This window comes from Urocitellus parryii, chromosome 14 (genome assembly GCF_045843805.1).
Source record: "Urocitellus parryii isolate mUroPar1 chromosome 14, mUroPar1.hap1, whole genome shotgun sequence".
NCBI lineage: Eukaryota > Metazoa > Chordata > Mammalia > Rodentia > Sciuridae > Urocitellus > Urocitellus parryii.
This window is the reverse complement of record NC_135544.1, coordinates 52,782,527-52,926,705: the sequence shown is the minus strand read 5'-3', so window position 1 is coordinate 52,926,705 and position 144,179 is coordinate 52,782,527. Positions and strand designations below refer to the sequence as shown.

Genomic DNA, 144,179 nt, shown 5'->3' with positions numbered 1-144,179 from the left:
TCTATTCTGCACCGATTGAGGAGATCTTAGTCCCTCTGCCCCACCCCTCACCAGTACACAACAGCACCCAACCCAGGGTCAGTGCTCAGTGAGTACTGGTCAGCTGGGCCAGGCCTGACCTGTCGAAATCTGCTACATAAGGAAAAGCAGGGAGGAACAGAGGGCTGGGTAAGGACAGCTGGATTGAAAAGGGACAGTGTGAGTGTGACCTTCCCCTGGGAAGTAGCCGGAACTGCCCAGCTGATCCATGGGCCACTTGGAAGGCAGATCCTAAAAGGAAAGGATTGGGTGTATTATCTAAGAAAAGAGCTCTAACCCCATAGCAAAAATTATACATACCTACATATATAGTTACCCGTCCATCCCAATTAAAAACAGGCACAGGTACTAAACAGGAATTTCTCAAAAGAAGACAAACAGATGGCCAAAGATAAATATAAAAATGTTCAATATCACTAATTGTCAAAGAAATGCAAATCAAAACCCCAATGAGTTATCACCTAATACCTGTTAGGAAGGCTATTATAAAAATATTTTTTTAAAAAAATATAAGTGTTGGTGAGGATGTGGCTGGCAAGAACATAAATTAGCACAGTCACCGTGGAAAGCAGCATGGAGGCTCCTCAAAAAATTAAAAATAGGACTATTCTATGAATCCCATCTCTCGGTGAATATCCAAAGGAAATGAGATGGGTATGTTGAAGAGATATTTGTACTCCCACATTCCCCAGAGGATTGCTCACAATAGCCAAGTTATGGAAATAATAGTCCTTCAATAGGTGACTACATGAAGAAAACGTGTGTGTGTGTGTGTGTGTGTGTGTGTGTGTGTGTGTGTGTGTAGATATGCAGGGAGTAAAATTATTTGGCCTTAAAATTTTTTTAAAAACCCTCACCACTTGTGCCCACATGTGACAACATGGATGAATCCAGAAGACCCTATGCCAAGAGAAATGAGCCACACAGAAAGACAAATACTCACTTCTATACAAATCTGACTTATGGATGAAATCTTAAATAAAAGTCAAATTCAGGGAAGCACAGATGTTGGTTGAAGGATACAAAGATTGAGTTATGCAACATAAACAAGTTTTAGCAACAAGGTACATCAATGTGACTGTAATTAACAACAGTACACTGTACATTTAACATTTGCTAAGAAAGTCATATTAATTATTTGCTCCATAAAAGAAAGTAACCATGGGAGGGGATGGATAGATTGACTAAGGGGAGCATTTCACAGTATCCAAATATTGAGTTATGCACCTTAAATATATATAATTTTCCTATTTATACTTCAATAAAGCAAAAAAAAGAAGGAAGAGGGAAGGAAAAAAGGAAGAAGGAAGGAAAGAAGGGAAGGAGGGAGGGAGGGAGGGAGTAAGGGAGGGAGGGTAGAGTGAAGAAAAGAAGGGAAAAGAGGAGAGAGAGCAGGATTGGATCCGGTTGCTTCGGTGTGAGAACAAGCCCACAGCCCGTCGGTTCTGCATCTCCTTCCATCGTGAATAACTCTCAGGCCTGACTTGCTTCTCAATGAGGGAGAAAACCTCACTGGGTGGGTGAGTGCCCACCTGACCATTCAATCTCTGGGCAACGATATCTCCTCGTGTGTTCAGAGATCCACGTTCTGCCTGATCAGTAAGACCGTGGCGAGCTATGAAAGCATAAACTCACTAGACCTGAAGCCCCTGGAGAAATGAAGATGGCACGCAGCCTCTGGACTCAAAGCAGAGGACATGCCTAGGATCAGAGTTACCCACACGACTGCCCAGGGCAGTCCACTCCTGTGCTACCCTGCAGCACACTCTGGCTCTGAGAACAGTCATCAAACTCCTGATTCAAAGCAAACCAACGCATTAGTAAAAAGAAAGATCACTCACCAACTTGCATTAGAGCTAAAGGGGACTTAGAAATTGTGGAGCAAAAGCTGACGCTCCACCGTGAAAAACTAAAGGGGACATCTACAATGAATTCTAATGAGTTTGGGAGCTCCTAAGCCTAACAGAGAAAATGAACATTATCACCAAAAATGCAGGGTTCAAACCCCAGTTCTGCTCTCTGCTAGTTGTGTGGCTTTGAGCAAGTTATTAAACTTCTTCAAAGCATCTATTTCTTTCCCATAAAATGAGATCAATGCTATCTATTTCACAGAGTCATGGCGAAGTGAGGTACATAGATCACGTGGCTCCTATATATCTAATAGATGCTCAATAACTGTTCCCTACAGGAGCCAAAAAATAAAAGGGCATAATTAAGGGCTAAGCTATGATGTCCACTCTAAATACCACCAGAGTTCAAAAAAGAGAAAACAACTGCTTGAAACTTTATAAAGAGCAGATTGATGGGTTTAGGAAGTGGTTCAGCCTGGCACTCCTAAAGGTGTCTCCCACCTATCCAAGGACCATCTGAAGCCTCCATGGCTCCTACTCTCAAGCCAGTCCTTCCAAGCACCCATCCCTTCTCACCTTGCTACGGCTTGAATTGTGTGCACCCAAAATTCATAAATTGAAGTTAAACCCACTCCCATACCTCAGAAAGTGAACTTACCTAGAAAAAAAGATCATTGCAGGTGTACTTGGTTAAGATGAGGTCATACTAGAGTAGGGTGGACTACTAGTCCAGTATGTTTGGCATCCTTCAACAAGGGGGAAGTGTGGGCACAGACATGTACACAGGGAGAATGCCACATGGGGATTGGAGTGACACTGTCACAAGCCAGAAACTACCAGAAGCTCGAGAGAGGCTGGGAAGAGGCACTTCTGCAGCACCTTCAGAGAGAGCATGGTCCTGTTGACTCTTTGATCCCAGGCTGTAGTCCCCGTAATAGCGAGATGATAAATTTCTGTTGTTTTGCCACGTGTTTGTTGTGCTTTGTTATAGCAGCCAACAGAAACTAATATGTATGCCAGCCATGTGGCACTTGCCATCCTGCCCTGGGAAGAACTAAACCCCCGCCAATGGGCACCCAAGGGAAGCTACACTCACTCTCTCAGCTCCTAAGCAAGCTCCCAGCCTGCCCCATGGTCCCTGGTCTTCCCATCCCAACTGCAGGAAGGCATGGATATAATAGCCTGAATTTCTGCTCCATAATTCCCAGAGACAGATGTGGGGATGGACATGGTCATAGATAATCAGGTAAAGAATATCTTCAAGGTCTTCTTGTCCTGTCTGGTTCTAAAGCCCATTATCACCTCTTACCTCTGACTGTCTAGATTCTGCTTAAGTAGAACTAGTGGTAGGGAGTATGTTACCTCTGGTTCCAAATAATAATAATAATAATTAAACTAGCTGCACACGGTAGTGCACACCTATAATCCCAGCAACTCAGGAGACTGAGGCAGGGAGATAACAAATTCAAGGCTTGCCTGGGCAACTTAGCAAGACACTGTCTCCAAATAAAATATAAAGGGCTGGGGATATAGCTCAGTGGGTTCAATTCTAGGATCATTAAAAAAACACTAAATCCTTTTATCAATGCAAAGTTTATTCTATAAATAAGTCAAATCCAACTCTTTCTTCCTATGACTTCCATGTCTCACCCTTCTACACCTGCCCTCTAGGACCCTGCAGAGAAGAAAAAAGAGAAATCCCATCTTTCCTCTCTGTGGCACATCCACAGACACCTGACTTTTACCACAGCCCTCCTAGTCTTCTCCTGTCTCAGCAAAACTCTCTCTGCCCATCTCCTTCCTAAAGTGAGGTGGCCATGTATTCACACATGTGGGAAGGATTTTCCTTAGTCCACATGTCTTGATTGCTGTTCCTTTGGTTTGGGGCTTAGAGTTGGGTTTGTATATCACAGAACTCCTCCCCCCACCTCTTCTCCATCCTTGATGGGCATTTGATGGAGATCTAACACAAGCTGGGGGCTGGGACGGGGGCTGGGAACATCAAGAGATTTAAGACATGGAGCCATTTAGGCTGAAAGTCCTTGGCAGGCAGGCCAGCCCTGACTATTGATACAATGTGGGGAAAACACTGTACTCAAATGGCACTAAGTGAAACTTAAAGAGAGGGGGCAATACGGACACCTGCTATTGACGTCAGATTCCCGGAAAGTTTGGTTAAAGAGATTATTGTCCCCAAAAGAGGAAGAGAACAAAAAGCTGAACTGACCAACAAACCACCCCCAAATACTTCTTTCTTTTACCCAAACCCAGGTTCCCTTCCTGGAACGTAAATTCCCTGAAAAGCCAGATCTTTGGGGGACATGAATCTGTTGGCTGCCCTTTTGAGGACTGAGAGCAAAGAGCTTTAAAATTTATGCAGTGCATTAAGCGAGATGCCTCGGTATCCAACTAGGTTAAATTGCTTTCTATATTTAAATTGCCTGCTAGCTGGTTAGATGTGGGAGCCACAGCTGTGAAATGGATAGTTCCAGCCAATAAATAGAAAGGCATAAATCCTAATGGATTAATCTGTTATAATTAGACAATTCTGCATGACTTTGACATGGAGCCCAACTCTTGGGAGGGAGACGAGAGAAGCCAGGTGTCCCTCAGGTACGGCAGCACATGGAAGGAGGAGAGTGAGAGATGAGAGTTGAGGTCTGAGGACCAAGGAAGTTGCCACATCACAGCCGGGGTGACCGAGTGAGGGCTGAGGAGGTCAGAAGGGTGAAGAAAGGATTCCCCCATATCTAAGACAGTCACACGAACATCTGAAATGTACCTTCTAGATAAGAAAGAAACAGCAATGATCTCCTTCCTCTCTCCCCCGCCTGTCCTTTACTAACATGAGTTTTTAACCTCTGCTCCTCAAAGGGGCAAGAGAGGGATGGGAGATAGCCCAGTGGTAGAGCACTTGCCTAGTGTATGCAAGGTCCTGGGCTCAATGCCTGCACCATGAAATAAATGAAGTAAAATAAAATAGATCAAAGGGGCAAGAGAAGCTCATTGGAGTGCTCATTATCAGAGAAGCTGACACAGAGTAGAGTGTTCTGGGCTTACCCTCCTTTCCAGCTCTTCCCTCTTGCCAAGACCAGGAAAACGGGTAAGAGTAACTATGCAGCAGACAAAGGCATCTCAGCCACCATCTCAAAAGCCAGCCAGGTCCCCAGGACCTGGTAGAGCTGACAACAGAGTGTGGGCACATCTTTCTGGACCAAGGAGAGTCTTAGGAAATCCATTATGACTCAGATCAGGATAAGGAAAATGCACAGCAAATAAGAGAAGCTGGAGACCATTTGCTTATTTGAATCCAGCTAAATTGACAAGTTATGATTTTGCCAGTCTGGAATTTCAGGACAGTGTTGATGCTCCCTGAGAACAATCCTGTGTCTCAAGTCCACTTCCAGGACCAAATGACCTTCCCCTTCAACCTGTGCAAAGTATAGCTCCTCCATTCCAATACAAAGCCCTCAACCCTAGTGAGACCACTCAACTCTTTGCTCAGGAGGACTCCAAGAGGAAGAAGCTAGTGAATTAAATAGCATTGGTGATAAAGAATGGGCACCAGATGATAGCTAGGTTCAGAGTTCAGCCAGTCTAGATAGGACTTTCCAAAGACACACACACACACACACACACACACACACACACACACACACACTGTTATGGTTTATATGTGAGGTGTCTCCCCCAAAGTTTTTGTGTTAATGCAGGAGGTAAAATGATTAAATAATGAGAGCCATAACCTAATCAGTGCATTAACCCATTTGGTGGGTTAGTAATTTTAAATGGATTACTGGGTGGTAACTGTAGACCAGTGGGGTATAGTTGGAGGAAGTAGATCACTGGTGGTGTGACTTGCTAATTATGTATTTTGTCCCTGGGTGTCATGCTTTCTGACTACTTCCTGGCTACATGAGGTGAGCAGCTTTTCTCTGCCATCATGCTCGACCTCCTCAGACCCAGAATAACAGAGTTGGCCTATAAAAGAGTTCCATGGATGGAAACTCCGAAAGTGTTAACTCAAAAAATAAACCTTTTCTCCTCTAAGATGTTCTAGTCAGATATTCTGGTCACATTGATAAGAACCTAACTAACAGAAATTAGTACCAAGAAGTAGGGTCATTGCTGTAACTAACTTGACCACATAGTTCAGAAGCCTCTGGAGTGGTTTGTAGGAGGAGTTTTGAAAAATTGGGAGATGGAGGAGAAGCTTTAGAATGTTGTAATCAGAGCTTATTGGGCAATTCTGGTAGAAACTCAGAAGACCAGAAAGTAGACAGTAAAGACTGTGCTCATGAGGTTTCAGAGGGGAATGTTGACTCAATTGAGAACTGGACTAGAGGCCATTCATGTTATATTCTGGCAAAGACCTTGTCTACATTTTGCCAAATCCTGAGATTGTCTATGAGACTGAATTAAAGGTGATGAACTAATTAATCTGGTGGAGGAAATTACAAGGCAGCTCAGCATTCAGGTGGTGGCATGGATGTTGCCAAGATTACTGTGAAAATCAGGAGTAAAAGCAAAGAGGAAAGATTTCAAAGACTTGCCATTTGGCCAGAGGAAAAAGTGCATATAATGTTGGAGCCAAGGAATTTGTGATTGCTGAAGAGATTCCCATTAAAGAGATGCTGAGTACTTTACACAAAGACTATAGGAAAGGTGACTTGAGGGTATCTCAGGAAAACCACACCAATTGCAGGTTCAAGGATGTAAAAGTGAAAACGTCTAAGAGATGTTTGGGACACCCGACTCACACAGGAATGCCTAGAAAACTATTTTCCCAGCATTTGTCTCACTGTGCTCAGACACTCAGAGGCTACTAAAGCCAGGGCCAAGAGGTCCTAGCAACTGCTCAAGCCGGTGGCAGACTGTGGCATCCTCCACATAGTGCTGGTTCTGCAGAAATACAGGATGCTGGAGTTAAGGAGTCATAGAGGCTTCCACCAAGATTTCAAAGGAAGGTCTTGAGGCAGGAAAAGCGTGAAAGCGTGAGAATCCCTGCAGGCATACCCTGAAAGGCGATGCATAAAACTGTGAGAAGAAAGTCGAAGCTACAGTGGAGATCCCCAGGATTAGGAGATACAGTAACATGAAAGTGTGTCAAGAAAAACTGCTGGCAGCAGAATGAGCCGGCCTAAGAGAGGCCACATGGCTGCAACCACAAGGACAAAGGGACAGGGTTCCCCAAGTCCTTTAGAAATCACCTCTCACCACCTCCTGTCTCAGATGCTGAAGGTAGAGCTACAGGACTTATTTGTCCAGGTGGATTTGAGTCTTGACTTGGTCCCACCCTTTTTTTATGTCCTTATTTCTCCTTTTTAGGAATGGAAATGCTTATTTTTATGTGCCATTATATCTTAAACTGTGTAACTTGTTTTTGATCTTTACAGGGGCTCACAGATAAAAGTTAGCTTGAGTCTCAGAGGAGATTTTGGACTTGGACTTTTGGGCAAAGCTGAAATTGTTAAGACTATGGGGATTCTTGGAGATGGGCTATATGTGTTTTGCATTGTGAAGTGGACATGAGCTTTGGAGGATCGAGGGTGGAATATTATGGTTTGGATATAAGTTGTCCCCACAAAGCTCCTGTGTTAATTTGGGAGGTGAAATGATTATGAGAGCCATAACCTAAATAGTGGATTAATCCATTTGATGGATTAGTAATCTGTATGACTACTGGGTGGTAACTGTAGGCCACTGGGGTGTAGCTGGAAAAAGTAGATCACTGGCAGTATGCCTTGGGAATTATATATTTGTCTCTGACTCTCTCTCTCTCTCTCTCTCTCTCTCTCTCTCTCTCTCTCTCTCTCTCTCTCTCTCTCTCTCTCCTGGTTACCACAACATGAGCAGCTTTCCTCAGACATTCCCTTTTGTCATGATGTCCAGCCTCACCTTAGGCCCAGGTCCATGGAGCCAACCATGAACTGAACCCCTGAAACCATGAGCTCAGAATAAACTTCTCTTCCTCTAAGTTGTTCTGGTCAGATATTTTGGTCATAGTAAGGAAAACTTAATACACACACACACACACACACACACAGACACAACTCAGGCTTTATCTTAATATCAAGAAACCCAAAAGCCCAAAAGAATACAAAACAGGCAGTGGTCAAGGAATAGGCTGAATTCTTGATTCATGTGACTTACTAGGGACACCAAGAACCAAGACATCCTAGGTGGGCATTATATAGACAGTCAGACCCTGTGTCTGTCAGTTTCCATGAGATGTGTTTCCAGTCCAGCCTCCTATCTACAGGACTCTCCTCACCAATATGGTACCCACAAACCACCAAAATCCAGACAAATAATCAAGAATTAATAGAGTGGAAATAAAACATGAGCAACAACAACAACAAAAATCTAGAAACAAAGGCAGTGGCTGCTCTGGGCTTCCAGATCAGGTACAGGTGGCTCTGTCTCTGGGTGGAAGCCAGTGCCTTCCACTGAGGCCCTGTGTGGGGCTCCCTGGGGAGGAACAGAGGGTCAAAGGCAAGAGTAGGTGGTGGCACATTGTCATCCCGCCTTTCTAGCCCTCAGAATCCATCTCCTGTCCCCGTCTTCCAGGTAAGCTAGGTGGCCACCCTAAGTGCATACACACAAAACAATAATCTCCTATCGCAAGAAATTTTGAATTAAAATAATATATATGTGGATGGAAAAGCTGAGTATTGTAAAGAAGTCAATTCTCCACATACTAATTTATAAACTTAGTGTAACTCCAATTAAAATTCCAAGGGAATTTTTTTTCTTAAAGCTTAACTAAGAGATTCTAACGGTTATCTGTGAAAATAAAATGCAATCATTCCAAAAAAACATTATAGAAAATAAGAGTAATAAGAGGAACTTGCTGTGACAGATATTAAAACTGACTCTAACTACAGCAATCAAATGGCATGGAACTGATGGAAAAATTAACACGTAGTTCCCAGACAGAATCAAGTGCATAAATAAGTGCACACGTATGTATGAATTTACTTTAAAAATAGATGTCATTACTAAACACTCAGAAGATGATGTGAGACATTTGATTATTTGGATAACAATTGAAAAAAATAATAATTTTCATCAAAATAAATTCCAGATGGATGAATTTGTAACTAATAAATCATAGGAAATCATAAAATAAATAGAAAATGTAGGTGACTAGTTCATTTACATTGTGGTAGAAAACATTGTCTAAGCCTAAGAACAAGAAACTATAAAGAGAAAGATAAAAAAGCTTCTTCATGCAAAATTAAAGTCTGTGCATGTCAAAAACTCCATTATAAACAGACAAGTGATCATTGGAAAAAATAAAATAAGGATACAAGAAACAATCTTTTCATGTAATATAGAGAACTCAGAGAAAATAATAAAAAGAAAACTATGTCAATTAAAAATAGACAACAGATACAGATTGCTACATAAAAATGCAAATGGCCATTACATTTTTAATAATAATATTCAATGCTTTACAATGATCATTCTCAATAATTGCTGATAGGAGTGGAAATTGATTTTAACAAAATAAAATAACAACAACAAAACCCATTCACACCTACTCAAATATTCTGGAAAGTAATTTGACAATATGAAATAACAATCTGACTTCTAAGAACCTATTCTAAATAAGATACAGGCAAAGATTTATGAACAAGGCTTTGTACTGCGGCATTATTTACAAGAACAGAAAAAATTGGAAATAACCTTAATGTCTATCAATTGAGAACTGGTTTGATAAACCTCAACACATCTGCAAGATAGACTGCCCTAGCCATTTAATATCAGTGGCAGAGAAAAGTCTCTAAATATAATCTAAATTTTAAAAAATCAGAACATAGACTGGAAATATAGTAAGGAATTTTGCAAAAAAAACCAATGCATTTATGCATAGGAAAAAAGATGAAGGGATTCTTTAAAATACTAATAATGATTATCTCTGGGTAGTAGAATTGGAGATATTTTAATTTTTTAGTATTTCTTCAAATGTTCTATACAGAACATATTGCATTTTCTAATTAGAATTATAAGTAATCAAGTTTATTTATAAAAGGTTAGTTCTTCAGTTCCAGTGAGAGAAAGAGGGGAGAGGCTAGAGAGACCGGTGTCTAAAAACCATCTAGGAAGAGCCTCCGTGCCTCCTCCAGCACTGGAAAGCAAGAGAGGCCTTACCTGGGGCTGCCTGCAGAATTATTCACCCAGTGGCCACACCCCACTACCTGTGGGGCATTCACTTACCTGTGAGGCACACCCTGCTGGATCTCCTCCTGCCATAAGTAAATCAGCCCTGAGCCAAGCTTCAAGAGCTGCCGTGCATCTGTCCAGGTAAACCACTCTCACCATCTCCTTTTCTGGTCCTCGGTCATCCAGAACCCTTAATCTGGTCTCACCTGGAGGTTCAGCATGTGGCTTCTTCTCTAAGGTTGTTTTAAGGTCATCTTCATGGCACCCTGTCTGCTGAACTCTTAACTCTGTGTCCACCTGCCTGTGTGAGTCACTGTCTTGGATGTCAGATGCTTGTCTCAGACCCACCATATCCCAAACTCAACTCTCCACCTGTCCTCCAACCCCCTCAGAAACCCACAAGGCCCACTCCCCTATTCGGTTGATACCGACTCTGCCTTTCCATTTACTCAGCTCAAAAACCTTCTAGAAGACAACATAAGTGGTTTTGAGATCTTAGATGGGCAAAGATTTCTTAAACAGGATACAAGACACACCAATCCTAACAGAAACAAATGCTAACATTACTCATCAAAACACCATTAGGAGAGTAAAAAGCAATCCAAGGGGGAAATTATATAATATTTTATACACACACATACTTGACAAAGGGCACATGTGTAGAATATGTGAAGAAATACTAAAAATTTATAAGAAAAAGACCAGCAACCCTATTTTTTTAAATGGGTGAAAGACATAAACAGGCATTTTTATAAAGGTAAGTGTATCTACAATGTTTATAGCAACTCAATTCACAATAGCTAAACTATGGAACCAACCTATATGCCCTTCAACACATGAATGGATAAAGAAAATGTGGTGCATATACACAACAAAAATACTCAATCTTAAAGAAGAACGAAATGATGGCATTTGCAGGTGAATGGATGGAACTAGAGAATATCATGCTAAGTGAAATAAGCCAATCCCCAAAAAATCAAAGGCCAAATGTCTTCTCTGATAAGTGGATGCTATTCCATAGTTGGGTGGGGGTAGTAGGGAAGAATGAAGGAACTTTGGATTGTAGAGGGGAGTGAGGATAGGGGAGGGGCTGTGGGGGTGGGAAGGATGGTAGAATGAGACAGTTATTATTACCCTATATACATGTTTGATTACACTATAGGTGTGATTCTACACCACGTACAGCCAGAGAAGTGAGAAGTTGTGTTCCATTTATGTACAATGTGTTAGAATGCATTCTACTATTAAGTATAACTAATTAGAACAAATTTTAAAAATTCTTTTTTTTAAAAAAAGAAAAAAGCAAGTATATCTAAATAGTCAATATACATAAAAACCTGCCCAATCTTTCTGTAACCAGGAGAGTGCTCATTAAAACCATAATCAGGGGCTGGGGTTGTGGCTCAGTGGTATCGTGCTTGCCTAGCACATTGAGACACAGGGTTTGATCCTCAGCACCACATAATAAATTAATTGATTAATTAATTAATAAAATAAAGGCATTGTATTCATCTACAACTAAAAACTACATATATATATTTTTAAAAAAAAAAACATAATGAGACATTGCTGTACACCCATCAGAATGGGTAAAACAGAAAAAAACAGAGAATACCAAATGTTAGGTATGTGGAGCAGCTGGGATGTTCATGCATGTTGGTAAGAGAGTAATGGTACAAACACAGTTTGATAACTGTGTCTATCAAACCTAAGCGTGCTTGTGCCTCCATGATCTAGCGATTCCTTCCTTTAACACACCTTACAAAAATTTCTACATATATGCTACAAAAGACACACACAAGAATATTATAGGATTATTATTTGTAATAGCCAAAGCCTAGAAACAATCCAAATGCCCATCAACACTAGATCGGATAAGACAGTGCCCAGTGAGTTGATTCACACCATGCAGAGCTACGGGACAATGGAGAATGAACAGCTCAGACCTGCAATGTAACGAACCTCCTAACTTCAAGCAAAGCAAGTCAGACAAAAAAGAAATACATACTGCATGACTGCATTTATATTAAGTTCCAAAGCCGACAAGAGTCATCTATGATGTTGTAATGCTGATTAATGACAACCTTTGGGAAGGGGCCAGAGGGGACTTCTGGGTGCTGATGGCATTCTGTTTCTTGATCTGGGTGTGGATATGTGACTGTGCTAACCACAGGGAATTTTAGCATCTTCATTCATTAGGGTTCCTTAGAAGTGAAGGTTGAGATGGGGATTCTTGTATAAGTGATTGACAGAGGGAATGGGCTCAGGAAAATGGGCATGAGGAAGGTCAAGGAGGAGAGCCCGGGAGGAACATGGCCTTCCTTTCTGTGGGTTATATATCAACCACAAAGTTTATGGGAGGGAGGAGCAGCCTCAGAGACCACCTGAGAGCCTCTTCCCCTCATCCGACCTGCCCCTCCAGCAAGGCCTACTGACACTGTCTGTAAAATACACGCAGACTCTGACCCCCACTGCTGCTACAGGTAGGGCTCCTATGGCCAGGGCCACTGGCTTAGACGCCCTCCAGTCTGACCACAACAGAACAGGCAGAAGGATCCCTTTAAAACAACTCAGATCTTGTTCGGCCTCTGCTCAATGGCCTAGCATTTCCCTTGGAGAAGGAGACCGTCTTTACAACAGGCTCCAAGACCCTGCAACGTGATCTGCCCCAAGGTGTCTCCGATCTCCCCTCCTTCCACTCTTCCCCCAGCCCCACCCTCCCGTGCCCCTTCTGGTCTTGGAGCCCCACTACTTCAAACATGTCCTCTCCTGACTCACAGCCTGTGCCCTGGCCTCTGCTCTGCTTGCAAAGACCTCTCTCTAGAGACTCACAAATGGCAGCCGTCACTTCCTCCCCTGAACCTTAGCTAGCCTAAGTGAGGCCTTCCCTGGTGGCTGCATCTGAAACTGTGCCATCCCCACCATTGTCTGGGGCTCCAGGCTCCTTAACCCCTCTGTATTTCTTTTTTTCTGTAGTACTTATTTTTTTTTTTCTGGTCTAGGACAATAATTTAGCTTTTAAACACTTACTGAATATTATCAACCCCCTGTATCCCCCCACCCAACACACACACACACACACACACACACACACACACTAGAATGAACTGCACGGTGCATTGATCTGCTTTGTGACTATGTCTCTGGAACCCCATGAACTCTCCTGGCACCTGGTTGCCCCAACTTAGTGTCTGTTGAGTGAACGAGTTTCTCCTTCACCCTGCTGTTGGGTTCATGTCTGACTTAGGCCCTCCCACACTTCACCACTAATAGGAACCCTCTGTTCCCACAACCCTCCCTACGGGCCACATGGTGCATTAGCCATCCTCTGCGTCAGCCACTCAGCTGCAACAGTCCCCCTGCTCTGACAGTTGCTGTCACTGCACTGCGTGGTGGGGGAGCCTTGGGCTACCTCAGGGAGCAGAGACGTGTCATTTATCTCCCATTCCCACAGGCCCTAACTCTGAGCTGGACGCAGAGCAGGAGCTCCCTGGATAAGGACTTACCGGTAGGATGAAGAAGTATCATTTGAACTGAATTTAGAAGGCAGCTTCGGCAGTAACTTTAAAGGTGCTAATGAAGGTGTATGGTTCTCACACCCAAAGAGAGTCCGGGGACTTCAGGGGAAGGGAATAAAAGCCCTTCTCTAGTAAGCAGGTTACAGGTGGAAAGGAATGGTCATACACTGCCGGCACTTCATTATGGTTTTAAAAGTTCATTCGGTGCTGCTCACACATTGCTGGCCAGAGCTGATCTATGGCCTGGAGCCAAGGTGAGAGGTCAGCCCCCAGCTCTCAGGGCAGAGAGAGATGGTGTCCACGTCGCCATGATGGATGGAGGCAACCTTCAGCTTCTCATTGCTCCCGAAGAACTCATGTGTGACCGCAGCCCCAGATCACACACAGGGAGAGAGAGGAAGGACAGGAGCCAAGGCGAGGGGGCCGGTCAGCAAAATTGGAATCACTTGAGAAACGGAGGAGGCCGTGTCCCCCTGCGCTGTAACAGCCTGAGAGATGTATGCTCTTCTTGGTTTGACTTTTTTTTAAGGGTCTCTCTCATAAGCATTAATAACTAATTTCACAATCGCTGCATCATGTGACAGTCATAAAATATTGCCTGTGCTTTTCCCAGCAAATTTTAGTATTGAGCCCATAATGGAATCCAAATTATCTATTAAGTTAATTCTTTAGTAGACAATATTTTACACTTGAGGTCATTTTTCACAAGTCCCCAGGAATGAAGTAAATGTGGAATCCGTGATGACGTTTCCCCCTCCTGAGCAAGTAAAAATAAAATTGCTGGGTTCAGCCTGGAGGGTGTCAAGCTGTTATGAATTCTTGTCTACCCTTCCACTTCCCGGGAAGAACTAGCTCCGTGGCCTCGGACATCACCAGGCAGACAAGTGGGCCTTACTTCTGTGGAGTCTGTCCCAAGTGCAGCCGTCCTGGGCCTGCTCTTATGCAGAGTCCCATGTCACCCTCTCAGGCCAGACTCTTGACTTTATCACAACTTTGCACTTTTGTGAAAACAGATGCAGAGTGCACTATGGGAGTCCAACCAACCCATGCTTCCTTTCCTGAGAGCCAACCTCCTTCCCACACGGTCCCCTGTAGCCATATTTATGCCACTGACCCTGTCCCCAGCCTCTTAACTGCCCCATCACTGATCATGATAGATCGGGCCTGGGCTGAGGCATTCAGAGCTCTTCTTACAAGAATTTGAACTTGGGTCAAAGAGGAACCAGCCAGACTCAGTTGGTCCCTTGAATTAACAGTGGGAAACTTTCATGCACTTTGCACGGGATAATAGCTTCACAACTCCAAGATTTTCATGAATCTGGAAGAGTAGGAAGGAGAGGAGAGTGAAAGCAGGAGGGGAAGGATTGTGAATGGAGCCACTAACACAGAAGTGTGAGGTGAGTCCAGGACAGGACACGTCCTGAGGGCCAGGGATGGGGGGCAGGAATGGGGCAGGAACCCTGTTCCGGGTCAGGGCACCCTAGCCTTGGGTTCCATGAGACCCTGTGTTTCTATGTGGCCTGAAAGAGAGTGTGGCATTTGGTTTCTGCTTTCTTATGGGAACACATTGGGGTTGGGTGAGGAGGATAAAACCTTACCTAGCCAGCACCAAAAGATCCAAATCAAAACGTCTCTTGACTAAAGGTTTTCTTGAGTGGAGCAAGGGGCTGCACTGAAGCCTGCAAACATTTCTAAAAATGCTTTCACCCATTCATTTCCCTTTGCAGGGAAATGCCTCTCCCAGGATCACCACCCACATCGCTGGGTCCCTTGGTCTTTCTCTCTCCTACAAACACATCCAGATGGCAGCCCTGGAGCACTATGGCCTCTCTCTTGAGGAATCTGTCCCCATCTCTGCTCACCACCAAACACTGGAGAACAAAGCCAAGTGACTCATTCATTCATCCTGCAGGAGCTGAGCAAGTGCAGCTGCTCATCCCCGAGCTCCAGGGAGGTACTGCTCAGTCCAACACGGTTCTCCCCATTAGATCTATGATGCAGGCCCCCTTTTTTGCTGAGCTGACTTGAGTTTCTGGTAAAATCAACCAACAGGACCTTGCTCCAAGCACACCTTCAGAATGTGCACACACCTTAGTTCCCTCCTGCTTCTGGAACAGCAAAGAGGAACCTTGGACGGTTCAGAGCTGGATGGACTTGCACCTGCAGGCAACGATGCTCACATTGCTCCACCGAGTGTGTTTTGCTGTCAGCTTGGGACAAGCAGCCTTTCTAGAGTCAGGGAGCCTCCTTCTGCTCTGGGTTTCCTGAGAAACCCAGGATGATCATTGCCATAAAGGGGCGTTGAACTTCATCTTTTTTATTATGATTATGATCATTATAAATGGATATTGAACTTCATCAAATGCTTTTTCTGCAACTCTTGGGATAATCCTATGATTGTTTTTCTCTGATGGCCCGTGAATGTGCTCAACTCCCTGACCTTCTGCTGAGAAACCACCCTGCGTTCTTCCCGTAGACCCACCAACACGACTGGGTTTTTAACACCCTTCTGGATTCACTTAGTTTTATTTAGGATTGTTTTCATCTATTTTTGCAAGTGGAATGGGCCTATAATTTTTTTCTTCCCATCCTTGTCTAGTTTAAGAGTAGCAATTAAACTAGCTTCATTAAATGAATCAGATAGCCTTTTTTTTTTCTTTTTCCATTTCCTGGAATAGAATCTATAAGATGAGGGTTATTTACTCCCTACGTGCTTGGTAAAACTCAACTGTAAATTGATGTCGACCTGAGTCTCTAAAAGGACTTCAATTCCCTTACTCATTACTGGACTGTTAGAGTCAAATTTTGAGTCTTTGTCAAAATTTGGCACTTCTTATTCTCTCAGAAAGTTCTCCAATCCATCTATTTTTTCATATTTATTGGTATTTCATGGTATTTCTTTGTAGTATTATTTTGTTATTTAAAAAAAAAAAACTTGGGTAGGGGATATAGCTCAATGGTAGAGTGCTCTCCTAACATGTGTGAGGTCCTGGGTTGAATTCCCAGTGTTTTTTTTTTTTAAAAAAAGTGTCTCATTATCTTCTTTTCATCCAGTTTTATTTTATTACATAACTTTTTTCCCAGTCTTGCCAGCAGTTTATCTATCTTATTAATCTTTTCCAAAGACCTACTTTCAACTTTGCTAAGCTTCTGTGAATTTCTGTTATAATTTGCAATTCATTTATGTCCTGCCTTTATAGCTATTATTCCCTTCTTTTTGTTTCAGCACATTGTTGTTACTTTTCCAGCCACATGGCATCAGTGCTTAGCTTCCCAGTTTGCAGTACTCTGTGCGTATTTTCTGCTAAATGCTGTTTTATCTGTGTCCTGCAAATTTTGCCATGTGGTTTATTCATTCACTTAGTTTTAATATTTTGCAATTGTCTTTATTATTCCTTCTGTAATCTTAAAACTTAGGTTGAACATCCCTAATCTGAAAATCCAAATACTTCAGAACCCCAAACTTTTTCAGCACTAACACCACAGTAGAAGATTCCTCACCTGGCCTCATTTGATAGGTTGCAACCAAAACTCAGTTGCCCTAACAATATAGTGTAAAATACTTTAGGCAATGTGTGTGAGGCGTGTGTGAAATCTAAATAAATTTTGTATTTAGACTTTGATGCCATCTCTCAAGATATCTCATTAGGCATTTGTCGATATTCTAAAATCCAAAACACTCTTGATCCCAAGCACTTCAGATAAGGGATGCTCAACTGGCATGTCATATTTTACTTCCCAGACAAGGAATTTTTCTAATTTAGTTATTTATTCTATTTTTTTGTACATGACAGCAGAATGCATTTCATAGTACACATACAGAGCACAATTTTTCATGTCTCCAGTTGTATACAAATTAGAGTCACAACATTCATGTCTTCATACATGTACTTAGGGTAATGATGTCAATCGCATTCTACCATCTTTCCTATCCCAATGCCCCCTCCCCGCCCCTCCTCCTCTTTGCCCTACCTAAAGTTCCTCCATTTTCCCCATGCTCCCTCCCACTCCCATTATGGATTAGCATCCACATACCAGAGAAAACATTCAGCCTTTGGATTTTTGGGATCAGCTTACTTCACTTAGCATGATATTGTCCAACTCCATCCATTTACCTGCAAATGCCATAATTTTATTCTCTTTTAATGCTGAGTAATATTCCATTGTGGATATATACCACAGTTTCTTTATCTACTCATCTACTGAAGGGCATCTAGGTTGGTTCCACAATTTAGTTATTGTGAATTGTGCTCCTGTAAACATTGATGTGGCTGCATTACTATAGTATGCTGTTTTTAAGTCCTTTGGGTATAAACAGAGGAGTGGGATAGCTAGGTCAAATGCTGATTCCATTCTAAGTTTTCCAAGGAATCTCCACGCTGCTTTTCATATTGATTGCACCAATTTGCAGTCCCAACAGCAATGTATGAGTGTACCTTTCCCCCACATCCTCTCCAATACTTATTGTTGTTTGTATTCTTAATATCTATATTCTTAATATCCAGTGGAAAGAAAAGTATGGAAAATAGAATATGAAATAAGATAATAAGCATAATTCATACAACATCAATTGTAATGATATAAATGGGTGAGATAAAGTGATATAAATGGGTGAGATAAAAATCTTAGATTTTATCAGTTTTGATTGCATTTCTCTAATTGCTAGAGATGTTGAACATTTTTTTCATATATTTGTTGATTGATTGTATATAATCTTCTGAGAAGTATCTGTTCATTTCCTTGACCCATTTATTGATTAGGTTATTTGGTTTTTGTTTATTTGTTTGGTGTCAGATCTGAAACTCTACTACAGAGCAATAGTAACAAAAAATGGCACGGAATTGGCACAAAAAGAGACATGTAAACCAATGGTACAGAATAAAAGACACAGAGCCAAACCCACATAAATATAATTATCTCCTACGAGAAAAAGGTGCCAAAAACATATGTAGGGGAAAAGATAGCCTCTTCAACAAATGGTGCTGGGAGAACTGGAAATCCATATGCAGCAAAATGAAATTAAGCCCCCATCTCTCACTGTGCACAAAACTCAACTCAAAGTGGATCAAGGACCTAGGAATTAAACCAGAGACCCTGAGTCTAACAGAAGAAAAAGTAGGCTCAGATCTTCATCATGTCAGATTAGGCCCTGACTTCCTTAACAGGATTACTATAACACAGGAAATAAAATCAGGAATCAATAAATGGGATGGATTCAAACTGAAAAGCTTCTTATCAACAAAAGAAACAATCAGTGAGGTGAAGAGAGAGCCTCGAGAATGGGAGCACATTTTTACCACAGGCACATCAGATAGAGCACTAATCTCTAGGATATATAAAGAACTCAAAAAACAGACATGGAATTTTGATTTGAGTTTTGGTTTTGTGGATTTGAACAGATAATAACTGTACATCTTTTTGAGATCTGGTGTGATGTTATGGTACAATATATACTATATCTTGATCAACTCAGGATGATTGGGTTACCCATCATCTCCCAAAATTATCATTACTTTGTGATGAGGATGTTGTTCAAAATCCTCTCTTCAGTTATTTCTGTTTGCATTGAGTGATGCTGACCCTTTGGAATTTATTAAGGGTGTTTTTGTGCCCATAGTTTTTTGTCATTTTGTGAATATAATCAAAAGAATGTGTATTTTCTATTTGCATGCAACTATATATCCATATTGAGGCTTATTAAGCAAATTGTTCGAATATTCTATTTACCTAATAAATTTGCTTCCAATACAAACTTATGAGATGATTATGTTTAAAATATTTAAATAAAATGGTAGATTTATCTATTTCTCCCTATGTTTCCACAGCTACTTTTTATATGTGCATGCCTGTGTGTAAGTATATATGCACACATATATTTGAGACTATATTGTTAGGTGGTATGTATTTTTCATGACTTTTATAGTTTTGCTATCTTTTATTCCTTTGACCAGAATATAACATTCCTCCTTTTATTCCCTATGAATTTCCTTTTGCTTGTTATCCCTTCTTCTATCCCTTACTTCCAACCCTTTATTATGTCTCTCATAGAAAGTATATTCCTAAATCTGGTGTTTTTAATCCAATTTCAGAATCTCTGTACTTTGAATTACGAATTTAACCCATTTACATCATTACAGTTGATGTTGTATGAGTTATGCTTGTTATCTTATTTTGTATTCTATTGTCCGTACTTTTCTCCTCCTTTTGTTCTTTCCACTGGATAAAGTTTCCCTTCACTGATGTGAAAGCTCCGTTCTCTATTACTCGGTGCTAATTTCCTCTAGTTATTCAGGCCAAAGATTTGACATCATCCTGGACTCTTTCCTCTCTTTCTCTCATCAGTCCATAAGAATGTCCTATGGGCTCCATCTTCAGAACACATCCAGAACCCGACTCCTTCTGTTTTAGTCAGCTTTTTTGCTGCTGTAACCAAAAGACCTGACAAGAACAATTAGAGGAGGGAAAGTTTATTTGGGGGCCCATGGTTTCAGAGGTCTCAGTCCACAGGTGGCCAACTCCATTCTTTGGGGCCTCAGGTGAGGCAAAACATCATGGTGGAAGAGTGTGGCAGAGAAAGGGTTTCAGGATATCACACCAGGAAGTAGACAGACAGAGGCTCCACTCACCAGATCAAAATATAGAGCCCAAAGGCATAGCCCCAAGGACCCACCTCCTCCAGCCACACCCTACCTGCCAACAGTTACCACCCAGTTAATCCCTATTAGTGGATTAATTCAATGATTGGGTTAAGGCTGTCATGATCTAATCATTTCACCTCTAAACCTTCTTGCATTTTCTCACACATGAGCTTTTGGGGGACACCTCAGATCTAAACCATAACACCTTCCTTCTCACCATCTGCACTGACGCCATCATCACTCACCTGAATTAATGTCATTGCCTCCCACTTGGTCTCCAGGCTTTCACTTAGCTGCCGAGGATCTATTCTCAACCCCAGAAGGATGCTTCTAAAACGTGAAGAGCTTGTCACTTCTCTGCTCAACCCCTCCACCATCTACTCATGTCACTGGGAGCAAATCTGAGCCTGTGCAATGGCCTCCAGTCTCCCCTAGGCTCACTCTACTCCTGCCACCCCAGCTCCATGCTGCTGCTCACACGTGCCAGGCACCCTGCCACCTTGGGGCCTTGGTGCTGCTCCCCAAGTCAGGCAAGGTGGCACAGGCCTATCATCCCAGCTACTCAGAAGTCTGAGGCAGGAGGGTCACAAGTTCAAGGTCAACCTAGACAATCTATCAAAACCCTGATTCAAAATAAAATAAAAAGGACTAGGGGTACAACTTGGTGTTAGAGCACTGCCTAGTATACCTGAGGCCTTGGGCTCAATCTCCAATACTGCAACACACACACACACACACACACACACACACACACACACACACACACAGCTGGATCTTTGCTATAAGAAGCATAATGACCAACTATCTCAGCTTGGTTCCTTGGGACTCAACACCACATTCATGTTGAGTCTATGCTTCCCTGGGCCATTTCCAGCCAGGAGCAAGGTTATTGATGCAGGTCCATTCTTCCAGAAATGCAAGGCGTTCCAAGGGGTAACTTTGGTTCAAGGACTAGCCTGGCCAGACCATCTTGGAATCACACTTCAACCTGAGTCTCTTTCTACCCTGAGAGGTCCTCTCTTCTACAGGTGTCAGACCCACATACCATCCAAGGCTCCCTCCCCATGAAAACTAATCGCATCGTGGCATCTTCTAAGTAGCATCTTTTGGTCTCTAATGTATCCCAAGCACCTAGATTTGGAGTAGTTGTCAGTAGTATCTGAGGAATGAATGTCTAATAAAGGCTAAATGCAAACCAGTGGCATTCATGTTAGAAGTTGCCCCCTCACCTAGGGGTCCTGATAGAGAAGGTGAAGATGTGTCCTTCAAAGCCTGGTCCTTTTGACCAGTTAATTGAACAGTAAGCAGAATATGGAGATCCCAGGGTCCAACTGAACAATCCCAACCAGTATTGCACAGTGGTTTAGAATGTTATTAAATATCTTTACAAACACTGTCATATGACACTTAGCTCAATCCAGTGAAGCACACTTTTATTTATTTTAAATGTAAAATACACATATACACAGAGGTTAACTGAGTTGCTCAAGTTAACACCAGGTGACACCATAGAGCCAGGATTCCAACCCAGAGGTGGGTGTCCTGGTCTCAGGCTCCCCCACCTTATCACACAACCCACCCTGGAGTGAGTCCCAGGATCAGAGAGTGGGAAAGGACAAAAGTTGGTGACTTCTGAAGTTTCATCAAAGACTAAAATAGGCATGTGGCTAGACCAGTGCAGGCCTGGGGACAGGCCATGGGGAGGGGGTTCCCAGGTGCATGGCTCTAGGACAGGGCACTCCTGGTGCTCCCTGGAGTAGGTCCAACACAAGAAACTACTTCCTGAGACTCAGGGGTGTCCAGAAGACTTAGCTACATGAGAGAGAAATATAAAAGGGACACAAAGGGAAGGCAGACTGGGAGGGAACCGAGACCTCTAGAATCCAAAGCTCTCCAAAGATGCCTTTCACCTCCCCTGATTAAACTGAGGCAATTTCTCTTCCCATCCTAGGATCCTGGGGTACCCTTCCTGCCCACCCACCTTGATGAGGAGGTTTTGCACCCCATACAGTGGAGCAGGGTCTGTGTGGCTGACTACTGAAGCTGTGCTGTTGAGGAGGGGAGGGCAGACGGGAGGGGGCAGCACTTTGATGAGTCCCCTGCAGGGCATGCAGCTGAAGTGCTTCACTAAGTGGCCACAGGCATCCAATCACCAACCAGCTCTGTGATCAGGAGCACAGGGGGAGGAGACCAAAACCCATGGTCATTTTGTGCCACTAACTGGACGAGGTCCCCTCTTCCTTTGAAACCTGGAGTAGAACCCAACAGCCTTGCCTCCTGCTCCTCTGGACCAGGGCCCCAGACCCTCAGGCCTGCGTGTGCTGCCATCCAGCTTGCAGTCATGTGAGGATGAGATTTCCAACAGCCTGCAGCGACACGGTGGCGGGTAACAGTGGGTTACAAGCTTATGGATCCCAGAGCCCTCTGAGAGGCCTGGAGGGCCTGGCCTGTGTCTACAAGCAACCGCCCTGATTTGCCTAATGTGCCCCATGAAGGTTATCATTTTCTACACAGGCCATGAGAACGAATGGGAAGAAGGGAGCAAGAGAACAGGGAAGGCTCTGGAGCGCTGGTTGAATGCCCTCCTTCCTCACCCACCTCCAGACATGCCCCCTCCCCATTCATTCGTCTGGGAAATGCTTTGGGCACCTGCCATGTGCCAGGAACACTTCAGTGTGTCATCTGCAGGCTACTCTTCCAATGGGCGTGGAGGGGAGGTTCTGCCACTAAAAGCTGCCTGACTGTGGCCTCCTGTCCCCACCCAGAATCTAAGGGAGCTGCATTAAGGTCTGCCCAAGTCTCTGTCGACTCCAGCCTTTACAGGTGGCAGGAGAAGATTCAGGGAGAATCTGCCACCACCCTCCTCCTCCTCCTCCTCCTCCTCCTCCTCCACACTGTACTCCCCTTCCCCACTCCATTCCAGCAACTCAGGCTTTGCTCAACCACTGCTTCAGGGGACAGAGGGACAGGCACTGTGGGATGGAAAACCAACAGGCCCAGAGTCTCCTCTGGCCTCTGGAGTGTCAAAAGCTCCTGTCCTTGGGGGAACTGAGAGGACCCCGACTTTGCTTCAGTGACCGAGGGTCCAAGGATGCCCTTTCTAAATAATTCCTGATCATTTTTACCCAGGCTGAGTGGAGAGAAGAGACTCATCTGGAAAAGCCAGATGGTGGGTCGCGGGATGCCCCTGTGGCAACCTGATGAACAGGGGTGACCAGATGGGGAAGATGACATCTCCGTGGATACCAGCATGGGCAGTTGGTGTCAAGGACCAGATGGGCCTTCCCCTCCCCCACCCAGACCCTACAGTTCCACAGAACATCTCACTGGCGCCTGGCTTGCCCGACGGGGGTGAACTGTGGAAGCCTGTGGGCTGAGAGGCAGGGCAGAGCAAGGGGAGCCCGAATGGCTGGGCCCTTCCTGTCACAGGCAGGACTTGCTCAGAGGGAGGGCCATGAGTGGGAGGAGCCCCGTGGGACCTGTCTAAAAAGAGGCAAAGAGTGGAAAGTGCCAGGCAGTACCTCCCAGGGACATCACCAGCAGACTTGCCACCACCAGCTCCCTCGGAGGCACCTGCTGCCTGGTTGGATTTTTGCCTGGGTTCTGCGCATGAGGACCCCTCACCTCCCCAGCTCACCTCTGACCCTCCCCACTCCCATCTTGGCCTCAGTCACCCTAGCTAAACCCAGTGCCCAGCCACTGTGTCTGCCAGAACACAGCCACACCAAGCCAACAGCCTGCCAATCAACCGGCACAGTATTCCCGTGGGCACCATGAGTCCAGTAACCCCAGACTCATCCTGGGGACAAGAGACAGTTTCCCTTTCCAGATCTGCCACCTGCCACTGTCCAGGCTGCTCCTGCCATCACACCCCCACTGTACCCCATCCATCCAGGCAGTCCATGTCCTGTTCTATCCTGGAGCCAGGCCAAGGCCCCAGGGGTTGCCTGTCTATCTCTTGACCTTATTGTGTGGCTCTAACAACTGGAGTGCAATTACATCCCCTTCCAGGCTGCCTGGGCGGCAGTTCCCAGGGAATTCTGCCCTCCTCACCGGGAAGCATTGCTAATAGGAAGCAGTAGATGAACAAGTGCCGGCTGCCCCCCCCCCCCCCCGCTTCCTTCTCTTAATTTACAACAAACCACCTCTGTTTATTGAGCCGGTAACATATTTGAACACTGACTCATAAGAGGCCCTTCTCACAGACACCGTGTATCTGGCAAATAACTCCCCTTCCACGGAGGTGTGTGCAGAATCCAGTGCAGGCAATTTACAGCGCTCTGTGGAGAGAGGCAGGAAGAGGCCACTGGAGCTTGGGGTCAGACTGCACAGCAGCCAGGTGGCCCATCCTGTAGGATGGACTCTAAGTCCCCCGACAAGGGCAACTGCAGGGAAGGCCCCTGTGTTCATTGGGGTACAAAGTGAAGGGATCAAGGGCAGGTGAGCCTACAGGTCAGAAGCCTGCGTCCCATCCCCAGGGGGCTCCCGACAAGGCCCCAGTGCTGGCTCTGTCCTCGCCCAGCGTCATGAAGAAGGCCACCAGGAATGGCCACCTCTGTTTTACAGAGGAGAAAATGAGGCCTGGAAAGCAGGAGGGCGTGGTCACCTGGCCCACAGCCCCAGGAGGACCGTGTGGGTCCCTTTTTTTTCTTTTGGATAGGGCAGGGAAAAGAAGGCCTCAGTTGTCCCCTCTCTGTGACTCCAGCTGGTGAGAGACATGACAGCATCCATAGCTGCTGCAGAGACCTTCCACAAACAGCAACCATGAGGACCCCAAAGGCATCTGATTGTGATCAGCTCGTGACAGATTAAGATTAAAAAAATCTAGTTTCTCTCCCCAGTTTGTCACTTTCAAGTGCTTGGAAGGGAGCTGGTAATGAGACCTCATTTGAGGAGTGAGAGGGCACACTGCTGTCCATCCTCCACACACGTGTATACACACACATAGACATACACACACACACACACACACACACACGTGCACACACAAGCGCTCACGCACGCACATGCACACACACCACTCTCCAGAGGAGAAGTAACAGGATGCAAATATGGGACTGGCGGGTTGTGCTCAGGCCCAGGGTAGCCTGAAGACATGTCTCACTTACAGGTGGCCCCCAAGCCGTCCTCAGGCAACCCAAACCCATGGCAACAGAACAAAGCCAAAGAGGCAGGGCCTGAGCTCCAACTCACTTGGTTACCTGGATTAGTTATTTTAACCCTTGGAGCCTCTGTTTCTTCATCTTTAAAACAGGAAATATAGCATAAAGATGCTTTTTTGGGGATCAGATGAAATATCGATCATCAAAAATATCAGACATCATCGCAGTAGCTGCACACAGTAAGTGCTTAATAATTACTCAGCATCTTCTTCCCTCCTCTGTTCACTCTTCTTTCCTTGCTAATACATAATAGCCCATCATCTCCAAAAAGTTTTCCCCAAAACTCAAGCTCCCAGAACAGACCCTGATGTACTGAGGCACAGGATTCATGGGTCAAAGACTTCTTAGCTGGGTGAATAGGCTGGAGCTGGAGGCTGGGGGCTGTGGCCACCTCTGAATCAAGAATTCTCCCCCACCCCTGCCAAAAAGAAAAAAAAGCATTCTCAGGATAACTGTAGGGATGAGGAGCACACACAGCAGGGTGGGGAAGAAGCTCAGCTCGGCAAAGTCCTGTGTAGGGGACCTCGGCCATCACCGGGGTTCCCAGGGGGAGCTCTAAGTGTCAGTCAGCCTCAGGAGTGTCCTGCCCAGAAGCTGGCTCTCACTCCTGTCCACTTCCCAGTAAGAGAGAGAGACCACGGGGCACACTGGGAGCCGGCTCTGGTGCCCCCCAGGACTGTCCTCTTAGCCATTTCAAGCAAAGGATCCTCCAGTCAGGAGACTTACAGGACAGGGAGGAGGCCCCTGGGGGACAGGGGTGGAGGGAAACCAGCTCGCAGTCAGACCCAGCTTTCCAACTGGAGTGGGCCGGGGTCACCCAGTGTAGGAGGACAAGCAGGGTGATGCCTGGCCCCGGGGAGCCCTGTCCAGGCCCTGATGCAGTTTACATAGACGTGTTCACCCTCCACAGCTGCTTTTACACAGTGGCCTTCTATAAAGTCGAGGTCCAGAGAGATGTGATGACCACCTCAGGCCCCAGAGCTCATTAATAGCAGCCTGATTCCAGGTTTCCGGACTCCCGGCACCAGCCTCCTTCCAGAAACAACATTGGAAGGTGCCTACATACATCCACATCCTGCGGTAGCCATCTCTGTGAGAACTTGGCACCTTTCAGAAGTGAGGTGTGGGCTGGAACCTCTGAGGAACTTAAGTCCTCAAGGGCCACAAAGAAGGGTCCCACTCTCCAGGGCATGCAGTTCTCCAGGTCGGTTCACAAGCTTCGTTTGTAGGGTGGAAGTCCTCTGGGACTGATCTGAGATGTCACATGCCAATGAATTTCCCCCATTTGTTGTGTCCCACACTTTCAGATTCTGTGGAAAGATAAGTTTCGGTGTGTGTGGGGGGAGGGAACATTTCTCTTCCTTCCAGAAGCTTTGGCTGAACCCCAAGGATAGGGTTGAGACCCTGCCACGTGTATCACTCAGAGATATCATTGCTTCAATTATTTTGTCCTACACCTGACCCCAGTTCCTCCAAGGCAGGACCAGCTACCCCTGAACCACTGTTTTCTGGCACACAGCAGTCACTCAACGGAGTGAAAGCTCATCTGACTTTGGGAGTAGGACTGGGTGGGTGGGGACCTCAGGAAATCGGGGGCTTATATCAGTGAGCATCAGGGATAATCGAAGAGAGAAAAAAGAACTAGGAAGTTGGAAGAGAGACACAGAAAGGAAATAGGGAGGTTCCAACCACATCCTTGGACACTCAGCAGTGTCCTACAAATATTTCAACGTGTGCTGTCCCATTTGGCTTCCTCGGAGTCCTCTGGAGGACTCATAAGCATGAGAACCTTCATAACAGTTTGAGTCTCTTTGGAAGTCCCCCATAAACCTCCACCTGCCAAGCTCCCCAGAGCTCATACTGTAGAAGGAAGGAGAAGCAGCAATGGAGGTTGAACCCAGCCCTGCACATCCCTGGGGTCTCTGGAGGCCTGAACACCCACCACGTCAGCCTGGATCTCTGCCCCCCGACTCCCCTGCTTGCTTTGGCTCAGGAACCCCTGAGAAGAGCCAAGACAGGGCAGGGTGGAAGGAAGTGGGCCCGAACTCCTGAAAACCAACAGAAATAATAGAGGGGGTAAAACATCTGCTTCCAGATGGGGTGGAGGTTGGATGCATTGTATATTCCCCCTGGGTGCAGAGGGACAAAGCCACACAATGGAGGGTGGGGCTGCCAGGCCTCCTGCTTGCTGCATTCTGCCTGGGCCAGGGACAGCCAGCATTGTCCTTGGGGGCTCCCTGTGTGGCCCCACACCCTGAATTCTGTATTTGGTGATGCAGATGAAACTGTCTGGCACAGCCAGGGAGGAGGTCCTGCAAAAGTCACTGTGCCCTCTCCACAAGGGCTGAGAGAGGCAGCCTCACTCTGGGGCTTGCTGGAGAGAGGTCCAGGGCAGTGAGGACCAGGCAGGAATGAAAGTCCAGCTGGAAGCCCCTCCAGGGATGGCCTAGAGCAGCCCTCACTGTACTGGGGGGAAACTGAGGCCCTCAGAGAAGAAGGGGTCACCCCAGGTCTCATGGCTCCTTCTCCTCCCCTGCAAGACTTTGGGGCCACAGGAGCAGCCAAGTAGCGGGGGCTGGCGGGGGTGGGGGTTGTCACAGTCAGATCCAGGCCAAGCAGAATGGAGGGGAAACATGGAGCTGCTCTGGCCAACACCACCCACCAGATACCTACCGCAGGCTGGGGCTTTGCAAAATGGATCCGCCTCGCAGTTCCCAGTTGCTGAGAATCCATCCAAACCCCCAAGTTTTTCCAAGACGGGCTTTCATTAGTCCTTGGGGACCTTCAAGGAGAAGCAGTAAAGAAAGAGACATTTTTTCCCCCCAATACTGAAAAACAAACAAAAATAATCTGGAAAATTGAGACAGGGGAAGAGAAAAGGGCCAATCTTCAGAGGGCCTGCACCATCCTGAGCAGATGGCTGGCCCGGGGTCAAGGACGGCTCTCCCGCACCCTCCCCGCCTTGGCTGTGGGTCAACAGAGAGCCTGGTTGGAAAGCTCTCAGCCAGGACCCTCCTGGGTCCTCCTGGAAGAATGCTCAGCCCCTAGCAATTTAAGGGGCCAGTGATTGGGGCCAGCTCTCCCACAAATACCTTCCTGAGTTGTCGATAACACTCTCAGAGACTAGACTATTGTCCAAAGACCAGGCTAATTTCCCCAACCTCTGCACCTCTCCCATGTCATTATTTGGGTGGCTTCTTGAAATACCCTTAAGAAAAGAGCCTATACTTCTATCTTATCTTCACCACAAATAACCCTTGATCCATTTCTTGTTTATCTTTCCAATGTTTCTTCATGCAAATACAAGTACGAAAGTTTTTACCCATTCCTATTTCTTCCCCTTCTATCATGAAAGATATGATACCATTTACCTTGCTTCCTTAACAAAATAACATGGAGACCTCTGCATATCCACACGTGGGGATTTTCCTCTTCCTTTCTTAGCCCTGTATAGTTTTCCACTAGTAAAATGTTCCAGAACACATTCATTCATCCAATTCCCCGTTGACAGGCACTGGGTCACTTCCAGCCTTCTCCTATTAAAAACCTTGCCCCAAAGAAAAAATCTCTCCACATTTGGCTTCTTTTTGTACAGGTGTTTCTGGAGCAGAGGTTCCCAGCAGTGAGATCCTTGAGTAGAAGGGTAGACACATCCATGATGTTGGTAGACACTGCCAGCCTTCCTTCCTAAAGTTCTTCCATTTTCCGCTCTGCCAACAATGATGGAGACCATGTGCTTCCCCACAACTTTGCCAGCACTGAATTGTGTCAAAGTTTTGGATTTTTGCCTAATGGGAGAGGTAGGAAATGGTTTTGATTTGATTTCTGTGTGGTTCTGATTTGCATTTCTCCCATTATGAATGGATTGCACATCTATTCACATGGTAAAGAACCATTTGCATTTCTTTTCTGTGAATTCAATGTTCCTGTCCTTTGCCCATTTTGCTATTAGGTTATGGATCTTCTTGATTTTTGAAGTCTTTTCATATTGGAAGGATTAGCTCTTCGCGATATGAATTGCAAATACTTTTCCCTTGTCATTTGCCTTTTGACTCTGCAGTATGGCATTTTGAACATGCAGAAAATCTTTTTAATTTTTAGATAGTCAAATTCATCCATCTTTTCTTTCATGGCATCTAGACTTTGAATTATAGTTAGAAAAGCCACCCAAGGTGACCACCATGCTTCCATTAGAACTTTTTTGTTTTTAACATTTAAATCTTTGCTCCATTTGGAGATTGTCTCAATGCATGGTATGAAGCATGAAGTCAGATTTATATTTTTCCAAAAATGGCTATTGTTCCAATACCCTTCGTTAAAAATTCATGTTCACCACACTGATTTGAGTTGCCATCTGTATCCTTGACCAACTTCTTACATATATCCTGGGCCTATATTGGCTCTGCGGTTCTTCCCCACACTGCCTTAACAAGTGAGACCACACAGTGTTTTCAAATTATGTGATAGAGCTAGACTCTCCTCATTGCCCTTTTCTTTCAAATTTTTAAGATTTCTTGCTTGCTAATATAAACTTTAAAATTACTGACCAAATTATAGTGTTCTCTTGTGGCATATACAAATATGCAACAAATCCCACCAATATGTACACTCATGCACCAATAAAAAAATATGGAAAAAACTTTAAAATACTTCTCTTGGTTCCAGAGGGGGGAATAGTATCAGAATTGTATTAAATGCATAAATTAACCCCACGGGGCATGGACCTCTTTATGATATTGAATCTCTCCATCCAAAATCATGTGGGGGAGGGGTGGAAAGAGAATCAGATCCAGCTGTAGGGTCCTAAGACTGGGACAAATGTGTCATGGGGGATCAGTGACATGAATGTCAAGTCTGAATTCACACGTTACCCAGCCATCCCTGATATAATAGCATCTGTGACAAAAGTTCACTCTGGCTGTTCCTACTTTCCTCCTATTATTTGAGACTTTTTTTATAAGAGGACATAAGGGACATTGAGAATGTTTAGCAGGACACAATTAAACACATGATCTAATTTCATAATCCCCTGACATCCAGGTTAAAATTAGGATTGCTCAGGGTCACTAAGGCATAGGGATTTTCAGATGCCCCCAGAGCACAGCGCTGGGTTCAGCAGCTTGTGATGGTTTAATGCAGAGTGTCTTAGTCCAATCAGCTGCTATAACAAAGCATCTCAGCATGAGTAATTCATAAGTAATTCATCAGCAGTGTTCCACTTCTGGAGCCTTAGAAGTCCAAGATCAAGGTGCCAGCACACTAGGATCTGGTGAGGGTCTGCTCCTCATAGAGAACACCTTCTACGTGGCCTCACAGCCCTCTGGAGCCTCTTTTATCAGGGCACTAATCCCATTCATGGGGATGGAGCTATCACGTTCTAATCGCCTGTGAAGGCCCCACCTCTTCATACATTTCCTTGGGGATTAGGTGCAACATATGAATTTGGGGGGAAAAATATACATTCAGACTACAGCATGGGAAAGGTGGGATCACATGACAAGGACAACAGGGAGCATGATAACAAACTGGGCTTTCAGTTCTAAAGGCTGGAAAGAGACGTATTTGTGGACAGCAGAGGTAAGCCTCAGTGTGAAGTTGAGGCCCATGAGATGAATGTCCTCTTGTCTTTGCACTCAGGCCCTGTCTCTTCCTTCCAGACACGTGAGTCTCTAGCTGGCTTTAGGGTCCACTGTATTCCAGCTGCACCAGGCTGCTCAGGGAGCCCAGAGGCAACAATGGCTCTCACTTCTGCATGCTTGAAACGCTGTTTCCTCCCCTAGGATACCATTCCTCCTCTGCAGGCCTCTCTTGCTTAGTCTCCCAGGCACAGCTGCAATGCCTCACCACCACCAGGAAGCCACCTGACCCTTTTCTTCCCATGCTCAGCCACTGTGATGGTCACTTTTATGTCTCAACTTGACTGAGCCATGGAGTGCCCAGACATCTGGTTAAACAGTATTTCTGAGTCTGTGAACTTGTTTCCAGAAATACTTACACTCTGAATCCGTAGAATAAGTAAGGGAAATCTATGTCTAATGGGTGGGCATCATCCAACTCTAGAAAAGGCAGCAGAAGTTGAGAGCCCTCTCTGTACCTGACTGCTGGAGATGGGACATCAGTCTCCTGCCCTTGGACTGGGACTTACACCACAAATGCTTCTGGTTCTCAGGCCTTTGGCCTTGAACTAGGGTCCCCAGCAGGCAGATGGCAGGCAGATCCTGGGATGCCTCCTTAGTCAGTCTCCATAATCACATGGAGCTAATGCCTTGCAATAAATTTCATTTTACATAAATATCCTATTGCTTATTTCTCTGTGGAACCCTAATGCACTGCCTTCTTGGAGGGAGTGCCCCAGTGCTTTGTTCTATGTGCAACCCTTCACTCTATAACCACGTTGGTTTTGCATCAAAGGTCTCCTCCATTAGACTCTCAGCTTTTCCAGGGAAAGAACTTCATTTGTATTCCGCTGCTGAACATGTAAAAAACATCCGATTGTGTTTGTAGAAATGATAGAGCAATCGAATCAATAAGCAGGGAGCCCTAGGTGCAAAATTCCCTCCTCTGCCACTCCTGCTCACACTCGCCACAACTAAGTGAACTCGGACAAGGTATTCATCATTCCTCAGCCTGTTTCCATGCTTGTAGAATGGAGAGAAGGACAATAACCCCCTGGATGGATTGTTAATAGGATTTAATAACATAATACATGTTCAAGGCCTGGTGCACTGTCTGATGCCAAAAGAGCAATCAATGGCTGGGTGTGATGATGCAGGCCTATAATCCTAGCAGCTCAGGAGCCTAAGACAGGAGAATCGCCAGTTCAAAGCCAGCCTCAGCAAAAGCGAGGCGCTAAGCAACTCAGTGAGACCCTGTCTCTAAAGAAAATACAAAATAGAGCTGGGGATGTGGCTCAGTGGTCGAGTGCCCCTGAGTTCAATCCCCAGTACCCCCCGCCCCCGCCATCCAAAAAAGAGTACCAATGTAGCTAATATCACAGCCACTAAAGAGATTTCAGTTAATGGGGTTTCTAGCTTGAGAAACAAAGGTGTCCCAGGCTGGGCTCAGGTGACAATGGCATTTCCTATAAGAAGAGTTCTAGTGTATTCTGCCCCTTCCCAATAAATTATTGGCCAGAGCCAGGTGGACCGAGCCTGCCTCTCCACATGACTCAGAGTTCCCGGATGTGTAGCCCTTCCAAGCAAGGGCCTCCCTCCCCGTGTCTGAACACATCACAGGGGCTCTGCAGTCAGGAGCCCCGTGGGGTAGAAGCACAGTCCCTGCACCATGGACTTTTGGGAACATTCATCAGAAATGCTTGCTGAACAGCAAACCCCAACTTCACATAAGGTCCCACTGGAAAAGTGCTGTCAAAGCTCCGGTTATGTAACTGAGGCGGCAAATAATTAGCACAACTGCTCCCCAGCAGAAGTGGAAGAACACCCCCTCAGGCTCCAGCTATTCTCTAGAAGGAGACGGCGGGAAGCTGCTTACATTAACCCAAGTATCAGGAAAGGATTCGCCTCCCTAGACCAGACTAAAATGAAAATCTTCTGAGAACAGCCTGCTAACCCAAGGGAAATGGGGACAGGCCAGGGCTTGGGGATCTTCCTGGAGGGGCTGCAAGTGCTTCTTCCCTCCCTGGGAAGGTGTGGGAGAAGACTGGAGTGCGAGGGATTATGGGCTAGTCTCCCAAACACCAGCTGGGGAAAGCCCAGGCCCTCGGCTTAGCTGCATTGAGGACTTTTAAAGGCTGTTTTGCCTTGGGAGCTCCAGGGGTTCCGCACACACTAGGCTCTGGATAAGAGGTTTCTTTTCTTTCCTTTTCAGCACTGGGGGTTGAGTCTAGGGATGCTGTATCACTGAGCTACACCCCCAGGCCTTTTTACTTACTTACTTACTTATTTTTATTTTGAGACAGGATCTTGCTAAATTGCCAAGGCTGACCTCAAATTTGCACTCCACCTATCTCAGCCTCCCCAGTAGCTGGGATCACAGGTGTGCACCACCATCTCAGCTGAATAAAAGGTTCTGAGTGAATCAATATGTTTCCCTGCATCTCAGGCTCCTGGCCAGGAGGGATTTTCAGAAGACCACAGGAGTGGGAGGGTAAAGGTTAGGCCATTAGCAAAGAGGACTGGGTGGCAGGCAGGTCACTTCAACCACTGCCAACACTTGTCCACTGCCTCCTTGATGCAGGAGCGACTCCAAGTCCTCCTTTGTCCCTCAGGCCCAGGCTCCTGAGACTGGCTCTGCTGGAGCAGGGGGAGATGGATTCCTCCTAGTTAAGGGCAAAGAGCCAGCTCTCAGCCCCGCGGAGTGAGTTACTACCTACTCTGTAAATCAGCAAGGGCTTCAGTAGGAGCTGCTGAATGAATAGGCTGCGGTTTAAAGCCTTTGAATGGCTTTAGTTTTAATCTGGGATTCACATTTGGAAAATCGCTAAATGCCATCCACATGTGTGTCCAGTGTCCACTCCAGGAGGAGGCAGCGTGAGTGTGGCGACAGCTGCAGAGGCAAGCCTCACCTGCTCTCTGCACACAGGCCTTCTCCCGGGCCACCATGTCCCTGCTGTCGTCTTTGCAATGCTACCTGGTGGAGCCTTTGACTTTGACCCCAGCCCTGGAGACAAGTCAAGGCCTAAGTTGGCCCTCATCTTCCCCAGTGCCATCAGGCCATGGGCAAAGGTGGCTTCATCTGAAGACCAGGTCCCCTCAGCTTCCATGGGGCTGGGGACTCAGGCACTGACCTTCTTCAGAGCAAATTTCAGAGATGGTGCCCACTGCCCCACAGGGGCCCCGGCAGCATGGCCACCACCAGGCACAGGGCAGAGCGCACTGACTGGGGTCCCAGGCTGCAGTGCTGGTCCCAGTCCTGTCGCTGCCTCCCATCACTTAACCTCACTTACCCTCCCTGGCCTCAGCCTGCTCACGGAGAATCCAAATCAAAAGAACTGGCTGATTTGCTTCACGTGGCCATATAGGGTGAGGAGAGATGAGCTCACAGCTCGGACACAGCACTTGGATGAGCGCCCCTGCCCACCACAGGTCAGCACTTCAGCCCCTGCTGGCCAGACTAGGCCCCTGATCTCTATTGCTGCTTCCAGGCAATACTGGAAGCCACCTGCTTGGCCAGGCCCCGCCCATGGCCGGAAGCAGCAACACAGGCAGGGGGGGCATTTTTGTGTGGCCAGGGGCCCATGTTCCAGGCCAGTAATATCACAGCACCAGCTAGACCCCCATTTCTCCTGCACAACAGGGAGCCAGACCATCTGATCTGTACAGCTCCTCCTCCATCTCTGAGCTAATCTGCAGGCCTGGACCTTCTCCCCAGTGATGTCCAGAAGTTTATTCCAGGATTCCAGAAACAATGTGCCCAACGCCAAGGCAGACGGTCAAGGAGCCTAAGAGGAGGCACCTGACCCTCAGGGAACGCACATTTACGTTCGACTGCCACTGCTCCCGGGACTCTCTGTCACCATCATAAAGCCTTGCTGAGCACTTAACCAGGGGACTCTGATCCCCATTTGAACTTACGTGCATTTGTGCAACTTCCTCTGTCTGAGGGAAATGTCATCACGCCATGTTACCAGAAGAACCACTGAAGGTTGAGCGGTGAAGGATTTGCCCATGTTCCCACCGTTGTTAAATGACAGACCTCTGCATTCTCGAGCACCAGGGCTCAGTGGCTGGTGTTTCCGAAGAAGGTTTTGTGATGTTCAGGGGTTTATTTATTTCTTCATATACTTCCACTTCCACCCCCACATGATTCCAAAAAGCTTTAAAGTCGTGTTTGTGTTAAAGGTTCGCACACACAGCCCACAGAGTAGAACGGGAAGCAGAACTGTAGCTGAAGCCTGGACTCCATGCTCTCTTTAACCATTCGTTCATTCATTCACCATTCCTGGCATCTGTCCAAAGTGTTAGAAACAACTGCTCCTCACTGGAAGTCCTGGGATGAAAGACCCACACCCCCTCAAGGTATTTAAAATTGTGCATGTGCAAGTGTGTGTGTTCATGTGCGCACGCTGTATCAATAAAAAGGGAATGGGACAAACCGCCTGAGGATCGGCCTGAGAGTGTCCTGTTGGAGGTGAGCACCGGTCATCGGAGCAAGGAAGTGGGCCTCTTTCCCACAGCGGGGTCAGAGGCTTCCTGGAAGGATATGTACAAAGAGGGGTGTCCAAGTATTTCAGGCATTATAGCTCCAGAGCACAAAACTGAACTCTTTTCTGGTGCCACAGAACAAAGGGGAAAACACAGGGTTCCAACATCAAGGATGACTTTTCCTCCATTACAAGGGTCTGTCATATTTATCCATATTTAAGGGACATTGTCTTAATGGACAGTGTCTTGCAGAACGAGTTCCCAAGACAACGCACACCTGTGAAGTGGCTGTGACTTAGAGCAACCCCCAATAAAGCCACGCTGGAATGGAGCCCAGGCTGCCCCCTGACTTGGCTTTCCAAAGGTCGAGCTTGCTTCCTCCACTGCACCAGAAGAAAGTTGAAGTGGGCAGTGAGGAAATAAATAAGAAAAAGGAAATCAAAAGAACCAAAAGGGAACCTTTTTTTTTTTTTTTTTGTAAGAGCCTGCTATGTACCAGGCCCTGCTCATTCAATACTCCCTACTCTTAAAATCGCATGTCACTCAACCCTCTTTACCAGGGGCAAATCGAGATCTTCAAGCTAGAGCTTACAAAAGCTCCTAAAATTTGAGCTGGTCCACGTGGAGATGGCCCATCTTCATGAGTTAGCCACCCACCCCCTCTCACCCACCCACGCATTAGAGGCTCTCTGGAGCTATTTACCTGGCCACCTGGTCCAATCCACTTATTTGACAGAAGAGGAACCTGAGACAAACAGAAGGCAAGTGACCTAGACCAGGACAGGGACCATAGCCTGCTTTCCTGACTCCTCGGCAGATACTTCCTCCCTCATGCCTTGTCCCCCAGGGTCCAGCAGAAGGGCTTGCTGCAGGAGCAGCAGGTCCTGGGACCCCCACCAATGGCTACTTGTCAGTGGGAAGGAGCTTGGGAGGCCCCCTCCGCCCTGTGCCTGCCCCGAGCCTCCAGGACAAAGTCCCTGCAGTACAGCTCTGCCGGTCACCCAGTGAACTCCACAGACGGTGGGTGGATCCTGGACCCCAGCTGCAGGGAGGTGGTGATCAAAATCCCAGCCGTGTTTGGTTCTGGGGCGATGCCCACCATACGCAGCAGGGACAACCAAGAAAGGACAAAGGACCCTCCTCCCCGCCCCGCCACCTCTGAGGACCTTTCCTTCCACTCTCCCTCTGAGTCCTGAGTCCATGAGCAAGTCCTTATGGACCTTTTTGAAAGCCCCAGTGAGAGACTTAGTGAAATTCTCCACTGGCTGCAAATCCTCACAGAAAGCATGCCATCATGGGGCCACTGGGGGACATGGCCCTGGACTGGCGGGCTCTCAGCTGGAACCCGAGACAGGAAAGCAGGCAGACAGGGAGCAGCACCGTCCACACAGGTGGTCTTCCCCCAGCCCTCTGCCAGGCCCAGTGGCCTCTATGGTCACCCTGGACCACAAACAACTGCATCAATACAGGGCCAGGCCGAGGAGGTCTGATCTCTGGGGCCTGGTCATTGTCCAGTCCTCTTTCCTCTGATCTGACAGTCACTCTGCATCCCCCAAAGAAACTCAAGGTTCGATTCAGAGAATTGCAAAGGAATAAACAATTCCACCCACCCTCTACTCTATGCCAGTGAGAACTTCTATCTCTGTGCAAATACGTACCCACTGACAGTGCCACCCGACCACTGCCCCCCCCACGACAATATGGGAGCAGAAAAGACCCTGTGGTGCCCTTCACCCAAATGAGATGGCTTTATGCTCAAGGAGGCAGGGCCACTTGCAGGGTCTTTTAGACTCCCCATCCCCAGGGGGACAGCACAGTGTCATACATACACTAAGAATTTTTGGTCTCCTGACTGTTAGGAAATGGAGGAAATTTGAGAGCCAGGGCTTGCTGCCCGGACTTCCTCCCTTTTCCTTTGACTTTACAAGAGGCCAGGGAGCCTGAAGTGTCCTGCAGCTAGTGTCCTTTCCTCTCATCCCTGACCCTTGGCCCCCAACGGATGCCCCTGCTCCCCTCCAGCAAGGGTTGGAGAAAGGTCATTACCCTAAGGAGGCCGCCCGCCCACCGGAGTCGCCTCCTCCTGAAGTGGAGTTTGTTTGCCTGGCACATTAGAATCTTTCAATTTGATCGTCCTCCAGAGATTGTATCTATTTCCTTCCCATTTTGAGAGGCAGCTGTGGATCTCAGTTCTAATGGCCTGGTGATTTCCAACAAGTTCCTCTTCCCTCTGCTGATGGCCTTTCTCAATCACATACCTGAACAAGCAAGACTGGATGTTCCCCTCTATTATCATTAGCTCCATCTTAGTAAATAAAACCCACCTGCTCCCTCCTCCCCCCTACCACTTAAACCTTTCAGGCCCGGGGAAAGTGCTAGGTAGATATTTTTCTAGCTCACCTCCCAGTTTATGTACGCAAACAAGTGGTCTCAGCAAAGGACAAGGGACTCGCAGTGCCTCCTCAGGAAGAGGCTGGTGACCTCTTGGTGGTGTTTTGGAGCTGGGACATCATGATTTGTTTTGTTGGGGGTGGGGGTGGAGGTGAGCCAGGGTAAATCAAGACTAGCAGCTGTTCAGAGGGACAGGGTGGCGAGGTGAGCTGAGAGCTGGGTTGAGAGGTGGGCTGCCGCCAAGGGACGCAGCTGAGCTACTCACACAGACGCCCAAGGCTGCAGCACAGACTCTTCCCGCCCTGGAGGGTGTCATCAAACACCCTCATTCCACTCCTCTCGGTCTGAAGTGCTGGTGCTCCCCTGGGTGCGTGGAAATCTCCCTTTGCTCCATCCTCAAGAAGAGCTTGCTAAGCCAATTAGTGATTCCATGTGAGAGTGCAGGGGCTGTGTGCCACCGCCTGAGAGGAGGCACCATTGCAAGGGAGGGCAGAGGTGGTGGGGACTGGAAACCAGAGCCCAGGATTCTCTCTCAGCCCTGCTGTTGGTAACCTGTGTGGCCTGGGGTGAGGGGCAAGTTTGAACAGTAAGGCAAAGGCATCTGAGCCCTCACTCTTCTTTGTTGTGTTTCTGCTCTTTTGTGCTAATTCGGAATCCCCCTGTGCCTCCCCTCGCCCATTTTCCCTGAGCACTCACCTGAAACCCACTGACACTCACCTCTACTTTCTAACAGTCAATCAACAATCACTTGTTAAAATCCCCAAGCACTGCCCTCAGGAGTAAGGATAAAGCCAGGGGTGGGGTGGAGACTGTCCTGCTCTCTTGGAGCTTATTTTCTAGTGGGTGGAGGTAGATCAGAAACAAATAAATACATGCACACACGGTCAACTGCCGCATAACAATGTTTCAGTCAACAACTGGCCTTGTACAATTGCAATAAAGCTGAAAAAGTCCTGTCTCCTGGTGACATCATAGCTGTCACAATGCGATAGAGCAACACATCGATGCAAGTGAGAACACACCTGCTGCACCTCCAGCCATAGGAAGGTCTAACACGGCAACTACGCACAGTACCGGACACTTGATAAGGCAGTGGATTCCCATGTTACTGGTTGATGTCTTTTCTCTACTTTTTCTTCATCCTTTTAAAGAGCTCGCCTTCATAAACAGTGGGCGTAAAGCAGCCCCCGGGGCCACCAGCAGCAGTATCACACAGCTCACGGTCCCTGCATGGAGCCATGTGGAGGGTCCACCTGGACCATCTAGGTTGGTGCCAAGTGCTCTGTGACGTCCACGCCAGGACCAAACCGCCCAACAGTGCAGTTCTCAGAAGGTGGCCCTGTCATTGAGCACCTCATGCTGCACATGAACACGTGTGCATCCGTGGTCGTGAGTGCTTTGGAAAAGCGTCAGGAAGGGGGGGTCCTGAAGTGGGGGGTAAGGAAAGGTGCCCCTGACAGGGGAGGTCTCTTTAACTAGCTGACATTGAGTGGGGACCTGAATGAAGCCAGGGAGTGGGTTTTAATCATGAAGAAGAGCATCCCAGACAGATGAGCAGCCAGAGGAGAGCCTCAGCAGGGACATGCAGGGCCCAGCAAGGAGGCCACTGGTGGAGCAGAGTGGGCAGAGGAGGGGGGCTGGAGAAGAGGTCAGAGAGGTAACCAAGGCCAGCACACAGAGGGCCCCACAGGCCATCATCAGGGCAGGCCTCACTTCAAGGAGATCATGCTACATTTCTTTGTTTAAGCAAAATTTTGTAACTCAAGATTTTTTTTATAAACTTTTGGAGGAATCTCACTTAGAACTTCCCAATTAATTCAAGTGAGGGGGCCTTTTGCCCCAGATTGATGGAGAAGTGCAAAATGCACAGTGAATTTGGAGAGGCTAATTACTGGAACACATCTGCAATCCCTGGGCAAACCTCACGGGGGGAGCGAGGCTGCCTGACACAGTCGCAGGTACCCAGGAGGCTTCTGTTCTCCACTCCATTCCGCGAAGCAGAAAGGACCCTCCCAAGTGGCTGGACTGAAAATGGGGGAGAAGGCAAGAAAGATGAGATGGAATCAGAGGAGAGTCAGCGAAGGGACTTTGGGAGGACAGTCCCCCAGCTAGCCACGACGAAGAGCGACTGTGACCTGAAGCAGAACCCCTTTCCAGGCACAGTGACTGCGCCAGATAGAAGGGCAAAACCCCAGCCCGGCAGGTTCCAAAGCACAGAGATGAGAGAGGGAATTCTGCAAAGAGGCTATGCTGGGCCAGATTTTTAACAGGACCCAGAACCAGGGGTGCCCTAATCTGCATGCACTTGGCATACCCACAGTCCCATGCTGTGGCCCAGACCCTACACTTTTGTGCTTAAGCATTTGGGAGCTCTGGCCTGACAACAGTGGATAGGGATGGAAGTCAGAGGAGTGGCAGAGGACAACAGGACACTGAGGGAGTCCCCTGGGAAAGTCTCCTGTTCAGAAAGACTCTTGCTGCCAGAAACCAACCTGTCAATCAACCATGTTGATTACGGACAAGGTGGCACCCACCCCCTGCACCCAGCCTTAAGTCCTGCCACTACCAAATACACTCTGAAGTCCTAGATACCCAAGTCCTCACAGAGATGCCCAGGATCTGGGCCTAGGTCCAGCTTTTCCCATGAAGCACCTGGAAGAGAGTAGCCCTGCTTTCGGAATAGAGTCCGTTGCCAGGCCCAGACTCAGTGAGGCAGGTAGGTCCCGCATGGTGTGACCTTCCTAGTTCGGCCAGCTGATGGCCAAAGAACAGCGACACTCTCAGGACTAGTTCATTCCTTACCTCCCATCTGCAGCAGGTCCCCCAACAGTTGTGTCTGTCATGTGCAAACACTGCTTGGACTCCCACGGGTTCTTTCTAGACCTGTCCTTCCTCTCCAAGGCTGCCCTGGGGCTGCACAGCGTGTTGTAAGAAGGTCTGTTGGAGCATTTCAGTGGGGAGCCATCACTGTGGTGGGACAACAGTACCCAACCCTTCTCCCCTCCAGCCTGAGTGGCAGCTCCACTTGTCCTTTTTGATCGTCAATAAGGACAGGTCTCCTCTGTTAGCCCAGCATCCCCTATGGCCACCAGGCACTCGGTGAGAGACGCCCTAAGCCCCCCCTCCCAGGAGGAAGCGTTTCAGGACGGCTCCTGTTACCCTGGCCCCGCTCAGCCAGCTCTCTGATAAAATGAGAATTAAGAGTAATTGGAGGTTGCTGAGAACCCTCGAGAAGCCCTTTCATCTTCCACTGGGGATAGAAGTGACCGATGGCCTGAGCCAGCGGGTGTCAGCCCACAAGAATTTATTTGGCCAAGCAGGCCGGACTCTGATTTTCCAATGAAATGGGGGAAAGCAGTAGCTTTTATCCTAAATTGTCAACCTCTTGGGTGGAGGGGCAGTCACTGTGCAGCCTGGGGACAAGCAAGGAAGTATCCTTGCCGGAGGCCGCAGGAGCTTCACACCCCGGCCGCTCACCACGGTGGTTGTGCAAACTCCCGCCTGCAGACCTGGTTCGGGGAAGGAATCCCTTTCTCCTGAGACTTCTCCATGACCTCTGGCTGCTGGAAGGTTTCCAGGTCAAGGTGGTGTCTAATGTGCTCTCTCCTAGGAAGGGAGGACAGCTGGGACCGGTCATTGTTCCACGTGGCCCCAGGGTTGGCTTCGTCTAGAAGGAGTGAGGTGCGCAGTTGTCAGCCTTGCCCAGGGCGAGCGCCATGGCAGCCATCCAGGGCTCTGCCCAAGGCAGTGGTGAAAAATCGAAGCAACCAAGCAGGGTGGCAGTATTTGCTGAAAGAGAGATGAATTTTGTCTCTTTGAAGTCATTTTGCAATGGACTGGTGAGTTGAGAAACTGCTGGTGACATGGACTCACAGAATCTTGCTGTGGAAGGAGCCTGAAGAGGAGGCGGCCCTGGGCCCTCTCCCTTCACAAAGGAAAACAGAGTTCAGAGCAGATAAGCAGAGAAGCCCAGGCCCAGCTTCCTCCCTGCACCCAACCTTTCTCCCCTCCAGCCTGAGTGGCAGCTCCACTTGTCCTTGGCCTTGGATCCTCCACTGGCTCACATAGGAGAGTCTGTGCCAATTAGGGAATGAGGCCCCCTCCTCAGGGCCAAGGCCCAGAGAAGGGGCACAGATGGGTGAGCTGAGTGTGGCTGATTGCAACCCCATTCACTCTGCTGGCCGCTGCACAGAGCACAGCTTCACAGTGGCACACACAGCACCCACATCCCAGCATACTCCATGGGGTCTGTCCCGCACCCCCAATACCTGGCTACCTGGTTCCTTTCTTGCAACTCAGCTCCAGCCTAAGTCCATTCCTCCCAGCTTCCTCCACCACCAACTCGGCTGTGTGTTCGAATCCCTTTCTACACTGGCTAACCTGCCCTCTCTCCCTCCACCTGGAGGCTGATTTCAGCCCCATCCATCAGCACCCTTCCCTGTTGCCACCATTCCATGTTCCAACTGCCTGAGATTGACAGCTTGGACTCAAAAGAGCCGTGCATCGGCAAACTATAGGCCATGGGCCAAGCTGGCCTGCACGTGATTTTTTTTGCAAATAAAGTTTTATTAGAACACAGCCTGGCCTGGACATTGAGATTTTGCCTGTGACAGCTTTTTAGTCACTGTAGCAGAGTTGGTAGTTGCAACTGAGATAATGTAGCTCACCAAAACCCGTCGTATTTCCTGTGTAGTCCTTCCTAGAAAAAGTTTGCTGATCCCTGATATACAGCAATCTTTCTGAGGTTCAGGGAAGTTCAGTGACTTAGCTAATGTCACTACCCAATAGACAGCAGAGCCAGGATTTGATCCTGGTCCCCTGACTCCTACCAGCATACCCCCAGATTTTTACTATAGGAAAAAGCACACAGAAGACAGCTCTCTTCAAAAAGCCCTGGGTGACTCAGAATTCTCCCAAAAACAGGCTCCGGATCCCTTCCTGCAGGAAGTCTCTCAGAGCCCGGAGTAGCAAAGCCCCCTCTATTTTGCCTTGGGCACCACCAAGGGCCAATGGCACACCAGTTGCCCTCCCAGAGGTGCTGACATTCCCCTCAGCTCAGCTCCTGTCCTCAGTTTTGAGCTGGTGCACTTACTCCAGTGGCACGTCCTCTGCCTTCACGCATGGAGAGGGGACAGCCAATCAAAGGTACTCCAGAGAGCGTGACATTTGGATGTTCTGTAGCCACGGTCCCTGGTGACTCTCAGATCAAATCAACTCTGATTTACAAATAACACAAGGACATTTCCTTTTTTTGTCTCCCCACTCTTCCTGCCCTCTCAGCTCCACTTGGCGATGCTTCCAAGAGAGCAGCCCAGGGGGCTGATGACAGCCGTACTCTCTTGTCTGCCCCAAATCCACAAAAGCTTCTTAGGACACAGAAAGGGGGAGGAAGGGAGAAGCTTCAAGGATGAACCCAAGAGAAGGAGCCTGTTCTGCAGAGCAGGTGCTAAGGAGTCATGGAGGCCCAGGCTAGTGGGCGCACTGGGTGAGGGAGTGTCGTGGCTGGGAGCCCACTGTGTGCCAGACGCTTAGTAGGATATCCCATGGGATTTCCACACCACTCCTAAGAGGTAGGACCAGCGTCATTTCACAGACAAGAAAACTGAAGCTCGCAATGGACATGACCTTCCAGTTGGTCAGGGGCAGATATGGAATTCAAATCAGGTCTCTCTCGTTCCTAAATTTGTTCTCTCTCCTTTTAGTCAGGAGGTCCCCAAGATAAGAGCAGCCCAAGGTCAAGCCAGCAGGACCCCATCTGGTCAGTCTCCTTCCTGGAAAGGCTGATTCCTAGCCAAAGCCATTTCCCAACAAGGTCATCAGCCATCCCAGCAAAACCAGGGGGCAGGTGCTGAAGCAGAATGCCCCCCTCCATCTTGCCCTGCCCCACCAGAAACGCCTTGAGCTGGGGGGGGCCTGTCGCTGAGCAGCCTCTTCCCTCCCCTTCCTTGGCCCTTCTTCCAAGTCCACACGATCCTTGATTTCACAAAGTCGTTTACAGAACTCCTTCCCCATTGCCCTGTAGGCTCCCAAAGGTACACTCAGCCTCTTGATGGGCTGTTCCCTTGACCCTGCAAGTACGGAAGATGCTGGAGAGAGAGAGAGTGCAGAAGCACCAACGAGCCCGGGTTCACAGGACCCTCCCTACCCGCCTGGGCAGCCACAGACTAGCCCAGGCAGGGCACACACACATTCAGGGTGACAGGACATCCCAGCACAAACCCTGGAGCCAGCCCACCTGGGTGTGTGCCTGAGCACTGCCACTTATGCTCTGCAATCTTAGGCAAGATAGGAGCTTCGCTTTGCAGCAGTCTACCCATCTTAGAAGGGGACATGGCACCAGCTCTGAGTCCCAGTGGGGATCCAATAAATTAATATTCATACAATTTCAGAAGAGCATGTAGCATATGGTGAGGGATGTGAGCATGAGTTAAACCTTAAGATATACACATTTTAAAACAATTGTTTTGGGGTTTGTTTGTTTTGGTGCTGGGGATTAAACCCAGGGGCTATTAACCACTGAGCCATATCCCCAGCCCTTATTATATTTTATTTAGAGACAGGGCCTTGCTGAGTTGCTTAGAGCCTCATTAAATTGCTGAATCTGGCTTTGAACTTGCAATCCTCCTGCCTCAGCCTCCTGAGCCATTGGGATTGCAGGTGTGTGCCATTGCACCTGGCCTTATTTTTGTTTGGGTTTTTTGTTTTTGTTTTTCAGTAAAACTATCAAAGCCCTGGCACAAAAACCCATTTCACACAAAATTGTGGGATGTGGCAAGGAACATTCTGGGCAGGTGATGCTCTGCAGGGCCCTGATTCTGTTCAGATCTTTGTGAAGGTTTCAAAGCCCTTTCTATTTACTTACTTGCTTCAACATATATGAGGAAGTAGCACAACTGGGTTTTTAGAAAACTCATCACAACTGAAGTATTCAAAGCCCACACCCAGCAGGCTGGCCACTCTCTCATTGTCCAGAATATTGGAGGCACACCTCAAAGGGTGGTGGACACCCTGGACAGGAAACCAGGCAGAAGGCTTAGCTCCCACCTCAGTCCATCTCAGTGACCCTCTCCTCTCTTCAGTACATGTTTAGTCAAAAAGCGCTTCAGTCATCATCTAATGCAACTTTTTAGGTGACCCGACCAAGGTCAAACAAGGTGACAAAATTTCCCACATGTGACTAGACGCCAGTCTTCCTAACATTTAGCCCCACCACAAAGAACGCGAATACCTTATTTACCAGTTTGGGTTCCAAAATGATTTTGTCTTTTCCTAAAAAAAAAAAAAAAAAAAAAAAATTAATCCACATTTAAAAGACGATCACCTACTCCCAGGGAGACTCAAAAGAATGGACACTATGCTATCTATTGATTTACATTCCCTTGTATTAACATGGAGCACGTGGACAGTTTTATCCTCTGACGTCCCAGCCCCTTGGCTGATTCAAGCTCACCTCACAGATCAGAAAATGCTGGCAAAGGGTTTCTCCAACCAGGAGGCAACACTGAACCTTTGCATTCCTGTGAGTAAGGAATCCATGTTTCACACAGGTATTCTGGTAGTCAGTGGCCAGAAACTAGGGACACACACACACACACACACACACACACACACACACACACACGAGACCCTTTGGCGTGAGGTTAACCGTAGCAGGTGGCCCATCAGACTCCGGGAGCCAGTTAGCAGGCCCATCCCTGAGGAGCATAAAGCAGGGCTGCCGGGTGGGTACCTCAGTGAAGAGGTGAACAGTGACAGGAGTCTGGGAATGGTGACCATCCTGGTAGGTCCAGAGTTGGTTGACCTCAGGAAGGTCTGGTGGAGGGGATAGCAGAGCCCAGCGAGGGACTGAGAATCCCAAGCAGGGCTTATTTCCCAGAATGGCCGGAAAGAGCAGGACTTGGCCCAGGTCTGGGAAACCTGTGTTGCCACGCACATTAGAAAGGGCCAGGGTACCAGGAACTAAGATGATCCCCTGTGACTAGTCTCCTCAATACACAGCAGAGGCTTGGTTATGGGAACCACTGGCAGGTCACCGAGGGGAGAGCGACCCTGCTCCCTTCATGTCCAGAACTCTGAAGTCGGACCTCCCCAGCCTCCCACTGCAGATCTCCCTGGCCTGGCCTGAGTGGCCCCCATGAATTAAGAGGAGGGCCATGGAGGCAAGGGCCAGCAGAAAGCTGTCTATGCTCCTGCCTGGGCATAACTGCCCATGCTGGACGTTTCCCCGACAAAGAGAGGAACACTCCTTTGTGGCTTCTGACTTAGCAACGTACTGGGGCCAGAGCACAAGCTAAGATGGCCTTGCAGACAGATGCACACCACAGATGAGCCTTGGCAGCGAAGGAAGCGAGCCTACACCCCTTGCTGACTGAGCTCAGTGCACAGGGTCAGTACTGCACATGGGTGTGTTCTGCCCAAAATAACTACCAATTAAAATCTATCCCTGGTGGTCCCTGCCAATTTGCTCCTGGTCCCACTCCTGTTTCTCTGCCCTTGTCTGTTCCCCAACCCCAGTCTCAACTTCTAAGCCCAAATATCCTAAGGTCACTAAGAGTCATTTTCACCATTAAATCAATTAGCATTAAGATAGGGACATTAGACTCTTCCTAGACTTATTTACATATTTTTAGAGGAACACAAAAATTGGCAATCTTCTCAAGCAAAGGAATGATTGCTTAATAATAAACTGTCAGCTATGGGCTGCATGGATGAGGAAATGTTGTCAGCCAGAGTAGAGCTGCCCAGTGTCCATTCCTCCATCATGATGGTGCCTCGATTTCCTTGTGGGATACCTGCCCACTTACTTAGCCCAAAGGCTTATTTCCTATTAGGAACATCAGTCATGACACATCCCCCCTCTCCCCGCCAAGAATAGAGGGAGGGAGGCATAAGGCCCCATCCAGCCAGTAGGACAACAGTGGCTAGCCACTGGTCCCTGACTCTGTAGATCCTGCCTTCTAACCCTTCAGCTGTCCCCTGGTCCTTCCCTCTGTGAGCCTCCTCCCAAACCTCCCAATAAGTCCCTGTTTGAACTAGCCAATCTCTCCTATTTGCAAGGAACACAAATTCCAGGTGGACATCAGTCATCCTGTCCTGCAGTAAGGCCAGCAGAGGCTGGGAAGAGAGATGGCTTCTCACTGTCCTCCCTCCAGGCGGAGGCTGGAACACAATCTGCTGCAGCGTGACCACCGTGAGCAGATGTTACTGACACATGTGCAACCAGAAACCAAAGCTGTTTGATTGGACCCAGGGTCAGGAGGCTGGAAAATGACATCCCAGCGCCAGGAGTGACAAGACGGGATCACAGGAAGCCCTGAAGGCACAGGCCAGCCTTCCCCTCTCCCTCCTGCCACCTTGTGTGGGCGCACACAGACATTTGTGCACACACAAGTACACCCTGCTGCTCTCCAGGGAGAATCTCCGGAAGAACACGGCAGGCCCAGGGTCCGGGAAGACTGGGTGGCAAATAGAAGGATGGATGGATTGTTCTCTTGGACTCAAACACTGACAGTGGTCTTCCTTCTCTGATGGGAACCAGGAGGCCAGGTCCCTGCCTTCTCCGTGACACACCTGGATCAGCCCAGGGGTCCCAGGGAGAGACGCCCTCCACTCTATGCAAGGCAAACCATACCCAAGGTGACAACAAGCCACCACTCCCTCCCAACGGCCACCTCTCCTTTCCCTGTCGGGGAGCAGCAAGCACTCTAACTAACCGGGAAGGCGAGGTAGGAGAGAACAAGACCCCACAACAGCCTAGCTGAGACCCTCAAACCTGCAAGTGTAAAATCACATGCGTGGATCATCATCCACCAACCCTGGGACACACGGGCAAGACCTGTTGGGGTCCAAGTGGACACACACATGCACATACACATGAACGTCCCCAGCCCCACAGGGAACACCCAGCTGGCAGCAGGGGCCAGGAACGCAGGGGGGCGAAGGCACACAGCAGTGAGGCACGAGGCAACTTTGCTTCCTAGTATTTTATTGGAGCCTTGGTTAAGCGTGATGCGCATCAGGAGTCCCGGCCACAGCCCGCAAGCCCAACTGCAGCGGGGCTCCCAGGTCGATTTCCTGCTTTTCCTTTATAGACAACATTATTAAAAAAAATAAACTTTACAATAATACATTTTCGCTCATCTGTGGGGTATTATTTCGATAGTTTTGTTTCTTAGAAAAAGGAAAGAAAAAGGAAAGCACAGGATATAGGTACATGGACATGTATATACACACGTGGAGAGAAGGGGCCTTGGGGACACAGCTGACAATGTCTCGGGAATGAGGAAAGAGGGTGGAAATGAGGAAGGGCAGCAGAGAGGAGGAGCGAGCTCGAGACCAGAGTGTTGCAGACACACGTCCAACTGTCGCCCCTCTGCCCCCTTCAGCGGTCCCCAAGGGGAAGGCCCGCCAAATGGACCCACAAGAAACCGAGAAGCCACCGAAGCATCATTTCTCTTTGACTTCAAAATTCCTGCCACCAAGGAGGAAGCGGCTTCCTGGTGCCCAGGGTTTGCTCCCCCCCCTGCAGGGGAACTCCCAGGCAGGCCGAGAGGCCCAGGCCCTATAGCCAGGAGGACCCAGCGCGGCCACGAGGGCTCCACGCCACACACAGACCCACCCTGAGGGCAGTGGGGGAAGACAGGCCACCTCCATCCTTGAAGCCAAGGGGAGGGCTGACAGGGCCCAACTGGAGGCATGTGGCCAGCTCCATTCCCCCCTGACCGATGCCCTCGGCTGGTCCCCCAGCAGGTCCCCAGAGTGGGCAGCTCCAGAGCAGTTGCCACTGTCCTGTCCCCAGCCTGCATTGGGCACAGCACAAGTCCCTTCGGCAGTGGGGTCTCAGCTTGGTCTCTTACTTCAGAAGGGTCCAGAGAGAAAAACACCAGGAGACAGTGAAGGGCATTTCTAGAGCCTTGTGCCCCTCAGGGCCGAGCGTCCCTGAAGCCAGGGGACCTTTGGGCAGCCCTCAGGCTCCCCACCTGCTGGTCTGTTTGGTTTAGAAAAGCTTCTCCAGAGAAGGAACCTGGGAGGAGACAGGTTCAGAGACAAGGTGGGGGGATTTTTTTGCAAGGGGTGTGTGTGTGTGTCTGGGAGCGTTTCCACTTTGCCCGGGCGGGAGCTCTCCTCTGTGCCGTTGGTGGAGATCTTGAGACCCGTTCCCAGGGCCTACAAGGCCCACTTCAGCAAGAGGAGCAGGAGCGCGGTCAAGGCCGCCGACGGCCTGGCTCTGCAGGGGCCTGAGTTAGGTCTGATCACCTTGTTGCTCCCTGGGATGATGTTGGTCGTGAGCTGAGTCCACGGCAGAAGGGAAGACAGAGAAAACAACAAAAATCCCGTCAGCGGCCTCGGCTCCAGCCTCCTCCAGCCCTGCCCTCCCTGGCCACCGGACACCCTCCCTTGCACTCTGAAGGCAGGGCCAGGCTTCGAAGGGAAGGGCAGGAACAAAGTGATGCTCTGTCCCCTCTGGGCTCCCAGCACTCAGGTCGGGGCAAGTGAACAGAAGTCCCCAGAGAACAGGCTGCACCTCCCTGCTTCAGGGCGGAGGATGATGGACATCCTGTGGGAGGGAGATGGCATAAAGACCCCCAAGGAGAAGCTCCAAGGTCCACAAGGACTTGCCTCTGGAGAGGAGACGAAAGGGAAGCCACGTTCTCCCCATTTCTGAAACTCCTCCTCCACGAATCCTTCCCTGCGCGTCTCTGACTGAGCCGCTCTCTCCTTCTGCAGAATCTTTTGCCATCTTCTCACCTAAGCTACCATGGTGGCATATGCACTCCTATGTGAGGGGGGGGAGTTCTTCAAGGAAGGGACCGTGTCCTTTTTCATTTCTGTATCTAATAAATATCACAGGACCAGTGCTGAGCAGGTGCTCAATATGTTTGTCTTTAAAGATAAGGAAAGTATGGGAGGGTCTCTGCTTGGAAGGCTCCTCCCCCAAGGAGATGGCCACAGGTCCTGACTAAAGCCTTTGCACTCCCCAGGCCCACCCCAGAAAAGGGAGTGCCCACTCAGTCCAGGAGGGGCCAGAAGATCAGCTGGCCCAGCAACTGGATTCTAGAGTTCTAAGTTCAAGGCTCACCTAGAAAACAACCCCCTGGGGGCCAGTTTCCTGCACCTACCCACCCCCTTCCTGCCCCTACTCACCTCTGTGAAGCACATGCTTAACTCTTTGGAGTTATTGGCCTTCAGTCCCTGCTCCTGTGGGAGAGAAGCACTAGTTAGGAGAAGGCACCATGCTTTTTCTGGCCTGGCTTCGACTAGCGACTCCAATAAGGCCCTGCTATAACAATGCCATCACTGTTAGCACTGCTAAGCTGAAGGTGCAAAATAAAGACCTCTACTGAGCCCCTGCACCCCTGAAGTCCTCATCAATTAACTCCTGCCTTCTCAGGGCTCCTGGGAAACTGAGCTCTAAACCTTGCTATCCAGTTTGCGGCATTCTGTAAGAACTAGCTGTCTGCATGTCTGTCTGCCTACTCAGAGCTCCTCAAAGGCAGGGACCAGATCTCCTTTCCTTGCACTGAGCTGTGATTTGGCTCACAACTCAATTGGTGTTTTAGTAGACGCATGCATGCATGAATGAATAAATGAATGAATGCATCAGACCAGAGATGACATCTGAGAGCCAGCTCCTGTAATTTGCCATCACTCCAGGAAGGCTCTATGGACAAAGATCATGAGCCCGCATCTGGGCTCAGGAGAGAAAGAAAACTGTGATTGATTAGTGATGTCTGCCACTGGTACATGTTAGGTGGACAGCTAGTAAATGTGCCAGGCCATTTTCACTCCCAAACAGATGTGCAGCACCTGGGAACTCTGTAGACAAGATGAAGAATGAGAAGGGAAGGTTGGCGTCATGGTCATTCCAGGATTCTCTGCCCTGGCATAACTACTTGGAAGCAGGACCACAGAGCGTGCATGAAGAACAGTGCTTTGTTACCACCATCATGAGAGAGACCAATGGGAACCAGCTGGGGGATATGGCCCTTCAGATGGCTTAGTTCCCAAGGCACTTGTGGGGAAGCTCTGGCTGCCAGGAGCAACTGGGAAGCCCAAGAAATTATGCCTAAATCACGACTCTTGGCCAAAAGTATCCATAATTCTTTGGACATCGTAGGCAATCGACCACCCATGCATCTGGTCAGCTAAACAAGGCCCCAGCTGTCACACAGAGACCCTGGCCAAAAGCAGTCACTGCCAGTGGTGGAGACAGAAATGTGGTGATTAGCACAGCAGGTATGGAACCAGACCCAACCCAAGAGGATCCTATTCAAGACCAGGTACCAGTGTCTCCAGGTGCCAAGAGGTGGTACCAACTGCTTCCCTCCATGGGACATATTCCCTTCGGTCCTTCCAGACCAACCACTAGATTCCCCTCCTTGGGGCGTTATCCCACTCCAGGGAGACCACTGCAGGGACAGAACACCGCTTGCCCCAGCTTGGAGTCTGTGCTGTTATCATGTGTCCCACCTGTCCTCCCCGACCCCTGCACCAATCTTCAGTCGGTTATATCCATCCCCACCTGTGATACATGTGGTCCAGCAGCTACTTATACCCAATATGGCTTCCTCTGTAAGTGTCAGGGGTGGCTGTTCTGTCCTGTCCCCTTTGAGGGACCCTGGTTTGTCCCTGTGTCCCAGTCCCCGGGTCCATGTGGGAATCACAGAGGCAGACAGCCCCACTCCCAATCAAAGCTGCTGTTACTTGTCTTATGTACTATCGTGACATGCAAAATTATATTTTAAGTCTATTGCTTTAAAGCTGGGGCCTTGTTTAGCTGACCAGATGCCCGGGTGGTCGATTGCCTATGATGTCCTTTAAGGTGAAGCCAGTACAACATTCTGTGATGATGGACATCAGCTCTGAGGCAGGCCCAAGGTCAAAGGTGGACCGAGACAATGTCAGTTCTGCAGGTTTCTATGCCAAGGTCAACCTGCACAGAGAAACCAGAAAAGCCTCTGAGCCCCAAGCCCAGCCAGGTGTGTGAGACAAAATCTGAAAGGTAACGCCCTCTGGAGCACCAGCCTGGGCTTGGATCTTGCTCCCCAGAATGAGCAGGCCCCGTCAGGGGTCCCCCAATGACAGGAGAGGGGAGTGGGGATCGACAAATACCACCCAGGAAAAATGAGAGCGAGAGTCCTTCTGAACCTATGGATGTCCAGTTCTGTAGGCCCCTAGGGCTGACCACCACACCCAGGAAGCTCAGGGTACCGCCAGGCTTCCCCTCACTGCTCTGAACAGCTTCGCCAAGTACTGTGACCTCTAGTTTATAGAATTTCCTCAGTGCAGGGACCTAGTCCTTGGACCCACAGATCAACCCCTTGATCCAAGGCAGCCCGGAAACCGAATGAGAAGCAAAAGCTCGAGAGGCCAGAGCCCTGCACCCAAGTTCTGGTCCTGCCAGTCGCCCGGGTAAGTCTATCGTGCCTCAGTTTCCTCAGCTACACAAGACAGGAGGCACGCGTGGCTCACTAAACCAGGGAAAGGGCACATAGGACAACAAGGCTCCCCACAAAACCAAGGCTCACTGTTCACTACACAAAGCAAAAAGTGAGCCAAGCACAGCTTTCACCCCAAGGCAGGGCCCAGGAGCAACGCAATCAAGGGGTCAGGGGATAAGGTGAGACCCAGGCAAGCCAGCAGCCTGGGGCCTGCCAGTGAGGAGCGGTGACAGAGCAGCCTCCTGCCTTCTCCCTCCACCACCCCCGCTTCCTCCAGCTTCTTTGCAGCAGGTGACAGTGGGAGAAGCAAAGGGCCTTAGGAGTCCCCACCCCACCTGACTCCAGGAAACAGAGCAGACATGAAGGCTGTGTTAACCTCCCCCACAGCCAACCCGAGACCCCGGCCACTCCTAGACATGGAACAGTAGGGGCGTCCAGCCAGCAACTGACTTTTCTGAAAGTGGAACGTGGGTGGGGAGGTGCAGAAAGAAAGTCTGCCGTCTAATGCCCCAACACCAGATGCTCAGACCTCTGCCTCCCTCCCTCACCAGTTGGGGATGCCCTTCTCACCAGCAGGTCTCAGCCCTGCCCTTGAGGGGTTCACACCAAACAGAAAAATAAACCTCCCTGTAGTCACCTCCAGGCCAATTAAATACCCAGGAAGGAGAGAGAAGGCTGCCATCCTTCCCCGAGCCCCAGGCCAGGGGCAGTCTTCTGGGGCCACGGCCCCTGTCAAGGCCGCCCCAGTGCCCTGCTCTCCCTGTGCCACTCTGCGTGGGTAACTCTAGTCCCTGACCCTATGCTCAGCCACTCATACCCCTGAGACAGACTCGGGGTGTGTGAATGACGGGGTTCCAAAGGCAACAGGCCCAAGCTGCTGGGACGGCAGCACACAGGGCTTCTAACAGCAACCCTGTGACACAGAGGCCAGTAGAGGGACAGTGTGGGAAGAGCTGGCCCCAGTGGGCTGCACTGTGGGGCATCAGAAGCATGAAAGAAGTGACAGGAGCAGTTAGCACTAGGGAAGGGGCCTGGCCATGAACCAGGATGGCACAAGGCAAGCTTCACCCTTCTAGAAGCTTCTCCCAGAAAGGCCCTGAGCCAGGAAGTTGAAAAGAAGCAGTCTTCCTCCTCTGCCCTGCCCACCTCTTTCCCCACACTGCCCCCAAAGCCTGGTGGAGCAGTCCCAGAATCTCACTGGCCTGACGCAGGCGCTCTGAAGTCCAGCAGTGCTATCCTGCTGCACAGACAGCACTGGCCAGATCTCTCCTGAGTCCCCTGCTTCTGTCCCTGACCCCACCCACAAACCTTGGCCTCTGCCCTCATCTATACCCTGTGAGCCTGTCCCTAGCCCATCTCTCCTGTACATGCCCACCCCCAGTGACAGTCACCTCTCTCTCCCCCTCCACTTCCATTTCCCGTCCCCACCCTCAAATCCAAAAATCAAATATTTTTCAATTTTTGAAATCGGGACCCTGACCCTCCAGTGGCTCTCCCTGGCCAGCCAGCCCCCACCTACTCTAGGTGACTCTTCCACACAGGGCTCTGCCGTCTGCCTCCAGGCACTGGCTCCTGCTGGCCCTCCTCCTGGGACACCCTCGCCCACTCCAACCCCAGCTCCACCTACACACAGTCAAGGTGATTCTCCCAGGTCTGGCAGCAGGTTCCGTTGCCCATCAGCCCTTGGTGTCTGCTCCCCGCTGAAGCCACCCCATCCTCCTGAGACTCACTTGATTCATTCTTTTGGTGCCAATCTCCTTCACCTTCACCATCACTTGAGCAGGGCCTCCTGGCATCCTCCTGGCACAAGGATGGAACTGGCTGATTGAGCTTATTGACCTCAGTGCCCAGGATAGAGTGACACACAGTTAGAATGCATGCACTATCAGCCACTCGGTCCCCTGCTCTGGCATCCACAGGTCTGTGTACTGGGTAAGAGGCCTTTGCAGGCAGCAGTGGACGGAGGAGAGAACTGGCTTCTGGCTGCTAAGTCTGCTTCAGTGTGAGGCAATCTCTAGGGCAACCCCTCAAACTTCTATTGTCCCAAGATGACTGGCAGCATCAAGGGAAAGAGTGGAGAGTGGCTGGCAGAGACCAGCAGAGCAAAGAGGACTCACGTCGCTAGCCCTCCCCAGCCCTTGGAAAGGGGAGGGTCCAGCTAATCTGATGAGACCGTCATTCTGGGCCCAAAGCAACCCAGGGGAATGTCAGGGATGGTGGAATGGGCCACAGCCGGGCAGAGCCCCAACCCTCCACCAGCCTTTCCCAGGCCCCACCACGCTGCTCGGTCCCCAAGACCGAACAGCCTCGTGACCAATCTTCTTACACCCTGGACTGCAAACCACCTTGCTCCTCCAGCCCTCCACCTGAAGGCACCTGGAGGCACCCAGTGGGTGGAGCTCAGCATGAAGCACAAAGCCCCAGACCCTCCACCCGAGACAGCAGCAAACCCAGCAAACCAAATGCACTGCGGACTCCTCCAGACTATGTGGAGCCCCTTCTCCACACCATATCCTGTGCACTCCTTGTTCAAGGTGGCACAAAAGGGGATGGCAAGGCCATCAAGGCCTCCAGGGACACTGGTCCAACAGGAGAGAGGGAAACACATCTTCTGGTGAGGCAAAGATGGAGTCCAAAGTAAGGTAGAGGGCAACTTTGCATGGACAGAATCAGGGATGACAACCCCAAGAGGGAACATATGACCAGGACTCACCGGGCAAAGGGGTAGAGCGGGGAAGGAGTGTGTCACTCAGAGGAGCTGGAAGGTGCCCAGGGTCAGCGTCTTGCTCACTCATCTCTGGGCCTATTCCTTGGGAAGCGTCCAAGGCTTCAGAAACAAAGGCCTTGGACGAGTGTCCGAGACTGGCCTGCCTGCCAGGTGCCCTGCTCCACAAGCCAGTGGGGTGAAGGGCAAGGCAAGGACATTACACACGGTACAGGCCTGGCAGGGTCAGAGGCTCAATTTTATATTACAGCCGTGGGCAGTTTGGCTGTGCCGCCTGTCATGTGACCATACTCTGGTGTGGTCCTCCTGTTCCTCTGGGCCTTACCAGGGTCCTAGTAGGGCATCCTCTGGGAAGATGCTGACACAGCCGACCTTGCCCTCACTCTCATTATGATTCTTTGTGGACACAGACATGAAGCCATGGCACCGTGCCCCCACCCTTCGGTGCCCGATCACTCTGAATCCCCTTCCACCCCCTGCCTTCCCTTAGCAGTTGGCTACACAGGCACTGATTGTTTCTTCTACCTTCTGGTTTTCTGCAGGCTATGATCTGGGGGCTTGTCTTGATTTTGGTTTGGATCCAGGGGTGATGCTGGACCATTCACATGGGGAACAGAGATGCTGTGTGTGGAAGTGCTTTGCACGGAGCAATGATGCCCAAATGTTAGCTGCTGTCAACCGGGCAGCCGGGGATGCTGCCTGGCAGGTGGCTCCTCCAGGCCTGGCTCCAGGAACTGTCCTCCTTGGGCCTGTTGGCTAAGTTACTCTGGGCAGGACAGCTGGAGACAGCCATCTCAGAAGGAAAATGAGAGAAGCAGATCCTCAAAAGAGGCTCCACCCACTATCACTTCTTAGGTTCCTTCTCAGAAACAGAAGGGGAAAGGCCACTGATTCTGTCTCCCTGCGGTCTCTTTTATGATCATGCCAGATTGGGGTTACAGTGTGACTCAGCCCTCAACCCTGTCCCTGGCTCAGCGGGAGGATGGCATGGCTGCACCCAGCCTGCACCTCAGTCCTGTCCATCAGCTTTGCTAGCTTGGATCACCTCTGATTGAATGGCTCTGTGGTGGCCCTGCTGGGGCTCTTGGGAATCATGGGAACGCATAACTATAAAGGGGTCCCTGAATGTGGACAGGAAGCTGCGGCCTGGTCGGGAGGAGGCTGTGTGCTCTACGTACATCCTAGAGAGAAGAGAATTTTCCTTATTTCTGCCCTCCTCGCTCTCCTCTTTCCTTGGGGAAGCCTTAGCTCCCAGAGATGGCAGCCAACTGGGGATGCACACAGGTGTCTGGACGGGAAGTATGTTCCAAGATCTCCTTCCCAAACCTAAGGGACGAGAGGCCTGGAGTGGGCGAGAACTGGTCCAGGGCCCTGCAACCTGTTGGTGGCTGAGCTGGGCCAGGAACAGAGCCCCGGCGACCTTGTGCTGACTCCCTCTCAGATCTGCTCCCCACTAGGGTTTTCCCATGGCGGAGTGGATGTGGGAACGAGGAGCTTTCATTCCTGTTGTAGGGCTGTGGGCAGAGACGTGGGTGTCAGGGACACTGTGGAGGAGCCTGGGGTGGTGAGGCCCTGACACTCTGTCCAGTTTTGACACAACCTCGGGTCCTGTTCTCCGAACTTCTCCCTCTGGCTGTGGCCTCTCTCTGGTGGTCTTGTCCATATGGGGTTCCCTGGAAGTTGGAGAGGGCTGGCAAAGTTGGAGGTGGTCTTTTCTGGGCCTCTGACCAGGATGGGCACCAGCACACATGTCCCGGTGTGGTGGGTGGGTATCCAGGAGGGGCCAGCTGAAGTCCTCCTCCCAGCACTGTGAATGCCAGGTGCTGGTGATCCCAGGAGACTGCGACCCCATTCAGAGGGTGTCCTCACCCTTCCCACCAAGTCTCGCTCCTCCTGCACCTTCATTTGGGCTGTGCTGCTGCCAGTGTTCCCCACCAACCTCTTGGCCAACCAGAGCCAACTCCTGCCTGAGACATCCCTTGTTCTCACCAGCCACACCCTCACCATTCCCTCCCTCCTCTGTCCTCCCTAGTATTTTGCACTAGGTTCTCTTCTAAATCCTTTGTTCTCAGGGTGTGTGTGTGTGTGTGTGTGTGTGTGTGTGTGTTTCTGTCCTGTCTAGAACGGACCCCTTCAGAAAAGAGCCTCCTGGAGTGAAGGGTGCAGTGGTACGAGGGTAGCTCAGCAGAGATGCTGAGTGATGGCACCTCCAGAGTGCCATGTGTCCCCTGTTGTGACACTGCCTGCAGTCTACATCTGATGCTGGTTTCATTGTTTGATCCTCAATAAGGCCATGGGACCAAAAAATAAGACTGTCACCTCATTCATCCATGTATCCCTAGCAAGTAACCACACAGGTGAGAGGATACAAGACTGGATGGGTGGATGGATGGGTGGATAGACGGATGGACAGATGGACGGACAAGTGAACACATGAGCTCTGGAGTCAGATGTGGGTTTGGCCATCCTCCACACCAATCAGCTACGTGATCTTGGGACCCCTCTAGTCAGCTTCCCACATGTGAAACAAGAACGCCGACACCTGACTGTGTGAGAATTCAATAAGAAAAGCAGAGACTCCCCCAGCACACGACCTGGTGATTAGCAGAAGGCTGATAAATGGTAACTGCTACATTTCTCTTGTGCCTCACGACATCTAGTGTGACACTGTGATGAGCAGGTGTCCCGCATTTGCTAGATGAAGGCCTAGGAACGAACAGGTGAAACCACCTCCCAGCTCCTCCCTGCCTCGTGGGCCCCTGACCTAAAGGAAGGACCTTCAGTGCTCCCTCACTGGTCCCAGATGAGTGGTTTCCCACACTGAGGTGACACCATGCTGCTCCCCCCGCCCCCTCCCGAGTCCCTGAGTGGCAGAGCCACGCCCTCACCTGGACAGATGTGCAGGTGGTGATGACGCTGGTCCCCAGGCTGGTGCTATCACTGAGATCATCTGGCAAAGAAGGAGTCTTCTCCACCTTTGGGGCCTGGGTGGCCTGGAGTAAGGGACTCTTGGGGGACACGTTCACATCTGTGCCGTTGCCGAAGGCCTGAATGGCGTTCCCTGGGGGGTGGGGGTCAGGTAGGTGCATAGAAATCAGGATCACTTCCATCGCTTCGCCCCACCCTGACCACTACCCTCCCTGGAAGAGCCCAAAGCTGGGGACGAAGGGTAACAGAGGGATTCAACTCAGCTCAGGTTCTTTCAACCTACGAAGTCACACTGAGAGAAGAAATCAGCCGGAGGGAGACAGAGAATCCAGAATGGAAGGAAACGCACTCTATGGCCAGGAGCAGAGGAGGAGGAGGAAGTGGGCATGTGGGAGCCGAGGAGGAGAGCAGTGCCAAGGTGGCCCCACCGCAGATACCTAGACACAAGTTCTGGGGCTCCGCTGCCACCTGAGATGCTCCAGCCCTGCTGCTGGCATTCCAAGGGCCCAGATCAGCCCTCCTCCCTCTCCGCACCTGACACTCCCGCGGGCGGTCTCCCACCCACACTGCTAACCAGCTCTAATTCCCTGGGGACCGACCCATCAGAGCTCCTAGGCAGGACTCAGTCCCCAAGACTCAAGCCCATAGCCAAGCGTCCAGGAAAATGGCTACCCCCGTGCCCCAAACGCACCTCCAAGGCCTCACGTCTAAGCCCACACCAGGCATCTCTTCCTACCACTGCCAACACTCCTCACCCCCTGTGTCACGGGTCATGAAGGTGTCACCTCTATGTCCCCAAGTCCCCCAAGATAGAAACCCATGCAGGAACCTTGTGGTGCCTCCCTACCCACCCACTGGTAGCCAGCTGAGCCGACCCCTAAAGACCTCCCCACTCCATCTCTTGTCACTGTCCCCTCCCATCACTCAAGTTAGCTGTCACTGTCCTGTCTGTACTGCCTCACCCATCAGAATCATGTCCCCACCCCCCATGACCTCCACATCACAACCAAGTGGATCCTCTCTCTACCCTACCTCCTTCAACTACCCACGCCACCACCATGCCACCTGCAGGCTAAGAAACCCCAAATCCTCAGGTCTGCAGGACCCTCCATGAAGAGGATGCTCTCACCTGGCAGACAGCCTACTGTGGTCACCTCCAAAGCTTCAGGCCAGGCTGTGCAGCTCCCTAACAAACTGGGGTCTTCTGGGGAGCCTGGGGCCCCTGCCAGGGTGGACAGCAGGTGCCTTCTGCTCCTCAACTGACCTCCACCAAGGGAGACACCTCTGAGAACCCTCAGGGCCTCCCTCCTCCTGGGTGACACATGTCCCCACCCCAGGCTCCTGCAACACCCTGTGCAAAACTCTACCCTAGGACCGTTCACCCTGCACCTTGGCCCTTCAGTTTACCTCCATGTGGCTGCACACTCCTGAATGACAGGCACTGGGATCTCTACTTCTGAATTCCCAGTGCCATACAGAAAGGAAGAGAACAGATGGACGGACAGACACATGGAAGGAAGAAAGGAAAGAGGGAGGAGACTGCAGGTGGTGGTCAGCAACAGGTGTCATGGTGCAAAGATCAAAGGCAGACTGAGCTTGAAGGCGGCTCTCCTCTCTGTGGCCTCTGGATTAGGAGTTAGGTGACTCAAAGCCACAGTCCCAATGGGGAAATACTCATTAAAGGAGGAAATGACAGAGGCCTGGGATGACAGGGGTCTGTCCCAGAGCAACCTGCCTGAAGCAGTCAGGATAACAGACCAGAAACCTTCAGCTTTGACCCGACACAGGTTCAAGGTCACTGGTGGTCACTGAGGCTGACCCACTGGCAGCTCTGATTGTCAAGAGCTCGGGGTCTCTGCAGGCCGCACTATGGCAGAGAAGCCCCATGTGTGTCACTGGCCACCCCACAGGGAGGAGATACCAGAGGCCCAGGCAGGCCCCTGGTCCCCGGGGCAAGGGGCAGGTGGGGAGCCAGGGGTGTGGGGGAGGGAAGGACACGCCAGACTCACGGAGGCACGGGTTCTCGGTGAAGTCCCTGAGGAACTTCTCACACTCCTCCTCCATGTTCCCGCTGCCTCGACAGCTGCACCAGGGGGACACCACGATGCCCGTGGGGCTGGAGTCCACGTAGTTGGGGGTCATGTCAAACCCTGGGCAGGGAGAAAGGAGGGAAGGGGAGATGAGCAGTCAGGCCTTCCCTTGGGCCCCCAGGCCCCAGGTATGGCAGGGCACATACACCCCACCTCGAAGTTCCAACTCTGTGACCATGGGGTTAGCAGGGTCCAGAGGCACAGAGGACACCAAGCTCCCAATCACCAGAACAGCAGGGAAGAGCCAAGCAGCTCTGTCCAAGACTAGGTCCCTTGTTTTCTCCCTCACCAATGAGCAGAGACTCTTTTCTAGAACCAGAAAAACAAAGGCCTACTTCCTGGGTTGGTTCCCAGTGACGACGTTTGCCAGCCTGGTGAGCCTATGCTGGTCACCCAACTTTTAACCTCAGTTTCCTCATCTGTAGAATGGGGATGCCAATGCCTCCCTAGTAAGAGCTGTAGAGAGGCCCAAGAAGACAGAACTTAGAATGTCAGAACCATGCAACAAATGTCACCTTTTCTTCTCACTTCCAAAGCCATATAGGTGCCTGGGGCCCTCCCCCCATGAAAAAGAACCAGGGCTCTCCTCCATAAAGAGCTGGATCCCCTCTGGCTCCCCTCAAAGTTCTATCTGAATCTGTCCCAGAGAAGCCCTGACCTGGGTAGTAGCCCCTGCCCCACAAGGCTGGGACAGCAAGGAGCCACCATGAGCCCAAGAAATGCAAGAAAACTTACCAATCATGCCAGCGTAGGATCCCAGACACGCCTGGTAATTGTCGGCAGGGCAGCTGGTAAGGGTCCGGTAGGAGGCTCGACAGTTGGTGTGGAAGTCCGCCAGCCGGGACCTGGTGTTAGGAGAAGATCCAACGGAGACTGTTTAGTCTGACACTCTGGCCTCCTCTGGCCAGCACGTCACAGCAGCTCCTCCCTGTAGCTCCCCAGGGCCAGAAGTCAGGAGGACGGAGGGGGGAAGAGCGGGGAACCAAGACTGGGGCCTTAAGCTGGGGGCAACTTGGTGACAGATTTCCTAGAGAGCAGGGCACGTAATACAGCTTAAGGAAAGGCCAGTGACCGAGTGGCCAGCTCAGAACCACGGGTAGCAGCGCTCTCAATAACTCTGTCCACCAGAAGAATGCAGAGAGGACACAGGCTGGGTGCACAGAGGTGGCCCAGGCCAGGGCCAGAGACTTGGGCCCCACCTTCTGTTCAACCACACACCTGAACGATCTTACCCAAGTCCTTCAACATGTCAATCTTTCCACCTGCAAAATGGGCCCAATAACCCCTGTCCCAGACACTCATAGGACCTGACTGAAGCTCAAAGGGCCAGCCCCCACCAAAGGGAAAGACATCTTAGGGCAGAACATTCCTGCCTGGGCTTCTCTGCATCATGTCACAACTACCCCCCACCCACTGTCACCCTCACTGCCACCCCAGTCCCACCAGCAGAAGCAGCCTTTTCTTCCCCTGAGGACATAACACGTCATCACCCATTTGTCTCTGATGCTTCTTCATTACTGCTGGAGCACAGCCCTGTGCCCCACACTCAGACCTGAGCTGTGTTAAGGTGGGCACTGTCTGACCAGGTCCAACCCCAGCCCCAGCCCCAGCCCCAAAGGTAGCATTCTGGGGAGGCACAGATCAGAGGCACCCACATCTAACACACACAGCAACCCCCACTACGTCTTCCTTCTGCTCCAGTGGTTACCATCAGTGGCCACAGGTTACCATCAGCCTGGGCTGGGGAGCACATTTCCCTGCCCACCATGGCAGGTGGGTGCTCCTGGCCAGGTAGTCTCAGACATCACTCATCCACATCTCACAGCAGTCCTTAGAAGCAGTGATGAGGCCTTGTTCAGTGGCATTTTCCCCATGATGAGCACAGAACAGGACCTCAGGAACCAGGTGCCCAGCCAGGATTCCCTGGGGACTCTAATAGCCAGCTACAGAAAAGGCTAAAACGCATGTCACCTTGCTCCTTGGCCATGCTTTGGCACACTACAAAGGCCCTGGCATAGACATCCCCAGGTGCACCCCAAATTTAGCTGCCCTGGTTCTCCCCTGGAACTTTGTCCCATTGGAGAAAAGGACAGGAAGAGGGAGGGGGAGGCAAGAGAGGCAGAGCCAGCCTGAGGGAGGAGAGACGCCTTCCAAGGAGGGCGCCTGCCACGCAGGCCCAGGAGTATCAGAGGAAGGTGGCTGAGAGCACCCCACTTCCACACAAATTCCTGTCTGCCTGGAGGGGCCCGAAAGATGTTTTTGAGAGGTAAGAAGCCCTCTGGAGAGATCAGGCCCCTAAAGCTGGTAGAAGGTCATGATTTTTAAAAAGGTACATTCATATCAGTCCTTTCCTATTTAATCCTCAAAGAAACTCTGTGAGGTATGACAAGCAGTTATTATTATTCTATTTGACAAATGAGCAAGCGGAGCCTCAGAGAAGCTAAATAAGCCCAAGACTGCAGAATTACTGAGCGGCGGAGCCAGGACTCAAACCCAGAACTCTGACAGCAAGTGGCTGCCCTTTCTGGTGGGTCCCAGTGCAGGATGGGTGAGTCCTTAGGAGTCCTGCACCCTGCGTCTCTGTAAAAGTAACATCATCTTCCAGAGGAAGACCTCTTATCCACCAGTGCACCTCCATTTCCTCACCACCACCCCCCAAAACAGGGAAAGCAGCATTCCCAACCACGCCCTTACCCTCTGCAAGATGAGGCTTGGCCTTACATGTCAAGATAGCATCTGTCCCACTCTGCAAGCCAGCAATTCAGAGAGGGGGCAGTGGAGAAAGATGGGAGGTGGGGCCTCCGCACACACCCTGCACCTCCAGAGACCTGAGAGGTTGGTGGAGGGGTCAGAAGCTCTAACTTGTAGATGGGATTTGGAGACAAATCAAACCAAACCAAAACAAGTCAGTTTGGAGTTGAATTGTGTCCCCTCCAAAAATATGTTGAAGTCCTCATCTCCAGTAGCTGAATGCAACTGTTCAGAAATAGGGTCTGTGCAGATGTAATCAAGTTCAGAAGAGGTCATGGTGGATTAAAGCAGGTCCTAAATCTGAATAAGAAGAGCAGAGACACAGACGTGCCGGAGACCGTACCACAGAGGGGAGACCAGAGTGACGCACCTATGAGCCAAGGACGGCTGGGAACACCAGGAGCTAAGAGAGAGCAGATTCTTTGGGCTAATCATAGAGCAGGTTCTTTGAGCATTTAGAAAGAACACAGCCCACTGACTACTTGACTTCGGACTGCTGGCCTTCAGAACCCTGAGAATACATTGCTGTTTTAAGCCACTCAGATTCTGCTACTTGGTTACAAACTCCAGGAAACAATGCAGCACTTCCAAAGATTCTTCCCTCTGCTTGCTCTGGCCAAATCCAAAGAAGCCAAGGGGACAGGATCGGGCTGCATCACAGGGCTGCAGATGGGCAAGAGAAAGCCCACAGGGTGTGGACCAAGGAGACTGCTATGCCCTAAGCAAAGTCTCTAGTTACCATCTTCCTCATGCCAAAGAGGTACCCAAGCACCATCTCTTAGCTAAAAGACAAGAGTCCATTCCAATGCCATCAGACCATACACCTCCCATCTCCCCAAGGCCACCTCCTGTCCCTCCCCAGGAAGCCAAGAGACTTCCTCCCATTTCTGCATTCCAATCACAACATTCAAGAAACTTAATGGTACAGGGACTTAATGGTATGGCCTTGCTTGGTCTCTGCAACTGGAGCACACATCCCCAGAGTGGCAGATGCTACAGCTTTCCTCATCCATACCCTCCAGGGTCCCTACCACCCTGGGGTGGTAGGCAGCCATTCATCCTTGCTCCAAATATGTACAGACACCTGCCATGTGACTGGCAGACTAAAGACAGGGACAGCACACATGTCAACACAAGTCAGGAGGGAGATCCCAGCAATGGGGCCAGGGCACCATGCCTACAGGCTGGGGTCCAAGGCTGGGGCGGGAAGTCACTGTCAGCCTCCTTCCTGAGGACAATGGCAGCCATAGAAGACCTCAGGGCTCCAGCTCGACTTCCCAGACAGCTCCAACCCCTAGCAGTGCGCGGGGGTGCCTTGTGCTCTCTGACAAGGTCAGCTGTGCAGTCCACTGACACTGGGAACCCTGGGGCTCATGGCTGGCCTTGACATCCACGGGGCCTCTCAAAATGTCACTGGCTCCACAGACTGGAGAAGGAGCTGAAGCATGAATGGGTGGACCATGGCAAAGGCCCCCTGGGGAACCAGAATGTCTCCCTGAGTGGCCATGGAGAGGCCAGGCATCAGGAGGAGAGGAGGGAGTGAAGGAAGCCAGCCAAGGAACGCCAGGCCAGGAGCTCAAAGCCCAGGTGGGCCAGCCAGGGGCTCCCAGTGAGCTCAAAGGGGCCTACCCAGCTGCTAGGAGGAGGAGGAGCATCTGATGTGGCCTTGACTGGTCCCCTACTTTGGCTGTGTGACCTTGGGCTGAGCAGCCCATCTCTGATGCTCAATGTCCCCAGTTAACAAGCAGGGAGAGCTGCGCCTGCGTGTCTCGCTCACAGGGATAGGATCATCAATAAGATAGCACCTGAGAGAACCTGGAAAGAGCATGCACCTGGGGTAGTCAGGAGGCACCGCCCTCGTCTCCCTTCTTTATGCAGGTCTGAGCCCCAGCACTGCGCCTGCTGCTGGCAAGTACAAACAGAAAGCAATTTGTCCTGGTGTCTTGCATGGAAGGAAAAAAAGATACCTGTTTATCCTGTGCTGGAGCGTGTCTGGGTCCTGTGCAGGGCCATGGGAGCACCTCTGGAGAGGACAGCTCCTCCCTCCCTCTCTATCACCATCAGGAATCTGAGGCAGCCTGCCAGCCTCCAGGCAAACCCTGGCCTCCAGACATCACTATGCTTCTCCACGCCACACTGAGGACACAGGAGGAGGCACACCAGATACCAGGCAATGTGCACGAAGCCCCTTCTGCAGGTACCAGGGTGACTTACGGGGACAGCTCCCCCAGGTCCCCTGTGGCTGCAGCCTACTTCCTTCACAGCAGGCCAATGGCTGGTGCCAGGGCCTCGGAGAGGAGGCTCAGAGCAAAGGGAGGAAAGGGCGTGAGTGTGGGCCAGCAGAGAGCAAGGGGAAGGCGAAGGAAAGGGAAACAAAGCAGCTGGGCCGTCTGTCCATCCATTTCTCCATTCTCAGTGTCAAGTCAACCTTGGCAAGCAGAGGTGACAAATGGAGGTGTTTAGGAGCTGGCCACGTCCAAGGCTCCAGGAGGCCTCTGATGGCTCAAGTTTCCTGTCACCTCTCAATGCAGATAGAGTCGACTCAACGGCAGTGGGTCCTTCTGCCAGCATCTGAGATCAAGAGGTGTTAACTTCCTTTGGCCCACGACACACTCCAACTCCCACCATGACAGAACAAGCCCCGTGAACACAGCAGCCCAGCCCTGTAGGCAACACTGTCCAAGGTCAACGTGAGCCGTTCATGACGCATGAGCCAGCTGGTCATGCTGCACCATCTCCAGGCCAGATGTCACTCTCCCCCATACTCCAGGAGGTCAATGGTCTCTTGGACTCCACTCCTGACGCCAAGCACAGACATTTCCTGGACCAGCCCCATCTCCACTCAGATCTCTGCCTTTTAAAGGCCCCAGAAAAGAGACAGCATGAAGAATGCATGAGAGGGAGAGAGCAACCAACAAATGGAGGGAGAAAAGCAGAAATCCAGCAAGAGAACCCTAATGCACACAGCTAAGCCCATCACAGCCAAGGCAGAGAGAAGACCCCCACCGCAATGCCCGGCAGAGGCGGATCAGTCTGAGAAACACAAACCCTCTTCAGGCTTATTCCATCAGCAGCAGCAGCAGCCTATTCAATCACAGGAACGCAGTCAGACGAGAGAGACACTTGACCCCCAATTTGATGAAAAAGTTGCCATATTAAATTCACAACATCCAGTTAATTTGAATCTCAGATAAACAATGATTTTTTTTTTAGCCTAAGTATACTTTTTTAGTATAAGTAGGACATACTAATACTAAACAGTTTTCTAAATCTGGAATTCAAATTTAACTGGGCATCCTATTTTTTGTGGTATCTCTGGCAATACTATTTGATGAGCACTGGTGGCCCCCAGCAAAGGGGGAAAGATGGACATGCAAAGAGCAACCACCCGAGTAGAACCCACCCAGAGGGGAGGAGGCACTTCCTGTAAAAGCTAATGGTTCCCAAAGTGAGGTCTGCATCAGCATCAAAGGGAACTTCTTAGGAATGTAAGTTCCCTAGGCCCCAGCTCAGACGTATAAGACCTGAAATTCTAGAAGCAAGGCCAGCAATCTGCTTTAACAAGCCTCCAGATGATTCAGAGGCAGGCAAAAGATTGAGGGAATCTGCCAAGGTTTCAGAGCTGAGCTGGGGGGTACCCCATCCCCTGGTCTCAGCTTTAAACGCCCCCCCACTATATTATAGCCACCCATGGAAGAAAGGAATGCTTCACCTGTGGTCCCAGGAGATTTGTGGTTACATGTAAGAGTACATGTGAACACACACACACACACACACACACACACACACACTGTCCCCACAGAGACACTCAGTCTTGGACATTCCTTTCTTTTTTAGAAAATATTTTTATTAGTTGTTCATGGTCTTTTATTTTATTTACTTATTTATATGCAGTGCTGAGAATCGAACCCAGTGCCTCACATGTGCTAGACAAGCACTGTACCACTGAGCCACAACCCCAGCCCCAGGCATTCCCTTCTTGATTCTGTACTTTGACCTTAGCCAAGAGAAAGCACACAGGTACGGGTTATCAATGGAACCCTCCTTGCCCAGGCTATGAACACCTTCCTAGACAGACCTTCCCAAATTTGTTCAGCCTGGAGTAACACTGGAGTGAATTACTCCCATAAGATGCCAAAACTTTCCAAACCTGGCAAATATGTGGCTTTTTGGCCTGAAGTTCTTGCCACTTTCCCAAATTCCCACTTATCTGGTTGTGCTTTGTGGCTGCCATGGAAACCAACGAGTCTCTCTACTGGTTCTAGCAGAAGCAAACACGGAGAAAAAGGAGTTCACATCTATTGAGGACCTACTATGTGTGTCCAATTCTGTTATCTCATTTAATTTTCTGAATGATCCCACAGAGACACACTTCACCATCAGGACATGGAGCTCAGGCTAGCTGGCAAGGTTACACACCCTAGAACTAGCACACCATGACATACACCTCCCAACAAGAGCTGGCAGCCATCAACACTGACCAGGGCAAAGGCATGGGGCACTTGAACATTTCATGGAGGAGAAAAAGGGTCCCAGGAAGTGTAAGTAACTGATGACAGGTTGCAAGAACAGTTCATGGGAACACAGAAAGTGACTCCAGTATTCCCTAGTGTCTCTAGATTAGTTTTCTTTTTTCTTTCTACAATATTTATTGGTGCATTATAGTTGTACATGACGGGGTTTGTTTTGTTACATATTCATACCCGCACGTATTATTACAATATAATCTGGCCAATAGCACTCCCTAACACTTCCTCTGGATTGACTTTCTGAGGTCTTCTCGGTGGTCCAGGGATTGGTTAAGTGGGTTCAATGTGACATGACACTGAGAAAGAGGAGCATGGATTTCACCCATAGGACTGCTTTCTGACACCCACAGGGATCATGGTGGACAACCTGATCCTCCCGTGCCACCTCTTGGACACTACCACCCTCATTTTCATAAAATCAAGGATCAACCGGCTTCTGTCCCTTCTGTTTATTCTGTAACCACCTAGTGGAAATTCATCCTTTCTGCCCAGAACAACAGTTCCCCTGGCGATGGCCGACTTCCTCCTCAGGTCCGGCAGCTCTAATAATGGCTGTAAACCACGTCCTGAGCCCAGGTGGACACCTGACCCAGGCAGGGCCAACCATGGAACTCCTTCCTTCTGGCCGCCATGCTCTAGCAATGAACTTCATCTAATGGATCAGGCAAGGAAGAGCATTCTTTTTTTTTTCTGGTTATGATACACCCAGGTGTGAGTGTGGATATGCTGGGACCATAGTTCTGGCCTTGTGGTTGCAATAAGAATACACACATCTCACCTTCACTGAGAAATAGAAAAACAGAACAAGAGACAAGGAGAGAAAGAGAGAAAGACACACAGACAGACAGAAACCTCTTTGTACTTTAGTCCCTGGAATACCCCTGCCTTTTCTATATTATATAAACCAATCAATTCTTCTCTTTTTCTTAAGCTAGTCGGGCCTCTATCATTTAAAACAAAAGCAAAATATTGACTACTACTTAGTCTCCCTTTCTGATATTGTATTACCTTCTCTGTCCACGTTCTAAGCAACCAGAAGAAGAAGGAAAAAAAAAAAAAAAAGCACACTGTGAAAAGGCCACAGGCCCAAAAATCAAATCCATAGAGCAGGATGGAGGGGCACTTCCAGAAGAGCAACTGTGAAAACAGTCGACAGTCAAATTCCTGCAGGAAGACAGCCTTGCCTGGGCCTGTCTCCAGCTTACCTGGGGAGGAACAGCCAGATGGCTGTTGACACCAGGGAAAGCCACATAGTATCAAAGATGACAAGGATGTAGATTGTGTCAATATATGAAAATTTAAACATGGAGTCATGTTAAGGGATTAAAAATCAGAAGCCAGTACAGCGTATGCCCCCTGGTCACAAACAAGGAAAAATGTTAAGCTATGAACCAAGGAGATTCAGGAGGAAATTTCAAAAGATGCTAACAGAAGACACCGTTGATTATGTTCTCTTTCAATAAAGTTGCTTGAAGGTTGTAATTATTTCTTGAAGTTTAATTGAACAAGGCCTCAGGAATCCTGAGTTATAAACAACGATTTTTCTAAGTCTTTGGTTAGAGAAAATGTCACTGGTTCTAGAAGCATCATCAAATGCAACTGACTCTCTGTTCTGAGACACACAGGCTGGGTGAGGAAAGCCCCCGTCTCAGGGGATTTGGCTCCTCACTCCTGGGGAGTCCAGTTCCTGGGAGCATCAGGCTGAGGAACTGACCACCAAACCCTCTGGACATGACACAGGCCTCAGGGCTCTGCTGCAAGTAGAAATGTCTGATCTCCCACCACAGAGGACCCGAGTTCTCCAAGAACCCCCCACCTCCCTCCCTGCTCCTCCACAGAAGCACGCCAGTCACTGACATCCAACAGCTGACATGCCCCCTGCATTTGAACCTTGGCTTAGCTACTCACTAGCTGTGTGGCCTTGAGTAGGTCATTAAGAGAGGCCTCCATTTCCTCACCTGCAAAATGGAAGTAACAGTGGTACTCCCCTCATGTGGTCCTTATGAGGACAGAATGAGATATCCGACAAGGGAAGGGACCTAGTGTCTGGACAGTGCCCAAGACGGTGGGTGCTCTGCCAAGGTGTGATGTTGGGATTAATATTGGAAGCCCTGCTAAGCACTCCTTAGCACGACATCCTGGAAGGCAGGAGCTCTGTCCCTTCAAGCCAACAGCACATAATACCATTAACCTAACAAGCACCTCCCACATTAGCACAGGGTCCTACAAAGTTCCCTCACCTACATCGCCATGGTATTCTGACAATTCTCCAATGTCAGTACCTTACCCTACCTTACAGATGAAAAGACAGAGGCTTAGAGAGGCTAATTAACCCACTGGATCCCACAAACACAAGACCAGAAGACAGGTTCAAATCCCAGCTCCCACACCAGTGGGTTTTCCCTTCCACCATGCGGTTCCCAGCCCCCACTTTCTCTGGCCTGCTACTCCCCACCCCTCTCCCAGCATCCTAGAGCCCAAGGGAGGCTTATCTCTCTTCTGAAGCCATCCAAGGAATCACTGGGTGCACCTTCCTCCTGGACATGTCCTCCACCAGTCCACCAGACTGCAGTTCACCCAGCACCCCCTCACTCCTCCAGGTGAACATGGAAATAACAACCTGGAAGAGCACTGTGGTTTGAGCCACTCGACCCCAGCTGACCAGAAGCCATCAATCAGACCAGTCCACAACCACAAGCCTGACAGCGAACCACAGTGCTGGGCCCACACCTGCTCCGGGAGAGGTTCAGGGAGGCTTGGATAGACGGACCCAAGTCCACTTGGATCTCCCCACAGAAACCAGAGATGAGAGCCAAGGCCATTTCCTTCTCTAAGAGTCCATCACCGAATACGCTCCTTCATGTCCTCCCCAAACAGATCCCCTGTCTCCACCTTTCCCATCCCTTCACCTACGTTCCAAACCTATTATTACCGGGTAAGAGGAGAAAAGAATTAAACGTATGCATCATTTGATTTTAATTGAAGGACTGTTCTATTTCATTGAACTGCTAAGTAAGCTGAACAAGAGATTGTGTTTACATAAGCAAACCCCAAGTCACTATAGACTTGCTGTCACATTAAGTCAATACTTATGAAGGCTCTCTATTTAATTATTCAGTGAGGATTGACTTATTATTGTGTTAAGAGTGTGGTTAGCCTTGAGCTAGGTAGCCAGCCAGCTGAAAGATTTCTTTCAACTTTCTCTGAATGCTGATATGGTTCTTGCTGCTGGTGTGAGGTTAGGCTTCCTCTCTCCTTCCCCTCTTCTCCCTCCTGACTGCTGCAGAGCAAAATGCTCCAGCTCAGCTTCCCTCTGGTGGAGGGCAGTAGGTGACCCTGAGTGGGTGACCTCTCCAAAGGTCTTCTTAAGGTCAGCCATTCATCCCAAGACCCTGACACCTCTCTCTCACCTGGTTAGTTCTTCTGTCTGTAGTGCAACAATTTCAGCTTAGCTTCCCATCCTGACTCAAGGCCTCCTGCTCAAAGACCCTTCTCCCGTTTTGTTATTGTAGCATTTCTGCTCCCAACAGCCTCGGCAGAACATGTTTCCCCATCTTTGCAATCTATGAAAACCATTTTATTCCACAACATACAGTTACCAGGACATACTGTTACAACATACTGTTACAAAGACACAAACACCCAGATACTTTCTTATATCAAATCACATAACTCTGCAAAGAAATATCCAGAGGTGGGTGTTTTGCCTTAACTGCAGACCAAGTGGAAAAGCACTGGTTAAGAGCAAAATCCCAGGCACTAAATCACCTAGGTCCAAACCTCAGCTCTGTCAATCACAACCTTGGACAATGTACTGACCCTTCTTTGAGCATCCTCATCCATAGAAGGTAGCCAATAGATTCTGGGAAGAGTAACTGAAATTGCCACAGAGTGCCCAGGACTGTACTGGGCATACTAGACTTGTCTTTCATGAGGGAACTGCTGTATCTCTAGACTAAGTCCTCCAAAGGAGAATTCCATGGGATTCTACAGCCCATCATTTGCCACCTTAAGCCCCACCCATAATTGCTCCTGTGCTGCTCCAATTGCCAAGAATGACTTCCCCCAACCATGACCTCCTCAAAACCTCTTCCATTTCCAAACTATCTAAACTCAATTCACATGCCAGAAAACCTTCCCTGAATGCCTTGCCCCCAACTGCGAAAACATTTCACAGACTCCAATCACTGTGTCTGCATGATCGCATCATCAGTGATATCTGTTTCTCCCCCTAAACCGTAAATTCTTTCAGAGCAGAAACTATCTTACTCACTTTTGAATTTTCAGTGCTAAAAGAAGTGCTGGACACAACAGGGACTCAGTCCACTGGATGGAGGAGGGATGGAGGGAAGAATGGATGGATGAGTAGGTACATGGGTGCATGGATAAATGGATAGGAAGGAAGGAAGGAAGGAAGGAGGGTAGGTAGGTAGGTTGGTTAATTAGATGGATAGGTGGATGGACGGAAAGTTGGATGGATGGGTAGACCGATGAATCAATGGATGGATCAGTAAATAAGGACTGCCTTGGAAGCAAGGAGGATTTTCCCCTAAGAAACAGGGAATCTGAGAACTCTAATAACACCTGCACTTGAAAAATAAATCACAAGCAGATCTCCAGCCGAAGGCACAGCAAATTGTGTCAATGCTGCATTTACTTGGGCACCAAGATAGCTCAGCCAAAAAAAAAAAAAAAAAAAAAAAAAGCCCTCTGGTGGGTGTGCCTTTCTGCCTTCCTCTGATACTGCCTGGTTGTTAGGACCTTGGAAAAGTCTCTCTGCCATCACTGGTAATAGCCATTCACTAAAGGAGGCCCCGGTGGCCTAAAAGAATTAACACACATCCTTAAGCACCACTCTTAGCATGAAGAAGTGCCTTGGGGACCTAGAGCGGAGAAGCCAATATGTCCCTATGGAGAAAGGCTGGTTAAAGTGTCCATTCTCCAACAAGTAGAGGGCTAATGGGGCCAGTGACAGGGCAGAGTATCGGGGTCAAAACTCCTGCTGCTTACATGTCGGGAACTCTGGAGACATTACCACACCCCTCAGTGCCTAGGTGGCTCTGACACACACAGAGACAGTAGACTGTTTGGGGGACTCAATGCAACCACACATGCTAAAGTACTTCTGAAAATTAGAAGGTTCTATATTTGTGTTTATTATTTTTCTTCTTAGAAATAATAAAGAGTGTATAGCGGTTCAATTGCACCCTAATTCTCCCTTTGCCTGGCTTGACAGACAATCTGCAGGTGCAGGAGCTGAAGCAAGGTGAGAAGACAGGTGTGGGCAGAGCACACTGCAGCTTGGACTCACCAGGAAGCAGAAAGGACCAGGCGTGGTCGGGGGCTGCTCTGAGAAAGTACAGGGCCCTTAGGCCACCTGACCCCTCCCCACAAGCCCCTGTTCCAGGCCTCGGAAACAAACTGCGTGGACAAATATTTTTCCTATCAGGCAAATATCGGAGCAGCTCTGCCACCACTAAGAGTCTTTCTCATTATATAGACTAATGAGAACGCTGTGCTTCTCAGGAGCAATTTATCAAGGCAACATCCATTATAAATGACATTTTTCCTGAACTAACAAAGGATATGAGGCTGGGGAACCTGGTTAAAAGGAAATGTTTAGCTGATTCCAGAAACCATCCAGAAGTTAATTACCCACCCCCTTGCTGGCCGGCGCTTTCTCCGTTCTGTTCTCCTCCTCCCCCTGGGGTCCCTGTGCTGCCCACACACCTACCAGCCCAGAGCCCAGGAAGGGGAGCACGGCCAGCTCCGGGGAATGTGCTGCCTTTGGGGGGGGGGGGGCAAAGTCTTAAGCGGCAGCGTCACTGGAGCATACAAGACCAGATTATTTGTGGTCCCAACTTGCTGATGCAAGATGAAAAATACAGCAAACTGCAGCTGCTGAACTCAGCTTTTTTCTTTTTCTTCCTTCTTTCTCCTTCGCTGAGGTTAGTGTTTTACAAAAAGAGCTTAAAAAAATAAAATCTATAAACTGGGGGGTTCCAACCTGTCAGCATCACGTCAGGCACGAGGAGTGCAGTATCCAGGCCCCTCCTCTCACCTGCAGGCATGAGCTCCCCACATGCACACCCGCAGGAAGGTGCCACCACCCTGACAGACACACAAGAGGACACACACTGTGTCTCAGGTTCAAAGTCCTCGTCCCTGAGTCCCTTTCCCTGAATCTTGGGTCCTGTCTCTCTCTGTCTCTACCCTTCAACTCAACAAGCAACAATGCTACGTCTCTCGACGTCAGGAGGCTGCACACCCAGATAGATGGCAGGCAAGAGTCTCCATCATGGGCAGTGCGAGACAGTGCTGGCTACCTGGAGTGACAGCCTGGCAGTGGGCCAGCTCCTGTCAGTGCCTCCCCATGTGGAGTGGGCTACATGCAAATCAGAGGGGACGCTGCAGACAATTCAGGCCAGGAGAGTAGGTGGTCACTGGGCCCCAGTAGATTAAAACAAACTGCATGGACAATTTCAGAAACTTCCAGAAACCTCTACTACAGAGAGGTGACCTCTACTATTCAGCAGGAACATGCAGTCTCTCAGAATTTGCACTGAAGCCTCTAGCTTCAACCAAGAGGAAGGGAAAGTTTCCAGGTGGATTTTCCCATAGATCAGAAGAAAGATGGTGACAGCTTATCATGACATAACACCAAGCAAGAAGGAGCGAGGAAGCTCTTAGCTCATTACATATTTGAATGTAGGTCTCAATGCCAGCCGAGCTGGGCACCAGGCAAAGTTCACTGCTTCTACCGGAGCGCCTCACACATGCCCTGCTGGGTTCTGCCCAGGGTGAGTTTCAGGGGGTGAGGAACAAGACACTGAAGTACAAGGTCCAGAAGGAGGAAAAATCTGAGTTAAAATCGAGACACAGTGAAGGTGGGTCCAGGAAGAGGGGGCAGGCCAGCCAAGCCTGTGGTGCCCCAGAGAGCAGGAAGGGGAGCCAGGAAGGGGAAAGCACAAATGAGAAGGTTCCAGAGGCAGGATCTGGAGAGGGCCCAGAAGCTGGGGGTGCAGGAACAAAACCTTTCCAGGGCCCCTTACTATCCTAGAGCAGAAGGAAGTTCCTGAGGGGCTCACCACCAGCCTCCCACTCTCTCCAGGGGGCTTAAAGGGCAGGTCTTCCCAGCCCACTTGGAAAGCTTTATGTCCCCCAAGGGAAACTCTGAAGCAGAAGCTAGGTCCCCAAGGCTGCTCACTCCGTCTTCTTCCCAGTAGCTGGAAAGTGGGTTAGCCTTAATACCATAGGACATCCAGCACTTCCAGGGGAGAGGGGGTTGGGGACTTCCAGTTCCTTAATCCCACTTCTCTGGTAAGCATCCAGGGTACAAAGTAGGAGGCAGCATCTTAAGGTGGGTATTATTGGAGGTGAGGATACTGGAAAGCAAGAGTAGATTCCACCTATCATCACTGTGCATGGAGTGCAATGAGTTTTGATATATGTGAATCTGCAGCAATAAGGAAGGTAGACCAGTTGTACAGCTGATAAGAAAGTTGTTCTTTGGATACCCAAATGATACCTTTCTCTGCAGCAGCAGGTATGCAATTATTGGGCTGACAAATATACTATTGGAAGACCTTTAGAAAAAAAAAAAGAGCCATTCTAAAGCAGGAGACAAACTAAGAACAGCAATTTGGGATCAGGTGGCTAGTGGTCTAGAAAGGATCTGAAGGGGTAAAGACTGATGTTTTAATGAAGGACCCCAAGACCATGATGGTAAGTCCTTATACACAGAATGGAACACAAATTCAATCAAGAATAATCTCATATCATGGGAATCCAGAGTTGGCAGAGAATGCAATAGCTCCCTTAGGTTACCCCCCATTCCTGGCTCTCACTCCAAACTCAAACACAGGTGGACATTCAGAGCTGACCTCCTGGTCAGCTCCCATGGCCACTGCAATGGAGGACTGCCCAGGCACAATTCCAGGCACTGGTCTTTCCAGGCTGGTGCTTGTTCCCACTCATCTCCACGCCCCAGTCCTGGAAACCCATCCTTCCTGACTGATCCTGCTCTGAAAAGGAGCAGATGCGGATAGCAACAGATGCAGAGTACAGGCTGCCACCCAAGCATCCAACCTCTAAGGACAGCCAGTCAGTCTGAAGAGGTTAAAGAGCTAAAGACTAATACCAGTTCATCTCCAAGAAGATTCTAAAGTTCTTGCCGAAACCGAGACCTCAGACAAGGAGTAAGGTATGCAGACCAGCTCCAGCTGCAAGGCGAGGGGCTGCTTTGGTCAATGACAGGACATTCAAGGAGCTGAGTGGCTTCAAGAGAGCAAGGGGGCCAGGGCCAGAGCTTTCACAGAAGCCCATACCCAGGCCAGGCAGGGGACAGCCACCAGGACACTGAGCCAGCCCAGACACTTGGGCTGAAACCTGTACTTTGCAAACCAGTATTTTTATGCTATTTATGTTTTCTATAATTATTTCCTTTTAGCCCTGCCTTTGCATTTACTAAGAGACCTACCAAACTAATAATAAATAATCATAGCTAACAATTTTGAGTGTTTACTCTGTATCTGCTAAGCACTTCTGAAAGCATTAATGCATTTAATCCTTGAAAGCACCCTGAGACAAACAGGTAGAACAAAATTCCCCACTTGATGGAGAAGGAAGCAGAGGCTTAAAGGAGCTAAATGACTTGTGGCACAGCTGGGAAGGAAGAAGCTGGACCTGAACCCAGGCCTGTTGATGGAAAAGGCCACGATTGCCGGTCCTCTCAGAGGGATGGGTGGGTTTGGACCTTGTTACAATGTGTGCTGGACATCACCCTCTGGTGATGATAGACATAGGTTGCTGGCAGCAGAGTCCAAGACAGGGGTGATGGTCACAAGCACAGAGCCAGGGCTGCCTGGCCTCCAATGCAGCAGCTCTCCCTTTAAGAGTCACCTCCAGGCTGCACCCAGCAGTAAATGGGCTTTGGTGCCTTGAAGAAAGTTGACTCCATTAGGGTGACAGTCCACTTTATCTCTACCTTCAAACCCGTGGTTTTTTTCCAGCTCCTCCCTCTTCCCAGCAGCCCTTCACCCCCCTCCTCCAGCACCCCTTTCCCTGAAAGCCCTCCTTAGCCCCTCCCAGGCTTCTTCCGCCACACCTGTCCATCTGAGCCCTTCCTATCCACCTCTCAGAGACATGTGAATTGTCATCACATTTGCCAAGTCCTGCTGGCCTTGGGGCAGCACAGTGACAACAAGTCAGCCCTTCTGTGCCCTGGAGAAGTGCATGAGACCCTGCCTTTAAGTATTAGTTTCCTAGAGTGGCCCTAACAAATTACCACAACCTAGGTGGCTTTAAATGACAGGTATTTGGGGCTGGGTTGTGGCTCCGCGGCAGAGCGCTCACCTCGCACGTGTGAGACCCTAGGTTCAATCCTCAGCACCAAATAAAAATAAATAAACAAAATAAAGATATTGTGACCATGTATAACTAAAAAAATATTTTTTTAAAAGTGAGAGGTATTTGTTCCCTCCCTGTTTCGGAGCTAGAAGTCCAAGATCATGATGTTGGCAGAGCCAGGCTCCCTTTGAAAGCCCCAGGGAGGGTCCTTCCTGCCTCTTCCAGCTTCCGGCAGTGCCAGCATCTCTTAGCCTACGGCAGCATCACTCCACTCCCTATGTCCATGTCACACGGCCTTCTTCCCTGTGTGCCTCTGCATCTTCCCTTCTCCTTATAACGACACCAGTCACTGGATTTGAGGCCTATCCTAATGCAGATGATCTCACCTGATTCTCTACAAAGATCATGTTCTCAAACAAGGCCAGATTCTGAAATTCCAGGTAGACATGAACTTGGGGAGACATCATCTTCCCACCACCCTTATCCATGTCCTCCTAATTCCAGGAGATTTCACTTCTCCCACCTCCACTTGAATCAGACGCAAGCTGAACCCTCTGGGTATCCAGCCTGGGTGGTCACCCTGCCAAGAACAGGGTTTCAACTCTCCAGGGTCCCAGTCTCTGCTGCCCCCCTGGGCTGGGCCCCCACTCCACATGGGGGTCAGAAAAAGCCTCACTTGCCTCTCCCTAAGGAGCTGCCCCAAGGAAGAGGTTAAGGCCTCACTGAACCAGGTCCTCCCACGGAACCCCTGTACCCTACAGCAAGGTCCTAGGGAAGCACATTGGCCCATTCTCCCCCTCTTCCCTGCGCTCTGCCAGGCAGGACGCTGGACAGCCTGGGCCCAGCGCTCCACACCTGGATGCCGCCGCACCCCATTGCAGCCACTGCAGGAGGAGATGGAAAAGAATCATGTGTCCTTCTCAGGTTTTCAGACTGCCACCCTCCCTCCCCAGGCCAGGGAGCTCCGTCCCCACAGTTACAGAGACCACACAGGACACTGCATGTGGCAGATAATTCCCTGTAACAGTGGTCAGTCAGTATTATGGAGGGAGCACCGCTTGTCTGGCCACAGATAACAGCCTTCATTCTGGGCCTTCCTCAGTCTCCATGGCTTGTGTTACGATTTGGATGTGAGGTGTCCCCCAAAAGCTCACCTGTGAGACAGTGCAAGAAGATGCAGAGGAGAAATGATTGGGTTGTGAGTCTTACCCAATCCCTCATAGGGACTAACAGTGGTAACTGAATGGTAGGCTGTGGTTGGAGCAGGTGGGCAATGGGGACATGGCTTTGGGTATACATTTGTATCTGGCCAGTGGACTCTCTCTCTGCTCCCTGCTCACTGTGGGAGCTGGTTCCTTCTGCCACACTCTTCTACCACAATGTTCAGCCTCACCTTGAGCCCAGAGGAATGGAGCCGGCCTTCTATGGACTAAGACCTCTGAAACCGTGAGCCCTCAAATAAGCTTTTTCTCCTCTGCAATCCTCCTGGTCGGGTCCTTTAGTCACAGCAGCAAGATAGCTGACTAAAACAGCTGGTGCCAACCCATCTGTTCTGTTCATGCCACAGTGGTCTCCTGCAATGACAGCCCATTTCCAGTAACTGCCTGGACTCAGGGAGAAACGCTTGAATTAATTCCCCAAGAATAAACAGGGTGATTTTAATAGCAAAAATGTAGGCTGGGCTAGATGATAGGACAAGTTGGCAGGTAGGTGGTAGGTGAGTCTGGGCGACTGTCCAGGCCAGGCATACCCCATCTACAATTGGCCTAGTTCTAGGAGATACAGAGACCGTGGAGATACTGGCAGACCATGGGAAGGAATGAGTTCCCTGAGATCCCCCACCCGCTGGCCAACTTCCAGCACTGACTCCTAGGCATAGAACCCTTGGTTAGACAGGGTGTCCCTATCTGCAGCAGATCTTAGCCCTCCCCCAGAAAATCACCCCAGGAACTAAGAAAAAAATGGATTCCTGAGTCCCACTCCCAGGGATTCCCATAGGTTTCAGGAAGGACTCAAGAACCAGCAATTTATACCATAGTTGCTTGAGGTGGAAGGTCCACAGAGAATATCAGGAGACAGAAGGCAGGATAGGGTGAGAAGCACCGCCCTGGGAGCCTACACTGGTTCAGGTTTCTGCTACACCTTATTAGTGTGTGACCCTGGGTGGGTCTCTTAATATATCTGGTTCTCAGTTTCCTTATCTGAACAGAGATCATAAGAATGCCCACTTCCAAGGCCTGGAGGAGTCAGAGATCCTAACACAGTGACATGGCTCCTAACACACAAGAACTCAATCGGCGACACCTCAGAACTGTACATCTGGGCAGGTTCCCTCTGGCAGCCCGCTGTCCGGGGTCTGGAAAGCAGAGTCTATGGCCAGGTGGCAGATTCTACAATGGTGCCCACCACATGGGGCAGGTTGAGACCAAAGAACAGAACTTGGCAGCCTCAGAAAATAAGCAAGACCTGTAACAGGAGTCCTCTCAGACACACAGGATGCTCTCTGCGCCTATCTCCTCGACTCCCCTGAGTCTACCTAGCGATAATAATCCTCTCAGCTGGTCTCGGCTATGCTGAGGAGCTTTAGAGGGAATAAGCATTGCCCTTGGAGCCTGAGAGCTAAAAGGGAGCAAAGGTTCCCCTTCAGGCCCGTGGGAAGTGACATGGTCATCTTGAGCAATCCCAAGAGGAAAAGGGTCCCAGAAGATGAAACTGGGGTCTAGAAGTCCACTACCCCTCCTGCCTGCAGATTTCCCTCTGATTTTCTCTTTTAACAACCATGGAGAATCAGCTCTCCTTATAGTCACGTGTTACATGACAATGTTTCAGTCAGCAATGGATCGCCTGTGTGATCCCCTAAGATTCTATCACCTAGTGACATCATAGCTGTCTTAGTCTGGGTAAGTACACTCTCTGATGCTCACCTGACCATGAAATCACCTAGTGACGCAGCTCTCAGAACACATGATGGGTACTATTAGAGAGAGCAATTTCCTTACAGAAGTGGCACCTACAGTTCAGTCACTTTAGGGAGGCATGTTGACAAATCCACAGACACACACGTACACGCTCATGTGGAAAATCCCTCTTGCTAGCTACACACACTGGCTCACCCAGGATCACTCCCATGAATACACACTCACAGCTCAAGGCATAAGCTTGCTGATGCTGCCCTTCCCCCGACAGCCACAGCAACACACTTTGTGACTCTGGGTGGAGCCACCAGGGAATGACTCTCCTCTCTGCTTTCCTGCCTATGAGTGTTATGAGAAGACATCTCTGTGACCTCATGTTTCTGGCCCTACATAGGAAAGGCAGTGGGCCTGAGGACCTGCCATTGGACCTGCAAGACCTAGAATTAGCGCAGCAGGGCCCAGGATGCTCTAGAGAGATGACCTCTTATCATAGCCAAGCCTCCCCAACAACTCCAAGGAAGAGGTGGAGCTTCAGGGTGCACTCTTGCAGGAGGAAAGGGTATTATGAAGTGATTTTCCTGGGTTCTCGGTGCTACAACACAAGAAAGGACCTTAGAGACCAGCTAGCCCAGACTCTCATTCTGGAAATGAAGCAGGTGCTGCCTGGAGGGAAAGGTAACCTGGTCAAGGTCTGCTTTTCAGCGCCTCTCTGCATTCCAGAGTGAGCAAGGGTTTGCGTCTTGCATTGCAAATCCAGGTGCCCTCTCCAACAGCTCAGCCCTCCGTCTCCGTCTCCGTCTCCGTCTCCGTGCCTGCACCTCCCTCAGCATTTCTCACTCATACACGTATGCACAGCACTCATGAATGCACATGGTCTGCATTTGCTCATGAAAACCTTCTAGAATTACAAGACATGCAGAATGGCAGCAAATCCCTTGGCTCTTCTACCTTGCTGAATGGTGAGAACTTTATTATTAATGCCCTAAACCCATAGTTCTCCTAAGATCATATACTCTGCTCCCCAAATTCCAGAAATAAGGCAAGGTATAGTGCGTGAAACACAAAACTTGAGATGGGGATATTTAAATCCAATCCCTTTGTTGTCAGATAAAGAAGCAAACACAGAGGTGACACGCACTCCCTGAGGTTTTCATGGTGAGACGGGCCTGATTAAGAGGCAGGACACTGGGATTTGGGCCAGGGCTCTTCCCCTTCCTTCCTGTTGACACTAACTTGGTTTACACTTCCTCCTTCCGCAGGGTGAAGCTCACAGGGCATCATTCCTACCTGACTCCCAGTTGGATTGGGCATCACTGTCCATCACCAAAGGTCTCAGTGTCACATGGTGAGGTAGTCACAGCTCCAGCATGACAGCCTCACCCTCTAAGTCACCTTCAATGCTGATGCCACAATCCCACTCACGGAGACCAAAACCATCCTCCTCCCAGTCTGTGACAATAAAATTAATTTGGGGCCGCTCATTCAGGGAAACTGAAGACAAGGAGGGTATGGTCGCTCTGCAGAGAAACAAGAGGACTCTCTGGAGGTCCATATCCCGATCCATTTCAATGGCCAAGCCTAACTCCAAAAAGGCCTTCCCATGCTTTCTTGTCCCTTTTCCAAAGTCATCTTAAAATATATTTTTTAATCGAAAAGGGCTCTGCCATAACAGCACCTTTGTAGGTCACTCATCTGGCAGCCTGTCAAGAACAAGGAAGTCGCCCAGATAGGCAGCATAGGGTCTGTGCACTAAAGCAGGTCTTTTACACCAGGAAAATTCATTCTCTCTCCACTTATAGCCTCCTGGTGCATCTGTAATTCAAATACCCTCCGTCGTCTGGTTTTCTGTTCCTCTGAAAACCAGCAAAGGTGAGAGGTGACAAAAAGAAGCTCACAGGGGCAGACAACCTTCAGCAAGAAGTGACAGCAAACACAGAGGAGGAGACAGAAACACCAGACAAGCAAACCGCAACCACTCAAAAGCCACAGTTATCTGGGACTAATTAGTGTAGGGGTGAACAAACCCAGAGAAGTCAGTAGACCTGAAGGCACCCAAGCACCATCTGTGACATTACCTGGCCGTCAGGATTGAGTCAGAGTCATCAAGAAAAGGTTCAGGCACCTGCCACAACCTCTGGTTTAGGAGACAAAGAGCACCCAGGCACTCCCCACATACTGACTGCACCTCTGCACGACATCAGGCTCAGGGCCAGGTACAGGGGTGAGTGAACACCTGGAGCCCACGGTGTCTCCACTGGGAGAGCAGATGTGGTGGAGAAGGCAGCTGCTCCTGCCTTCCTGAGGGCACAGTAGAGAGAGAAGAAAGAAGAACAATGAGATGTGCTTGCCCTTCATCCATCCGCCATGTGCCCCTTTACAAGGGGCAGACAGGATTTTGAAGCTGGGAGACCTGAATGCCCCTGAAACTGGGAAGAGGCATCATTTTCAGAAGCCTCAAGAAGGCAGTCCAAGAGCTGGGAGTGCCCAGGGTTTACTGAGTGGGGTGGTCACTAGAGCAGAGAGAAGGCTCACGATCCTGGTGACCTGGGCTCCTGTGCCCTAGGACCCAAATGACAGAGGCTGAGAGCTGCAGCCCAGGGAGCCCCTGGCCTTGGGGAGTGCCTATGGGCAGGAGGGGGTCTCTGTGCGTGAGTCTGGGGTCAGTGGAATTCACAGTTAAGGGGCAACCGGGGCCACCCAGAGCAGTGCTAAACGGTCCAACTGAGGAGAGACTGGAAGGAAAGTCTAAACCACAAACTGACCAACCAGCTGGACCCACAGAGTCCTGAAGGCCAGACAGGCAGCTCAGGCAGATGGGGACTCATTCGCGCTGGCCAGGGCAAGGAAGGGAACTTGTAGCTGATTTAGACAATCAGGAGATGTGAACTGACCCCAGAGCACTGTGAAGCAAAATCCACACACTCAACAACTGAGAGGCGTCCTAAGAATAGCTCTGACTAGGGCTGGAACCCAGCGGAACCCGAGCACAGGAAACAGAAAAGGCAACTTTCTGGAAAAGACCAAGATACCACAAAGAGGTGACCGCAGAGATCTTCTCATGTGATTGGGCACTTCCCCAGACCCCAGAGGCAAGACGAGCAGAAGCAAGTCACCCATTCAGGGAGGTGGCTGCAGATGTGAGAGCCAAGGCAGGGAGGGGGTCTCAGAGCCCAGATTCTTCTGGAACAAGAGTCGGGGAGGTCCTGAGGTTTGAGTGCTTTGAAAAGCCCATTCTTACCTGCTGGCTTCTCACTGCCAGGCCGTTGGGCTGCAAAATCCATTTCCAAATGGGCTGAGGAGCCACGAGCTGTTGAGGAGCTACAAGCACGGTGTACTGGGAACAGTTATCGTCCCAACCTTCTGCCTCCCAGTGCCAGTTTCTTGACTCTGAGGCAGCTTGAGGTCCACATGGCCCAGCCCACAGGCCCTGACCTCCCTCAACCCTCAAACTCCCCACAGATCAGCAGACACTCCCCTGAGCCTTGCCCCTGGCCTTCCCAAAGCCTAGGATCAGGCAGAGGAGGACGATTTCTCGTTAGAATGAGCCGATCCCAATGCGTCACATCTACCCACAGTATCTGATCAGCATGAAAGTTGAAGCCACAGCACCACCACCGAGGTCTCCGCTCAGCACCCCAAGTCTAAGGTCTGTCCACTCAGTTCTCCAGGAGAGAGGGGACCAAGGGAGAAGAAGCCCCAGCCACGCCTCCATTTTAACCACCAGGCAGGTTATCCCGGGCCCAGCAGGGCCCGCATCTGAGCTGGGGGGTGCTGGAAACCCTGCTCTAGTTAAAATACATCTATCTGCTGCATTCAGAAAATAGCTATCTACAGTATTGCTTTCAGCTATAATGGAAAACTGATGGCTTTTATCTCCCCAACTTTATGACTATTGATGGGATAGAGGCTGAGGTTTGATGACCATTTAATAGCCGACCCTGCGCAGTTAGAGTAGCATCAGAAAGCAATGAAAGCGCCGAGATGATTGTCTGGCAGAGAATTCTCTGCTGAGGTCCAGGAAGCAAAACAACCACCCTCCCCAGGCTCCAACAGAAGAAAGAAAAAAATCAAAGTCATCATCATTTCTGTTTCTCCCCGTCCCTTCGGCCATTGACCTCTGGGAGGTTGATCCAAAGGGGAGAGAGGGGTGTGGGGATGAGAGCGATGCAGACCTGAGCCTACACGGAGAAAGGGAAGGGGCTGTGGGCTGGGGATCCCACAGCCTGGGCTCCTCCACTGCCCCACCCCTCCCCACCCAGGCTTCAGCACCCTGTGGACTGGTGGGCTTCTGGCAAGGGGTTTGGGACAGTGGGTCAAGCACTCTGTGACAGAGCTGGAGGAAAGAGAAGGAAGCAGAAATGATGTCCCTTTTGCCAAGCCTGGGCTGGAGCAAGGTCCAATTGGTCTTAGACCTTCTGCCCATTGCTAGAAGCCAACAGCCATCTCCAGGGCTCTGTGCATGTCCAAGCACCAAGTCTTACCTGCCATTCTGCCCCTGCCCCCTCCTGGGAGGATCTGCCCAGCAGCCCCATCACTGCCCTCCCTAGCTCCAGCAGGAACAGAGCCAGGTCTGCAGGGCAGCACGTGGGCTGAGAGACAGCCCAGGTTTGAAATTTGCAGCATTCCAGTGCAGGTGAGCCTCCCTAACCCAAAAATACAAAATCAGAAATGCTCTGAAATCTGAAACTTTTTGAGTCCTGACATGACACCATATGCAAAAAAGACCACCTATGAAACTTTGTTTTATGCATAAAATTGGGTAAAATATTATATAAAATTGGACTGGGGAGGTAGCTCAGTGGTGGAGTGTTTGGCACAAGCAAGGCCCTATGTTCAACTCCCCAGCACTGTAAAAACATGTAAGATTACCTTCAGGCTATGTGCATAAAGCACAAATAAAACACAAATGAATTTCGAGTTCAGACTCAGGTCCCATCCTCAAGATACCTCATTGAGTATATGCAAATATTCCAACATGCAAAAAAATCCATAATTGGAAACACTTCTGGTCCCCAACAACCGGGATAAGCAAGTTCAATAACTGTGAACTACCCTTCACAGCTGTTCTCTCTGTCTACAATCATGAGGTGGATAGCATGGGCTTCCATTTTTTCAATGAGGAAAACTGAGGCTCAGAAATGTTATATGTCCTAACCGTGGGGCCCAGCTGTTTGACCCTGTGCAAGCTCACCCTCTGCCACTCCAAATGCTTCCCAGAGCAGGGCACTGCCCAGCAAGGGGAACCTGACCCTTCACCTGGCTCCTGTCACACTGTAGCTGTGTGACTTCGGGTAATAACTTTATCTCTCTGGGCTTCAGCTTATTCACCTGCAAAATGGAAATTTCGTTGGGATGATCTGTTAGGTCTCCTCTACCTCTATTTTAAGGTGTGGTCATGGTTCCTTGGGGCTTTATCAGTCATGTTCTCAAGCACAACAGTGGCCTCCTTGGCACCCCACCTGCCACCTTTCCATCCAGCACACAGCTCTATCCTGCCATGAAAAAGACTGAGTAACTGCCACAGCCCTTGTGTCTTCTGAGATCCTAAGTTGTCACTTGGTAGGTTTTTTTAGGGATTTCAAATTGTCCCTGAAGGAACCAGGGAAGAATTAGCTAGAAGCAGGCCATGACCTTTGTTTGGTTTATTTAAAATGCCCCTCCCCCCCCCAGAAACTAAACCCTGAGGGAAACAGTGGAGAAAGTGAACCACCCCAGACCTCCAAAGGCCCAGCCTGGCCAACAGTCTCCAGCCCTCTCCATGTGTCCCTCAGACCCCACTCTCAACATCACCAGCCAGCTTATGTTTTAGTGATGCCAACACACATGCTGACTCCTAAAAGCTTCTGCTTTTGGTAGTATGGCCATTTTGACAAGATTAATTCTGCATATCCAGGAGTGTCGAGGATGTGGTGAAAAAGGTACACTCATACATTGCTGGTGGGACTGCAAATTGGTGTGCCAATATGGAAAGCAGAATGAAGATTCCTCAGAAAACTGGGAATGGAACCAACATTTGACCCAGCTATCCCACTCCTTGGTTTATACCCAAAGGACTTAGAATCAACATACTACGGAGACACAGCCACATCAATGTTTATAGGAGCTCAATTCACAATAGATGAACTATGGAACCAACCTAGGTGTCCCTCAACAGATGAATGGATAAAGAAAATGTGGTATATATACTCAATGGAATGTTATTCAGTTTTAAAGATGTGTGAAATTATGGCATTTGCCAGTAAATGGTTATGAGTTGGAGAACATCATGCTAAGGGAAATAAGCTAATCCCAAAAAACCAAAGGCCAAATGTTTTCTCTAATATGTGGATACTAATTCACAATAAGGGGAGGGCACTAGAGAAGAATAGTGTTACCTTAGATTGGGTAGAGGGAAGGGATGGGAGGGGATGAGAGGGGATGTGGGAACAGGAAAGATAGTAGAATGAAACAGACATTATTACTCTATGTATATATGTGACTGCATGACCAATATGATTCTGCAACATGTACACTCAGAAAATGAGAAATTATATCCCATCTATGTAGGATCTATCAGAGTGCATAAATGCATTCTACTGTCATTATAACTAATTAAAGCAAATAAAAATTTTTTAAAAAATAGCTTCTGCTTTAGGTATCATCTCTCCTTTAGTCTCAGGATGGTGGCTGAAGAGGCCTTTACATATTCCTAAACCCACTGGCTGGTGGAGTCCTCACGCTGAGCACCACCTTCAGTTACAGGGAACCAGACCATTCTCCTTAATGGCCAACCAGCAGAGCACAGCCAAACCACATCTGTGAACGACCCAGAAACTCCCTTCCCCCTTGAAGAAGGCCACTCATTCCAGCTTCCCGTCCTCCCCTTCATCTGGGGAAACTCCCACCAACCCTCCCAGGAAAGTCCCAAGAAAAGTTTGAGGGTCAGTTACCTGAGTGTCCCCTCTCCCCAGAAAGCCTAGAATGTGGCTGTCACCCATCATCAGGCAGCTGGGACGGAGACACTTTTCTCAGATAAGAGTGGACAGACAGGTGCACAGAGACAAGCCACATGGACCATTCACAGGGACAGAGCCCACAGAGGGAAACAGATGACCATTAAAACCAGCACACCTGCACGTGCCGAGACGGGTGATCGCTGACCGTGTATTTAGAGAAAAAGGGCAGCTTACCAAATAGCACGCCCTGCAAGATGTCATTTCATTAAAATATGTGACTGCACGATTTTTAAAGTCTGAAAGTATGTATTCTCCAAAGCACTCGGAGGGGTTATTCCAGGGCATCTGGGTTGGGATGTTTTCCCAAAAAAGTACACATTTCTGTCTTGCCTGAATTATTTCTTCTAATGAGCACATACCACTTTCATAATCAGTAAAAACCGTAAAGCAAAATTCATTTCGAGAATTAGGGGGAAAAAAAGAGGGAAAAAGAAGGAGGGCAAAAGAAGAGAGGACAGAAGGAAGGGACACGGGGTCTACTCCCCCTCTTGCCTGGAGACAGGAAGCCCCAGCTTCACACGCTCATAAGGGATCTGAGCAGGCCTCATCCCATGCAGCCAGGGTCCCTGCCTCTGCTCCTGCACCACCCACGGCCACCCGTGCTAATTTCCACAAAGATCACAGGGGCAGTACAGTCCTCGCTTGGTACCCTCAGGGACTGGCTCCAGGACTCCCACAGACACCAAGCTCCAAGGGTGCTCAAGTTCTTTCTGTAAAAGGTATAGATATTGTGCATAATCTACGCAATCCCTCTGCATAGGACAGGTCATCTCTGGGAGACTTTGAATACCTAACAACATGCATGCTATGTAAATAGTTATTAGACTGTATTTTTATTTGTACTGTTTTTATGGTTATGTTGTCTTTTATGGTGGTTTTTCTTTGTAATATTTCCAATCTATGGTAGATTAAACCCATGAATGTGGAACCTGTGGATACAGTGGGCCAAATGTATTAATTAGGACTAGGTAAATCCCTAACTAGGGCCTGTCCTGCCTGTCCACTTCGTCTTCTTATTAAACAACATGTTGAGGGACCCGAGAGCCTGCTGGAACTGGACGCTGACAGGCAGAGGCCTGGCAAGGAGATCTCCTCCGCTCAGGGTCTCCCTTGTGCCACCCCACATGTGCAAACTCTCCCCCGGCAGCTGGCACCTTCCGCTCTGAGTGTGACAGTCCCTCCCTTTGGGGACAAGTCACTGCTCGGTCCAGCTTCCTCCTCCACCCCCTTCTTCCCAGAAGCTTCTGCCCCAAGGACATTCTCCCTCCTTCCTGCCCCAGCTGCAGGACCCTGGCTCTCCCAGCCTCCCCAGATGAGTCTGCCGCTCCCTGTTTTCCACATGTTGCCTTAACCCCATCATCTCTAGCCCAAGTCCTGCCTGTCTCCGGAACTCCCAGATAACAAATCCTTCTCCTGTTTGACATTTCCACTGGCCTGTTCCAAAGGCTTTCAAATAACAAGTTTGAAGTCCAAACATCTTCGCCCATACCCAGCCCTCCATCTCCTTCTCTCAAACAATGGTGTTGCCACCAGCTGGTCACCAGGCCAGAGACCTTGACATTGTCCTGGATATGCCCTGACCGTCCACCTGCATGAAGTCCCCAGGAACTGGCCTCTGCAGTTCTCAGCCTCTGATCAGGCCTCTTCACTGTGCTCTGTGTTGGCCTTATCTCAGTGTCCATCACAAATGTGGCCTCCCAGAGGGCCTCCCTATCTAGCCTCCTCTCTTCCAACCCCTGTGTACCCAGTGGCCAAAGGGGTCTCTCTAAAATAGCAGCTGGACGGTTCACCATCTTGCTAAAAATGGCTTCCCACTGTCTGTGGAGAAAATCAAAGTCCTTGACAAAAAGTACCAGGGCTTTGTGAGCTGATGCCCCTCCTCTCCCTGGTCACACCTGTCACACAGACCTACTCCTCCTCCAGAGCCAGCACAGACAGTGCCTTCAGCAGGCCTTCCCCTACCCAAACCCACAGGGCTAACCTCCACCTCACAGCCAGGGCTAGCCTGGGACACCGCAGGGCATGTCGGAGGCTTATCTCAGCCTTCTGGGAGAGCTCAGCTTCCAGGAAGAAAGCTCCACACGTCCTCCCGAATGGGCTACCAAGCGTCCACGAAGATGCCACCATCCTTATCTTAATGAAGAAAACAGAGGATGTGCCCAGGCTCATCAACCTACTCTCTGAAACCAGGCTGTCCTTAGCTCTCTTCCTGAGCATGTCATGGTACCCAGAATACAGTCCCCAAGAAAGGAGAGGAGAACTGGCAGCTCAGGAGGCCCCTGGCCAGGCAGGGTAGAAGCAGCTATCCCACAATTCCCCTGCCACTCTCAAAAGTGGCAAGTGTTTCCTGTTCCTTTGAGCCTAACTCAATGTCCCCACTCTTCTACGGGAGGGAAGGTACCTGTGGGGGCCTGAGGTGCTGCCCGTAGGAGGCCTCTGAGTCTTCTGAGAGAGGCCCCGGAAGGACCCAGAAGCCAGCAGCTGGCTTGAGGGGACCACAGCCCATGCTGCTCCACCAGAAAGCAAGCAGGGCTGCCTCCTCTCCAGGGATGCTGAGGGAGAAGGCCAAGCACCCTGAGGCTGGCTACAGGAGAGCCCCACCCAACCCTGAAACACCATGGAGGGACCCCATCACGGGAGCCGGGGACTTCCCTCAGCCACCCCTCAGCACTGCTTTAAATGCCTCCTGGCTGCTCACCTGTGCACGGTGGCCCAGAGCACAGGCTCTTCTCACATGCCAAGGACTCAGGGTGGGAGCCGGAGCAGCTGAGTCCGAGGCGAGCCTGTGGCGCACGGGGGTCTGTATCACTGCACAGAGGCTCCTCTACTTATGATGCAGTTCTGCGCGAGACCCATCATAAATTGAAAATGTCTTAAGCTGGAAACACGTTTAATGCCGCTAACCTACCAAACAGCAGAGCTTAGCCCAGCCTGTCTTAAACATGCTGGAAACACATTCACCTACCGCTGGCAAAATCATCTAACACAAATTCTGTTTATAATGAAGTCTTAACACCTCACGCAATTTATTGAATACAGACACTGCAGAGATCAGCTGTTCACCCTCGTGGTTCCAGGGTGACTGGGAGCTTCAGCTCTGCTGCCAGTGCCCTGCATCACCAGATAGGATCCTACACACATCCCCCAGCCCCGGACAAAATTCAAATTCAAAATTCAAGGTACAGTTTCTACTGAAGGCATATCACTTTTTTTTGTGCCACTAGAGAGTCAAAAACTCATCTAGCTATCCCAAAGCTAAGAGATCACAGGGTCACAGACTAACTTTGGCCAAAGCCATGGTCCTGGGAGCTACAGAGTGCCAGGGAAGAGAACCTGGGATTGTCCCCAGTGTCATGGACACCCTCTCACCTGCCTACCTCCACTTCCACCCCACACTTGCCAAAGTCACTCGAGTGCTAGGCTGTCCTTGGCCACTCCTCTGTTGACGGACGAACATCTTCCCTCTCCTTTGTCATCTTTCCCACCAAACTCTGACCAACCCACTGATCCGCCTTTCCTTAGCACTTGTCAGGTTTCTGGAATCACCAGTTCATCCAAACTACTGTGGAAGAGCCACCAGGGCCCTCCACATCTCCAGCCCAGGGATTCCCTGCACCTCTCAGCAGTAGCTGGCAGTCCTCCCTCTTTTCAGAACACATCCTTCTGACTCCTGGGCCCTCCATGGCAGACTGGCCTGTTCTCAGTCCTCTCTTGCCGGACCCTCCCTAGGAAAGCCGTCACAGCCCCTAGCCTTCATTACCATAACCATGCTGATGACCCCCAGAACACAGAGCCCCAGGCAAGCCCCAGCTGTGAGAGGCACGAACACTAACTTGCCCAATGTGGGATTCCGGGTCTCTCTCCTTACCCAAGTCTTCAGCACCTCAGAAAATGACACCATCGATTACGGAACTGCTTGAGCCAGGAGCTTGTGCGTCATCACCGAGTCCCTCCTTCCCCCAACTCCCACCTTCAAGGTAGATGGCTGCCACCTCCAAAGTCTCTCCAGGTCATCCATTCCTCTCTCTCCACACGACCACCACCCGGGCTGAGCTGCTGTCATCTCTGATCTAGTGATACGACGATAACCTCCCTCATCTGGTGCCATTGCTCTGGCCCCTGCCCTCCACCCTCACACAGTAGAGGACGTCATCTCTCCCTATGGGGCTTAATAACATCACTGCTCAGTTCCACCATGCTCAGAGGCAGTCCAAACCCTCGCCAGGCACACAGGCCCTGTGGGATCCGGCCCTGCCTGCCGTGTCCTGTGCCTCTGCTCCTGACTGCCTCTGCTCCAGCCGCTCGCCTCCTTTCAGCAACGCCAAGCCTTTCCCTCTGGCCGCACATGCCCATGCTGGACCCTCTGGTGAAACGTCCCCTCTCCCATCTGGCTCACACAGGCTCCTCCGTCTTCAGGTCTCAGTGCAAATGCCACCTCCTCAGATGAACTTTTCCTGATTCTTGTGCAAATCCATGCCCCGCTATTATTCTTGATTTCTATAGCCTGCTCATTTCAGCCCTTTTAATTAAGATCGAGTGTCCTTTATCTAAAATTCTTGAGACCAGAAGAGCTTCTAATTTGGGATTTTTTTTTCCGATTTGGGAATATTTACATGTACATAATGAGGTATCCTGGGGATGTGGCCCAAGTCTAAACACAAAATTCACTGATGTTATTCATATACACTTTAAACCCATCTCTAGGAGATAATTTTATGCAATACTTCTGGTGCACCTTAATTTTGACCGTGACTCATTACATGAGGTCAGGTGTAGAATTTTCCATTTGCGTTATTGTTACTACTCAAAAAGTTTCTGATTTTGGAGCATCTGCATGTGTCAGACTTTCAGATCAGAGATGCTCAACCTGGATAAACTTATCTGCTGATTAGTCTACCGTCTATGTCCTTCATCAGATTGTGAGCTCCGAGGGAGTAAGGACCAGCTCCACTGTGTCTCTGAGATTCAACTAATGTTTAACATAGTACCTGGCAAGGAATGCACACACAGTAAAAAACTGTTAAGTAAACAAAAAGACCCAGTATAATATAAGAATAAAAAGCAGAAACCTAATCAGGTAGAAAAATATTACGTGCCTTACACAAACAAGCTCTAGCAAGCATCTGTGTGAAGAGTCTCCAGGAGACAGGTTCAGGGGCAGACTTGATAAAGGGCAAGTGCAAGTTCTATGGACAGAATGTTGAAATCTTAATCCCCAGTGTGACGGTATCGGGAGATGGAGCCTTTGGGAGGTGACTAGGATTAGATGAGATCATGACTGTGGGGCCCCCATGATGGGTGACTGAGCAAACACACAGGCCAGCCACAGGTGAAGGCTGCTAGGGGAACAGACTGTGTGGGCTCTAATCCCCACACTCTGAATAAATGGCATCTCACTGAAGGGATCACTCTTATCCATCCCCTAAGGACAAGATGGGTCCTTAACCACAGCCCCACCTCACTAGGAAGGGCTGTGGCTCATTTGCAAGGGCAATGCCTGGAGAGCAGGCAAGGCGCAGCAAGACGCAAGCTCTCTCTTGCAAAGTAGGTATCTAGGTTGGGGCTTCCTTCTGAGCTTATTTCCCCAGAGCCTTCAGGAAAGTAATATTCCACCCGCCAGCCTTGTCTCAACATGCACAGAACTTCCAGGAAGAGCCATTTGGATGCCCTTGGCCCAGAGTGTAAGGTGAGAGCAGCAACAGGGGCCAGCGCAGGGTGCACGGGGAAGGCAGTTCTCATCTCCAACAGGGCTGAGGAGCCTGCACGGGCAGAGCTCCCCGGGGAGAGCCCTTGGTCAGCATGGCAGCTCCAGGGAACAGCTCTGCTCTGAGGTTGGCCTTGAGCAGAGGCCACCAAGGCTTCTCAGAGACTTATCTGCTTCAGGCTCATTGCCCCCAAGAAAGGAATGCCCTCCAAGGCCACCACCGTGGACCTAGGAGGTAGCAGAGTAGAAGTAGGATTTTAAGAGAAGCTAAGCAAACATGCTCTCTAACTATAATGTAGCTCTTCTTGCACCACAGAGGTAATAAACACAGTGTCCTATCACTAGACTCTAACACCCAGGAGGACAAGGACCTCCAGATCCTTCTCCATTAACTCTTCAACCCTAACACAATGCCAGACCCAATGCCAGGGACCAGAAAACCACCGAGAGATTAAGAGGAATCATCATGAGACCCACAGTCTCCCACTCTAGGCAACCCACTGCACCCAGGAATGACAGACAGGACCCTACTGAGGATCCATCCTGCCTTTCCGGGTGCCTGGGGCAGGCAGCACTAATCAATCACAGTCCTCTTTGCTTACAGAGCCAGGAGGCAGATTCCACATCATTCTCTAGGGATCCCGTCCAAGTCCATCTTTCAGAGAAAGCAGAGGTTCTCCAACTTTAGGAGACCAAGGAATCCTTGGAGAAGCTCATGGATGCAACAAGTTTCTCTCTAAAAGATATACCCAAAACTCAGTGTACAATTTCAAGGTATTCAAGAATTCTCCCTTAAAAGAGATGAACGTCTGGACGCTTCTAAGTCACCCACCCGTATGTAAACGATGACTTAAAGCCAGTTAGAAATGATCTGCTACAAACCCGAGCCAACAAATCCTACAGAGTCAAAAAGAAGCTGAGTGACAGTCCCAAGGAGCCAAGAATCAAATCCCAGACTTGTTCATCCCCTACCAGGCAAGAGGAGAGCTGGCTGGAGGTACTTCTCTACACCCCAAGACAGCCCCCAGGGAGGGGCCAACTCCCTCTGCATCCCAATGATCCTTGCAGACAAGGACAGCATCACTACACAAAGGGGCTGGACTGCTGGGGTAACTCCAGGCTGGAGTCTATTTATACACATCCCCAGAACCCAGAGGTTAAATTACAGCCCCACAGATGGCACAGGGCCAGCAAGGAGATATTTATATCCTCCTGGCAGATGAAGAAGAACAGGACATTGAAGAGGGCTGTTTCCAAATGTGGCCTATAAGGGACACAGTTTACAGGGCAACAGAATCCTCCTCCTCATGGCCACCACTTCTCTCTCCTCTCTCTCTCTCACACACACATACACATACCACTCTCTAAGAACATCTTTGCAAAGAGCACAGCTGAGAGAATAGAAATTGAAAGGTCGTGCTTTAAAAAAAAAAAAATTGCAGATCATGGCCCACTGAGGAACCAAACAGAATCCAGCCAAACTCCACAGATTCATTCCAACAAGTTCCAGGGCTTTCCTGGCTCCATATCCGAACGTCTTGAAGGAAATGCCTATCCTGTCTTCCTAGATCTCTGGTTAACTGAAGTCTACAGCCCAGGGCTCAGAGGGTGTGGTGTGAACTGGGCAAAGCACAAGGCAGAGCTGGGGCTCCTGGCATGCTACTGCTAAGCCAGCTGGAACTGGGGGTGGAGCAGCAAGCACCCCTCCCAAAGGCGCCTCTGACCCTGCTCCAAAGGACGTGGGAGAATTCAGAAGTGCTTCCAATAACCCCAAGGCCTAGCGAACAGATATCCTTGTTTAAACAAGGTTTCTTCAAACCCAGATCAAGGAAAACCTCCAACACTTTATCAGTAGTGACATTTAATAAGACAGCACAGCAGAGTCTGTAGCACATCACACAGGTGACATCATACAGGGCTGCCACAAGGTGCGCCTCACAGCACATCAGTGGACTGGCTTTAATGAGGTGCCAAGTAGGCTTTGGCAGAGCTGCCCCAAGACTCCTGGGCCAGGACTTGTTCCATGAGAAGCTTGGCCATAACTGGGTCAACTCCCTAAGCAGAAGGAATGGCCAGAGGGGCCAGGCAGGCCTGGCTATGTCAGGACCAGAACCACAGCTCCCTTCAGCATGGGAAATATTCTGGGAGATGCCTAAAGATAGGGCCTCATTTCAGGACTCTCAGTCCCAAAGAGGCTTTCCTGGACCCCATCAAGCCAGCTTTGCTCATTAAATTTTCCAACAACTGGAGGGGTCTCTAGTTCCTGCTCCAAGTGCCCAACATTGTGCTTTCCCAAGATTTCTAGCCGCGGAGCCCACCTGGAGGGCAGAAATGTGAAGGAGGCCAAGTCCAGCAAGGAAGGAAAAGAACAGCATCCCTTCCCATGCACAAGGCAGAGCCAAGCCCACTTCCCACCCTGCAGAGGCTCCTCTCCAGCCACCTGGAACCTCCCGGTGCCATCTGGTCATCTCCATGGTTGCTGGGGTGAGCGCGGCAAGGGTCAACAGGTCAGGCCTGCAAAAGCTGGAAAGATGTCGCATCTCCTCCCAGGCCCACTCCTGGGAAAACACTGGTAAAAAGGGCCTTTCAAACCCACCCTTCCACACCACGTACCCTGGGGAGGGTTTGGAATTTCCTCTTAAGCCAAGCTCATGTCTCCAGGAGCATGACCCCAAGTGGCGGGGACAGGCACAGGAAAGCCACGCGGACAGAATCAAAGCAGGCAGCCTGGAAATCCACGTGGACAGAATCAAAGCCGCAGACTGCAAGACCACAGAGGGTCCTCAGAGATGCCTTGGTTAAGCATCCTTGTCTGATCAGTGACAAAACTGTGGGCACAGGAGTGAAATGGTCCATTCAGGGCCACTGAGGAGGCCACAGGCACAGTAAGAAAAAGAGGCAGGTTTCTGCCTGTCACCTCCATCCACCCTCTGCCTGTCATCTCTGCATCTCATCTCTGGTTCTCCCTAACATAAGTCTCCCAGCTCTGAGCCATGAGTAAAGTCCTCTAGAGGGCACTTTGCTGGGTACCACATCCCCCAGTCCCTGCCAGACTCGTGGGTCCGTCCTCATTCTTCCCCTCCCTCCTCTGGGCGGGAACTTTCAATCTGCATGTGTGTGGGCACCACAGTGGGTGGGAGTTGGGCAGATGTGGGTTGGAGGAATGCCCTGGTTCAAGACAGGAGCCCACCACACCTAGGCAACCCGAATTTCCTACTTCAGCGAGCTGAGTCCCTGAAACAACAGTGTAGGTACAACACTGTCCATGAGCCCTGGGGTGCTGCTGTTGAAATCCACATGCCTACACAAGTGCCTGGCTCAGCCCTCAGAACCTGTCCACACACCGCTCCTGGGAGTCCTCAGCAGCAACCCTCCCAACGCGTAGCCATGTTTAAACACCCGTTCTGGTTCCATGATGTGACACTTATCACCCGATTCTCCTGTTCCCAGCTTCCCCATCTCTGGAAAAACAAACAAAAAAACCCTTTTAGGGGCTGGGGTTGGGACACATCAGTAGAGCGCTCGCCTAGCGCACGTGAGGCCCTGGGTTCGATCCACGGCACCACATAAAAATAAATAAATAAAATAAAGGTATGTGTCCAACTACAACTAAAAAATAAATATTTAAAAAAAAAAAAACTTTTTGTTGTTTAAACAGACGCAGACCAAGCCACCAGATTCTCCCTGCTCCAAATTCCCCCCAGCCCACAAAGGGCACAGACCCCACAGGAACTGCACAGTCCATCGTCCACCTTTCCTCAAAATGTGACAATCAGCAAGTGCCAAGGTCCTGCTCTCTGCCTGAGACTCCTTGTTCAGACATCCCAGTGGCTGAACCTTGGGCTCCCGTCATAGGGTCCCTGCAGCTCCTGGCTTCCTGGGCTCCCCTGGCCTGCCCTCTGGCAAGGGATCCTGAGCTGGGGTCACGCTGGTCCTTACCAGCCCCTTCAAGCCTGGTTCCCACATGCTCTGTCACCGTGCATCGCTGTGTATGACACAGCCTGGAAAGCTTACTCCCGCATTTAGCCCAGGGACAGGAAGAGACCGGATGTAAGAATCAGTGCACCCACTACATCATGTCGCAGGACTCATGTGGCCCATCCGGCTTCCCCTCAATCCAGGGACCATGAAGCTCAAAGCCTCAGACCAGCACTCCACCAGTGGAGGCCCTTGCTAGCTCCTGCCTTTGAGGGCCTCCATTTCTGCTAACCCTCCTGGGTTGTAGGCACAGGTATATTTCAAATCACCTCCATCAGTCTGCATATAAGGTGCAGCGTTTTAATTAAGCAGAAAAGCCCATCATCTCTCCAGGGCTTTCCTGAGCCTGTAGCTAACCCCTGCTCCATCTTGGAACCCCAACAGAGCTTGTTTCTCAGCCAAAGTGGCATTTTCCCCTTTAGTGCGCACACAGTCCAGCTCCCACAGATTGGAAAGCAGCAGTGCCTGCCCCCAGTCCATCTCCAGGCCCCGGCCCCAGCCCTGCTTCCTTCTGAAGAAGGTAGTTTGCACCAAATACCTACACTTCTGCCTCTCTGCCACGCCTCAGCCACAGAAACCTGGCTTTCACTACACACACACACACACACACACATACACACACACACACACACACACACACACACATACACACACATAAGCGTAGTCTTCAAGACACAGAGGCTTGGCCACTCCCTCCCTCTGAAGTCCCCTTCTCTTTGGTTTCTGGTTGTCCTCCACCCTCCCTGGCCTCCCGGCTCATGCTGCATCTCCTCTACCCCTCTCTTACGCAAGCACTAGTGTTTCCAGTAAGTCTCTGCCCTGGCCGCCCACACCAACAGCTGCATTCCTCACCTGAGCACTGAAAATCCCCAAACCTGCAGGCATGTCCAGCCTGGACCCCTAGAGTGTTCCACCAACCCGCCTACACCACCCCCTGCTGCAGCTCCCATCACCAACAAGCTGCCCGAGATCCTACTCCTCAGCCATCCCTCCTCCAGCCTTAGGACTGAGTTCCAGACCCACGAGTCCCCCAGATGTTGCTGTGGGAATGTCAACAGTCCACAGGGTCCTCTAATGCTAGGAGTCTAACGCCATGAAAGGCTCCATCACTCCATAGTTATTCACCCAGGAAACCCTGCAGAGGCCACCCACTGATCCCCTCAAGTAATGTGAATGGAGGGCTCACCAGGCACCAGGGTCCAGGTGCAGGAGGAGGTGGAGAGTAAACAGAGCAGAACTGGATCTTGCCTCCAGGGGACTATCATTCAGTCACCCAGTTCTTTCAAGTCTACCTGCCACCCTCCTCTGAAACACTTGACTTTTGTCCACTCCCATGGTCACTGCCCGAGTCCAGGACAGTATGCCACAGGGGCAAGAAAGCAGTACCACAGGGATGCCAGCTCTGAAATGTGCGCTTTGGGACCTTGGGAAGACACTTTCTCTGTTTTCTCACCTGACAGATAAAGATGATAGCAATGCTGACCTCACAGCCTTGATGCAAGATTAAATGAGACACGAAGCCTTTACAACAGTGTCCAGAACACAGCCAACAATCTCTAAACACCTGCAACTATCGCAATCCCTGCCAATCCAACAGCCTCCCGGGTATGGCCCACTCCACAAGCACCCACCCCTCCGGTCCCCACAAGCCACTCCCTGTCTCCAGCCCTTTCTGACTGACTCGCCCCTAGACATCTTTTCTCCATCTCATTTCCCAAGCCTCAATTTAAGGCCAGTGCCCCTCTCTTGTGCTCCTGCCTCTAGAAGACCCCAGCCTCATCCCTATGAACTAGGACCACTTCTCTCCTTGAGCTTCCCCACTCCTTGGAGAGCACTGTGTTCACCTCTGTATGCCCAGGCCTTAGAATCATTTTGTCCACAACAGGGGGCTGGAGAAACACTTCATAACAAACAAGAAAAACATAAGAATTGCCAAGAGGCAAATTTCAAGTCACTATAACAACAACAAAAAAAGCACTTCCTGGGCTGGGGATGTGGCTCAAGCGGTAGCGCGCTCGCCTGGTATGCGTGCGACCCGGGTTCGATCCTCAGCACCACATACCAACAAAGATGTTGTGTCCGCCGAGAACTAAAAAATAAATATTAAAAATTCTTTCTCTCTCTCTCTCTCCTCTCTCACTCTCTCTTTAAAAAAAAAAAAAAAAAAAAAAAAAAAAAAAAGCACTTCCTAATAATTAAGCCACACTTATTAAGCATGTACTACGTGCCAGGCTCTGTGTTAAGCTTTGGACACATGTAATCCAATGATCATGTCAGATGTGGGTATTTTTATTCCTGTTTCACAGGTAAATGGACGGAAGCTGAGGAAATCCTTAAAACTGGCTCAAAGTCACGCAGCTAGGAGGTGGTGCCGTCAGAATTTGAACCCAGCATTATTAGACTTCAGAACTCATTTCTCACCCAGCATTAGCCCAGCTCAGATTGCAGTCCACCAGGAGTGGCCTCTTGGGTCCACAAGAGCACCCTCCTCTGCTGGGCCATTAGGTGGGGCTTCCTTTAGAAGCAGAACTAAATTCTCTGAAGGTCCTTCCTTCCAAGACTCTAGGATTCTAGGATTTTAAATCATTAGCTCCTGGGTGGTTCATCTTGGCTTCCTCTGAGGCTGAGCTCAGAGTAGGCAAACAAGAAACCCGTGTTGAAGCCGGGCATGGTGGCACACGCCTGTCATCCCTGCAGCTCAGGAGGCTGAGGCAGGAGGATCCAGAGTTCAAAGCCAGCCTCAGCAAAAGCAGGGTGCTAAGCAACTCAGTGAGACCCTGTCTCTAAATGAAATACAAAATAGGGCTCAGTGGTTGAGTGCCCCTGAGTTCAATCCCTGATACCAAAAACAGAAACCCATGTTGAATGAATGAACCAATGAGTGAACGGGGGAGTGGATGACGGATGATGAATGAATCTGTGGATGAACAGAGAAATGAGGGAAGGGAAAGAATGCATGGCAACGTGTTCTGCACGTGTCCACATGGGCTTTAACCTCAGGCCCTGTCAGGGGACCCCAAGGAATGCAGAGAAGGGGAAAAACCGGGCGGCGACACAGCACCCTCAAGCCAGCGCCCCAGAGGCGCTGAGCGCTCCTACCGGCACAGATGGTCCGTCCGGCACAGGCTGCGGAGGTCCAGGCAGTTGGGCTTCTCCTTGTCCTCGTAGGAGCAGCTGGGCAGGATGGTTTGCCGGCGGCGCTCGGCACACGCCTGGTCTTGGCAGGAGCAGAAGAGCATGCGGTAGGTGTACTCGCTGGGCACCCGGTCGAAGAACTGGCGCAGGGCCTTGTGGCACTTGCGGCGGTTGCAGCGCTCCGTGGGTGAGATCTCGCGGTTGCAGATGGAGATGTAGGAGGAGCGCAGCTTCTTGCAGTTGTCGTTCAGGTTGCAGGCCTTGGCAGCGTCCAGGCAATGGTTGCTCTTGGCGCTGACCACCGGGTCTGCCCCGGTCCCTGGAGGGGAAAGCACAGCACAGGTCAGAGGCCCCGAGATCAGCATGGCTTCCCAAGCCCCCTCTGCCTCAGTTTCCTGTGAAACCTCCTGAGGTCGTGGTGAGAACTGAAGGCGTTAATATCACATCCAGAAATAACTCAGGACAGTGCTGGGCACAGGGTGTGCTGGGCAGCTATTAGGATGACTTAGTCCAAAGTCCCATCTCGAGCGTAAAAGGCAAGCAAAATGAAGTGTGCATGGCCATGTTCACCAACGCAGGAATCAGGGTGAGTGGCTCAAGGTCACACAACTAAGGGGACCCTGACCGCCCTCGGCAGCACACCTGGGCAGTGCCTCAGGGAAAGGGCACCACTGGCTCTTAGAGGGGCACAGTGCTGGTTAAGGGTCTTCAGCAGCCAGGGCACAAGCAGCCTCCCAACCCCCACCAACTGTGACCACAGAAATTGCCCCTAGACATTCAAATGCCCCCTTTTTTCCAGGGAAATGTGGCTGCTACTGCCACCTAAAAAGGAAGCCCTGAGCTGGGAGTCCTGCAGATGTGAGGAGCTCGTGCACCACCAGCCACGGGGCAGGTGTGCTGGACTCCACCTCAGTGTAATGACCTCTGAGTTTTGTGCCACTGACCAAATGTCTTGGCACAAAGCAGTATTTTTAGGAATCGCTATGCTGCCTCTGCGGTCCTGCCCCTCCTTACAAGGCTCAGTTGTTCCGAGGAGGCTCATGGCTCAGGACCACCAGACCCTTTCCCGCCAACCAGTTGCCACCTACAGACCACCTCCCATCTGGCCTGTGGACAGGCAGACGGAGAGGGTGGGACTCAGACAGCACATGCCCTCCCGAGAGCCAGGGCACAGATCCTCCATCCCAACCTCTTTATCTTACAGACAAAGAAACTGAAGCCCTGATGGGCAAGGGGCCATCAGGTCACCCAGCACACGGGCAGCAAGACAGAGAGGGAACCCCATCACCACCTTCACCAGGAAGGACCGCTGGCTTAGGGCTGCAGATTGGCACCCATGTATGGTCCAGCAATGGCCAAAGGAGGCCGAGCATTTGCAGCAGACAGTCTAGAGTCAGCTACTTGGTCTTTCCTACTGAGTGCTGTGTGGCCCAGGCTCACCCGTCCAACTCCTCCCGACAACTCTGCCTGAAAGCCCAACACCCACACCTCAAGCCCATACCCCCCAAGGCTACCCCCACCCTGACTGTCTCCTTCATCCTGCTGGGAACAGCTGCACCCTCCAGTAGCCAGGGCCAACGCTCTTGACTCGCCCTGGACTCTTATTCACACACACCAGAAAACCCAGAGGCCCAGCCTGCAAGTGTCCAGCGTCCTCCCCTTAACCCACCACTACTGCGACCACAGTCCAAGCTGCCATCACTCTGTGCCTGCAAAAGCCTCCTGCAGGTCCCCCCTCTGCCCTCTGCCCCACCCAGAACAGCCTTCTCTCATCACAGCAGCTGGAATGACAACCTTCCGGAACCTACAGCAGACAGGTATTATTCCTGGGGCTCCGAGCCTCCCTTGGCTTCCCCATCTCATTCCAGACCTCAGCGTGGCCTGTGAGATTCCATACTTGTGCTGTCCACAAGCACAAGCCACAGAGGGCACTGAACTTGAAATGTAGCTGGTACATTTTGAATGTGTACACAAGATTTCAAAATACGAAATTATGAAAAATTAATAAGGAAAAAAAGTATCTCACTATTTTTTTTTGAGAGAGAGAGAGAGAGAGAGAGAGAGAATGAATCGTTTTTTTATATGGTGCTGAGAATCGAACCTCGGTCTTGCCCGTGCTAGGCAAGCGCCCTACCGCTGAGCCACAATTCCAGTCCTTTTTTTGTTTTTTACTTTTGATTACACATTGGAGGGATATATGTTTTGGAGATATGTTAGACAAACGTAGTATTAAAGTTAATCTTGCCCATCTCCCTTCACTTTTTAACCTGGTACTGAACACTGAGAATTCCTTGTCAGCAATGCATATTAGATCTCTTTACCTGCACTGCTTTATGGAACCTGGCCTCCTACTCCCTTCACCCAGCTCACTCTGTTCCAACACTGGCTTCTGTGATCTTCCTGAAACATGTCACTGTGTCCTGGCCTCAGGGCCTTTGCACTTGCTGTTCCCCAGATCTGGAAGGTTCTTCCCTCCTCCCTGTGACCACACAGCAATTTCCCTCATTTGGCTCAGGTGTCTGCTCAAATGTTACCTCATCGGGGAGTCTTCCTTGACCACACTGCACGTGAAAACCACCCCACGCTGCATTCTCTCCCACTCGGATCTATCTTCCCATGGCACTCAGCACCACCTGCCACAGTACGTACTCACTCATTTGCTTGTTTGAATCAAATGCAAGCTCCATGAAGGCAGGAGCTGGGTGGGCATGCTGTGCTCGTACACCATGTGTCCGACACAGGGGTACTGATCAAGTATTCAATCAGCAAAAGGATAAATGTACTTAGAACAATGTCTACTTTATAGCAAGTTCCTCAAAAAAAAAAAAAAAGTTACCAGTAGCATTAAGGAAGCAAAATTGACCCGGAGCAGGCAACAGCGGTCACTACAAGACCATGTGTGATCAAGTATCAATGTGGAGCCAGAAGCGGCTCAGAATGAAGGCTGGGGGATGACTGATAGAAGGAGACTGAGTCACTCTCCCCAACACCTGGCTGGCCAGCAGCCCCACAAAGACAGGAAAGGAAAAGTCCCTCCACCTTGTTGGAAAAATAAAGGGGGCAGTGGTGCATCCAGACAATAGAATAGTATTCAGTGATAAAAGGAAATGAGCTACCAAGCCATGAAAAGACATGGAGGCGGCTCACAGGCAATAAGCCAAACACGTGATTCCAACTATATGACATTTTGGAAAAGGGAACACACCAGAGTCAGGAAAAAAAAGTGGTCATTAGGACTCAGGGGAAAGAAGATGATGAACATGTGAAGAACACAGGCTTTTTTGTTTTTTGTTTTTGGTAGGTTTTTTGGCATCAAGGATTGAACTCTGGGGTGCTTGCCCACTGGGCCATATCCCGAGCCCTTTTTTATATTTTATTTAGAGACAAGGTCTCGCTGAGTTGCTTAGGGCCTTGCTAGGTTGCTGAGGCTGGCTTTGAACCTGCAATCCTCCTGCCCCAGCCGGGCAGCACAGAGCATTTTTAAGGCAATAAAACAACACTGTAATGGTGGGTACATGTCATTGTGCATTTGTCCAAAGCCATGGGACAGACACCACCAAGCGTGAACCCAATGTCAGCTATGGGCTGCTGGTGGTAATGGCGTGGGGCCATAGGGTCATCAGCTCTAACAGACACCCTGGGGATGTGGATCATGGAAAGGCTGTGTGCATTTAGGGGCAGGAAGCAAATGGGAACTCTCTTTACCTGCTCTCAATTTTGCTGAGAACCAAAAACACTCCAAAAAAGAGTTGAGGGAAATTCAGACCAAAAAGGAGTCAATGATTGTTTTCTTAATTCTAAAATCATATATCTTTATTGAAGACTTACTATGTGCTAGACACGTCCACAGCCAGGGGGCCTGAAACCCTGCATGAAATCCAGCTGGGGACAGAGGAGCAGTTGGAGCCAATACTAATGCTAAGCTGTGCGTTGAAGAAGTCGAGGTACAGAGCAGAAAGCACCCACCTGGAGCTGGGAGTGGTGGACAGAGCAATGCTTCTGCTCAGAAAGAGTCAGAGAGCAGGAAGGGCCCTGGCAGAGGGGACCCAGGGGCAGAGGCTGGGAGGAGCAGAAAGCATTCATTATGCCTGGCAACGGAAGCCCAGAGGGAAACGACAAGAGGCAATGCTGGAGAGCCGGGCGAGAGACTCATGGCCACACTGGGGCATTTGGCCTCCCCAGCAAGACCCTGAGCTGCCATCAAACCATTCCGCGTGGCCAGGTAAGGATCCAAGGACGCCTGTCAACACCAAGCCCTCTGTGCAGGGTTCTCCCAGACCAGTGGCTCCATGCACCTGTCACATGCCGGCTGGCGGTGGGGAGGGAAGAGCACAGAGGCCTGGGGCCGAGGTGGAGGAAAGACAAGGAGGGACTCCGCAGAGGATCAGGCGACAACCGCAAGCAGAACAGCAGCTAATTTAGGCCTGTGGCTGCTTCTGGGCTCCCCAGGTGCTCTGTTCCCGCTCCTCTCAGCATGTTCCTGAGCTAATGCCAGTGTAATTATAGCCTCAGTGGCTTCCATTTGGAGCCTGAATAGTGAAAGCATTTGCTAGGGGGGTGGGAAATTTAAACCCCTGGGCCCGAACTTGGTAAATTTCCTAGAAAAAAAAAGAAAGAAAGAAAGAAATGTGGCAACACCAACAGCTACCAGGAAAGATGGCCCTCTGCTCCTGCAGGTAAGAACCCCAGGATGGGGCCGTGCTGCACCATGGAGAAAGACCCCACCTCCGCCAGCTTCTCTCCAAGCAAGATGCCCATCCAGCTTCTCCAGGAGCCTGTCAGTCAGGACAGGGCTCAGCACGCACAGATGCACGCACACCGTGGAGAGCTCGTCCACAGCACAGCCTCCCCCCCAGCCCACCCACTGCCTTTCCACCCACCCGAAGGCTCCTGGCCCTCACTGGGCAGAAAGGAGTGCGAGATCCCAAGCCAGCTCGCCCTCCAGGACCCCTGCTGCTCCTCAGCCAGCCGCTTCAGGCCCAGCCTGAAGCCAAAAGGTGCTGAGGGCAGGGATGAGGATGCCAGAACCTTAGGCCTCTCTCGTTCCCCACCCCTTCCCACTGCAGAGAACTGAGGGACTTGGGAGCTGGAAATACACGCCAGGCCTGGCTGACCTAGGACAGCCTGTCCCCGGCACATGTGCCACTTGGCCCTGGTGGGTCGCCCAGGCTGCAGAGAAGAACAGAGATGGGCCAAGTACTAAATGGCAACAGCTGCCCAAGAGAGGGGACATGGGATTTAATAGCCCTTGGCACTTTCCAAACCTCAGCACATTCATCCTGCCAGCCTCAGCTCCTGGGACATGTCCTAGCTTCTTTATCCCCTTCTTTTCTCATCCCTCTGTGAAAGCCAGGCAAGGGGACCACAACCACTTGCAGAGGGGCAGGAGGGACTTCACAAGAGAGGCTTCCCCGTCAGCCTCCTGGCACCCCTGCCCACATCCCTGCCCACACCCTGGCTGGCCAAGTCCATCTCATCTCTTCTCCCTGGGGGTACTGCTCTGAGCCAATGGCTCATCAGCAGCACTGGGCTGTCCCCAGACAGTGGGGCATCCAGGCCAGTGGACCTGTGAACATCCTTCAGATTGATATTCTCTAAAGAGTTGTTGGACATGTATAAAGCCGGGCTGATCAAACCTCAGTTACCCAGTATCACCAATACAATTTGGGCCCTGTTAACAGTACCACCTGTGTGAATATTGAATTGATTTTCTTTAAATCCCTGAATTCTTAAATGAATTTTTAAAAATTTCCCTGACTCGCTTGTTAAATTTTAGATTTACCCTAAATGATAACATCACCATTTGCTCTGGATTCTTCTAGCACATTAAAAGGCACTGCTCTTGAAATTAAAAATGTTTTTTTCCACACGCATCTCACACTCCCAGCAGCCACTGTGTGTGCTCAAAGAGAATGGCTCACCTAGAGAGAGGAGCTCAAACTCTGGTGCCCCTGTGACTCACTGGCCCTAAGCAGGACCTGCCGCATCAGGCACTTTGTGGCTGGCACCCAGGCACGGGATTTCACAAGCTCCCCGTTATTTGGAAGCCACCTTCCAAAGCATAAGAACCAGCACCTAGAGGTGAGGCTGAGCCGCCCGTGGCCCATTTGTGGACATACCCACCCACTCACCCAGCACACAGTTTACCAGACCCACCCCCAACAGAAGGTGGCCTGTGACCCTCTGCTGTCATCTAGCATGTTCTCTGTGGGATTTTCATTCCCCCTGCCCATCTCTCTGTTCCCAACTCATCCAGATAGACTTTCCAGCCACAAAGGGGCCTCTCCCTGCAGGAATGAGAGCAAGAGGGTCACTGTTCTATAATACTCCCAAGCCAATGGGGGACCCGTATGTCTCACCGTCCCTTCTTGCCCTTCCAGGAAACTGCCAGCTGGTCCCCTGCTCCTAGACCCTATTTGCAGCTCTGCCATGTCTGCCCCTAAGCCCTTCCTGAATCCTTGGGCCAGGCTGTATGGCTCTGCTACTCAAGTGGGGGTCAGAGAACCTGGGTCCTAACCCTGTATCCACCTCTCCTGGTTATTCAAGACTCCAGGGAAACCCCTACCCCTCTCAAGGTCTGGGTCTCATTTCTTCTCATGAAAATTGATGGGTTTTGATCATATGATCTTTCACATTTGGTGACTCTCCTGCCTACCCATCTGACACACCAGGGTGAGATGCTGAGGAGTGGAGGGCCTGGGAGAGCACCCCTGTCCGACACGTCAACCACGGCAGACTCAAAGGAATCTACCTGCTCCTGTGCAGACACCACTGTATGTGTGTGTGTGTGTGTGTGTGTGTGCGCACGTGCGCGCGCGTGTGCACACGCACACACACATACACACACACAGAGGCTCCTGACCACACCACAAACAGCCATGGCCCTGCAGTTAGCAGTTGGTCCAGCAGCTGTCAGTCACCACATATTTCCATGACGATATGCCAGGCCCTAGAAATTCAGCTGTGAACAAGAAAGACAGAATCCCTACTCTTCAGGGGCTTTTCTTCCTGTGTGAGTCTGGTAATAAACACACAAATAAATTAAATAATTTAAGGTTGATAAGTGCAATGAATAGGATAAGGAAATTCAGGGCACAAAGAGAGGAAGTGATGTTGAACGGAGATACAATGATGGGCAGGAGTGACACACACACATGAAAAAAGTCAAATATGCCTGGCACAGAGGCACACACCTGTAATTCCAGCACCTCAGAAGGCTGAGGCAGGAGGATCACAAGTTCAAGGCCAGCCTCAGCATCTTAGCAAGGCCCTAAGCAACTTAGCAAGAATCTGTCTCTAAATAAAGTATTTTTAAAAGGGTTGGGGATGTGGCTCAGTGGTTAAGCACCCTTGGTTTTGATCCCCAGTAACAACAACAACAAAAATCCAATGTAAGGAAATTCCCAGCAGAAAGAAGAGCAGGTGCATAAGAGACAGGAATGAGCTTTGCATGTTCCCTGTTTAAAAAAAAAAAAAAGAAAAAACTATGATGGCTGAAATTTCCCAAACAAGGCAAAAGTTAGAAAAGAAGTCAGAGGCACCATCAGGGGACAGCACAACACCTTGCAGGACAGGGTAAGAGCTTTAGGTTTTGCTCTAAAATAATAAGCACTTGGAGAGCATGAAGGAGGCAACCACAGGAGCTCATTTGCCAGCATAGAGAAGACAGAATATCCATGGAGGGGTCGGGAGAGGGGTAAGGAGAAGATGAGGAACAGGCTGCTGCAGTAGCAGGTGCAGAGGTGGAGGTTTGGGTGGGGTGGTCACCCCACAGAGATGGCAAGAAATGAGGCCATTCTGCATGTAACTTAGGGATAACACTAATGAGATTGGCTAGATGCTGAGTGGAAGGAGAGAGAACTCTCAAGGAAAATTCCTGGGTTGGGCACTAAGCACCAAAAGGATGGTGATAGCATTTCATGAAACAGGAAAACCTCCGAAGGACGGGCAGGACCAAATGGACAGTTCTGATCTGAATTTGGTAAGTGCACCAGGCCCAAAGGTGTCCAGGTGAGATGGTGACAAGGCCAAGGATCTGCAGGCTAAAGTTAGGAGATGACCTGGGCTAGAGATACCAGACCGGCTAACTGACATGAGAGGCTCCTTAAAGCCACTTAACAAAGTCACCTAGATTGAGGTGAAAATAAAGAAGAGAAAAGAACCCAAGACAGATCCCTGAGGTGCAGATGTTTAGTAGTGACCAGGAAGAGTGGACCTTGAGTTGGAGGAAAATCAAGAGGTGTTGGTTTCATGGAACTGAAGACAAAGAGTTTCCCAAAGGAAGAAGGATGATGGTCAACTGAAGCCAAATAATTGGGGGTGTATTGGCAGTGAAACTAAGACTAAGCCAACTCCCCCAGAGTGGAATGGAAGGCAGGAAGAACAGGAAGAGGGAGAGGCCCGAAGAGACCTCCAGGCCCAGCCTTCCCTGTGGGGTTGCAACCACCCAGGCACCACCCCGATACATCTCACCCTCAGGGACCTTCAACCTCGGATGCACTCTTACAAGCAGCACTTACTGAGCTCCCCCCATGGGTCAGACGCTGATGGAGAGATGAGCAAAAGCAGCAGGCTCCTGCCTGTCCAGAGCTTACAGTCCAGTGAAGGGAGAGCCCAGAACCAAGCAAGCAAATGCCCAGATCACCCTGCAGCTGAGGCTGCTGGTTAAGAGTGCAGACTCTGTCCCAGCAGTGGCTTGGGATATGGAGGACCATCAGGGGCTGGGCCACTGACTGGCAGAGCAAGAGCCCACAGGTTATGTATGTCACTTCTTGAGTCTCATCTGCAAACTGGGACATGACACCCACCCGCCTACACACAGGGCTACACAAGGATTGGACAGGTCGATGTGGATGAAAACACCAGCCTTGGCCTGGGTGTAATGGGTGTCCCCAGAAGGCCCATATGCTAAAATCTTGGTCCCCAGGGTGGCACTACTGGGAGGTCTGGGAACCTTAAGAGGTGGGGCTTTGTGGGAGGTCATAGGTCATTAGGGTTATGCTCTTGGAAGGTAGTTCTCAAGAGAGAATAGTCACCAAAGCCTGAGTCTGGCCCACCCACTCCTGGTTCAGGTTCAAGATGTTAGCTCCCATACCTACTCCCTCCATGATGGGTGACCAATGGGGCTGCCTGATCTTTCACTCAATTTCCAAAACTGTGAGCTAAATAAGCCTTTTATCTTTGTAAATTAGCTCTCAGGTCATTCACTGTGGCCATGAACAGATAACTAACAATGTCTCTCAAAGATTCCACATCACGGTGCATATGCAATAAAAACTTGTTTAAAAAAATGTCCCCTGGTTAGAAAGATCCTTCCTCCCATCTCTCCATTCCTGCCCTGCTCCTAGAAAGGGCCAGACCCTGTGCTCCAGCTTCCGCACACCATGCCCTTAGGAGAAAAGAGTTGGAAGTCTCTCCCTTCATGACCTCGTCTTGTCCATCCCAGAAGCCTCCTTAAACAGGACTTCAGCACCTTCTCAATTCTGGTCTCTGCTCTAGTGGGGGTGGTGGGCCGGATCCTTTAGCAACTAGCCAGAAGTGGTATGTATCTCAGCTTCTCCAAGAATACAGGACCAATCCCACTGCCTCAGCTCCCTGTCCTCTCAGGTAAGTCCAGAGACCCAGAGGGAGCCAAACTCCCATCCCCGGCTGCTCTGCGTGTCCCGGGCTCTATGCTCCTCAAACCTGCCCTGGAAATCCCAGTGCAAACCCCAGCCCTTTCTATCTCCACCCTCTCTCTGAACTTCCCCTCACCTCAACAGCCCCATGGCAACACCGCAGTCACCCCAAGCATTCTTCAAGGGAAGCTGAATTTTTGGAAGCAAGCCAAACCACCAAAAATCAATTTGATGAATGGAAAACTCACTGAAAATCAATGAAAAAAATCAATTTTGATGCTTCTGAATATTATTTTATATTTTGTCAACTTTTAACCATGTTTAAAATTCTTTCTCCAATTCTTCAAAAAGGCAGGTGAGTCTTAATTTTATGGTTCTCACAATTAAAAACTTAAGCGCCATTCTTTCGCAGTTGAAAGGACATTTTCAGCCATATTTGAATCCCCTCTTTCTTTGACATATAGTTTTGGGGTTGGAGGGACTGATTTAGGGACTTTACCATTCTCACACCAGTCCTCACAATAGCGTGTCAGTTTTAATTTTGTATTTGGTAACAAGTAAAAACCAAAATTGAGGCATATCAAATTGAAGTGACTAACCTAAATCTTTCCTTGACATTTTTCATTTTGTGGTGAGTGATTTGTAGGATTTGGGACAACAATCAGAAGAGAAAATTTTGTTACCGACTATGAAATACACTTTTCTCCTAAGAAGTCTATATTAACTCATGACACTTAGATTTAAAAAAAAAATCAAAAGAAAAAAAAAACTCAATATATCTTAAAACACAGTCACAAAGTCCATCTGCAAAAACCTTCCAAAGACACGAAACCCATTCAGTATGAATTTCTAAAAACTTTTTAAATAATTCCAAGAAATGGAGTTGAGTAAATGGATGCATTTGGCAAAATTAGCAACTGATCATTTAACACACCAATGACAGAAAGGACCATAAGCTCCTGCATAGCCGACCTCCAAGCCCATAAGGTAAGAGAGCGTCCCTTCTCCCCACTTCTGTGCCATCTGTCTTGATGCGAAGCTCATGCCACCAGTCCACTGCCCCACTCCGCTGTGGGGCTATCCGCACCAACCCACCATTCCTGTGGAGAGCAGTCTCACACCTGGCTCACCCTACCCTTGCTGCCACCCTCCATGGCCTTCCTGCTCATCTGTCTCCCACTCTGGTGATCTCCTCCTAGCCCTGGCTCCTCAGGGCTGTGGTGGTCATGTCCTTGGCCTTCATAACATCCATACCAAACGTCTCAACCTCAGACCACCATCCCTCTCCTTACCGCCCGCTCCCTCCCTGGAACTCCTACTCCAGCAATTTCTCAGCCTCCCCCAGACCCTGACCCACTGACCCAGCACTTGCTCTCCCTCAACCATCCCATACCCCGTCCTTACGCCCTCCTCCCCCAGCCCAGACTTCCTGGCCTCCAGGAAGACACCTGACCTCCAACAACCCTGGGGAAGCCTAACCACCCTTCGAGCGGCTGACTGTCACCCGGAAACACACACAAACAGGATGAGTGGTGTCATCTCAAATCCCTGCCCTCAAGCCTCTAATGCTTTAAAATGACCATTTACACTTCTCCTGCCTCAGTCTCCCTAGACTGTCTCTCCCACCCCAATGACACTGCCTCGGTATCTGCAGGCTGCTATGACAAAACACCACAGATAGGGTGGCTTGTAAATAACAGAAGTTTACTTCTTACTTCTTTTTCAGCCCCCAGCCCCTACTTGGCTGCTCTCATTCATATTAAAGCTTGAGAGGGCATCTCTGGTGGCTCTTGTAACCTGCTCACCTCACGTTCTCTCCTGCAAACTCCCCAGACTGGCCTTTCACCCCGCCCTCCTCAAGGACGAGGTCCCCAGACCACCACAGCCCCACGTGCCGAGTCAGATGGCAGCTCCTCCAAGCTTCTCCCACTGGGCACCGGGCATGGATGGTCACTTCCTTTTTCTTGAAACGCGTGCCCGTCTCAGCTTCCCAGATGTTCCCCTCTCACCCTCATCTTAGCCCCTCTTCTTGGGAAGCCCCAGCCTCCCTCTGGTCTCTGGCCAGACACTGCCCCTCAGTGACCTCCTGCTTCCACGCCTTAAAATGCCATCTATATGCTAATGACTCTCTGCACGTCAACCCTGACCTTGGCATTTCCAGGTGGAGGTCTATTTGACTTCTCAACCCGAACATGGCCTAAACCAAACTCTTGATTTCTACCTGCTCCACCCCGACTCTGTCCCTCCCCTCATCTTCTCCCTCCTAGTAAGTGGCCGCACCGTTGTTGTTGGAGCCAGAAATCAGAGTTACCCATCATTCCAGCTCAGCATCCTCTCAGCTCTGCTTCCAGAACATATCCCAAGCCCACACATTCTCTCCATCTCTTCCCTGACCACCCTCACCTGGGCCCCGCAACAGCCTCTTAACGGGGGTTTTCATCCTCCCGTGATCCATTCTCCCATAGCACAAGAGTATCCTCCAAAGGCACAAATCACACTGTGCTGCCCAAATGTCTCGAATCTCCCAATGGTTTCTGATCACTCTTAAAATCCAAACTCCTGCCTTGGCCTGCAGCAGCTCGGTGGTCCAGCCCCACCTACCTCGACGTCCACCTCCAATGCTGCTCCCTGAATCCCACCATGGCCCCCTCATCTCCCACCTCCATGCACGGGTCCCCACCTGGGGTCTTTCCCTAGCTGTTCCAACTCAGCCACTCCCCTGATCTTCCCAAGGCTGGACCGTCTTGTGCATCAGAGTTTGCATTCCCAGTCCCCTCATCCCATCACCTAGTTTCATCTCTGCTTGGTGTCCCTCACTATCTCACATCTTCTTTGGGAATCTGTCCACTGGCTCATGTTCTATTCTGTCTCCAGCTCACAGAACACCGGCCCCATAAGAGCAACAGACTCCTTTGTTTTGGTCACCCATATGTCCTCAGCACCTGGAATAGGGCATGGCCACCAAGGATGCTTGGTGGCTGGAGATGAGCTCTCACACTCAGTCCTCCTGCAGGGAGGGCACCAAGTCCCCGGAGTTCACGGACACAGCCGCTAGACAAGGACGCCCCACACTGCACACACAAAGTCAAGTGTGCTCACTATTTCTGTGAGTCAGGCTGCAATGGCCTTCTATCCTCTGACACTCCTCAGTATCCATGCCTGGACCACTCCTCCCAGAACTATCCAAGGACACAAGAAGAGGGACTAGGGGAATGAACATGGTAGGGGACCAGTTGTTTCCCTGTGGGGTCACAATGAAGATTCTGTTCCAACCAGGGGGGCAAATGGCTTCTCCCTCTGTCTTTGCACTCAGGACTTCCCCCCTTTCTTTCTTCTCTTCCTTTCCTTTTATGGGAAGGGAAAGAATGGCAGACAGAGGCCACTGCCCAAAACCTACAGTCACTCACACACACATCACATGCACACACACACACTGACACACACCATCCCACTTCCACAAACCATCTCACGCACACCACCCCTCAAGCACACTGACACACAGGCTCCACGTACACTCACACCTATAGCACACACACACACTGCCCCCCACACCACTATGCACACACACCTCCCACACACACTCCACCTAGTGCACACACCTATGCACACACACCATCCACACATCGCCCACTACACACTACCCTCTACACACATGCACACTTTCATGCCGAGCCCTCTCCCGGCTGTGGTCCCTTCTCTGCACACCCCTGGGGTTAGAGGAGTGTGCGGACAGAGGCCTCCCATCCTGTGCTTCCTGCAGGACTCACGAGAGGGAGGGCAGTGAGCAGCTGAGCCGGGAGCGTGCTCAGGAGCACAGAATCCTGCCGGCCTAGGAGCTGGGGAGACAGTCAGCACAGCCAGGAAGCACTGGCCAGCACCCGGCCGGACCCCATCACCCACAGAGGGGGAAGCCACAGGGGGCACCCTGGACGATGCTATTGAAGGGAACCAGGAAACCCCCTCACCCCAAAATCTCACCCCACTCCTTGCACCTGGAATTCTACCATGAGAAAGGCTCTCTTTGGGGTTAAACCTGATCTCCAGGGGTCCTACGACATCACAATCTCTTCCTTGGACACAAAGGCAACTAAAGATGAAGTCATCAACACTGCTCACACTGGGTTGTGGGCAGACCCTGCTGCCCACTGACAGGAGCCCAAGGTCCTGCTTTTAAGGGGAGAGAAAGAACAGAAATGGTAGAGGGGAGGTGAAGAGCAGCTCAGCTCCTCGGCTCCCCGGGGGTGGGGGGGGAGCTGACTCCCTCCCCATCACCATCAGGGTGGCCACAGCAGCTTGGACTTCACCTGGCCCCAGTCCCCTCCCTGCCTGTCTCCCCCTGGCCAGCGGAGGAGTCCTCCCCAAAAGGGGAGGTGCAGGAGGTGGCCGAGCTGCAGCTAAAGCCCAATTGTGGTTGACACTCAGAGTGTCTGACAGCTGTTAGGAGAAGAATGTGATTTTGAAATTTAAATAACACACTTCTGCATTCGGCTCAGGGAACAACCTGAGGATAAGCAGTTTATCACCTGAGCCACCGTGAAGGGGGACAGGAGAAGGGCTGTCTGCTCCTCCAGCTCCTCCTGCTGCTTCCCGCTTAGCTGCCTCACAAGGGCCTCTGACAGGCACAGCCCAGCCTCCTGGACACTGAAGCCCACTCTCTCCAACCCTCAGCACAGTCCTGGGGGGGGGGGTGCAGAGGCAAAGCCGGGGCCCCTGCCTCAGTGGGGCCAGGGGCTCCGAGGGCAGGCCAAGGAGAGCAGGGGGCTTCCCTAAGCATCCAGGAGCCAAGCCTCTCCCCAGCCCCAGAAGGCCACTGAGTAGCTTTCCCAGGACACTGACTCTTGAGTCCAAGGGCACGTCCCTCCCTGCTCCAAGGCAGCCCAGCCCCTCCCTGGGTCCAAGCCCCGCACCCAAGCACTCATCTTGAGCTCTGACGGGAATAAGTCCTGGGAGGGAGCCACAAAGGAGAAACCCCCGAGAGGCCACCCCCCTGCCTGCCACAAGAGTCACTATTCACTGTCCCTGAGCTCACCAGGCTCAGAAGACTGGGGTCCCCTCATCACCCCAAGCTCAGCCAGGCCTCCCAGCGGTGATGCCACCTAGAACATGCTCTCCAGCTCCCACTTCCTCCTCTCCCCCAGCGCTGCTGGCTGCCACCTGCCCTGCACTCTTATGGTGTCACCTGGTCTACAATAAACCACCTCAGGGCATCCTGATGTGGGTCTGATGCTTCACAGCAATGGCCGGCGCCATCCCCAGAACACTCCATGGGAATTAAACAAAGCACTCCTCCCAGCCCCACCCGGCCTCCCGCACGATCACTTCCTGCATCCCAGCAGAGTCCACCACGCCCCAGAGCACACATGCACCTCACAGCGGCGAGGACTTCACAGTTACTTCTTCCTACGAAGGTCAAACACTCACACGAAGCCATTCGCTCCTTCTAGTCCCCAGACGGTGACCCCAATTACCACCATCTAGGGAGCTCCTAGGCACAGGTACCATGTGCGTAGCTGCCCCTATATCACTGCCCGTCCCTGCTGGGCAGCTGAACTGCTGCATTTCACTGGGAAAAGAATGAGGTTCAGTGACGCTGAGGTCACACAGTCAGGACAGCAAGGCCAGGATTCAAGACAAGGACTAGCTGGCCTCAAAGTCCACAACCCATCCGCGGCTCTAGGACCCTCTGTGCACATGTGTGAGGTTCAAAGGACAGTGTGGGACACTCAGGAGAATCAGAGAAGACTGTACACCCCAGACAGAGTCGCACCACAGTCACACACATGCCACAACCCCCAGGAGTGAACACCAGGAGGGAGGACACCAAACCATGGCACAGGACAGAGGGTGGGTGGTGCTCACTTCTTAGAGGACCATGTGCAAGTCTCCTTGGCAAGGGGCAGGACTGAAGGACTAGCTCCCTTCTCTCTTGAACCCCCAAAAAAGAGATCACTGGAACCTCCAACAGGAATGTCCCTGTCCTCCCGTGACTCCATCCAAGCAACATGGCCCAACTCAGATTTGCTGGCCAGTCAAGGTAGACCTTGCCCCGTCTTCCAGCTCAATCTACAAAAGGCCACCAAGCTCAAGCCTCGCTCTAGCCTCTGTCCACACCCAGTCACAACAAGGTTATCCCTGCTTGAGATTCCCCCAGACCCTGGAGGACTACTGTCCTCTAAAAATCACCCAGTCACCTCCACCAAGAACTAACCTGAAGTTGAAGTCAGTGTATGTCACCAAGAAGCTTGCAGCCATTTCCCAAATGCCAGGTTCCAGGCCAGCCCTGCCACCATCTGCCCCTGATTTTGGAGAAATCCTTCCATGATAACGTTTAAGTAGCTAACATACCTTTCCTGCAAATGCCCAGCACTGGGTCAAGCACTTACCCACATTATCTCATTTAGTCCTCACCTAAACCCTCAAAGACGGGTGTTTCTGCCACCACTGTGCTGGGCAAGAGGAAAGTGGGACACAGAGGTGAATCACTTACCTAACGTATGCACCAAGCAACCCGGTATTAAACCTCACCTACATCTGTCCCATCTCTCTGGGCTTCAGTTTACCATCAGGTGAAGGGTTGGGCCTACCTGATACCTCAGTTCCCTTCCAACTACAGAAAGAAAACAAAAAGGTACTCCATCCATGTGCTCCACACCTGAGCCTTGAGCAAGGTTGGGATCAGATGCCGAGGCACTGGACGCCCCCAGCCTGGCACCCCTCAGAGGTCCACACCCCCTTCTGGCTCCAGGTCACCTTTGCAGGACTTCTCCCAGGGTGACCTCCTCTGCCTGAGGATCTCTTATTTTTTCTCTGCCTTGTTCCACCCTCTCCTGCCTCCCCAGCTATATGCAAAGGGTCAGTCACAGGGTCAGCCTGAGGACAGGAGGGTCACTCAACTTCAACATCGACCCCTCCAGTCCCTCCAGATGAACTCCCACCTCTACAGCACCCGTGCAGCTGAGAGCATGACCGCTGTGGAGCCCAGTTCAGATTCCAACACACAGCGGGCTCGTTGCCACATCCATTCTCAGTGGGCACCCTCTACCAGCCCTGTCCCTAGGGAGGGGCACATGCTCGTCACACAATGTAGGCACCCCTGGTGAGAAAGGCCACAGCAAGGCCCAAGAAAACATGTCCTGCCACAGTATGGATCTTAAATGTCCTCCAAAGGCTCAAATGTTGAAGGCTTGGTCACCAGCCTGTGGCACTATTAGGAAGTCATGGAACCTTCAGGAGAAGGAGCCTCGTGGAAGGAAGTGAGGCCACTGGGGGTGCCCTTGAAGGGGACATCAGGACCCCAGCCTTTTCCTCTTTTTTTGCTACCCAGCCACCATGGGGTGGGCACGTCTGATCTACCACACAACTCCACTGTGACACTCTGCCTCACCACAAGCCCAAAAGCAAAGGGCCAGGAGATCATGGACTAAAACCTCTGGGAGCCAAAATGAACTTTCCCTCCACACAAGTTGTTTATCTCAGGTATTTTGTCATAGCAACAGAAAGCTGACTAACATACCCCTTAGTGGCCAAGCCAGGGTTCACACCCAGGACTGTATAGCTCCTGTTCCCATGTACCAGGTGCCACATTTAACGCTCTAGATCATGTTCTCAAGAACCTCACTTCTTGTCCATGAAATCTCCCTTCCCATGTTTAAGTTGAGGGCAGGACATGAGTTTGCTTCCAACATCACTGTCACTGTCCTTCCTGACCTTGGCCTCAGGACTAGCTAACCCAGGGCCTGCCAGGTGGGCATTAGGCAGAGAGGAGGGGAAGGCCCTGGGTGTCTGGCAGCAAAGGGCATTGCAGGAATCCTGGCAGTTCCTTACCAAAAGAATCCCAGTAGGACTTTCCAAGAATCCCCAAAGAGAAAGAAGATGAGAGATGAAGAAGGACATACTCCAGGAGGCCCCCAAACATGGCCCCAAATTGAAGACAGGAGAAGATGAAGAGATATAGGCAATTGGGCCGCAAAGAGACAACAGCCCCCATCGCTGGTACCCAGCTGCGGGTAACAGAGCCCAGAGGAGACCACAGACTCCACCTTGCCTCCCCCAACCTCTCCACACAGAGTCAGTAGGGGGCAGTACTCCGTCGACTACAGGCAGCAGGAGCTTCCTGATGGTCCCTTGCAACCCCACAGGTGTAGCTTCACACACCCAAAGCAGCAGTACAAGGTCTTAGGTCACCCAGGCAAGACCCCCGGCTGTGTGTTCCATGTCCAGATACTGATCTCTCGGCCCAGCGGGAGCCAGGCAGGGGCCATGAGGGCCGGAGCTCTGAGCTGGCCTGCACACCCAAGCACTCTGCCATTTTCTTTATGCCCTCAAGGGACAAAGGGTGGAAAGCACTGCCCTAAGCTCAGGTCTCCATCACGGGAAAGGAAACGTGAGGTCTAGAGCCAGGAAGTGACGTGCCCAAGGCTGCCCAGGTGAGGTGGGGCAGAGACTGAGCTGCAATCCAGCCTCCTGGCTCCTGATCCCCCTTCTCTGTGCCCCCCACCGTGGGCTGCTTAGTCTCCCGGTGGCAGGGCCTCCCCTCCCAGCTGTGCCCAAGTCTCCCCACACAGAGCCACCCACCGACCCAACTCTAGGGCTGCTATGGGTCCCGAAGAATCAACAGGGGCAGAGAGCAGGGATCATCACCGTTCCCAAAACCCGGGCCTCGTGGTGGGGAGTGGTCCCAGAGCACAGAGGCCCAGAGCTCGTGGGGCCGTTATCTCTGGGCAACAAGTGCCAGGAAGCCGAGTCCGTGAGTGCACATCCCTCGCTCGTCCAAGAGCCTCAGTCTCACTCCCGGAAGACTTCCTCCGCCAGGAAGACACTGCAGTGTGGAGTCGGGAAGCCGCAGGGGCCGGGTGAGGCTGAGGACCTGCAGCTCCTGTACTCCGGGAGCCAAAGTTGTTTACTTACAGGAGTAAACCCAACGGCACCTGCCCACACGGTGGTATTCAGCTGGCACCTGAGCAACAGGTAAGGGGAACCTGGGAGCCTTTGGGGCAACCAGGGTGTCCCCACCACAGCATATATATATATATATATATGCCAACAATCCCCAAAGGACCAACCCACGGTGGGTTCCTATTCAAAGCTAATCAGGAGACTCAGAATGTCACTCAGAAGGACCTCCGTCAGTCCATCACGGAGGATGGGCAAGACAGCACAGAGCTATCACAGTACCCACAGGCAGACCAAGATGGCAGCTGGTGCTGGGACCCCGCTGGGAGGCTATGATGGTGGGAGTGGAGGGCAGGGCGCTCCATGTAACTGACCAGCTTTGAGGTCTCCATTCTCCATTCCCCACCACGTCCCACACTGCCAAGGCCCACTCTCTGGCTACTCTAGTTTGAATTTCAAATGTCACCAAAGGCCCATGTGTAGAAGGCTGGGTCCCAAGCTTGACACTAGTGGGAGGCAGTGGAAACTTAGGAGGGATATCTTTAGGTCTTTAGGGCCCTGGGGGTATGCTCTGGGAGGAGACTGTGGGAATCCAGGCACTTCCTCGATTTTACCTCCTGTCACAAAGTGAGGAGCTTTGTTCTGCCACATACTCCTGCCATGATATGCCACCACAGGCTCAACGCAACAGGGCTAACCAACCATGGAATGAAAACTCTCAGGCAAAGTAAACCTTTTCTCTTTATAAGCTGATTATCTCAGGTATTCGATACAGCAATGGAGAGCTGACTAACATAGAGGCCAGTGCCTCACTTCTACCATGGGTCCAGAGTTTCTCCCACCAAGGACATGCATACCTTCCCCATCTCTATCATTCTCAATGACCAGGCATTCTCAATGGGAGAGGCTGTCACTTCAAGGGGGCAAGGTTTGTTCTTGGGTAGACAAAAAAAAAAAAAAAGTAGATATTATAGTGGTTTGTGGTCATCCAAAATTCAATCTTCTGTGACAAAATTTTGCTTCTTGGTACTTAATTTCTCTAGCTAGGGAGAATCAGCTTTTCTCCTTAGGGAAGTCATATGTGGGAAGGGGGTTGAGAAACATTATCCTAGAAAGTTCTTCATTTGAAGGGTTTAGGATCCCAGTGGACAGTCCTCTGCTCACAGTGTGGAGCAGTAACTGGTCCCCACCCCAGGACATTTGCAATGTCTGGAGATGTTTTTGGTTGCCACAACTTGAGGATATTACTGTATTGAGTGAGTAGAGACCAGGGAAGATGCTAGACATCCAGCACATAGGACAGAAGTCAGGCCAAAGTGTTGACTGTGCTACTGTTGAGAACCCTGGTTTAGAGAGATAAGAACCTCAGAAGACTTCAAAGACAGCTCCTGTGAGACCTGAGGCCTGCAGCTCCCAGAGACCCTCAGAAACCCCTGAGAACAAGCCCTGTGCTGGCCATCCAGGCACAATGGCTCTTGGAAGAGGCACCTCCCCCAAAAGCAGCTCCAAAATGGAAGTCCCCTCTCAGTGCCTGAGCAGGGCAGGCTGCCCTGGGCCCAGGTCTCTAACATGACAGGTGTTCATGAGGCCAAGAAGGAACGATGAAGCTCATCCGGCTCTGGGCCTGGCCTGGGATGCAAAGCTACACCCAACATGGAATCTCACTCCCCAGGGCAGCATGGGGTGGGGGACAGCCCAGGGGCCACAGAGGCCTCAGGGAGGGAAAACCCAGAACAGACCAGAGTACAGTAACCTCAATAATATGGGTGGTCTCCCTTATCTGAAATGTGTAGCGCCAGAAGTGCTTGGCTTTCAGATCCTTGTTTGGATTCTGGAATATTTTCATCTATGTAATGAGATGTCTTGGGAATGGGACCCAAACACAAAATTCACTTTCGTTTCATATGTATCTATACACACAGCCTGAGAGTAACTGTATGCACTGTTTGTAGTGTGCTTGTACTTTGAGACCCAGCCCAAGAGGACAGGTGTGGAATTTTCCACAGTGGTATCATGTCAGTCCTCAAAAAATTTTGGATTTGGGAGCATTTCAGATTTGGGATTTGGGATTTGGGGATTAAGGATGCTTAACTTGTACCAACCTAACAGCTCCTAAATGCTCACACAAGCCCTGCAACACGTGAGCACTTTCCAATCCTCACTCACTCAGACGTCAACACAGTCCAACCAGGTAGGAGACCGAGGCACAGAGACGGTTAGCAACTTGACCAAGGAGAAGAGCTCCAAAGCAGAAAATTGGAGTGAAGGAACCAAGGCGCAACAGGTGACAAAATAGGAGAGTGACATCAGGATTCAGGTTCAAGACCTGCCAGTGGCAGCCACCATGCTAGGCAAGATCCTCAAATCTCCCCTCCAGACCACCAGCGAGGGAGGTGAGCCTTCTTTAAGGACCAGGAATCCAGGCTCAGGGACAGTCAGGGACATGCTGAGGAGGAACACAGCCAGGGGAGCCCAAGGCTCCTACATCCAGGCCCAGAGCTCCAGGGCCACCTCCCAGCAAGGGCCACTTACCTGAGAAGATTGAAGCAAGCCTGAAGATGTCCGAGAGGCGGGAGGTCACTGGCTCGTAGGGTGAGGCTTCGTAGAACTCCTCACCTGGAAGAGAGAACAGCATCAGACCCAGGGCGCTCCTGGCCACAGCACTTCCGGTGTCTACACCCTGTCCAAGGACATTCCACCACGAGGGCTAGTGGAACTGGGGAGACGGGCAGCCCTCCCCGAGTGAAAAGGGCCATGCAGTCCAGTTAGAAATGAAGCCTTCAACCTGTCAGTGGGCACATTATTTCTCTCCAAGGGTGGACCCTCCCCCAGAGCAGGCAGGCAGCACTGCCTGGCACTTCTCTCCTGTGATCTCCCCTCACAGCCAGCCCTCTCTGAAGGACTTCCAAATGCACTGGAAAGAAGGACAAAGGAAGTCAGACAATGATCCCCAGAAGGCCAAGCACAAATCATAAAATCTGAAGCCAATGGTTCAGTACCACTTCCTCATTTCACAAGAGAGGGTTCCGGGGTGGCCCAGGGAGGCAAAACCAGCTGCCTGAGGTCACACAGCTTCTTATGGCAGAGCTACAACTAGAATCCAGTCTCTTGGCCCTCACTGTGGTTCTGCCCACGTCACTCAGGAGGACAGAATTTCCTCTTTGCTTCCCCTGAGGTCATCAGAAGCATCTGGCTGGAGGGGCTGGAGGTTGTTGGTGGGAGGCCTGACTCCCTGCTCCTGTCAGCTTGATTCCCCCTCCCTGCCACCACCTGCCTCCTCCTCAGACCTTTCCTCAGGCTTCAGGGTGCAGAGAGCTCAGGAGGAAGACATGCCGGGGGATAAATGGCACCCGGCTGCCCCGGAAACCCCACCACCTCACGGGAATCCTGCAGCCTCTGCCAGTGCCTCACAGGAAAGCAAATACCCTCAGGAGGCCTGGGCAGGGAGGAGAAATCGATGCACACTCATTCAGACTGTGCGTGCGGTGAGGGGCAGCAGGTAGGGGCAGCCCACAGCTCACACTGCCCCCCCACCTGGCCCACTGCCACAGGCAGGCACCCCCTGCCCATGGAGAGCCCAGGTGGGGCAGCATCCAGGGGCCACCTACAGGGAGGCATACCCACCCAGAAGAGGGGCCTGGGAATGGTCCTCTAGGAGGAGGCCACTCTGAGGCCAGGACTGGAGGTGCAGCTAGCCCCGTGTAGAGAGCCACTGCTGAGCCCCTAGGCTCCCAGGAGAGGGCACAGGGCCAGCACAAGGAGGAAGCACCCCCCCCCAGCTCTGGTGAAGCAGCCTCTGCCCTGCAGCTCCCCCAGAGGAGCACCCCGCATGCTGGACAACACTAGCACGCACAGTGGGTTTCCCTCTGGAATCACTGCCTGACCCTATCCAGTCAGCTTGCTCTTCGTGGACCCTGTCCAGACCCTGCCCGCTGGGCTTTCAGCCTATCAGCAGCCTGCATGATCTCCATGTCCTCCCCCACCCAGGGAACTCCCAGTGGAGGGGCCAGCAGCCATGGTTGTGTACTGAGGCCAACAAGAGCTCAGGAGTCCCTTTTATAATTAAAGTCACTGTGCCTCCCACGTGCCACTCCCCAGAATGTGCTTTCCACACCTTCACTCACTCCCTCCTCTTCACTACTCTGTGAGCTAGGTACTATTGTCCCCTCTATTGCACTGACAAGGAACAAGGGATACAGGCATCCAGCAACTTGCCCAAGGTTGCTAATGCCACGCAGCTGGTAAGCAGCAGATCCAGGCTTCAAACCCAAGTAGGTGGCTTCAGGAGCCAAGGGCATCACCACCATGCACACAGCCTCCAAATGACAGTGTTACTGAGATCAGGAGCTCTTAACTAGCACTGATGGTGCACTCTCTGTATCTGGGGACGGGTCAACCAGCAGCCTTGACTAAAGGGCATCCCTGAGAGAAACGGCCTCCCCAGGTCCAGTTTGGAGGGCCATCTTCTTCAAGTCCATTCATTTAAGTCACCTGTTCCTACAGCAGAATGCACCAGGGGGAAATCCCAGGCCTGGGCCACCGATGTCAGATCCTGGGAACAGACACACAGAAGAGCCCTCTGCTCTCCGCGATCAAAGGATCCGACACCTTGGATCTCAGTATCGCCTTTGGAAAAGGCAAGAACCTGGTTTCAAACTCCCACGCCACCAACAGGGACAGCCCCACTGGGTAAATACTGGAGGTGGTAATGACAGAGAGGAAAGAGGCAGCAGGCCATGCCATCTCCCCCAGGGCAGTGGGAAAAGACCTGGAGAAGGGCCAGGGACCCTGGGTCCAAACCTGGGTTCCCCGCCCACCTCACTGTGGCTGCCAATCAAGGCGTGGCCCAAGCCAGGTCCAGGTCCTCTGCAGTTCAGACTCCGGGAGCTCTGAGGCCATCCCTTCAGAGGCCACATGCCTGCCACAACCTGCTCCCCTTCCTCCACTGCCACCGCCAGCTGTCCCCACAGGCTGAGGGCCTTGGCCAGCTACCGCGAGCTCAGCCCAGGTAGAGGGAAAAGGCAAAGCAAAGGCCTGGGGCTCCACCCATCCACCCGGCCCAGAAGCCCGGAATCCACTGGAATCAGAAGGGAATACAACCCACACACCCCTCCCCTCTCTCTGGAGAGTCTTGCCCTCCCCTCAGCCCAGGCCCAAGCCAGCAGGCGACTAAGTGTTCCTAAGGAGCAGGGAGGAGGTTCTTGAAGCTTCCCCAGGGAGACCCCTCTACCCCAGCTGGGAACAGTTGACTCTCAGGAAGATTCTGTCACTCCCAGGGACATGTGAATGACATATCCAAAGGTCTCTTGGCTTCCCCTGTCAACCTCGCCCAGAATGATATCTAGCCCGGAGACTCAAAAGGAGGTGACACCCCCTGGGGAGAGGAGGCAGGCTTCTGAGGAAGGGGACAAGTTGGAGGTGCTTTTCTGAATGGGTCCAAAGGAAAATCTGTCAGGGTGGACACAGGACAGGAGCCTCAGCTCTTGCAGGGCCACCATCCTCTGAGGCACACACTAGGTGCTTGACAGACGGTCATTGAGTCAATGAACAAAATCACTACCTCAAGGTCCAGAACCAGAGACGGCCACCTGCAGTGAGACATTCCCAGGTCTAAAGGGTCCTGAAGACCCCACAGCAGCACCAAGCGCCGTGCACCAGCATCGCGCCCACCGCTCTCACGACACGAGGAAGGAATGCCTCACTCTCCAGGCTCTAAAAGCACCGGCCTCCAAAGCCTGTGAAGGCGCTGAAGTCCAAGAGAGCCACTGAGACGAGCAGGGCTGCTTGTGCTAAAAGCACCAGGAGGTCCCCATGCTCTTCCGGCAGCAGGGCTTCCGTCCCCTCCTCTGTCCACTCTGCGACCCCAGCACGTCCACCCAACCAGCTGCCTACTGTCCTCTAGGTTGAAAGTCAAGGTTGCCAGCAAGAAAACAAGAAGCAAAGCCACTCTACTATTCCAGAACCAGGAGTCTTCCTTCCAGAGTCGGGCTCTGGGCAAACAGTTCCTTGTCTCGTGCACAAAGGGGACGTGCCATAGGTCAGCAGTCCCTCTTCGCTTCCTCTAGTTCCAGGGGTGGAGGTTGCTAGGGAGAAGTGGCCGCTGATGCATGAGGAATTATTCTGCTGTTAATGACAGTGATATTATTCATAGCTGTATGCGCTTCCTATTCCAGTGTTCAGAGTACACCTGAGCCCTCTTAGAAGCCACTCAGGGATCCCTTTTTCTCCAGCCACCACACCTGCACCTGGAATCCTCCTTCTCTTCCTGCACCCAGAGGGAGCTCCTTCCAGAGCTAAGGCTAATTCCGGGCCCTGGGCCGACCCCCTGCGCCCTTCGGGGAGACCCTCCTGTCTCCACAACTGCAGTCCTACCCAAAATTTAAATTCCACCCTCTCCACCTATCTTTAAAATGTGTGTACTTGTATATGTACACATACATAGGTACAGAGGTATAAATACACCAAAAATACACACCAAAAATCTGAAAAAAAGTTGTCCACCCCTGTTCCTATTCACGGGCTAACCAGGCTCCTGCCTGCAGCATCCACCTAAGAAGCCTACCCCAAGGGTGGCAGAGACAATGCACCCACCTGACCTAAAGTATGTGCCACTGTTGACAGTCCTTCCTTCTGACAATGAGCCCCTGCATGCCTTCCCACTGGTCCTCTGACTTCTCCCCTGAGCCTTCTCAATTGCCCTGAAGAGTTCCCTTCTTTGAAAGTCAGTGGGCCAATGGCCTCAGGACTCTGCCCCTGCCCTCCTCCCACCATGCTTGCCCCTACTCCCTGGGTTCCAGTGAGTGCCGGAGGCTGATGCCCCCTCCTAAGTCTCTCTCCAGCCCCACTGCCTCTGCACTCCAGATCTGCCTGTGAGGGGGATGGCCAACGAGAGAGACACGTGCCCCAAATAATCTCACCACCCCCACCGCCCTCCTCTCACCCAAGTACTTTGCTTCTGAGGAGCCCATCACCCACCCAGATGCCCAAGACGGGAAACCAGGTGCCCTCCTTGAGTCCTCTTCCCTCCCCCTCTCAAGGGCAATGGGTCGCCAGACCTGTTGATCCTACCTTCTGAAAAGCTCTGCCTCCCTCCTCCCCTTTCTTGCCGCTGTGGCGCTCCCCTCACATTATTCCTGGCCTGTGTCTCCTATGGCTCCTGAACAGCCCTTACCAAACCTTTGGTGACTCTCCTCATCAAAACCACAGAAGCACAGACCTGGTCATCCAGCGGTCTTCCTCCAAACCTTGTGGGGTCCCCTGCTGCCCCAGATCTATCAGATCTCGTGCTCCCTGCCCCTCCTTCTCCCCACCCTCCCCATGCCCCCCTCTACCTTGTCCCATCACGTCAGTTCTGCATGGGGTACAGACTCTCATCCAGGTCCTGCACGTGCTGCTCCCTCCACCCACCCACCCCACTCCTCCTACACCTGCCCCTTTGTAACCCTGACGCACTCTTCATTCTCTGCTTGGAGGCTGCCTTTCCCAGGAGGCCCTTTAGATTTTGTAATAGAGATGGACTCCAAGGTGCTACCACTGCACCCTGTGACTTCCGGAAACAGAAGCCCCCCACCCCTGACTATGAGCTCGGTGAAGGCGGAGGCCACACCAGCTCTCTCCATGATTCCCACACCCAGCAGGCAGTAACTCTCCAGTGTTCTCCAGTGTTCCGTATACTGCTGAATCAATAAATTAAATTCCAGTCAAACCCACCCCCTAAAACACATGCAACTTCCTCACATTCAAGAATGAGCAAATAAGGGGTGTCACTGAGGTGGCGGTGCTCTCAGGTTCTGCCTCCAGCAGTCTTGCCAAGGAACGTAGGGCCTGCTGCCCACACCTGCCTGGAGACCTGGAGAAGGTGTGCAAGTGGCCATGAGGTCCAGAAGCCCCATGAAGGCCAACCTCCTGGGAGCAAGGCTCTGGGCCTAGCAGCCAGCAGGGGAGGTGACTGGGAAGTGGCAGGCCAGCAACATGTGACTCACCGTGCCCCTCTCCTGGCTGTCACTTCTTCATCTTGGCACCTCTTGCCTCAACTTCTCACTATAAAGGGGCCACTGCACACTGTCCTTGCTTGAGTCCCCGCCCTGCCCTTCCTCTGTCCCTCCAGCTCCCCGTTCTCTTCCACCTCCTCCTCCTCCGCTGGCCCCTTGCCCTCCTAAGTGGGGTGCCGACTTCCTCTGAGGTCTCCGCTCTGCTGGTGGGCAGACAGAGGGTGGGCCCACTGGTCCTTCACCAAGCCCCCGAGTCCCTGGCCCCCCACACGCCCTCCCTGGGGCCCAGGGCCTCACCTTCGGTCAGCCCCAGGTGGATGCTCCAGTAGATCTGCAGGCACTGCAGCTCCTTCTTCATGCCGCGCTTGCAGCGGCAGTCGTAGAGCGGGCTCTCCTGCAAGACCTCCAGGGCCGCCTGGCACTCCCGGTTGGCCAGCATGGTGTTGCGGTCCCGGCCGGCCAGGCACTGCCGCAGCGTGCGGTAGCGGGAGCTGCAGTTGGATTCCGCCGCACACAGCTCATTGGCCCGGACACAGTCCACTGGGGGGCGCCAGCCGTGGAGCTCGGGGCCCTGCAGGGAGGAAGGGCTGGCCAAAGAGCGGAGGGTCTCGTCTGGTTGGTGGGGAGGGAAGACAAGCATGAATGAAGGCCACCACAATCTCTGACTCGACATGCAGGCCTGGACATGGGCCCTCCTGGGGACCGCTGGCCCATCTACACCAAAGCACACCAAGGCCAACTCAGCGGAACAGCCCTCCTCAGACCCAAGGGTTTCAGGCCATCCTGCTCCCTGGCTCCAGGACGGGCACTGTGTTTGTCCTCAGCACAGGCCCTGGGCCTGGGAGCCAGGCTCAGAACCAAAGGCAGTCCAAGATGCCACAGGTCCCAGAGAGACTGTCACCACCTGGGCTTTTTGGGGTGCAGAGGAATTTCACCTGAACTTCACCCAGGACCCCTACAAACTTCTAGCCACAGGCCCATCCAAGCACTGTGCTAAGCCTGGAAAGTACCAGAAAGTCATGACTCTCAGAACCTCTCGGGGCCTTATCCACACTCTGTGGTTCACCACCCCCATCTTACTCTAGGGAAACTGAGGCCCAAGAAGGGAGACGCCAACTCCAGATCACACACAGAGGTAGGAACGGCCCCTCTGATACTAGTCTCCTCACTCTGAGTTGCTAGACTTTGTGAGAAGCGAGAATAGACCAGCCTAACTAACCCTGTGGTGGAGGCTGTCCAAGGAAGAGCACCCCATTTGGACCCAGCGCCCCAAGGCTTCCAGTCCAACTTCCAACCAGACGGAGGTCTGAAAACCTCCCTGACACTATCAATATCCACCCAACCCCTCCAAAAGAACAGGCTAGGTGAGCCAAGAAGCAACCACCCCTCCGTTCCCCGGCCCTGCACCTGCCTCTCCCACCTCCATCTCTGCTTCTCTCGCTCTCTGCCTCCTCGCAGCCTCATCACCTTCTCTCTTGGAGTACCTGGCTTTCTCTCACCTCCTTCTCTCTCTCTTGCCTTTCTTTCCTCTCCTCTCCTCACTCCCCTGAAGCCCTCTCCACTTCTTTTTTTTTTTTTTGTCTTCCTTTCAAAAACCAAATAATAAATCAATTGAAAAAAGGATGGAACTTCCCTCCTTCAGGCCCTGACTGGCAGACTGAGCCTTGCTTCTCCAAAACTGAACCACCACCCATCAGTCCACCCTCTCTCTGTCCCTATCCCCAGTGCCCTCACATGGGAGGAAACTGGGGAAGAAGATTTAGAGGTAACAGGCAGGGAGAGGCTGGCCTGTCCCTTTCAAAGCCAAGCTTCCAAAATGGTTCCCTCCATTTGTGGACATCTTCCCACCTCCCTGTCCTTGCTAAGCCCCTAACTCCAGACTCTGCCCCAGAAAAGCCCTATACCATGGTCAGAGCCACCACTGCTTTTTCCAAGGCCCAAAGAATAATTTTGGAGGCTTCTCCACTCCTTTCCACCCCAAAATATAATAAAATCCTGGGTCATTACCCCCCCCCTCCTCAGAATACTGCAGAATCCCCCCTCCCTGCCCAAAGCAGCCACTCTCCCAGCCTTCCCCCTAGGAGGCCCTGCTCAGGGGGGAGCTATTGCAGGGGGACAGCGACACCTAGAGGCAGATCACTGCACAGCAAGCCTGTCACTCCCCAGAGCCAAGAGGGAAAAGGAATCATTCCCAGAGGACCAGGATCAGGAGGCCTACCCCATAAAGAGACAGTGGAGGAGAGGAACAGGGACAGGCAGGGCTGCAGAAGGCCTCAGGGACCCGAGCAAAAGATGCTTCCTTCTCACACTGACCACACCTCAGCCCCAGAAACGGAAGAGCTGTGGCCACACTGAGACCAGAACCTAACAGAAGAAGCCAGTGCAGAGTGGGAGGTACAGCAGCGGGATCAGCCCAGGCACCAGCTGGAGACGTGTCCTCCACACCAGCTGAGGTGGCATCTTTCCTTCTCAGCTTCAGCAGATTCCTACATCCTTGAGCGGGACCCGGGTGCCTCTGGGCCACCAGGAGCAGCTGAGCCAACCCCACCACCACCACCTGCACCTGCTGCCCCCTCCTGGCCTGGGATCTCCACTGACTTTTCCCCAGTGTTCCAATGGGTGGTTCATCTTTCACCTGACTACACCGCCCCAGGGGTACTAAGAAAGGGGCGTCCTGGTATCCTCAGCCTTCAGTCAGCTCAGAATCCGCAGCAGGCTTAAAAATCAGTATATCAGTCTCAGGAACTGGGCCACTAAGAACATGCACCCCACCTGTCCTGCATGTGGGGCCACAAGCCACAGTGAATGGTCTCTACACAATCCTAGGGAGGTTCCCATTCCAAAAGCAAGGGCCCCTGGGATGGGGCAGGGGCACATTCTGCAAAGGACTGATCCTTTCACCAACTGTCCCTTATTCTTCACGACCCCCAGAACCAACCAAGCCCAGCCAGAGAAGGGAATTGGGGCCATCCAGAACCTTCCCCCAGGAATCTTAGGAGAAGAAAGGGCAGAGGTATCCTGGGGATGCCTCTAAACCCTAGATGGGGGAAAGTGGGAGCCATCAAGAGACATGTGGAGCAGCTTCCAGAAACATGGGGGGATCAAGAGACCACACAACTGACCTCCTAAATTCAATGTCCCCCCAAAAGAGCCAGATATGTGCTGAATGCCCCTCAGGAGTGAGCCTCTGGCCACCCCTCCCCAACCACTCTCCTTATCACACTGTCTCCCTCTACACCAGCACAGGAGGTGGAGGTCAGCATGGCTGGGCAAAGAAGGCCTCTCTCTCCACCACAGGCCTCTGCCCCAGACCTCACTCAGATACTTGGGAAGGATCCCAGGGCCCTAGCTCCAGGAGCACCCTTCACCACATCCTCAGCCTAAACTGCCTACTAAGTCAAGTTTCTGAAAACCCTCTGCCCTGAGCACAGTTTCCAACCAATCCCCAACTACAGTCTTCTTGCCAGGAAAAGGACCCTAAGGCTAAAGTGTCCTTACCACCACCCCAGCCCGTCCTTTTGGGAGCCCCTCAATATCCTGAGGCTACTCAGCTAAGCTCTCAGCCCAGCTTTGGAAGAGGACTCCTCAAGGGATAGAAAACCGAAGGGCTGTGACCCAGGGAGATGGTGACCACCTTCTCCCCTCCTGGCCTTGAACCCTCCCACTCAGTGCCTAGGTTGCAGACACCTGCTGGGCACCTCTGCCGATGAACCACACACACCTTCACACACACACACACCCACTGTGAGCAGGATCCCTAATGCCACTTCTGGGAAGGAGACGAGAGCTGACTCTTCAGCTTCCTCAGCTGGGGACACACATAGGGGTTTGGGCCTGGAGAGGGTTGCTCTCCTCCACCACCAGCCTTCAGAAGGTGCCCACACCTGGGAGCTCTGTGGCCTGGGGGTGCACAGCTCAGCAGCAGGCAATCTGGCTGTTTTGACCGAAATACAATTTTCTTTTCTTCTTCGCCCTGATCATTCCAAGCCCCAGAAAGCTGTGTTTTCAAACCAGCAATGGGAGAAAAGGTCAGGTTTTATAACAGTCCCTTCAGAAGGAGAGTCCACTTCCAAAGGATTGCCAGGAAGGGCTGCAGGATGGCAAGGGGCCCAAGCACCTTCCCCGCTTCCTTGTTCTGCCCCTCCCACCCCAGAGAGAAGTCACCACAGGCTTAGGGAGGCAGACAGTAAGGGCCACACCCCAGGGCAGTGCCAGGCCCCCTGGGGAGCTCCTACCTTGACCCAGCCAACATTACTCCCATTGACTCCAAAGCCCAATCCCAATTTATAAGGCACTTCTTGGGCCTCACACATCTCTCTGTAACCAGCATCTGCCTTCCAACCTGGGCCTTCCCAGAGCCCTGGTGCTGGAGGGAAAGGGCACACCCATGACCCCACCAAGGCAGCCTGGCTCATACTCCACACAGCAAGCAGTGTGGCTGGAACAACACACTGAGGCCGAAATGTGCCCCTATGTCCTCTCTCTCTCTCTCTCTCTCTCTCTCACACACACACACACACACACACACACACCAGGCTCTCTATAGAGCACACATCCCTGACCGAAGCCCTGCCTAGGACTCCTGATGAGCACTTGGCCTTGCAAACACCTTCTTTTCCTCCACTGCACCCAGAAATGGCCTTCTTTAGACCAGTTACCCCAGCAGCTGAGATTTCACATGGCATAAAAGGGGCAGAGATGTGGGAAAGAAACTGCTGGGATTGGGGTGGGGATCACAGGCAGTCTGTCCTCCTGTCCTGGAGGGACGGGGCTTACAAAATAAACAGTGGTCTTTGTTCAGATGCCTTTTCTTCCCTCCCCCACATCCCCACCCCTTACCTTCTTCATCTGAAGAAGCAAACTTTGGCCTCCTCCCTCCCTCCCTGTCTCCCCAGCCACTGGGCCCTGAGCCCCGAGGTGCAGCAGGGGAGGCCTTAGGGCTCTCATATCCTCTGCTCCCACCCACCCTTCTGACTGGGGTCTGGGCAGAGGATAAGGAGAAACTTGCAAAGTGTTTCAGGGCTGAGGAGGTAGGGTGCATTTGCAGAGCTTGATTGGCAGGTGGGGAGTGACTGCCAGGGCTCCCCATAGATGTCCAACTGGGAGCTCCAGCAGAAACCCTGACCCTCCACTTCGGGAGCAGATCTGGAAAGGTGAAACTGGCATTTCTGTCTCTTTCTCTCAGCCACCAGCCTCTCCTCTCCCTGCTCTCTTCCAGATCAAGAGTTGGAATTATTTTTTTTTCTTAAGTTGCTGCAATTTGAACCCATTATTGTGAGGGAAATGAGTGCCATCACGGCATGCGAGAGTGTGTATGGATGGGGATGGTTTGGCTGTTCTAAGTCTTCTTCCCAATCCCCCCGTGCAGTCAGCGGTGGCTGGGGTCCCTCCGCCCGCGTCCACGCCGCCCAGCCTGCCGGTTCGCTGGTGCCCGGGCCGGGCTCGCCCCGCGGCGCGCTCTCTCCGCCAGTCTCCCGCGGCGCCCCGCTCGCCCGCCCCCCTCCCCGGCTTCTCTCCGGCGCCCGAACGCGCGGCCCCGCGCTGCCCCCCAGGCTCGCCGCCCGCAGGTACTCACCTAAAAAGAAGAAGAGGCAGAAGGCGTTTGCCAAGATCATGTTAAATAAATCCCACAGTTGGTTTTTTTTTTTTTTTTTGGTCTTTCTCCCTTGGGTGGAAAAAAAATGAAATAAAATAAAATAATACTAGCCAAGCAGTGATAATCAGCCCCAAATCCAATGCGGAGATCCCAGCTAGTCCGCCCGATGAGGATCCAGAGTCTTGCGATTCTCGCCTCTGGCTGGAGGGGGTGGGGTGGGAGGCGGGCGGTGGGCTGCCTCTGGACGCCCCCTTGGCCCACCGAAATCAAACACACACGTAGCAATGAGTCTGGCCGCTTTATAAGCCAACAGCCCGGTCCTGAGGTCAGCCCTCCCCTCCGCTCGTCCGGGAAGGCGCGAGTCCCCGCGGGTCCAATTCCCCTGCGCTTCCCAAGAGGGGACTGGAGAGGTGGGGGCGAGGCGATTCGCGAGTGGAGGGCTGGAAGGAAGCGGCGAGGGAGGGAGTCAGAATAAATGCAAATAGGAAAGAAATCCACCGACGGGTGTGAGTGCCCAGGAACGATCCAGTCGGAGCTTCGAGGACAGAAGAGCCGAGTCGCTTCTTTCGCAGCAAGACGAAGAAAAGATTCAAAAAAATCTTCTCCCGCTACCCCTTTCTCGGCTCACTTTTTTTCTAATGGAATTCCAGTGGCCGTGTGTCTCTGCGTGCGTGTGTCTTTCCTTTCCCTCCCTCTCCTCTCCTCTCCCTCGCTCTCGCTCTTTGCTCTCGCTCTCTCCAGCTCTCCCTCGCTCTCCTCTCTCCCTCCCTTCTCCCTCTCTCCCTGCTCCTCCCTCCGCCCGCCCCCTCCCCCTTCGCGGCTCCCTCGCCGCGGCTCTCGCGCCCGCGCCCCTCTCCTCCGCCCGGGGCTCGGCGCTTGGGCTCCCAGGCGGCTGGCGGCGCTGGGCGCGGGAGCGCGGCGGAGCAGCGACACTCTGCAGCGGCGGCGGCGATACGGCGGTGGCGTTGGCGCCGAGGAACGCTGGCCGAGGGGAGAGCTCCGCCGCTGTCTCCCTTTGCTCAGCCGCCCGCCCTTCCCCGGACTGACCTGCTGCCTTGGCCGGAAACTGGCCGGCTCCCTGGGCGACAGCTCCTGCTCAAACCCACCGAAGCTCCAAGCCCTCCTCCTCTACCCGCAGAGCCCCCTCCCGCCGCGGGCGGGCTCGCCCTCCAACCCCCACTGCCACTGCCACTGCCACTGTCCCCGGACCCTCGGCCGCCGGGTCGCGGAGGCCTGTGGAGGCTGAGTGAAGTGGGAGGGCGCGGGTCCCGGGCGCCGAGCCATCCCGGAGGCCTGGGGGCAGGGCGCCAGAAAAACCCCGGCCAAGCGGTCTGGTCGGGAAGGGGGCTCCTCCCTCCGCGGGCTGATGTGTCCCTCTATGCGGGCAGCCAAAGCGGAGCGTCTACCAGGTGGTGCAAAGAAACAGAAGGACGCCCTCCGGCGCCAGCGCCCCAAGCCGGGGAGCCCCGGTGCAGCGTGCCTGCCCAGCCTAGCCCCGCGCGCCCATACACGTGTGCTTTCCACGCGGAGCTCGAGAACTTTCCCCGCACACGGCGGCGCTAGTACCCCGCACGCCCCAGCTTCGCAGCCCTTCGAGACGTCCCTTTCCCCGTTGGTCTCCCCTCCCCCGGAACCGGGAAAAGGCTGCGGTGCCTGGGCGCCCTGGCCGCCTCCACCGAGGCCTGAGAACCTGCCCAAACGGTGCCGAAAGAATCGGGCGGTGATTCGCATCCCACAGCAGCGGGAGCGCCCGGAGACCAACCCGGGCAGGGGCTCCGCTCCAGGTTCCGCGGCCACCGCCTCCCGGGAGCTGGTCTCGAAACGGCTGGCAGCTCCCGGCTCCCGAGGCTCCGGGTGGGGACCCCATCCCCCAGCCGGGAAGGGGCCAACTGATTAATCCATCTGTCGGTGGACCGGGCTCACCGGCGTGTTTTAGTCACGGAATTTACAATAAACGCCCAGAAGCACCGAAAAGAAAGCGTCTGGCTGGGAAAGGGTTGAAGAAGTGAGGCTGCTGACACGTTCCGGCAAGACCAGACGGGGAGAGGCGGCGGGGCTGCAGACACACGGTGCACACGCCGCGGCGCGCACGGGAGCACACACCCACGCACCCCGGGCACCCCAGTTTCACACTCCCTCCTGACACACCCTCAGCTGTGTTAGAGCTGCCCCGAGTCCCTGGGCTTCCGCGCGCACATTCCTTGCTAGCAGCTCGGTGCGCGCAGAAGCGAGATGCTGGGGTGGGGTGTGTGTAGTGCCTCGTAAACTTTCTGCGCTGCCCAAAACCGGATCTGGACTGCATCTAAGGTGTATTTGGAGTGCCAGTGAAGGCATATTAAAAAAAAAAATGCTAGACTCGACTTTGCGCGCGAAGGGAGGGGTCACCCACGAAAGCAGCAGCCTTAGCTAGTGGGAAAGCTAGAGGGAGCAACTTCCATCTTGTGGATTTAGGCGGGAATGCGGCTTCCCCGAGCCCTCGGAGCGCAGGGTGCTGGTCTTCTCCAAATGCCCCTTTCATTTGGCCTATTGTGGGGCAATGGCCCTCGACCTTGCATCGTCTCCCTTGCCAGTGAGTAGTGTCTCCTACAGACGCCTCTCTAGCCGGGTAGTGGAAGGTACAGGCAGAGGGCCTCCGGAACTGGAGCCCCTTAAAGATTCCCCGTCAATCCTGAGCTGCTCAAGTTCTAGGAAACGACTTAGCACCTGACAAGGTCTCCTAGATTCCTTCCAAAACATCAGGGAACTTAAGGAACTGGTTTCAGACAAGTGCAGGTAAAATGATGAAAAGTGACAGGAGTCACACTGCGGGGGAGCCTTGGACCAGAGGCTGGGAGCTAAAAAGTACTTCCTCCCATCCCTACTTTCTGGAGTTCCAGTCACCGCCTCCAACATCCATTTGTATGCCACACCGGCATTTCTTAGACACCCTCCAGACTCCAAAATTACAGTTCAGCATCTCTCTCTCTGTTTCCCCCTGGATGGGGGAAAAGTATATATTTAAAAGAAAGTAAAATCATCTACACATATGTGTGTGTTTGTATGTATGTGTGTGCATGCGTTTATGTGTCTCCCAGCTAAGTATAAGGAGGAAAACTCTGAAGGACTTGAGGGTTCTGCCCCCCACTTCCAGTGAAGTGGGCTGAGACAGCAGCAATGGACACCCAGGGGTGGCATCCAGAGTTCCTATGGGGACAGACACAGGGGGACCCTTCAGGAACTCAGGACCACTCTGTCTGTGGCACTCTGACCTTGGACCCCCTCCTCCCTTCTGTCTGCTCAGGGGTCTCACACCCTCTGCCAACCCCAGTCCTCAACCTGAGCTGCTTTTAGATATGGTATAGTCCATGTATCACACCATTATTTCCTGAGCATCTCCTATGTGTGAGAGCCACCTCCTGAACTTTTCTGAACTTCAGTTATCTCATCTACAAAATGGGGTTTTTAAAAACAACAACCTTGGGCTGGGGTTGTGGGTCAGTGGTAGAGAGATCGCCTAGCACGTGCGAGGCCCTGGGTTTGATCCTCAGCACCACATAAAAAAATAAATAAATAGAATAAAGGTATTGTGTCCAACTACAACTAAAAAATAAATATTTTTTTAAAAAGTACACCAACCTTGATGAAATCAAAAGAGACACTGAACACAAAGCAGCTAGTAGAATTCTTCACAGACGTTCATTCACCCCTTCTTCAGGGGGTCTGGGAGAATGAAGGACCTTTGACAGGCAATAAAAAACAGCCAGGGTTCAAGAAAAATTTTAAAAAAAAAAGAAGTTTCTAGAAGATAGAAGGAGTTCTTACAAGAAGGAGTCATGGGGGAAGGACATTGTTCCTCAGGAGATGACAACATAAGCCCTGAGGATACCTCACACACCCTCCTTACCTGCATCCCTCCTTCAGCAAGTATAAGCCCATCCCAGCAGCTCCACTCGGGGGGAAGGGTATAGCCCACCCCTGAACACCCACACATGTGTAGACATGTGTTGACCTTACAGTGTAGCCACCTGCTCAGTGACCGGAATCTCATCACTGTATTTACTTTATTGGAAAGAAGAAGGCTGTGAGTTCCCTTGCCCCAGAGATAAAATTCAAGAATGAAAAGAAAACAGTGTCTTACCGTCCTGAGAAGCCATCAGGAACCACAAAACTGGTAAGGGAGAGGTGTCCATAGCCATGGGACAGCAGCCCGACCCAGGGCATCCCACCACCAGTCAACTAGCACAAATTTATTGAACGTCTTCTCTGTGCTCAGCATGCCGCCAAAGGCTGTAGGGAATAGGGACAGGGTGCCCTTGCCACGGAAGCATCTATTGATGGAGTTAAATCATGCACCCACGAAAAGAAAGTGAGCAATCCAAAACTTGCTGCTGTGGGAAGTGGGTTCACTCTGGACCTGGAAGCATGAGTGGAATTTAGCAGAGCATGAGGACATTCCAGGCAAGGGTACTGCCTCACCAAGGCAACCGTGGGGAGGAAGGTTTGAGGAACATGCCGTAGTTGGGAAGAGCCAAGGGCACATGTAGGAAAAGCCTAGTGGGAGAACATCTGGAAGGTCCACCTGAGAGGCACAGTGGGGGACCAAGCACTGCAGGCTTCAGACGTGGAGTCAAGGAAGGTGCTTTGAGCAGATGAGTGAAATGGTTTTGCCAAGATGAGTCTGACAGTCTTGTGAAGGATGGAGACCAGAGATCAGTTGGGAGTTGATTGTAACAGTCCGAGCCTGAGGTAATGAGGCCCCCAAACAGGAGGCAGCAATGAGCATGGACAGGAAGAGATGCCCGTTAGAGGCACTGCATTGAAAGATGAACCAGCAGGGTGTCGCTAACGACTGAACACGGAGAAGAGGGGAGGAAAACGGCCCTTCAGTTCATATAAGGACCAGGCCAGGATAGAAAGACCAGCCCTGACAGTTGAGGCTTTGCCACTGGGAAAAATAAATAGCCAAAATTGTGGCAAAATACATGTAGATCCTCCTTTAATTCTTATAACAAGATGGGAACTAGGTATGACATACCCATTTTATACATGAGAAAACAGAGTCAAGAGAAGTGATTTAACTCACCTAAGGTCATATTCTAAACAGTCAAATTAGGAATCAAACTCAGGCAGTCGAGAGCAAACCTCCTGCATTGGTCAGTTCCGCACTACATGTAAATAAGCAAAGTGACAGCTCTCCAGGCCTGTCCATTTCACATCTGCCTTAAGAACATCTGAGATGACCCCTGCCTTCCAGCCCTGTCTAGCAACGGTGTGAAAAACTCCTGAGAATCAAAATTCCTTTCTTTCTCTCTCCTTTTGGCTTTTTCTGGCCTCATCCTTGGAGTTCAAGTCTGGAGACCAGAAAGGGTCCTGTGTGCATGGCCCAGCTTCACATTGCCCAGCTCTGCAGCCCAGGCCTGCAGCATCCTGGACTTTCCCAGCCCATTTCCAGGCTCCTGTCTCCCTCTAATGGCTCTCTTGCCATCATTTCCTTGACACAGGACCACTTTTAATCCTTGAGGCCAGTTCAGAAAGAGCAAGCTAGTGTGGGAATGGAGCTCAGCAAGGATTTAACTAACCTATCTGATTCCCAAAGAGTGAACAGAGCTGCTGGGGTGGGGCAGGGGGTGAGACAGGGTGAGAAGGGAAGAAATGCACACGGCACTCAGGGGCATTGATTTCTCTAATTGATTTTGGTCAATGTTCTCAGTGCTTTAGCATCCCCTTTAGATGGAGGCACAGGCAGGAGATGGGGTATCTGGCTTTACTAAGCCTCTCCCCAGGGCCCCAGAGACATCTCTGCAGCCCCACCCATCCTGGGGAGCCCCCAAGCTCCAGGGTAGCCCATTAGAAGAGGAGGAAGCAGCTTAGAGGGGAGGAGAGGGATACAGATGGGAAGCAGCTGGACAGAAAGCCATCAATACCACCTGAGGTGAGTACGGCACCCCACAGCTGCACAAAGCTCACCTTCACCGTCTCGTGTCCTCTCAATATCCCCAGAAGGAAGTTGTGACCACAGTAGCTTCCCTTCTAAGTGAACAAACTCAGGCTCAAAGATGGCCACGGTCGTGTTAGGACTAGCAAATGGCAGAGCCAGGACTCAAAAAGGATCCTCACTGGGCCAGTGAGCTTCCTGCACCCCTCCTGGAAGTGGAAAGGGAAGATGAAGAGGGCAGGAAGCATCCACCCCGCTGCAGTGCCCACACCAGGGAGCTGTGGTGGGCAGGGAGAAGGCACCCAAGGTTGTTTGGGGCATGGGAAAAGGTATTGCTCTGAATCTCTCTTTCACCAGACATCCCAGACTTCTGGAGAGGACCACAATCCCAGACCTCACCTGTCCCTTCACACCTCCCCACAGCAGCAGGGTTGAGCTGCTAAATGGCCCTTCTGTCACACTATTGTAAGCCTATGCTAGCTCAGCTCATGGCCTAGCCTCCCCCACTGCCTGACCACATTGCTCCATCTGTGGTTGGCACCGTTCTGACCACGCCCAGCCTTGTCCTGGTGCCAGTGTGTGCTTGGCAGCCCCCAGCTGCCTGGTACAATCCCACGGTCTCTCTCCTGAGCACACACACCCTCCCCAGCTCTTGGCACTGGCCATCTGCCAGGTTACTCAAGGTCAAGAAGAACCAAGGGAGAGGGGCAGGGACTGCTTCTGCCAAGCTGCAGGGAGAAGGCTCCCGCTGCCTGGCACCTCCCAGGAGAGCTCTCAGGCCCAGCAGCCCCCCACTGAGGCCATGTCTTTATTTAGCCGGCTCTGGAAGGTGGGTGGAGTATCAGTGCCTGGTCTGAGATGGACTGTCCATCTCCAGGCCTGGAAGGCTGCTCATGAGGGGTTTTGAACAGAAGAAGGGACAGGTGTCTCTAAACGGATGTGCCTTCCCTGGGCCCAAGGTGGAGTTGGCCAAATGAGCACACTTACCTGCAATGCCTGCCCCATCACCCTGACCTCTTGCTCTGGAGTCTTCCTTTCCCATCATTCAGAACTTTCTCTCCTTACCCTGCGGTCTCTGGGTCCGAGCGCTTTCCTGCTGTCTTGTCACTCTCATCAGAGTAGGAAATCCAGGGGAGGGGCAAAGTTTAACCCGAAAGAATGAATCACTAATGGAAGAATTTTGACCATCATCTTCCCTAGACTCTTAGGGTTGGAAGGAATCTTCCATGGAGACAATAACAAACACCTACAAAAATCTGTCATGGGGGTGAGTATCCCAGAATTTCCTCAGATTGCATGCACCCTGGGGCAGACAGCTATCCGCCAACCTCCCCAGGTGCTGGCCGGGTGTGGATGCCATCTGCTTTCAGCAGGGCAGACAGAGACCTGCTCCTATCCCCTCCCACTCCCAGTCCAAGTCACTGTATTCACATGGTGGGCTCCAGGTGGGCATCCATGGGGGAAAGGCACCTGCTGCTCCCTACTCCAAAATGGGGGAGTCTCCTCTCCCTATGAGGGAAGGGGTTCCTGCACTCATCGTTCTGCAGTCCTCCCAGCCACCCCAAGAAAATAAGCATTTGCTCTGGAGTGACTCCATCCTTTTATATTCTCGCTGCCTGGCTCCTAAGACAACACCCCAACCAGCAAGTGTGGCATTGTGGCGAGAGGCCCAGACTAGGGCTTGAGTTCCAGCTTTGCTCTGGGCTTGCTGCCAAGCCAGGGAAGAGCTTGGTACTGTTTGGGGGTAGCACAGTGCCATGATCTGCCCTTAGTAAGGATTTCCCAGTTGCAAGAAGAGGTGGTGGGGAGGGAAAGAGCAGGGAGGGAGAAAGAGATGTGTACTATTGGAATCTCTGTCCTCTGTGCTCCATCCAAACTCCTGCGATTCATCTTCCATCCAATTCGTTCCACGGAATGAGCCAGGAAAGTAGACTTGGATTCTAGCTGCCAGCTCTGCCACCAGCCAACCATGTGACCTTAGGTCTCCGAGAGAGTAATTCTCTACCCTTCCAACCTTACCCGGGAACAGGGTGATCAAATGAGATACTGAACATGACAGCACTTTGAAGTGTCTGAGATTCCCCACTGTGCCAATGACTGTTGTGGGTTTCTTAGGCAGCCCACAGCTCAGGATGAGTTCTGGAGACCACCCCTCACCATCTGTTTTAGGAATGAGTGCCCCGGGCCCACTAAACTACTTGGCATAGGTGCCTTAGTGATTTGCAGCTGCATGGTAAAGAGGAACATGGAACATTCCCTCTTCATGGGTGAGACCCCTTAGCACTCCTCATATCCCATACCCCTCACTCAACCCAAAGCTCTAGAAGATGGAACCCACATCTTCATCATCATCATGTACTTGGAGGCTGCTACCTAAGTGCTCAGTAAGTGTTCGATGAGTGAATAAAGCAAGCCATGCCTCTCACCCAATATGACATTAGCAGAGGGATATGGGCCCGGGACTCCTGGCCTAGTTCCCATTACTCATCCCCTGCTCCTGGACTTCCTGGGGTCCTACTGACCCTTATAATAAATAGTTTCACCTTCGCCCATTCTATTCCTCTTAGGAAAAACTGATAAATCTGACCAGAGGATTTTTTTTTTTTTTGCCATTTAAGTTCTTTTAATTCAAACTAGATTGGCTTATGCTCTTAACTTTAAAGTCTAATTCTATAAAGATTTAGCACATTAATGGGAGTCAGACTCTTTAGAATTCCTGATTGACACAATGAACTGCCTCGTTCTTACTTGTTAGCAGTGTAATCCCCGACCCCCACCCCACTATGGCCCAGTGACCCCGATAATATTTTAGTCTGAAGAGGCAACAAAGGAGCATCAAGCTCAGTTCTACCCCCAGGCCACCGGATGAAGTGGGTGAGGGAGGGACAGCCCGTGGATAACTGGCCACAGTGCGAGAACATGGGGCCCTCCCACCCCAACAAGGAGCAGCCCTTCTCTACGGACAGAATGACCACAGCACTGGACGGAGGTGGGGACCGAGGGCTGTTTACAAACAGAGGAAGGAGTAGAGCTGATCTGGTGCCCGTCACAGAGGTCAGCACCTCCATACTTCCTGGTCCCCCAGAGTCCCCATGGCAGGGGACACTTTGGTGGTTGGGGGAGGCTACCTCAAGTTTCCCACTGACCTTCCACCACGTGGATCGCTCTCCCGTCTTCTCTGGGTCAGCTGCAGCCTTGGAAGACGGTCTGGCAAACAGACCCCGAGTGAAATAATAATCTAGTTTGACTTGCCAGTGCACTGTGTACTCCAGAACCAGAAAAACTGATAATGGTCTCTTTTTGGTAATCAATCTCCATCAATTATTGAATTCTTCAGTACCTTCTTATTACTTCTCTCTGACACATCCGCGTTTTAAAGAGACATGGGCCTTAATGCAAGGTAATGGTTTCCTAACCGGGGAAATCAGGCACCAGGAGAAAGGGATTCAAATGAGGTCTGAGAAGCCTCATCTGTGGCACTCACGTGCCACTCCCACCCCTACCCAAGGCACAGATGGCTCATTGATCGCAGCTAGGACCTCTCAGTGACGAGCCCCGGGCAGCCACAGCCAGTCACTTGGAGTGGGCGTGCAAGTTCATCTAATCCATTTCCAGGGGCTGGTTCCATGAATCCCCAGTCCCCTCCAGGTCTGGGATCTCTGCTCCTGTGAGGGAAAAGCAGGCTTTTCTTTCCAAGATGTCACTCACTGCCCTCGACACTCCTTCCACACCAGATACTCCATCCCATCCACCTCAGACCCAGAGAAGGAGAAAAGTCTCCCAGCCAGCCCCCAGGGTCAGCCAGGAGTGGGGAGCAGGAGAGCACGCTGATGCTGCGCTTGCTGATAGGGGTTCTGGGAGGTTCCCACCCCAGGAGCCTCCTTCAGAGTCCCATCCTTTCAGAGTTCAAGTTCAACCTTCCTTCCCTTCTTCCCTGTCCTTCGGTTCCTTCCCTTTGTTTGAAGGAGCAGTGTATTGAACACTTACTAGGCTCTAGGCTCTGAAATAGAGACACAACACCTGCGAGACATTGCCTCTGTCTTCAGTAAGACAGGAGGGAGGTGCTACAGCTTGGCAGGGGACACAAATACATGAGCAAATAAGTGCAATGGAGTTTGTAAGTTACCGTGATTGAATTAGGGTGTGGTGGGGGAGAGGGATGGACTATATAATGGGTAGATGTAAAAATGAGGCTTTGAGATGTCATTTCATAAAGAAAGAACACTGGCCCACGTCCATTTATCAGGGGCCATTTCCATATACATAATTCTCTAAGGATGAAAAAAGGTGAGGATTGTGAACCTACTCTCTGCTAAGCTGTGGCAAGCTATGCAATGCAAGGTATTCATGTAAAATGTTAGACTTTGGCCAACCAAAATGGGCTGTGTTAGTTAAGCTAGGCTAAGTTGGGTTTCTTGCTACAGCAACAAACAACTGCAAAGTCTCAGAGGATGAATTCTGCAAATTTTTTTTTCTTCTTCATGCACCATGTTCAGTGTAATTGGCAGGGGCCTCTGATCCATACAGTCACTCAGGATCAAGGCTGACTTGTGCAGCAGCATCTTGAAGCTCCTGCACCTGGAACACAAGCCTCCTCAGTTGTTGAACCAAAAATAAAGAAAGCTGGGAGACAGAGAGTTGGCCAAAAGTGATATGGGTCATCTTCACCCACAACCCACTGGTGTGAACCAATTACATGGTCCTGTCTAAAAACACCAGGACTGGCCGATGTGGGGAAACAGATGGACTGTCTGGTGAGTCTCAACTTCTCTGTCACAGGGACCAAAGAAGGACTCTGCATCCTGAAAAACTTGGGCATTTGACTAATTAGAGGGTCCATTAGGGGACTCTGCATCTGGCTCCCTCGAGATCAAGCAAACTCTGTAGCCCAGGACTGGACATGCATTCTCCCTAACTCCAAAGTCACTGGCCATAGAAGAGAACTGAGGAAAACCACAAGACTCAAGTTATTTCTGAGACTCCAATGAGCATAGAATTAACACAAAAATAATAATAATCAACATTAACTGAACATGGATTATGTACTAGACCCACACCACCCATAATATCTCATTTAAACCTTGCAATAGCCCAGGGAGATAAAGAAAAGGTGCAATGGTTTTTCATATTCTTTAATAAGTAAAATAGTAGAGCAGAAGATTGAACATACAACTTACCCCATCTCCAAAAAACCATTCACTTTACCACCAAGCTATACTGCTTCCCAGAGCGGAATGGGCCCACTAATCAATCAATCTCTCTCTTCTCTCTCTCTCTCTCTCTCTCTCTCTCTCTCTCTCTCTCTCTCTCACACACACACACACACACACACACACACCTCTGTCACACACATACACATGCATGCACACACACACACACACACACACACACACAATTTACAGTCCCAAGATCTGTATTCTCAGCCTTACTTTGTCACTTGGACTCCCTGAACCTCAACTTCTCATCTCTAAGACACAGATCTAGAAATACCTATTCTCTCCTTTCATGATCCTACACAACAGAGCCTTGGTCAGCTAAAACTCCTCTGCTATTATATGACCAAAAATATAGATGTGGATCCATCGTCCCCCGGGGATGAGACAAGGGTCTGAAGGGAGGTCACACCTGCTGGTTGGGGGACAAAACAGGACATGATCCCTGGTCACCTGAGGTCTTGCTAACACACCTGACATGGTCCCCGCCAACAACTAGAAGGGGCCCTGTTGGCCTCCTCGGTTGCCACGCTCTCTTTGGGAACTCTGCCACAGCCTCACGTTCCTTTTTCCTTCGTAGGCTTCTGCAGTGTCTCTCCTAAGTGGGACATCTACAGCAGGACGTCCCGTTGCGACACGGGTGTTATTGAAGAGTGGAGGGTCTGGCTGGACTTTGGGGCTCAGCCCCTCCCTCCACCCCCTTCCACTCCTTCTGTCTAGCCTCAGCTTCCCCTCCCAGCCCTTTCCCCTCTATGCCAGCCTCCATCCATTATGCTCAGGGAGCCTGGCTCCAGTCTTCCCAGTCCACGCGTCTGTCCCCCAGAGCACCCGTCACACATCCTCCCCTCCCCCGGCAGACCCTTCACCTGTGGCTTTTCCTCCACCTGGAACAGCCTCCGCTGTCTCTCTGCCTGTCAAAACCCCTCCAGATGCACATGAAAATGCCAACAGCAGCTATCTGAGGGTGATGAGATGACGGATTAGCTTTCCCTTCTCCTTCCCAATTCCCTCTACTTGCAGATCTGGGGGAAGGAGCACGTGTCATTTTTATAGTCAGAAAAACACAATGAAGTCATGCTGTAAGTCCCTGCCTTCCTCTGAGACCCCTCCCCTTTATCCCAGTAGACGCTTCTCTTTCTCCCGTGAAATGTTACAGTTCTCAGCCCTACTCTAAATTGCTGTGCTCTCTAGTTAGTTTGCTGTGCGAGAACATCTGATATCCTCAACCAAATGGTAAGCTCCGTGAGAGCAGGGGACACATTACCACATCTTCCCCGTACTGCACAGGATCCAGGTGTACCTGAGATACTGAGTGCGTACAGTTGTCCCTCGATATCTGAAAAGAATTGGGTCCAGGACCCCTGTGGATACCAAAAGTCCAAGGATGCTCAAGGGCCTTATAGAATATGGCACGTTTGCCTAGAACCTACACAGCTCCCTCCGCATGCTTGAAGTCAGCTCTAGATGACTTACAACGCCGAATGCCATGCAAATGCCGTGTAAGGAGTTGTGACACTGTATTGCTAAGGAATAATGACAAGAAAAATGTC

General features: G+C 51.1%; 1 protein-coding gene across 1 annotated transcript; it reads right to left on the bottom strand.

The window, feature by feature from the left end:
* Window positions 1–47,896: 47,896 nt before the first annotated feature.
* Window positions 47,897–131,550, bottom strand: Gfra2 (GDNF family receptor alpha 2). Its single transcript, XM_026397503.2, has 9 exons — window positions 131,482–131,550; window positions 126,204–126,518; window positions 120,448–120,531; window positions 99,371–99,725; window positions 60,787–60,896; window positions 59,971–60,111; window positions 57,922–58,094; window positions 50,012–50,065; window positions 47,897–49,156 (listed from the first exon to the last, which is right to left on the bottom strand). The coding sequence occupies exons 1-9, from the start codon at window positions 131,519–131,521 to the stop codon at window positions 49,034–49,036; spliced, it is 1,395 nt and encodes a 464-aa protein (XP_026253288.1). The 5' UTR covers window positions 131,522–131,550; the 3' UTR covers window positions 47,897–49,033.
* Between the last annotated feature and the right edge of the window lie 12,629 nt (window positions 131,551–144,179).

What these genes read in the sequence shown, in the direction of transcription:
- Gfra2 (XM_026397503.2), bottom strand. Translation starts at nt 131,521, where the DNA reads ATGATCTTGGCAAACGCCTTCTGCCTCTTCTTCTTTTTAG. An exon ending in GCTTGCTTCAATCTTCTCAG is followed by an intron (nt 99,726 to 120,447) that starts GTAAGTGGCCCT and finishes TTTCCCCTCCAG; the next exon opens with GGACCGGGGCAGACCCGGTG. An exon ending in CACCGAGAACCCGTGCCTCC is followed by an intron (nt 58,095 to 59,970) that starts GTGAGTCTGGCG and finishes CCCACCCCCCAG; the next exon opens with GGAACGCCATTCAGGCCTTC.